Source organism: Salvia hispanica, chromosome 5, assembly GCF_029641045.1.
Source record: "Salvia hispanica isolate PSC_SH4W2 chromosome 5, Shi_PSC_v1, whole genome shotgun sequence".
Lineage (NCBI taxonomy): Eukaryota > Viridiplantae > Streptophyta > Magnoliopsida > Lamiales > Lamiaceae > Salvia > Salvia hispanica.
In genome coordinates, this window is record NC_142696.1 from 28,844,002 (window position 1) to 28,972,000 (window position 127,999).

The window sequence follows — 127,999 nt, forward strand, 5'->3', positions numbered from 1 at the left end:
CCTCCTACAAAATCCCGCGTGACCCAGGAAGCCTCTAACTTCTTTTTGGTTCGTGGGGTAAGGTAACTTTGATATCACATCTACCTTTGCCTTGTCCACCTGTATTTCTTTTTCAGAAACCACGTGACCCAGGACAATACCTTCAGTCACCATGAAGTGGAATTTTTCAAAATTCAACACTAGGTGCTTCTCGTGGCATCTTTTCAATACTAGGTTAAGGCTGGCCAAACAAGTGTCGAATGAATTCCCGTATACGGTAAAATCATCCAAGAATATCTCAATGCATACTTCAAGCAAATCCGAAAAAATACTCATCATACACCGCTGGAACGTTCCTGGTGCGTTACACAACCCAAACGACATTCTTCGGTATGCATACGTACCAAATGGGCATGTGAACGTGGTCTTCCCTTGATCTTCTGGGTTAACGTAGATCTAGAAATAGCCACTGTATCCATCAAGGAAGCTAAAATACTGTTTGCCAGCCAACCTTTCTAACATCTGATCAATGAAAGGTAGGGGAAAGTGATCCTTCTTCGTGGCCTCATTCAGCTTCCTTTAGTCGATGCACATCCTCCACCCCGTCACCAGCCTGGTGGGCACCAACTCGTTCTTTTCATTCTTGACAACCTGTATTCCAGACTTTTTAGGCACCATATGGACAGGACTGACCCACTCACTGTCCGGAATGGAGTAGATGATCCCTAGAGAGAACAATTTCAACACCTCCTTCAGAACTTCTGATTCAGTTTCCGTTGTGCGTCTCGGTGAGCCTTCACACCCTCTTCTAAACGGTTGTGGTGCATACAGAGATCAGGGCTGATTCCTACTAAATCAGAGAGGGTCCACCCTATTGCTTTTTTGTTCCGCCTGATCACTCCCAATAATTCTTCCTGCTGCTCCTCGGTCAAGTTACTGTTGACTATTACTGGGAATGTCTCGTTTCCTTCCAAGTAAACATATTTGAGGCCTGGTGAGAGTGTCTTCAATTCCTTCTTTGTATCATTCGTCTCCTGGGGCAAGGGTTTTTTTCTGCAATAGCAGGTAATGTCTCCTTCCCAGATCCAGGAGAATTCTCCAAACTAGCAACATGGGCTGATCCCCTTGATCTAGCTGACTCGGGATTTTTGCAAAACTCCATGATGGCTCCTGTTAGTTCCTCATCTGTCAATTCCATTGTATTCATTGCTGCACACCACCTTACAACTTCTCGGTCGATTAAATGGCTCAACTCCGAGTTGTCAATTTGTTCCTGTATCAATTCCGTCTCAAGATATTCTTGGACCAGGGGGTTAATAACATCTATAGCATACAAATTCTCAACATCTAATGGCCTTTTCATTCCCTCATCTATGCTAAATGTATATTTTTCCCCATTATAGTCCAAGCAAATCGTTCCATCAAAGACATCAGTAATGGTCTTAGCAGTGCGCAAGAATGGTCTCCCTAAAAGCACGCCGCTAGACTCAGCAGACTCATCATCATTCATTTTGATAACATAGAAATCAGCAGGATATAGAAACTCATGCACTTTAACTATGACATTCTCTAATACACCTTCAGGACGAATGCAAGTTCTATCTGCTAACTGGATTACCACCTTGGTATCGACCATCCTAACCCCTGTCAGTTTCGTGTAGATCGAAAGCGGTAAAACATTTATAGACGCCCTAGATCACACATGGCATGCTCGACTCTGATGTCCCCTAGAGAAATGGGTAATGTAAACATACCTGGATCTGTGCATTTTGAAGGCATCCTTCTCTTTTGTATCACAGCAGACACGTTCTCCCCGATCACAATCTTCCCGTCTGGCTTGGTCTTCCCTGCTATGAATTCCTTGATGAACTTGCTAAAGGCAGGCATCTTCAGGGCTTGCAAGAAAGGCAGGTTGATTTTCAGCTTGCTAAAAATTTCCATGAGGCCCTCTGTATCATCCTTCTTTTTCTTGGCTTCCCCTCGGTGTGGAAACGGCTTTACTCGCTTCACCGCATTTGTGGAACTCCCAGCTGGGGTTTCGCCAATTTCCCTGCTCACTTCCCTATTTCCTAACTCAGGCTCGGGATCTAGGAAGAATGGATCAGCTGCTCGAGGTAAAGATCCCTCCAAATCTCCCTTCTGGAGGTCATCCTGAGCATGAACTTCTCTGGGTCTAGGGCTATCCCCTTGAAATACTTGACTCTCCTTCCCCTTACTTGCCTGTGCGGGTACTTCTTCGTCGATCTCCAGCGTCGGTCCTTCATAGCCTCGCCCTGATCTCAAGGTGATCTGACTAATGTTTGCTCGATCAGGTGGCTTGACTGTGGCAGGGAGTTTTCCTTCATTTCCCCGCACCTCATTCAAAGAAACCGCAATCTGAGACAGCTGCTTTGCCATCATATCCATGGCTGTTTTGTGCTCCAACGGGCGTCTTGTAGTTTATGCACCACGTCATTGTTGGAATGCAGATTATTCTGCATGAACTGCTGCGAATTCACTAGGTCATGGACCATGTCATCCAAACTTCTTTGCGGTCTAGAGTTGAATTGATTCGATTTGACCCTTGACCTTGGTTCTGTCCCTGGTTCTGCCGATAATTCCCTTGATTTCCTTGGTGGTTATTGTACTAGTTGCTAGACCCTTGATTTCCTTGGTGATTTGGTTGGGAACTCTGGTAATTTCCTTGGTTATTCCTCTGGTGAGGTGGCACATAGGAGCTCCCTGGATTTTTCTGATGTTTGCTTCCCAAATTAGTATGGTCCTGATTCCTGTATTCCAATTGCAGTTGCCCCTCTTGATTCCTCCCTGGCCAGTTGGACTGCCTCTCTGGATGGTGTGCATAATTTGTTATCTGCAGTGGGGGTGGCTGACTTTGATCATTGTCAGTCCATCTAAAATTGGGGTGAGTCCTCCATGGGGCCTCCTTTTGCCTTCCTTGGTTCCAACTTCCATCCGGATTCCAGCTCCCCATCGAATTCGCCTGGGCTTGGCACTCCCCTTCACAAGGTTGACCGTAATAAGGTTGAAGTTGTCTTTCCTCTGGACCAGGGGGTTTCTCATTTTCCGATGGAGCATGAGGGTTACTTCTCAATTGCATTTAACAGTGCTTTCTCCAATTTATCTATCATGTCGCCCACTTTCTTGTCATCTTGTTCTGTTACTGCATTGGCCGATCCCCTTCTCAAAATGCTCCGCGGGTTATCATAGGCCTTTTTCGCCTCGATCAATCTTTCCAAAGTTTCTCTGGCTTCACTTGCTTTATTCTTGGTAAAATTTCCTCCGCTCGAGGAATTCATCAAATCTTTTGATTCAGGGTTTGCACCTTCGTAAAACAAATAGTAAGTCTCTGCCTCGATCATCCTGTGGTTCGGACAAGCATCCAACAGTCCTTTAAAACAGGACCAATAAGAGCTCAGAGACTCATCATATTCTTGCTTGCACTCCTGGATCTCTTTCTTCAAAGCGTTCGTCTTGTTGGACGGGAAAAAAATAATCCAAGAACTCCAGTTTGAAATCCTTCCATGTGTTGATCGAGTCTGGTGGGAGGCAGCAGCCAAGTATTAGCCTCCCCCTTAAAGGCAAACGGGACTGCATGCAAACGGTAGTCCTCCTCAGTCGCCTCGTTGGGTCGCTTTTCGATGCTGCACAGCGTACTAAACTCGTTTAGAAATTCGTAAGGACATTCATTCCTTCGTTCAGAGAATATGGGCAAAACCCCGAGCATTTGTCTTAATATCGATAAACCTCCGGCGCGGGTTCGAGACTATGGCATGGGCGGGTTCACCATCCAGATGCGCGGTGAGTGAACCTATCTCCGGATCGGGATCCACTAAGTGTGCCATATTTGCGTCTTCCTCACCCTCGGTCTCGGAATGCTCTGTTTCTGTGGACGACTTCGGGTCCTCTTCTCCTGACGAGTTCCACTCCTTCTCACTCTCTGATTCGAACGGGAATGGGTCTACTGTCCTTAACACTGATCCGGTAGTGACAGTGGACGTAGACTCCTTGACTTGCCACTTGTATCGGGTGTTTCCTGACCCAGATGAACTAGCCCAACTTTCAGAATGGAAACCCGTGTTCATAAACTGTCAAGAAAAACAAAATAACAGAAATTAAACTATTTACACCAAGTCCTCAAACGTATAAACAATTTACGCCATCCATCCCCGACAACGGCGCCATTTGAAGTAGTTGTATCTAGACTGTGTGCATAGTAAGGAATATCAAGCTTCCTGAGTCCAGCGAATCCACTAGATCACAGGGTTTAGGAACTCACGGATCGTTGAAATTTCTCGGTCGTCGGACACACAGAATACTTCTTCAAAACCATCAACCACATATACTAAAATTAGCACAGGGAAGTAGGGATCGATCCCACAGAGATGAATGCGCAAATAAACATGTTCAAAGAATCGGGAACTATTTTTGGGTTGGCTGCTGCCACACAATTTGGGTTGAGGAAATTAAACTAGACTTGGTGTTGAAATTTGCTATGCTAACAACTAGATCTAGGCAGAAACAGGAAAAATGCATATAAACCGGAACAAGCGAGACAATAACTAGATCTAAGAAAAACTATTCCCTAAATTACCTTGACCTGGGAAAACAGCTGACAGTGGGGACCATTTACTGAAAAGGTAAAATACGGATAAAAAGCTGTAAAACAACTAACTAAAGTACTAACTAACAGCGACATCATCTTCTCCAATAATTGGCATGAAACATCCAGTAAAACAGAGTGAGAACGTAATTCGAAACGAAGCAACAGAAATTAAAGCGACAAAATCGAAGAACAATTAAAACTAAGGCAGATCTACGGCTACTAGACGAAGCAAAGTATAAAGAAAGCAGAAAGTTCAAAATCCATGCACAACTCGGTTTCCCCTGTTCAGATCCACACTTCGGATGCTAAATCCACTCCGGATCCAAGAATCCGAAACAAACTCCGTCCAAAATTATATCCATAACTACAGATTCGCTGATTCACCACAGATCAACAACAACAGCACAGATCCACAACCTATTTCCCAAATCAAGCACATAAACATCCAAAACAGAGAATAACATTCAACCTCTGAAATAAAACCTCAAAACACAGAATCAACGTAAATCAACACAAAATAAACACAATCGTGACGTAAACCAAATGCATAGATAAACGGTAAGTAGCACACAACCAATCGACTTTGGAAACGTTGAAGTTCGACCGAATAAAAGTGCAAAAACTGAATGTAAATGATTGTATCTTCGCCCTTCGTGAGGACGGTGTTACCACTGACTATCTCGAAGATGAAACCTCTAACTACCCCAGAATCCCCATTTTCCCAAGTGTGTTTGTGTGTGAGCTGAGAGCTAAATCATGTATATTTCGTGTGTTGCATGCTCCTCTATGTATAGGCGTGGAAGTGGGTCCAGCAGGGGCTCTCTTGTGTGAATAGTCTTCTTTGCCCTCAGCTTTTGACTCCTTTCGTCCAGCCATTTTCTCCTTGAATTCGCTCACTTTTTCGCCTTTTTCCTTCGCTGGTCCACTGCCTTCAGCTCTTCCTGCACCTAGCAATTTCCTTCACACACCTGACTTAAAAATTGTGTTAGACCACGTATAAAAGTGATTTTTCACCAGATAACCGATGTATGAAATTAACCTTATCACTTCATTCATTAATAGTTGAAAAACATGTACTATAAATGACGAGTATAAAAGCATTTGAAACATAACTTTTATGGTTTGTTTATTTGTAAGACAAAACTCACTAATTAGGATACAATGAAATAATTATTCATGGAGCGGGACAAGCTCTCCTATTGTCGTTGCTTTTCTTTCTATTATTTCAAAAATAGTTGCTCCACTCAAGAGCTCAATCGGTCATTCATTTTCTGCTTATTTGATATGAATGAGGATTACATAAAACAAAAATTTGTGGTGCGTCAACGGTCAACCACTTGAAAGTGAACTTGAGTTTTAGTTTGGAAAAATTCAATATTTATATCTTTGTCAGTAAGTAACGAAGTATATCAAACTTTGAATATGAATTGCATGTTGGGGGGTGAAAATCCTCATTGTGGTCCACTGGTCTGTGGACAGCAAACAAGAGTTTCCTGATGTTGTTCGGGTAGTTATTTGTTTTTTAGTGTTATACTACTATAAAATATGGAAAGTTGTTAATCAATAGTATTAATTTAGTTTAGTTTCATTTCATTCCTTTACTAACTAAGGATACTTTTTAGCCTTATATTTACTAGATTAAAGTCCATTTCTGCTCCTTTACCTTTGCATTAAAAAATATTTTGATCAGTGCGATCTTTTGGTCCCAAATAATATGTTTTGATTAAAACTTAACCTTTTTCGTTAAAACTAACAGTTAAATGTGTTTGACCAAATAAATGATTTAATTATAATCTAATTAACCTAATTAATTTAATATTAAAATTTATTAAAAAATCTTTAAATAAAAATTGATAAATTAAAAGGAAATTTGCTTTCCACAAATCGTCACAAAATTGCTTTAAAAATTAATCCCATTATAGTAAAATACTCCCTTAGTACGATTAATGAAAAGCTTCTCTTTTTCACAAAGTTTTAGCGTTTATCAAATTGAGTAGATGGTGAGTATTACATAGAGATTATATATGAACTAAATTCATATTTAAGTCATTTTTTTAATAAATTTTAATATTAAATTAATTAAATTTATTAGTATATTATAATTAAGTGATTAAGTTGGTCAAACATGTATGGCCGTTAGTTATAACAGAAAAAGTTAAATTTGGACCAAAACATATTATATGAGACTAAAAGGTCAAAAGGTCACACACCTAATGTATAAAATCAAAAAGTTTTTTAAGTGCAAATGTAGGAGATCAAATTGGACTTTTTGTCGATTTTCTAATGTTTTATATAAGAAGCACATGTTGGACGAAAATCAGTAGCTTATCCATTAATCAATTTGTGAGTTTTATTCTTTTTTGAGTTTTCTGTTGAATTTTTAACTAAGAAATTTAACCAACTTATCAAATGAATAATCGTGTTTGAGGATTTACTTCAAAGAAGAAGATCATCTAGATCTTCTACAACGTTCTTGGGCGGATTTGTCGTCAAACCATAAACATAGTGACATCGATTATATCAAATCCCAACATTTGATTCATGGAGACGTACGAGTCGGCGCTTGAAATGGACAAGCAATGCCATGTAAACTTCCTTCAGTTGCCCTAAAAAATGTAAGTTGTGATGTGTTTTTCACTAATTTTTGTTTATAATTTTTTTATTTGTAGTTTTAAAACTTATGTTTGTAATTGAGGTTTTTAATTTTTTGAGTTATTTTATTTTACTACCAATTTTATTGTTTTCAAATACTGAAATTATAGATAAGTTTTTCCTCCCTAAAAAAATAAAAACTTTTAGAATGACATAAGTTTTAACGCAGAATTGATAAAATAAGAGGGAGGTGAAAAGAAAAAGTAATAAAATACTCGTTAGAGATTTTTTTTTTTATATTGAAAAATTGAGTGGACTATTTTTAATGACGAACAAAAAAAAATCTCTATTTTAATATTAATGGACAAAGAGAGTATATAATTTTAAATTGAAAAATTGGCTAAAATGAGGCTGAAAATTGGGACACCATTGTGAATGACTTAATGACCGGCGTACCTACTACACATTTAATGTTTCGGGTAGCCCTACCATGCTATATTTTTCCAGGCTATAAATTGTTATAAGTTTCATAACCCTGGTTTTAGTTAGTTTCAGTTAGCATTGACATCCTCACTACATTGAGTGAAATCATATACTCCCTCTGTCCCATTAGAAATGCAACGTTTTCTTTTTTGGGTTGTCCCACTAAAAATAAAACGTTTCCTAAAATGGAAATATCACTCTCTCTACTTTCCTCTCTCTCTTACTTTACTCTCTCTTCATTAACTCACAAAACAACACTTGCATAAAATCTTGTGCCGGAAACCAAATGTTTCATATTTATTGGGACGGAGGGAGTATATTATTGGGAATTTTGAGTTTTCGAACAAGAGACACCTTGCTAGCCAAGTGTTAGCCAAAAACTAACTTGGTAGACTTGTCCCATAATTAATGTCACAGTTTCATTTTTAGTTTGTCCTACAAAAAATATCACATTTCCTCTTTTTAAAAAATTATTTCTCTCACTAATATAAATATATTATTTTCTCTCTTCACTTAACACATAAAATAACCTCTTCTAAAATCTCGTGTCTTGAAACTAATTATATCAGGGACAATTTTTAGAGTTTGCAATAGCCGAAAAAAATGATAATTTATGAGCTCGCATTGCTAGAATGTCAAAACTAGCTCGGTTGGGGTAGATAGGATTCTGGCTAATACTCCATATACCACGGCCTACTTGCAACCCAGAATTATAAGAGCTCACAACTTTAGCTACAAGTAAATGCGTCAAAAATTTTATTGGTGTATCATGAAATTTCGATTTTTTTCCAAAGGCACTACTCTCAATTTGTTAATAGAATATATTGCGAGTGCAGAAAAGACTTCACTTTGTTAAACATAATTTGCTGTGAAAAGAAATAGCTGGGGCTATATTTGATAACATTTTAAATAAGTGAATAAAATATAAATAGTACTATAACATAAGAAAAGTAAACCAAAAGAATGGCCATAGAAATAAAATGTGCACTAATTTGGAAAAATATACTCTCTCTGTCCCATTAGAAATGAAACATTTTCCTTTTTGATTTGTCTCATTAAAAATGAAACGTTTCTAAAAATGGAAATAATACTCTCTCTACTTTTTCAACTCTCTTACTTTACTCTCTCTTCATTACTCACAAAACAACACTGCATAAAATCTCGTGCCGAAAAGCAAATATTGCATATTTATTGGGACGGAGGGAGTAGTATATCTTGGCCTTGGCCTTATCTAGGCTACCAAACAAGCACTAAATATACGATTTTAGGTCTGGAAATCAAATTACAGTCCACATACAACACGAGCTATTTTTTTGCGAAATTTACAAGTTGTGATAGATAGAACAGAAAGAAACGATGTACAAATTGGAGGCAATCTCTGAAAATGACGATGCTTGATCAGATTTAAGACCATTCTGTACATCCTTGAAAAATAGGCCCCTATGCCCCTTACAACAAATCATAAACTCGTCTTGCCATGGCAGATAACATACTACTCCAAGCTGTTTCACACAGATAAGATGCAGCATGTTCTCTATCACCACAGAATCCGGAATTTCCGTTTCTTCTTATTTTTTGGGTGAGCAGGGGGTTTCAGTTTCTACTTGGAAGATCATCTTTTCAGGATGGTTATCCCTACCTTGCGCTAGCTTTTCGATTCATCAAGTCATGGTAGTACAGCAGAACGCACATGGGTTGGCCGAAGATGCAGAAGAAGAACCAGAACATCATATTGCCCACCTAGTGGAGAAAACAAATTACCAAGAGCAAAGCAAAAGGAAGCATGCACGGCAAAAATGTCTGTAGCTATTTACGAATTATTCAAGTATTTTGTGATCAGCAAAACATGTAATTTGATACAAACAAATCTTTTCACATGTACACCCTCCTTTGGATTATTCATCCGAGACCAAGTAGCCGCTACTTATGTTAAATAGATCGCTCCGTGCTAATAGACTTCTTCCAAACTATGTGCAGGAAATAACCTTATACAAGACCAAAACCAGGAAGCTAAGGATAGGATTCTTAAGTTAGTTAATCAATCAATGTTAATGGTGGATTAACCTATTTTATTTTCTACTATCTATTTATCCAATCACTCTTCATAAGGTCAAGTCAGTCACTGTGAAAGTGATAAGAGAATGAATGAACAGAAGTAGTAAATGTGATAAGAAAGAGGAAACCAACCATTGAGTTTTTAAATTTATCTTGCAAGTGACTTGTCACGATTACAAGAGGAACCTGTTCAAATGCAAAGTTAAGGACAGAATTAGAATTTATCTTTCAAGTAATTTGTAGCATTAATAAGAGTTAAAATGTAAAGCATAAGGTGACAACTGACAAGCATAAACATCATTGCAGCAATTCTGCCATGTTTTTGTTGGATGAAGACAGACTGATGATGGAAACCATCAATTTTCATCTGCTTTCTCCTTTTACTTTTCTCATTTAAAAATTCCACACGATATATAAGTTGATTCATTTTGTGGAACGCCAATCGACACGATATAAAGGCAAGCCTCTTCGAATCAATAAGTTGTTTATCTAAAGCTACAAAATATCTTCAAAGAATGGCCTCATGTCTTCTTGGATAATGAGATTTACAAAGTAGAGAATTTCATACCTGGAGCATGATACCAGAGAATGCCCAAAACTTGAATATGTGACAAGGGACAGCAATGCACAACTGTTTGGCACATATAATCCATGGTTATATATCTAACTGCTAGCTTTACTAAGTTCCATAAATCTTATAAACCATGATAAGGTCATCATACCTCATGGAAAATTGCAGAAACAAGAAATGCAATCAAAACTGCCACCATCTGCATCAGAAACTGAGGGTCATTTAAAGATAAACAAAGGAGACACAAGTAGATGGTGATGTGCTTCACATAGTTTACTTACAGCCGGATGGTTTGATCTATGTATATATACATCAAAACCAAATCTTATATCAAAACTAAGGACAAATTTGGTCCATTAGATTAAAAAGTGGATGGTGTAGATCTAATTTATTTTGCGTTCCTTATATATAAAAGAATCCCACCGGGTAAAAAAGTCAGACAAACATTTAACTCACCATATAGAATTTCGAAAATACACAAATTTGAAGTTAACTCATTGAATACATCGTACTTGGGTTATTAAACAACTGCAACGGACTTCATTATAAGCAAGTTATTGGAATATTACTGCCACCATCCCAAGTTAGTGTAGTTGTTTCTTTTGGCCACGAGATTTAAGAAAATGGTGTTAAAAGGTTAAGGTGGAGAGAGTATAAATATTTTTGATAAAAAAAATAAAATTACTCAGCTAAAAAGATTTAAGTGTTAAAAGCGATGGATAGAGGTCATTCGAACCTATAACAAAATTCTAGTATCAAGTATTCACAAATACATAAACACGGAGTATTTCAATTAGATAACAGTTGAAGCTGATGACCCTTGAGTCTCAGTTAGAGTTTAACTAAGGCACACTAGAAAAGCATAATAAATTAACTAGAAGTTGCTGAACCAGTGATGTCAAATTGCGTATATACCTTTACATGTATAAACACATAAAAGAGGACGTCATGCATAGAAAAAGGATAATGTGGTGTTATAGAATAAGGAAGCACCGGAAAACTAGCTGCCTATAGCCAATAAATCTGTACAAGCATTCATACGAAGTTGATTTAACTAACAAACAAATTATAAGAGAATACCTTTGGCAATCCATTTTGTAAGCATGGGCAATATATATGTCGAACGATCCATTTATGAACAGGCTGCGATGAACAAAAGATAATAAGAAAGTGTACGACAGAAGATAGTAACTACAAGAAAGCAGTGGAACTAAGAGATGGCCGCAGAAATCAGATATTTATATACTGTATGATGCTCCACTGTATTTATCCCAAAATAGAAACTAATACCTACTCGTAAATACTAGTAGTTGATAATTATGAAAACAGATAAACAACAAGTGATAATCCAGCTAGCCCAATTAAAATTGCAAAAAATGCACAGTGAATGGACATTTTCTAATACAATACTAGTTGTTCAACATGTCAAATTGTTCAAACATCTAAAGATAAATCCGGTCAATGGGTTCAATATTCCCCTACAATATAAATCAGCTCTGAAAAACTAAAAAGCTCACCATATTCCACATTCTCCAATACTGACAACAGCAGCAACATTGTCCAATCAATACATAGTAAGAACATACAAAAAAATTGTCAGTCATGTTTATGTTCTAATAAAGAAAATAGCACATAGACAATAGAAAAGGGTAGTATTCTACCTCCTCAACTGTCTTTGCATTCCACCAATCCTTATAAAACTCACGGTCCCCAAAGCATAAAAGTTCAGCAAGTATATTTAGCCTATATCATAGCACTGCATGTAAGTATATGATCAGAGCAATGCAACTTCAAGGACAAGCTAAGTTTAAGTGGTAAACCTAGTTTCTCATCATATAGAGGCTACAAAAGTTAGAGAGAAAAATATTCTATGAACTGTATCGGTGCTTTATTGATAAGGTATTTAAAACAAGCTCCAGCCAAACTACCTCTACAAAGTGGCATGCAAAAGAGAACCGACTCTTCAGCTTATCCAAATAAATATCAAGGGTCCTAGGAAAATCTGGTGAAAAGAAGTTGAATGGATATCTATCCATGACTAGTTAACACCCCAAATTGAGTCTTGGAACTGGTTGATAGGGATTTCTAATTGAGTGAGAACATTTGTGGTCTTTTTCGGTGGCTTAAAATTTCATCGTTTCATATACTTCAGGGAGATACATGCTCTAGAAAACCATGTTAGTCATATTATGACGAGTTATTCAGAAACTACTCAGCTTTCAGCCAGTATACATGGTTATTACGTAAAGACTAGTTCACAAGCAGAAAAGACACAGCCATATAAATGCTACTATAACGTAAAAATATTCAATAAACTTTGAACAAAGAACATACCAGAGGTGGAAAAAACAATAAAACATGCAGAGCCACACGTATAGATTTGGAACTGAAAGCTTCAAGACTCTCTCAATGGCATACAAAAGATTTCCTTTCAGGGGATGTTGAGAATTTTGAACAATCGGGTTTATATACTGCATCATAGAGCAAACCATATAAAGCCATGTCACACAGTTATATAAGTTGAATGATCTCAATTTGAAGAGGAAGAAAAGGAAATGACCTGTTCAATAATAAATCCCATGAATCCTGTAAATATTATCAGCTTAATGAGTTGCCTTACAACCCAACCCTTCCGAATGCATGATGTTTGAGGGTAGCTTGGCTACAAACAGCAGAACTTCACTTAATCACAATCATGTAAGCATAAACACTTACAATGGAGGTTCTACAGACCATAGTACTGCTAAGGACTTATGCATTAAACAGTCCACAAAATTAAAATAATTTAGTAGTATTAGGTAACTGAGAATGGTGTTTTCTTCTATATAGCTACTTGACATTACAGATACCAATGTTTGTAACCTCTGCAGAATATGGTTCCAAATGACATTTATTCATCATGGCGACTGAATATGCACTACCAAGATTGGATATGCAATTTGAAAAAGCACCCCATCCAGGAAACCAAGGCGTTAAACTAAAAATGATTGAAGAGTGAGTGTGATGTCTCTGTTGATGAATTGCAAGAGCATGTATACCTGGTAACACAATGTAGGAGCAACCATGAAGTACACCAGACTCTTAAAGCTAACATCATATGAGTAGTCGAGGTTCCAGTATCTGGATACAGCTTCCCACTGGCATTATACAGTAAACTTGTTACGAGAAAATATCCAAGCATGGCTCCCTCTTTTAGAAGGGATTCAAGTAAAAGTTACTACTGTATTCATGCTTGTTTAGTACAATCCTGATGTACACATTTTTTAGGACTATTATCCCGATAAAGGTATTAGTAAGTAATGGGAATATTTGTGACAGCATACACCAAGAGATAACAGAAACATCCAGTCTCATTACCTTATCAAGTGATTTTGCTAGTACTCTCAAATCATAATTTGTATGTGCGTATGAAACCAGCTTCAACCATACAATGCAAGCAAAGAGCATCAACGTAACACCTGATAGAACAGCAGAATCACACCTGTGCAGCAATTGAATCAGGATATTCACATCAGGATTGTACTTTACACCAGTTCAATTGAGATCCTTTCTCCCTACAGAATTGCTTAAAACTAATGTTTTAATGACCCCACCCCCCTAACAATCTTGCAGGAACTCTATCCATTTGTGTGTCTTACGACTTTCAATCAACAAACAAAAGAAACTGACGAAATGAAATGTCTGATAAAACATTCACTATCCCAACTTCACACTGTTCATAAGATTATGCAAACAGTGAACTCGAACATACACATAATAGTTATTGGGTGAATGATGAAGCACGTATAGCACCCCGTAAATTGGTTGTAATACCAACCCACAAAGCTTTTAAAAATCACGTCATGATAGTAAATTAGCAATACATGAAGTCAGAAACTAGCATTTACTTTATCATGTCAAAATGTCAGGGGCACTCTCCACTTCTCAACTCATACTCAGGTCTTCTTAATGGGTTTCTGAGAAATTAAATTACCTAAAAGTGGACTAAAAGACCCATCTATTCAAATTCACTTCGATAAATCATCAGTCACGGTATTAATATGTTTATTTACCAGTTTGAAGAGTAAATTGCAGAACAGGTTCATCATAGATGTCCAATTTCAATGATATTCTCCTCTCTAGTCAAATCTAAGAGGAAATGGATGGGAACAATTTCATACTTTTCTTATACATATTAGCCGGGTCTTTTGGCCACCGTCGAAGAAGAATTATAAACAGGATGATTCTTGAACTAGGTTGAAGGATCAGCATACTGATAATAAGAAAAACCACTTAAATTCTGCACATTTCAGAACACATTAGTGTCTGAAATAAGCAATGATAATTACAACTTCCACCTTGAAATATCATCAAACCACACCAAATAGATTAGTGAGTTTTCAATGAGTAACTAAAGCAAGTTCAAACATTGCAAATGAATATATGTTTGTAGAATCTTTCATATGAACCTTGAAAAACAATCTCAAGGTGCTAATTGGCGATTCCCTCATTTTAGATGAATATTCAACTTCTGTTGTAGTAAAAAAGACATACCTAAGAATGACAACAACTGGCAACAAGATCGCTGTTGTTGTAATTATTACATGTAGAAAAACTGCAACCTGCAACAGAATAAATTCAACTAGTATATTCTTAAATATTATCTTCGTGGACCATTAAGCACAATGGCCAATAATGTAAGTTAAGCTCATACTAAGTAACAATTACCACATAAGGTCAACTAACAATAATGTGAAAAACACTATGGATAAATGTCCATACTTCAACAGATGCAGAATTAGTAAGGAGTATGATCTACTATTATTCAAGAAGTAAGGTACTGCCTGTATCAGATAGCGTAAAAGTTTTAAAAAAATATTAAGTGGACCATATCATAATTCAACGATACATACCATTCCAACTTGAAACCTTTACAATGGATACCACACATTAACCCATATTAAACTTTGAGAAACTTTAGCCCAAGAAGAGTTGTTGCAATAGTACTACTGTAACTCAACTGTAAGCTTTTTATGGTATTATATACAGTAAAGCAAAGAACTGATGCGGAGATGAAACATTCAGGCTGAAAATTGTGTCCATTTACATTTCATTTGTGTGCAAATGAACAAATACTCACTTTTTTTAATGAGGATTCAGGGATGAATCTCGACACATCTTACTTCGTATTGATAGGAAAGTAGGTATACACATACTCATCTACAAGAGAATCCCAAACAACAAAATGGGAGAACGAAGAAGGAACTGATATCTACTTACCCATTCATATACATACTTTAGTTTCACCAACTTCTCAACAAGAAATGCACCAAGTGGAAAAACTGGTAGACAAAGACTGCAAAAACAATGTAAAAAAGCTACTGTAAGATAATCTCTTATATAAATCCTCCCAAATTTTAATAAAAGGGTTGAAAATGTAGTTACCAACACATTAACAATGGCCAATCACTAAGTGATGTCGAACTAAACCAAAATCCTGCTTTGATTAGCCAACCGTACTGAATAAAGACAGTATTAGACAATAGAGATAAAAAAATCAATTAAGAAGTAGCAAGTACATAATATATAATGTAAAAGTTTTATGAAGATGCATCATTTATAACTCAAAGCACTAATATTTGTTTGGAAAAAAAACTGGCCTTATGCGAAAGACACACCTTCATCAAATTCTCAATTATAAGTCTGCTATTTACAGCAACAAGCACCACTATACATAGGTTGAATAGACCAGCATGGCTCTGCAAGAGGACAAATAAATGATTATTAAAAACCAAGTAGTTCCCGTTCCATTCAATTTCCAAAATGATAAACATCTCTCTTTAAACCAACATTTGTGGTTAGGGAAAGTTGAAATTAAAATCCTACACTCCATAATGCTTTATGTAATAATTTAACTGAATATACAAGGCCTCATTTTCTGAGTTGGGTCAAATAAGCATTCACAAGAATGACAAACTATAATAATTAGCCCAATTTAATTTTGTGTGCGTTTGAAATTACCAATGCTGCTGAATCAGTTTTAAGAGTTACTTATTTTGAAATACACCACACATTCGAATGTTATCATCAGAGATGACAAAATATGTGCATGCTAAAGAAACTTAGCACGGCTTTATTGGGATTGATGTAAATGATTCGTAGAACCAATTTGATTCAACTACACAACATGAAAGCTTCCCAAGTGAGAAATTACAAAATTAGTAAGATCGTAGAAAATATTCTGCAACAGTAGCAGTCTTTCCAACTCAAACAGCAAAAGTCTAGAAGCTTGTTACTTTTAACAATTTCCTGTTTTTCACTTTCAACCACAACAGATCTGCACCCTCAATACCCAGAGGAATGAAAACGAAGAACTATCCACGCATAAAAAGGAAGAAATCCGCAACCTAGAAACACCAAAATCAAAGCATTTCACCAAGTTTCTGGTCTAAAACTCAACAGTTCAATTGAGATTATCACAAGTTGTATTATACTAGCACAGGTTCGATTTAAGGGTTAATGGAAATGAAGTATAAAAGCACTTGAAAGAAAGAAAAGTCCCCACCCAACCTAGAGTTGGACTTTTTAACTATTCCAATACGTTGCTGGATTCTACATACAGAACAGCTAAATAATTGAAGAGCTCAATCCAAAATTTCTAAGGTTTTTCTCTTATTAGGCAAACATAATCAAAAGTTCAACCATAAAAAAATCAGATGCATGTGACTTTTGTTAAATTTATTCTTATGATTCTTCAGAACAGTTATCTCAGCAAATTGATCGCAACAAGCATGTTACTGATCTTCGATCCTTATTAGCACTACAGTAATTAGACAAAAAACTAAAAGAATAGCAGCAGATTATAAGCAAACAGCCAGTGGTTATAAATGACGGAATAGCAATAATTTATGAATTCACCTTCATATATATTCCAGTGAGAAAATATTAAGCTCGGAGTATGCAACACCATATAACCTCAAGGAAGCTTAAGCTACCTGTTTAAATATGGCGTCGGAGCTGAGAGGACTCTCCTTATTTTTGCGATGTGTAGGCGCCGCTGCTCTGAATGTCAATTTGGCAGCCATGGCGTCCGTTCCGTCGACATTACTACTCTCCTCATTCTCCTTAGCTGTATTCTCCTCATCCTCGTTATCATAGCTCAAATCAGCATCGTGACGGTCATCGATTGCGCTCTCAGCCTCGGGAGAGCTGGAATCGGAGGGCGGAACAGAGAGCGCAGTCTGTCTCCGTCGAAGAGTGGCGTGGTGTGCGCCGCCATCGTCGGCGCTGGACGACGTCGCGCCGAGGATCTCCGGGGAGCCTAAGATCGCCATTGCGCGGAAAATTGATGAACGAAAAACAAGTACTAATTCAGAGAAGAAATCGGTTGGAGAGATTTAAATTAAAATTAATTTTTCGATGAAATAAAAATAAGGCGGTTTTAATGTGTGGAACGTAGAATATAACTAGGTGATTAATATGTTGAATGTGAATGTTACTATGGTGATGTATCTTAGTATTCACGGCGCGAGACCCAATTGAATGCAAATGGAAAAGGTAGCAGCACCTTCGGAAGATGCTGATTTTTGGCACCATTTGTACATATTTATTTATGGAATATTATAATGTCTTCCAATAGTAATAAGGTTAAGGTCCAATATTTTTTTAGGTAAAATTGATGCGTGCAAAAATAGCTGGTATTATCGTTTCATTGCGCGTAATAAATCATCAAATCTCTAATAGCCTGTTTGGTTTTGTAATATTGCAACTAATAAATAGACGTAATATTGGCTGTTCACCTATTTGATTGAAATATAAGTATGTATCTCATTTACCTTACTTTGTAAATTGAAAGTGTTAGTTGGCAAATGAACGAATAATAATATAACGAATATTTGGACCATTCGACTCATCGCCTATTGATTTTAAGTATTCATGAATTTCTATAATGGTATTAGAGAGCATAGGAGTGAGCAACGTAATTGAAGTTGAATATCCAATCCGAACCAAATTGAAATTTAAAATTTGATTCAATTTTTTTTATGATTCGATTTGGTTCGATTTAAACTTTTGGGTAATTTTGATTTTCTGGTTCAGTCCTAATAAAAAAAAATTGAAAATTTGAAAAATCAAAAAATCGAATTTTCTTCTAATACTCCTTATTATATAATATACTAAGGTTTTATAAAGATTGTAATGTTTTAGCAATTGGGTGATAATATAATTTTTGTGTTAATTTTGGAAAATTAATTTTTGGAATTTTGTTTTTTTTCTGATTTTTTGGATATAATGTGCAATTTCGGTTTTTCGGGTTGGATTTTTTGGATATCTTTCCTTTAGTTTGATTTTTCCTTTAGTTTAGTTCGGTTCGATTTTCATTTTCACAAATTTTAATTTTTCGATTCGGTTCAATTTGATTAAAAAAAAAATAATAAAAAAAAAAAAAAAATTGATTGTTCACTCTATTAGAGGGGATTTGCGACTGTGGAGTGAAATAATACTCCCCAAATCGGTCATTGTATCATATGTAAACGAGCAAGTTGATGAGCACATTATAGGCTTGTATACATGACAACCTAAGACAATTTAAAGATTTGACTGTGAAACCAAAACAGTAGCTATAGTAGTTATATTTTTTAATTTCTCAATTGCGTGGTGTCTTATTCATAAATTAAATATACCTATATATAGACGCTTATGGATAATATCGAAAACGACTTGAACAACATATGCATGCATGCACACATGGTTGTTTTTTCTATCTAACTATGCTTATTCAATTATATCAAGCAATACGTGTATCATTAGAGTACTTATTCATACTATAATTATTCAGGTAAATATACAAGCGTATGTACTCATTTGATATAATATACGGTGCAATTGACGGATCAATTTGGGCATGTGACAATAAAATGCATAAAACTTAGGGTTACATTGGATAGATGAAATTGAAATGTTGATCACTAAAAATTCTGTGTGTTGAGTTCAAGTGAACATGTTAGATTGGTCAAAGATTATTTTTCTTACTTGGGGCTTAGTTATTCATTATGAAAATCTTTATATTTTGTAGGGTGGCGAATAATATGCAAGTAATATCGAAGAGATTGAGATTTTTTTTTATAGAAAAAGAGACAGTGTTTTTGTTTGAAAAGGAAAACAAATTAGAATCAAATCACCACACTAAGTTCGGAAATTGAAAGTGTTTTTAACAAATGAACGTATAATATTATAGGAATTCTAACAAATATTTGGACCATTCCACCAATCGCCTATTGATTTGAAGAACTCATGAATTTCTATAATTGAAATCAAATATCCAATCTGAACTAAATTGAAATTTAAAATTTGGTTCGATTTTTTTTTATGATTCGGTTCAGTTCAATTTAAATTTTTGGGTAATTTATTTTTTCGGTATGGTTCGAATCTAAAAAAATTGGAAAACCGAATTTTCTTTTAATATTATATAGTACTACTATATAATCTAATAACAAAATCTATTTGTGTTAGATTAATATTAATAAATGTAATACTAATATTTAGATTTTATAAAGACTGTAATTGTTTAGATATGTTAATTGGAATAATATAATTTTTGTGTTAATTCTGGAAAACTAATTTTGGGAATTTTGGCTTTGTATTTTTTATTTTTTTTATATAACGTGCGATTTCGACTTTTCTGATTTTTTTGGATATCTTCATGAAATTTCGATTTTACGGATTGATTTTTATTGTTCGCTTTACCAGTTAGTCTAGTTCTGTTCGGTTTTCATTTTCACAAAATTTTAATATTTCGGTTCGTTTTGGTCAAAAAATCTAACGGAAAACCGAACTATTTTAGCGAATCGGCAACTGTGGAGTAAAAACTTTAACTAATCTAAGAGCATTCGTAGTGGTGCTCGCTGCAACGCTCTTGCTGACGGCACGAACGTGCTCTTGCGGAAGAGCAGGCGACGTGGCGTCTTCTGGTTGGGCTGTGACGCCCAATCTCTTCATTCGCGATTGGGCTCGTTTTTATTCCGTTAATTTTTTTTAATTCATAAAAAGTCAAAAATAATAAAAAAAACGGATTCCCAAAAATATAGCCATTTTTCAACCATTTTTTCAAATTTTTTTTTTATTTTTTTCAATTTTTTAATCCTAAAATAATCTATAAATACCCACATTCATCGTTCATTTTATACATCAAATTATCTCTTACTCATACTTCTCTCATATTTTTTCATACAACTTACCTTCATCTTCCTCTCTCACTCAAACACTCTTTAAATTCGGCAACGAGTAGTGGGTTTTTTTAATTTTATGAATTTAATTATGTAATTTTTTATTTTTAGAATTTTATTCATTATGCAATTTTTAATTTTTTAGTAATTTGTAATAGTATTTCGGGTATTTTGAATGCATTTTAATATTATGGAAATGTTTTTAGTAATTGAAGTATTTAAATTGAATAATAGGATGGTGGGACCCTTGAATAGTGTAAGAGCATACTCTTGTGAAGGAGCATATATGGATGTGAGTGTTGTGCTTTTGCGGAAGAGCAGAGAATTAAAAATAAATAAAAGTGGATCCGGGCTCACATCCATACTTTTGCGGAAGAACATGGATGTGGATGCTATATATTCACCAAATCGATCATTGTATCATATGTAAACGATCAAGTTGATGAGCACATTATAGGCTTGTATATATATCACAACCTAAGATAATTTAAAGATTTGATAGTGAAAGCTAAACACTAGCTATAGTAGCTATATTTGCTAGTTTCTCAATTGCGTGGTGTCTTATTCATAAATTAAATATACCTATAGACGCTTATGGATAATATCGAAAACGACTTGAACAACATAGCTTATGCATATTAAATACAACACATGCATTGAAGCATGCAACAAACACATGGTTGTTTTTTTATCTAACTATGCTATTCAATTATATCAAGCAATGTGTGTATCATTAGAGTACTTATTCAGACTATAATTATTTAGGTAAATATACAAGCGTATGTACTCATTTGATATAATACACGGTGCAATTGACGGATCAATTTGGCCATGTGATTATAAAATGCATAAAACTTAGGATTACTTTGGATAGATGAAATTGAAATGTTGATCACTAAATTCTGTGTTTGAGTTCAAGTGAACATGTTAGGTTGGTCAAAGATTGTTTTTCTAACTCGGGGCTTAGTTATTCAATATGAAAATCTTCATATTTTGTAGGATAGTGAATAATATGCAAGTAATATCAAAGAGATGAAATTTTTTTATAAAAAAAATAATTTCTCTGTCTCACGATAAAAGTTACATTTTGCTATTTTGGTATGTTCTACAATAAGAGTTACATTTCACTTTTACCATAAATGGTAAGTACGTCGTACATTTCACTAACTCACTTCAGTAACATTTTATTATAAAACCAATATATTAAAAAAATAGGCCAAATATTTAACAAACTTTTTCAATCCACTATTCTTTATATTTCTTAAAATCCGTGTCACACTAAATGTGACTCATATTGTGGGACGGAGGGAGTACATTATTTTTGTTAGAAAAGGAAACAAATCTGAATCCCCACCACACTAAGTCCGGAAATAGATTGATCTTGTATTAAATGTAATTAATTTTATTCCCTTCCCCAAGTCTTGCCATGTACAAATATTACTTAAATCACTGTTTAAAAAGAAACATGAAATATATAACATAGTGATTACAATCAAACATATTATATAGTACTAATGTACTATATTCCTCTTTTCCAATGGGGAATCCAGGAATTTCAAATCGGGGTACGATAAATAATTACTTGAATTTTTTAAATTATTTAAAATGATAATTCTTAGATACTATAATAATAAAATTTATTCTAGTTTAGAAATAATTTTTAGTATTAAAATAAAACAAATGTACTACATCATATATTGTACTCCCTCCGTCCCACAAAAGATGTCACACTTGTGGAATGACACGAGATTTTAGGAAGTTTTGTTTTGTGTGTTAAATGGGGAGATAAAATATAATTTTTATATTCATGTGAGAGAGAACTTTTTCCAAAAAGAGAAATGTGATATTTTTTGTGGGACAAACTAAGAAGGAAAGTGTGATATCTTTTGTGGGACGGATGGGGAGTATATAATCTCAAATACGAGCCTACTTATAAGCTATAAATAATGAAGCCCCAAAACTTAACAATAGACACTTTTGTACGTTGTTCAAATATTGCGTACCAAAAAATTATGGTTAAATATTGGGATACTTCTAGGAAAGTGTTAAAAAGATGACAATTTTGTATATTTTCTCCAATTATAATAAGGTTATTTGGTACAGTAACTATTTTAAAGCAAGTTATAACCTTTTATCCAGCTTTAATTGTGTGACGTGTCTATTAGTACTTAACTACTTATTAGCCTTTTAACCTAAAAAATTATTCTAGTATAATTTTAATGGGTTACACTAACCGCATTACAAATTGAACAAGATAGTGGAAATTACTAAGTTGTCCCCCATAGTTCCCCTTTTAATTTGTTTATACATATTATTAAGGTTATTTTAGTCTATACAAAAAAATACCACAATATTCTATCTTTTGCACTAAAAATAAATTAAAGATAATTTTAAAGTTCAATTAAATTATCAAACATATCACTCATAATATAACTGGTTAACTCATGATATATATTATTTCTAATCGGTCGTACTAGACGAATCCTAATAATCTTTTCATTTTTTCTTAAGAGAGCCAACTTTTTGGGGAACTACAATCACGTGTGGTGATCATAATTTGGAGCTGGAACCTAACAGTGTCCATAACTAATTACGTGCCCAAATTTATGCTTCTAATTACCTTACCATAACTAATTAGGTGCCCAAATTTATGCTTCTAATGACCTTACTAATCCGAACACATTTTCCACTTCAAGAAGTTATGTACATATAAAAATATACCCTATTTAGAAACCTAATCAGAGCAAAAAAACTCAGAAATTACGCAAAATAGCAATCTCTCTATATATATGAACTCATATTTAGGTGAGAGGCTGAGAGCAATCAGGAATAGTTAGTTGAATCATTTAAAAAACATAGTCTGAGCAAAAAAATCATGAGCTGGAAGAATTTGCAAGTATCCAAAGTTGAATAACTCTCCTCTCAAAACAATCATACAATCTCACAATGCTTGACTTCACTCTCAACTGAAACACTTCTCTTACCCATGTAAGTGTAATAAGCATACACAGACAGCTGAAACAAACCAAAAGCTGCTCCAAGTCCATTTCCAACCTACACCAAAATATAGTCAAATACTATAAGATCAATCCATAATTTGCACAGTGGGATGATTCATATTGTTGTAGAATGAGCTCACAGCGATGTAAGGGTCGAAAGACTTGAGGAAGGCATAGATGAACCAAACGATCCCGTTTGAAAAACCAGCAAGGCAGACCCAAAATGGCATGAACTCAGCATCTTGTGACTTTATAACTTGTCCCTGTTGATGAGTTGGTCAATTTTGATGGGCCAAGGAATATATAACTTATAGTCGTAGCATAAAGAGATATAGAAGCTTACAATGACGGAGAGAGGAGAGGCGTACATGATGATCCCGCACACGACACAGATAATCCCCACAAACATGGAGCGAGAGGCGTGTGAGTGAAAGCAGAGGAGTGTGATGACAGCAACAATACCGAGAAGGATGAGTTCTACAATAAGGATACCAAATATGATAGCCTGATGCAGATAACAATTAGCACCATTTAGTTTCGGCAAAACTTACATAAACATCAAAATGGCCAATCATAGCTACTTACCCTATTCCCATTGGTGGTGTAGCAGAAGAAAATGATGAGGTAAATGAGCTCTAGTATAAGGCCAGCAGAATTGATTGAGATTACAAGAATGCTGTCAGGATGAACCACTGGTAAACCATAGAATACCCAGAACATGCAGTTCAGCACCGAGGCGAGGAACAGATACGGGTGGAACTCCTCCGTGGTTCTGTTCCTCCATATTCGCAGACACGTTGGCCTGTTGTGAATGTCATCAAATTGTCAAAACCGAGTGATGAAGTGAGATTAGCTGATTATTGGAATAAAAAGAGATATTTCATTTCCCTGCATCTTCCTTGAGAGATTGTTCAAGCCAATCATTTAATTGCTAAGCTTAATTGAACGACATCTTAATCTGTATCACAATCTGATCTAGTTCCTTCCAATTTCTGACTCGGTTAAATTAATTACAGAGAGAGAGAGAGAGTATTACGCTGGAGACAGGAACAGCAACAGAGAGATGACATTGCCTACATCAAACGAATTCAAGTGCTCGCATTAATTCCATGAAGAAAAATGCAGAAAGAGCGAACGGATTAACTCATAACGAAATGTTGCATACTCCGATTAAGATTTAAACAAAGTAGGATTCCAGAAAACAACAATCGTGTTTACTCTTATGATAGAGTAGAATATTCCACATAATGAATCAACAATCGGTGAAAAAATGGCGCTAAAATCACGATACAAATGGAAGAAAACAAATCGATCTTCTTCTCAGTAAGCTAGATAAACTCAAGCTATATCAATCGCCGAAAAATCAAATCTAATTCATGCTCAGTCAGTTCTGGAGCGAAGGAAAAAAGCTCAAACTCACATACGCATACATGCAAAAACGCAAAGAAAGAGAGAGATGAAGCACAAACCAACAATGCCGATGATGAAACGAGCGAGGCTTTGTCCGTACATCTTCGCGGCAGCAGGTACTGTATCTTCCGAGAGAGAGAGAGAGGTGAAGGGCGATCACGCTTAGAACGTGACTAATTTGCCCAACTGAATTGCTAAATATGAAATGCTAACAGAATTTATTCTCTCAATTTCAGCACATGCAGAATTGCAGATATATATACTAGTTCACTCACGACTCAACCCAACAAATTTTATCATTCAAGTACTACTCTTTATTAGTAGTATAGTACTTCCTTCGTCACACTCTAAGTGAAGCATATCTTTTCCGGATATTTTATTTAGTGTTGTTTTGTTAGTTTAAGCAAGAGAATAAGATAAGAATATAAATAAATAGGGAGTGATATTTTTATTTTTGGAAATGTATCATTTAGAGAGGAACATTCAAGAAAAATAATTTGAATGATCAAAATGAACATCTGAAAATTCAGAAAAATTAGTTCGACAAGCACTAAAAAATGGTAAGCGAATTATGTAAATATAAAACACACACATATATTTACCCCAAAAAACATAGACAAAAGTAGTTAAATGTATCCAAAACTTAATACTACTACTATTAGTATTAAAAAAGGTGCAAACTGTGCTTGGGATAGAAATGTCTTAATGTGGAATATCGTAAGTCCATATAAACTGTGCATTGATCAAATGGGTGAAATTTGATTTAAGGAATAAAATACACCCTATGCATATTCATATGCTGCATGTACGATTGATTATTATTATGTCAATCATGAATCATGGTGTAATGTATAAATCATAGTATAAATTTTTACATGTACGCCTATTTTTTCATAGTTTAACCATTTGCATTGTAAATTCGTGCTGGACCACTAACTCCAGTAGTTTTTTTCTATTTAAAACCAAACAGAAAATGCAAGATCTCTAGAATCTAGCTAGTAGTCAAACTAAGAACTCTTCTACGTATTTTCTATCTAATTAAAGAAAAAAGCCCATACAAAGTCTAATTAAACAAAATGAGACAAAATAACCAAAATAAAACGAATTTGGTGGTTTTGTGATTCAACATTACATCAACCCTAGTGTGAGTGTCGTGATGAGAACCGCAAGAATTCATGAATTGCGCAACAAGGCTACATCATTGCTAGGGACAGTGGCGATGCTGTGCAATTGCTAGGAGCCAATATGTCGTTGTTGCTATATTGTTCTCAATTAGTTTGAGATTTTACGAGAGTAACTAAAAGTCAATCTGTGCATGTGTCAGCTTAGCACAAAACGTACATTATTTAAACAAATGTGGAATTCGGATAAGCATTCGATGATCCTAACACCTCTAGGTAATCCACGACAACTTATTACCCTAGCCCTAAGTGACAAGTACACAACGTCAATCCACATTTCCCGAGAGTAAAAGAAAAGAAAAATGCAAGGAAAAAGAATTTTCTTTCTAATGAAACTACTTTATTTTGTGTGTCAAGAAACTGCGTCATTTGAATCATCAATTGTTTTGTCCATGCTTGATACCTCATATACACATTTTTATCCAAATTAAATTTCATGGAACTATTTCAAAATTGCAGAACACTGATGCAATAGTTCTCATCGAAATTTCTCAGTTTGAGTGTATGTTTCTAGTTTTCTACTTCTATCTATCATTCTAGATTCTGATTGCTTATTAGGAGAACTAATACCAACGGTTTTTTTCCTGAAAAACGGTGGTTTTATAATTATTATTAAGAGTTCTAAATCTTATGCTACATTGACTTGATAATCATCATATCTCATTTCCAATAATTATTGATTGTATAATTTGTTATAGCCCTCTATCATTCTTTATGATGATTTTGTTAAAAGAATTAAGACGTAAAAGAATTTATGCGTTTCGGAATAATATTATTACTCCCTCCGTCCCCGAATAAGAGTTATTAATTTCCATTTTGGTTCATCCCCAATTAAGAGTAGCACTACATTTTTACCATAAATAGTAAGTAAGTATCACATTCCGCTAACTCACTTCACTCACAATTTATTATAAAACCAATACAAAAAAGTGGATCTCACATTCCACTAATTTTTTCAATCAACTTTTCTTTCAATTTCTTAAAACTCGTGCCCGGTCAAAGTGCTACTCCTAATGGGGGACGGAAGGAGTATTACGATACTTATTAATATCACCTTTAACTCTTACTCTTATGCACACTTTTTAGCTTAAGAGTTTAGTAGTGAAAATTGTTATGCTGTTATTCAAATTTTTCTGGCCAAAAACATTGGTAGTGATTAAGAGAGAAAAGTGCTCTGTTGTTGTAGTAGTTGAAAATGGCAGTGAGGATATGAATCCAACAAAAAAATCCATATCAAGATTCTGCTTCTTTTTATCTTTCTGACTTTAGAAACTCTTTAGATGATATATTGTGCAGAAGTTTCAAGCCCTATGAGCAGGATAAGGATTTGGATGAGGTTTACTTTTTGTTGGCGGATGATGACACCTTATCGAGGTTCAACTACACGAAGGAGTTTCTTCGTGCATTCAAACGCTACAGAGAAAGAAAGAGCTCCGAGATGTTCCCTAACTATTTGACTGGGTTTGTAACTCGTTCAGGATGCTCTTGTCGTTGCAAAACAAAACGACGAGAAATGCTATAAATACGAAACCCTAGGCACCTTCTACAAAACTACACAAGCAATGCTAGTAATATTTTCAAATCCTAAAGTTTAAATAACCTATCGAAATTCAGCAGGAACCATGGCAAGATTCTGGTAACGAACTGCAGAACACCGAACCTTAATGCCACCACCACTGCAGCAACAATTCTTATGCCATTACCAATATTTCGCCTGTCGCTGAGGATAAAATGGGTGAAACATGTTTCTTATAGATGAATAAATAGGTTATCAATCAGTATGAGGTAGAGAAAACGATACAAGGGTTTGAAAGTTTACTTTGATTGAGACAATCCGTTGCGAATTGTAGGATTGATTCATTGTCTTGGGCCATTCTATCTACTCTCTCCCACTCTTTCACAGATTCAACAGCAACAAATGATTTGTTTTCAGCTACTGCAATTTGGTAGGCAGCGGAGGCTGCTGCCTCTTCCACTGTATCGACAGGGCAACCAATGCTCTGAATTGGTACCTCATGCTTTTGCTGCATGAATATTCAACACAGAAGCAGGAATATCTTTACTCTTTAGGCACTATGAGCACAAACTAAAGTAAAATTAAATTCATAAGCACAAAAAACATTTACAAGATGAGAGACAATGAAACACATGGCAACAACAATCTCTGATTCAAACAGCCTTTCTCTATCCAGCTTAAAACGGCAGAATAAAGCAAACTGAAATTCTAATATTCACACTAAAACAGAGGCTCAATGTATCTAACTCTACATTAAGAGCTTTACGATCTTTATGCTTCTAACCATAATTCTGTGAAATGCCAGCAACGTGCAGAAAATGATAGCTAACAAAATCCAATTCAAGGAGCCAATGAAATAATATAAAACAAATAAAATATTACTAATGAGACTCTAGAATATTTACACAACTTTAAGAGGTCAAATATAATCTCACTAGAAGATTGAGGCCCTAAAATATTTCAGTAGAAACTGAGTTGTAGCATGCAACTATATTCATCAGAACCAAATGTACCAACCTCAATAAAGCTGGCTATTGCACTAGAATCCAAATCATTTAGGTTTTTAAGAGTTGACGACGCCTCAAATTTCATTGTATTGTACCTGCACCAAACAATAATGTCATGCATTACAAGAGAGGATAAATATTAAAATTTTACAAGAAATCAAGAAATTCAGGTCACAAGAAGACAGAGAGTGTGCCAATACGAGAACATGCTTATCAGGGAAATACAAGAATAAGACATTTTTTATTCTATTTCTGTCTTCCTTCATTATCACTGTCTTTAATACCACAACTAGAAGTCTAGTAGAAGCACATAGGAATATTATCAATCAATTATGAGTAAGTTCCACAATTTCCCACCGCGTTCTTAACTCCAGAAAAACAAACATCTCAATTGATATACTAATGTCAAACGAAAAACATTCCAGACTAATACGATATTTATCGTGCTTAGGAAATGAGAAGCTGTCCTTTTAAACTTAAATGTGAGTAGAAGTCGCTCAGGACATTTTAAGGGTCCGTAGTTATGTATCTACAATTATCAGATAAGACTTTAGATCAAAAAGTACACATTGACAGCGCACCCAAACTTACATAAAATCCTTTCTACTGTTTGTTGGTATAAATTGAATCATTGTCGACAGGACTGTTCTAGAAGGAAGCTTATCTGATCAGTACACTTTAAAGTTGCATTTTGTAGAACTTGGCCAGTGTAGAAGCATTACAACTTACAAGGGTCTCCAGGTCAATTCATGATATTGAAAACCTAGTATACATGGGCTCCAACGATCAATAGTGCAGCCAAATAATGCAGAACTATCGAAATTTAAAGTCTTTGTTTTAATAATGATATGTTTACTGTTACGCTGTCAATAAAATACATACAAGCTCTATTCTACCTGTTAGGGCAAAACCACTTCACCAACCAACTAGTAATGTTAATAAGTTACATGGAAAGTAAATTTGAACTTGTAAAAGCTCAGATTCTTAAGATGATGTCCAAGCATCTAAACCAAACACCAAAACTCATTATATCGTCCAAAAATACTGCATTTGGTACTGTTGCACCTTCATCCTTCATATCCTTATTCTTGAGCCTCCCCTATTCACTAATGGCACACCACAACACGTATTTGCATCTAAGTTAAACAGCATGAAATATATTATCTTCGTCAATCTATTTCGTACCCTGGTACTACAGTAGATGCTTATAGTGCTAAATTAGCTATCCAACTCATTGACAAGCATATGCACTCACGACAGAGACAATAAGATTAAAAAAAGACTGGTGATATCAAAACAATCTTTACTCAGTTTAATTGCCTATGATTGAGGATTCCAGCTATACATATACGCACATACATACAGACATACATAGAAAACTAAATTAATAAGCACTCCACTAAGTTTTTGAGGTAAAGCACATAACACATCAAACAAACAAACGTGTTTAAGCCAATAGTGGTGGAGAAAAATTACTTGGAAGCATTAATCCCCTCTGGAAAGGGTCTTAAAGAGTCTATCATAACAACATCTGTAGATGCATCCTTGGACGACCGAGCAACTGAACCCGAGGTCTGTGAAGTTGGCAGTGGAGTAGCAGGAGCATCAGCAGGATTCGGTTTCGCCTTTGTTGCCTTCGATTTATCTCTTGGCCCTTGGCTACTAGGAAACAAATTCCTCCACTTATCCTGTCAAAGAAAAACCAACTGTAATCATAAAAGAGTAACATTTTATCTACTTCAACCACGATACCTAATTCTCTATCCCATTTACTAAGTCAGTAAGCTTGCAACACTTGTAGTCTATGCATAAACATGGAGAAAGAAATAGAAAACTAAGCAGCGTATCTATATTCGAATACAAACGGCCCTAAACGACGAGAGAGAGAGAGATGGACAGATACAGTAGAGAAAAACAACCAATTACAAATTCAGTAATTGATGATGCAATTGCAATTGTCTATAGTCAATTACAGAGAAAATAATTACCTTGAGATCAATATTGGAGCGAGAAGAGAGGAGGTGATGGAACTCAGGGTCTCTGTGGATAATTTTCCACTTTCCGGCGCCGTGCTTGGCGACGCCGGCGCGCAACGCCTCTTCCTCTTCGGCTGTCCACTTCTGCTTCGGATTCCCCATCGCGCCAAGCAAACAAATAATTTTCCGGATTGTCACAGAATTTGAATGGGACTTTGGATTGGAGGGATGTATCGGAGAGAGAGCAATAATTCTTGACGGCTACATCATATTCTCAGATGATTTTATTGCTGAATAAATTTTACTCCGTATTGATTTATGTTCACATTTTTTGTGAATATTTTATTCCATATAGTACTACCATAAATATGAAGACATTCTTTTCCCTGAAAAGAAAAAGTAAAAAATAGATTCATGCCTGATTAATGAGACATTTAGTTTTTATGGAAAAATAAATAATTTCATATGATAGTTGTTTTGAACTTTCCATATATATACATTTATACACACCCGTACATGGCTCAGATCAAAGAGTGAACGAAAATTGAGGCTCAGATTCGTATGGAAGGACTTTGTGTTGTGCGAACACTCTTCTACAATTTGGCAAGCCATCAAAAGGCAACCTGCCAACAAGGGACAAGGGACAGACTAGGGTACATGGATATCGACCGGCGCTACCCACTATGCATGACACACACTAAATCTGTTGATCACCTCTTCTTCTAGTGTGATATAAGAGAGGTATGGAGGGATATCAAGCGATGATTGGATTTCATAGACTTATTACGACCATTCTTAGTGTCATCAAGTGAATGATCAAGAAAAGAAGTGGAGTGGATGTCATGTGCAAGGCTAGAACATTGGCTCTCAATCTCTCATGGCATAAGTGAGCTTAATATGGAGGGTTGAAATGCACTAATATTTGAGGAGGTTGCATTTGAATCGAAACACATTGTGTTTGAAGTGAAGACATTAACATATGTTACATTATACTCTCTCTACTGACATGAGCAATCACATCTCAAGAGTTATCAAATTTGCCTGCTCCCAGCCACAAGGGTACTCTTGTTCCTCATTAGAAGTTTTTCTCACTAGATTTTATCGCTTAGAGGTTTTAATGAGGTCAGCATGGATGATAGCATGGTTTGAGGTCAGCATGGATGTAGCATGGTTTTTGCACAGTTCCGGTGAAGAAAGTATGAAAGAGGAAACTTTGGCTTTTGTTCTCATGTTTTCGAGTTCATCATATTATTGTATGGGATATTTGTTCCTATATGTTGAGCACTACTTAGGGGCATTGCCCCTAAAAAGTGTAACTCCCCCTTCCTGGCTTGCTAGCCTCGGCTAGTTAGCATGTATCCCTCAGGTTATGTCAGAGTATTGTTTATATCTTTTCTTAACGTTTTTATATTTTATTAATTGATTCGCAAAAAAATAAAACCATTTTTATTTTAGTCCACCCTTTGAAATTATATAATTTCTATTTTCGAAAATGTTTTTTTCTTTAAGAGGTGTGACCCATTTTTCACTAATAATACTTCAATTATTTTTTCTTTCAAAATATCTCTTACTTAGCCAAAACCCACGTCCATTAAAAATTTATACTCCCTCCATCCACAAAAAATAGATCACTTTCTTAAAATGGAAAGTTTATCTCACATACTTTTTCCACTTTTTCTTCCCTCTCTCCTACTTTACTCACTTTTTCTCTATATCTCTCTTACTTTGTCTACCCTTTCTCCTCCTCTCTCTTACTTTACCAATTCTATATTAAAACCTGTGTCATACACAAAGTGATCTATTTTTTATGGATGGAGGGAATAGTATTTATAAGGGACAAAAGGGGTAGGGAGCATATAGTTTCTTTCTTCCTCTCTAACTGGTCCTTTACTTTAAAAAATAAACAAGCTATTTATTTTAACTTATTATTTTTCCCTCATATTCAAAATTCATCTGAAGAAATATAAAACAAAACAAAAAGTATGGTTTATATACCCATGGGGAGTGACAAATTGCTAACTTATCATTTAATTGCTAACTACAACTAATTTAAGGCCATAGAATTTTAGAAAACGTGTGGTCTACAATTTGCCACGTGTAATTTTCTTTTTTATTAATAAAATAAAAAAGATTAAAAAAAACTCCAAATTAGGGTTTTGGATGAAAATGTCAATATAGTGTTTCAAAAATATCAACACAATGTTTTGAGAATGTCAACACAATGCTTTAAGAATGTTAACTCATTGCTTATATTGACATTTTACATGTATTATATTGACATATTTTATATAGTATGTTGAACATTTTTGCTTGTACGAAAAAATTAAAAAATTTCGATTTTTTTTCAAATTTTGACGTCGGGACATATGCATGTAAGATTTCGTTGGAATCCTTATGAAATTATCTTTAATTTGATATATGTTATATGAATTTAAAGTTTTGGGGTTTCATTTAAAAGGTAGTTATAACTAAACATGTAGTTAATTGACATTAATACCCTTATTGATATTTTTGGAATTAATCCTATGACCTTATTGACGTTTTTCGTTGATCGTATTGACATTTATGGTTTAATAATCTAAGCCTTTAATTTGAATATCTAATGGCTATTATTTAATTGTAGTTAGCAATTAAGTTATAAGTTAGCAATATACCACTCCCCATATACCAATTATCTAATTTGCGTGACCAATTTAACCAAATTCTATCTTGAATATATAGTCTAGATTTGTCAAACAGGAAAAAAAAATACTACTCCCTCCGTCCACAAACAATAGATCTATTGTTGTTCGGCACGGGTTTTAATGTAAAATTGGTAAAGTAAGAGGGATGAGGAGAAAAAGTAGGTAAAGTAAAAGAGATAGGGAGAAAAGGTGAGTAAAGTATGAGAGAGAGAAGAAAAAGTGGGAAAAATATGAGAGATAAACTTTCCATTTTTAGAAAGTGATCTATTTTTAGTGGACGTCCCAAAATGACAAAAGTGATCTATTTTTTGTGGACGGAGAGAGTGCTAAATAAGATCGATTTCTTTTTTTAATAAAGAGGTTTTCAACAACTAGCCTACATGCTATTTATATTGGCAAAATTCGAATTTTGGATGATTTTGGAAAGAAGTCCCTTGAAAGGAAATTTTTTTAGCATTATAAAAAGGAAAAAACACTTAACTTATTGGCATGTTTCATCACATTATACTCATAAAATTATGGGAATTGGTATAACACGAGAATTAAGATAAAATTGGTAAAGTAAGATAAGATGAGAATAATAGTTAAATAGTGATAGTGGGATCTACATTATTAGTGCTGTTTAATAATGGTATAAGTTGTAAATAAGTTGATGTGCAAGGATAATAAATTAGGATAACTTTTCAAAAATGGAATGCACATATTATTTATGGGACAGACAAAAATAGTAAGTGTAAATATTTTTTGGGATAGGAGTACTATATAAATATTTATCCTATTGTAATAAATTATGACGTTTTTTAAATATCGTATATAAATATTGTCCTCCTGTAATACACTAATCCCTCTTTCCCTTAATAATGACCATACATTTTGGAATGTCCCTTCAAAATAGACCAATCTTATTTAGTTTTGCCTAACCAAATGGTCATACTCATTGGGGACAGAGGGAGTATAAATGAGGTGGTTTCATTCTTTAATAACAATACTCCAATTATTTTTTCTATTTATTCTTTTTTACTTTATCGATTATATATTGAAATCCGTGTCATTGCAAATATTGTCTATTTTGTAGGCATTAGGGACGGAGGGAGTATTATTAGCTCAATGGTATGGAATGGAATTCAGAAAATAGGGAGTTTGAGTTCAAAACTCATCAACTTTTGTTAAACAATTTTTTTTTTCTCATTTTCACTATATTTTTTTTCACAAGATGTTAAATTTTAATTTGTATTAGTACGTAGACTTGAAATATATATTTATTGTTATATAATTACAAAATGATTTAAAGAAAAACACGTGGGATTTCGGATTTGGATCCTCCGATGTGTTGTTCCATACAATTTAGCAGCATCTGCTGTGGAGAGTAACACAGCATGGGATCCAAATCGAAACGTTATACTATCCATCAAAACTACTTTAACTACTATTCTCTCTTACTTTAGCAATTATACATTAATTTTCGTATAATTTCAATTGCTATATCTTTATGGGACAGGCATGAGTATATTAAATCCGCGACCTCATTTGTTCAAAAGAAACGTTAGTTGCTCAATTTGTACGTTCCCAGCAAAACATTTTATGCATCTAACTATAAATTACTAAATTAATAGCTACTCCCTCCGTTCCACATAATTCGATACAGTATTCCATTTCGGGTCGTCCTACATAATTTGTCTCATTTCACTTTTACCATTTTTGGTAGTGGACCCTATATTCCACTAACTCATTGCAACTCACATTTTATTATAAAACTAAGGGCCCGTTTGATAAGTGATGTGGGATATACCTAGGTTAGTTAGTGATCCAGATTTAAAGCCAAGTTAGGATAAGATATGATTTTAATAACACATGTTTGATACCCTAGTTAATTTTTTTTTTTAATAAGCTCACTTTGTTTGATATGGAAGTTATGAAATAAGAAATAAATATGCAATGACAAATTTGTCCTAATTAAATTCATTTATTTCATAGATTGTCATTTGTATTGACCTAATCAAATCTTTTAAATCCCATTATATTCTACGTGGGAAACAAAAAAGAATATATTTTTTTTCCTTCCTTATTTTCACGAGATCGCTTCTTTTTAACCTAAATCATCAAATCTGTTGATTTCATATATATACTCTACGTGGGGAAAAAGACGTCCAATTTGTTCTTTTTTTCCTCCTTAACACTCACGCACAGTAGCTCCTTTTTTTCCTCCTCCACAGTGACATATTTCCCGTCCTTAAGACCTTCTATGTGTCTAAGCAGCTGACATAACCTTCCAAACGTGTTAAGGTCCATTCGGAGGTTGGTCACACAATCGACATCTGTGACTCCTACTAACCTATTCGTGTGTTTAATTTGATATGGCATCCTATTAATTAAGGTGAAGGGCAACCTAGCTGCTGCTCGTCGACTACGAACTCTGCTACGAATCCTTGCAGCTATTAGGTAAAGAACACACATCGTTTCAAACATGTAGTTGTGCAAGTTGTCCTCAAGTATTAAGGCAATTGATGCATCCGTTATAATATTACGAGTCCCCATAACACTGTCATGTGAATAAAAAAAATTAACAATGTGTATATAACCACAATTCACTTGCAAATGATTTAAATACTCAAAAAATAAGCATACCTTAAAAAAATATACAAACAACACAATAATTAGTCAAACAAAAACTCATGTTCTATGCACCCAAAACATTTTTAAAATGGTTTGAAGTCCCAAAACTGTCAACATATTCATGAGCTACCCAACAAAATTTAGCAACAAAGCATAGGGAACTTATTCCCGGACTCTAAATCCTGAACAATTAGCAAATCATAAAACCATATTTTATCCAGGAAATACCACTTATCTGAATCACAAACCACTCAGTTTCCAGCATAAATTTGAAACAATGCAACAAAAATTCAAAGCGGAATAGCGGATTAGTTCAATCACATCACCTCCCTCACAAATTTCCAGTACACACACCTACATAACCCCTAATCAACATCAAATTAGACCACAATTTCTAATAAAAACAGAAAATGGAAACAACCATCACAATGAACAGCTCGAATTAAAAGAAATAAGAGATCGGTAAAAAAAGGATATGAAACAAAAAGAAACAATCATCACACTGAAGAAAGCAAGAAATGGAGAAATTATGATTAGCGAATTATGATGAATTATTTCTGATAGAGAAATAGAGAATAGAGAAATTATGATGAACTATTTCTGGTATGAACGAACAGTGAATCACTGTATTGTTAAAGACCAACCCAAAATCGATAATTTGATAAAACATATGAACAAATTTTTGTTCCCAATCAACTCTATTCAACAAAAGTTAATCGGAAATATTGAATTGGGTGTTCAAAATAGCAATAATTCAACAATAGGTTAGCAGTGAATTGATAACTCAGAAATAATTCATCATGAAAAAGAAGATAAAAGAGAAATAAAGAAAGATCTGATAATTAATAAACACTCACCGGATGAAATTTTGTAGATATCGTGATTTGCAGGACCGAAAACAACGATGGAAGAAAAGGGAAGAAGAATATTGTGAAATTGAAAGAGAGAAAGGAGTGAAATAACGATGGAAGAAAAGGGTATGAAAGAGAATATTTTTTTAATCTGAGTACAAGAAAGAGAGGCAGATTTGTATCCGACGATTTTGGTGAGATACGTATCAGCTCAATTTGACCCTAAATCTGCCGGGCCGAGATGGGCTTCAGAGAAAAACAAGGGCTTATAAGGTAGTGTAACTATGTTACCAAATACTTAGAAATGTATGGATACAAATCTATATCTAGGCATTACTAGGTTATCAAACGGACCCTAATACTTTAAAATTATGACCCACATCCCACAAACCTTTTCAATTCACTTTTCATTAGATTTCTTAAAATCCGTGTCGGGTCAAAGTGTCCTAAATTATCTGAGACGGAGGGAGTATAATACTTTTTATAACTAATTATAAAAAATTACGAAAATAGAGTGTCATACTTTCCACATATAGCATGTCCAATAACCGTTTATGGATTATAAACTAAACTTTCCAGAAATCGAAAAGCGAACAAAAGTCCCCTTTTCCCGCATTTTGCAATGTTTGACTAATATAAAGTGTTGTGATATTTCAAATAGCTTTGATAATGAGCTTCCTCGTACTTTCCCAAGACCGCGTACCCAACTCAACTCAAAACCCAATCACCGCGTAAAACAAACCATTTGATTCATCGTATCAAATCGAAATCGAAACGCAGCCCCGAACCCCCCCACCGTCCACCCCATTTCCCAATCGTGCCTCACGCGTCGCGCTCCTACATGCATTCACACCTTTATATATATAGTATACTTGCTTTCCCACCATTATATCCATTCAATTTTTCATGCTCACTATATCATGAACGACCATTTATTACAGAAGAGGGCACGGGACGCCGAAGATGAGCCGAGCTCGTCGGGGCAGCGGCGCCTGTGGGTGAAGAGCCGCTCCAACGCGTGGTGGGAGGAGGTGAGCAGCCCGGACTACCCGGACGAGGAGTTCCGGAAGTCCTTCCGCATGGGCCGCGCGACGTTCGACTTAATCTGCCAAGAGCTGGAGCCGGCGGTGACGAAGAAGGACACCATGCTCCGCCTCGCCATCCCCGTGCCCCAGCGCGTGGCCGTGTGCCTGTGGCGCCTGGCCACAGGCGAGGCCCTCCGCGAGGTCTCGAGGCGCTTCGGCCTCGGGATCTCCACCTGCCACAAAATCATCCTCGAGGTCTGCACCGCCATCCGCGCCGTCCTCATGCCCAAGTACCTCCACTGGCCCGACCCCGCCCGCGCCGCCGCCATCCAGCGCGACTTCGAGGCCTCCTCCGGGATCCCCGGGGTAGGCGGCGCCATCTACACCACGCACATCCCGATCATCGCCCCGAAGGTCAGCGTGGCCGCGTACTTCAACAAGCGCCACACGGAGCGAAAACAAAAGACAACCTATTCCATCACTCTCCAAGGAGTCGTGGACAACAAGGGGGTCTTCACCGACATCTGCGTCGGCTGGCCGGGCTCCATGACCGACGAGCAGGTGCTCCACAAGTCCGCGCTGTTCCACCGTGCAAATCTCGTGTCCACGTGGATCGTGGGGAGTTCAGCCTTCCCGCTCGCGGAATGGCTGCTGGTGCCGTACGCGCACCAGAATCTGACGTGGACGCAGCACGCGTTCAATGAGAAGGTCGACGAGGTGCAGGAGGTGGCGAGGGAGGCGTTCACGCGCCTCAAGGCGCGGTGGACGTGCCTGAGAAAGCGGACCGAGATGAAGCTGCTCGATCTGCCTGTCGTGCTCGGGGCGTGCTGCGTGCTGCATAATATATGCGAGATTAGGAACGAGGGGATCGCGGCGGACCTCAGGTTCGACCTCTTCGACGATCTCAGCGTACCGGAGAATCCCGTGACGTCCGCCGAGGCTGTGCTTGCCAGAGACCAGATTGCGCACAAGCTCTTGCATCATAATCTCGCGGGCACTAATTTTCAGTAGTCATTCATTTTTGGTCTATTTTTTCATATACTAAGTCGGCGTGGGAGAATTAATAATTGAACTATACCAATATATCTAGATTGTGTAGGAGTAGCATGCATTTTGATTTGAAGATAACATTTGTTCAATTCAAGATTATTTGTGTGACAATTAAGATAAAATTTGTCCCTTAGTATTTTTCAGTTTCGGATTATCTGACCACTTTCTTAAGCTGGAGGACATTGAATTCAACTTTTATAACGTCTTTAAAGTATTATATAAACACTTCAAATCTTACTAAGTAATTACTCCTACTAGTATATATTTTCAGGAAGTGTTATTTGAAAAAACCAAATTGTAAAACCAACAGTTTAAAACTAAGAGAGACAAGAAATAAACATTGCATAAATAAATAAATTAGGTATGAGCTATTTTAAATTGTTTTAATCAATTGTCCCCATTAGTTTTATCTATCTACCCTCTTGTCTCCAATACAGCAGCTTGCTTCACCCATGCTTCAGTCGTCACCAATAAGATACACTTATATTCTTGATATTTTACCAATCATATTCTCCCATTTGTTTTCCTCTAATATTCAAGTCAACCAGATATGTGTTCAGATATGAATTACTCTAGCTAGCTCGGTTTATATCTCTGTATGCACTATGCAGTATATATGTTCATCAATGCAGCACGTTTGACATAGTAGTCATTAGTTATCTAGCGTTGCATTCGGTCTTTTCTTCTTGGAATTGGGGTCCAATCGTAGTAAACAAAGTAGTAAAAAGAGAATTAAAAGTGAAGGAAGAAATCAAAGACAAAAAGAAAGTAATCAATATCAAAGATAAATAAATTAAATTCAAAGACTCCTAAGAAAACTATGTTTTCAACTTTTCATTGAGACAAGTATTGAATCTTATCAAAGATGAAGAGATGGACTATTCGTGCGATTTATTTTACTTATTGTACAGTGTATTTGAAATACTCTCTCCGGTCCATGTGCACTATTTCCTTTTTAGTCGGTCCACAAGAATATGCTCTTTCTAATCTTGAAAGCTCTTTTCTCTCTAATGAGATTGGTGCCATTCTCCATTAATATTACTTTAATTACTTTTTTTCTCTACCTCTTTTTTACTTTACAAATTTTACATTAAAATTCATGTCAAACCCAAAGTGTATATTCTTTTGGGACGAAAGAAATTCTAGTATTCTCGTGACTACGAATAATACTTGCGGAATATATTAAAAGTTGTTAATCTTTTAAGAAAGCCATTATAAGGGAGAAAAATAAACCTATTCACTTTGATATATGTGAAACAAGAGGAATGATACGCTATATGTGAGCACCACTCTTAGCGTTGTTTGTTTCAATTGATATATTTAGTTTGGTTCTAATACATTAAAAAATGTTATTGAAATTTCTGATTTCACAAAATTTATAAAAATCAAAGCTTGATTTGCTCGTTTTCTCTATAATTTTAAATAAATTAATAAAATAATAAATCAAGTTTAGATTTTTATGAATTTTGTGAAATTAGAAATTTAAATAACATTTTAATGTATTATAATCAAACTAAATATATAAATTGAAACCAACAATGCTAAGTGATTGTCAAATGATAGTGACATTCACATAAGAAGCTCACATAAAGTATGTAACATATCATTCCTCCGTGGAACAATACCAATATTGAAGTGAAGTTAAAAGGAGTAAGAATCTAATTTTTCATCCATACCCTAATATATATGTGTCCCACTTTGTATCGTCACACATTACAAAAATGTAAAAGAATTGAATTTAAAAAATATACTAGTAAAATGTGAGTCATACCTTTATATACTAGTTTTATAATAAAATGTAAGTAAACGAAGTTAGTAAAATGCTTAGTTATTTCAACATGGACAATAAAGTGTCCAACATTTCATTTGTAACTCTCAAGAAGTTAATGTTTCATGATTCTTCAACTAGATGCATCTAATGTTCCTGGATCTATATTTGTACAAATTCTACGAAAAATGAAAAATGAATCGCACACATTATATGTTTTTAGTCTAGTCGTGTTATGCTATCAAGAGACATAGAGGAACCTTTTTCCTTTTACCTTCTTAATTTCTTTTTCCCATATTTTGTGAGTGAAAAAAGTAAAATATTCTTTTTGAGTAAAATATATTAGTACTATATTTATTTTTGGATTTACTTTAAAACAAATATAAATTAATTTTTCAAAATTTGTGAGTGCAGATGCTATTTCAATCGATTTTTTTTTTAATTGCTATTATAAGTAGTCTATCAAAATAAATCCATGTGTTTATGATAAATTTTCCTCTAAAGAGGTAGTATGGTTATCATTATTACTTTTTCAATTTTATACTCCCTCTTTTTCACAAGAATATGTATTTTTTTCCTTTTTAATCCGTCTTACAAGAATATGCATTTTTCAATTTTGAAAAAAAAATTAATCTATTGAGATGAGACACATTCTCCACTAACAATAATTTAATTATTTTTTTTCTCTCCACTTCTTATTTTACCAATTTTGTACTCCCTCCGTTCCGCGGTGGTTGAGTCATTTCATTTTCTGCACTCGTTTTAAAAAATAATAATAAATAGGTAAAGTGTAGATAAAATAAAGTAGGTGACAGAATAATATAGACAAGAGTCTTATCTACATTATTATCTCTCTTACTTTATTTTTTACTTCACTTTAACTATTTATTACTCCATCCGTCCCAGATTAGGAGTGCAATTTAGTTAGGGCACATGTTTTAAGAAATTGTTGGAGTGTGTAATAATTGAAGTGAGGTAGGGGGAAGTAGGACCTTTTTGACTTTTTGTATATTTACGATTTTGTTTTGTTTTGTTTTTATGAAAATAATGTCATTTAAGTGTAAATTTCATCAACAATGAGGTTAAATTTTATGTCCAAATATGGTAAATTCTAAATGAGACTCTTCATTGGGACAGATGGAAATGACAAAACAAGACTCTTAAACTGTAACGGAGGGAATATCATTTTGTAGAAAATGAAATAACTCAACTACCGCAGAACGGAGAGAGTATTAAAACTTATGCCGAACCTTTTGGAACAGAGAGAATATTAAAATTAGTGGCGATATACTTGTAGTCTTAGAGCATCCACTCTAAGGAGCCGCGGCCGGGCCACGCCAGAGCCGCGAGCCGCGGCTCCGTATAGTGACAGGGATGGGCGGCCGTGGCGAGGGGGGGGGGGGTGTGCCCACGGGAGCGCCACGCTTGTGGCCGGGCCGCGGCGCTCCTATTGCAGCGGCCACGGGCCGCGGCTCCCCTTTTTCGAATTTTTTTTTATATTAATTCTATAAATATACCCATTTTTTCCCAATTTTTTACACCATTCCAATCTCCACTCTTTTCATTTTATCACCAATTCTACTTTTGAAAAATGAGTTCCGGCGATGAGTTCCAACAATTGGTGGATAGGGAGTTCGATGAACTAGTTCAAGAGGTGCAACGGGAAGCAGAAGAGGAGGAGGAGGCGGCGGCGGCGGCGGCGTTCGTTCGCCCGTTCTATCATCGGCGGACCATCTGCCGTGACCATGTCGGGGTAGACTAGCGGTTGATGGAAGACTACTTTGGCGATAACCCCCGTTACCCAGCAGAGATTTTCCGTCGCCGCTTCAGAATGTCGCAATGGTACAGGTGCTTTACATTGCGCAGTGATGCTAGCGGCCGACCCAGGTTGTCGACATATCAGAAGTGTACCGCTGCAATTAGGCAGCTTGCCTATGCCGGACCTGCTGATATGTTCGACGAATACCTACAGTTGGGTGAAACAACTGCCCTAACGACGCTGAGGCAGTTTTGTAATTGTATCCAGGCCGTCTTCGGAAGCCAAATGCCGATGAGTGCCAAAGATTGATAGATATGCACAGGAGAGTGCATAATTTTTCAGGGATGTTGGGCAACATCGATTGCATGCACTGGGAGTGGAGGAACTGCCCGGTTGCTTGGAAGGGGCAGTTCACATCTGGATTCAAAGGGAGACACCCAACAATGATACTGGAAGCTGTTGCTGACTACCGATTGCGAATCTGTCATGCATATTTTGGTGTCGCAGGGTCGAACAACGACATCAATGTACTGGATTCATCTCATGATGAGTGTCGGGGTGAGGGTCCGACGGTCAGATTCATGGCCAACGGGACGCAGTACAACATGGCATACTACTTAGCCGATGGGATATACCCTCGTTGGTCCGTGTTTGTCAAGACGATCCGGCAGTCGGTTGGGCCGAAACAATCCTATTTCGCGGCCAAACAAGAGAGTGCTAGGAAGGATGTTGAGCGTGCTTTTGGTGTCCTCCAAGCGCGATGGGCCATTCTACGGTGCCCGGTTCGACAATGGCACAAAAATGATGTCGCCTCCATCATGTATGCATGTATCATATTGCACAATATGATAATAGAGGACGAAGGATATTATGCAGAGAACTGGGCACCGGAAGAGGGTGCAAGTACGAGTCACGGTATTGCAACCGCCGCACTGCACATGGGTGTACCGCGTAGTAATGCATACTTGATCCAACGGTTCGCCGATATGCGGAGGGAAACATCACATACGACACTGCAGGCTGATATGGTCGAAGAGGTTTGGAATCGTAGGGGAGGAGGGCGTAGAGCGTGATATGCGTTGGGAATGTAGTTTATGAGAAGTCGAAAATTTTCGTTGTATAATTTTACCCATTTGTATAATACAACGAAAATTTTGTTTTAATTTTAGTTCTTATGCATTTTTTTAATTATTATAGTCCAATAACTTTTATTGCAGTAGAATTAAAATATAAATAAAATGAAAAAAATTAAACTTTTTGGTGGCTTGGGCATGTCCACTATAGTGGGAAACATGAGCATTGGTGGTCCGGCCATGATTTTGTGGCCTGACCACACTTTGTGGCTTGGCCCGGCCAACTATAGTGGATACTCTTAGCCTAGTCATAGTTAACGCCGATCACATCTCGGTACAAAGTGACGGTGAGGCAGAGGTTGTATTGGCTCCCGGCGCCATCTGATCCGAGCCCCCAGTAGGTTTGCATTCACTAGTTGCTCTAATCTATGCCCCTCTTCTTCCTCTCAGTAAGCTTTTTGTACTATAAAAATCAATTCACGCAGTCCCCCCCCCCCCCCCCCCCCCCCCCAATTTTGAGTTGATCTGTTGCAGTTCGGCACAAACCGGTTTTGATGGATCGATTGTTCACCGCAGTCTTGGTAGGAGCTTCCGCGCATGGTGTAAGACTAACGACTATGATGTGAGGCTGAATTTATGTTTTATAATCTTAGCTGAGTAAGATGTGGCAAATACCTAGCATATATTTGGCTTTGTTAGTCAGAAGAGAAAATCTTGAAATTTCTCATAACATTGGATTCTCAATGTAAATCAGTGTAGTTTAACCTCTGATGCATCATTGCGAACTGGATAAGTTTTTTAGGGGGCTGAATGTGGGGAATATTAACTCATCTTTTGTACCAGAATTAGATACCAAATGCTGTAATTATTCCCTCACCCTTTTTTTCTTATGCTGTCTGTTTTAATTGATTTGCTATTTTTGCTTTTTTTCTTCTTTATTTTTTATCAGGACCATAATTTTTGCATTTGGTCATAATGGAGATGAGAAGTATGTAAGTTACTAAGAAGCTCATGTAACGATTGCCATAATTTATATAATAGTTTTTACTCATACATTATTTCATATTTAGAAAACTTGTAGCCATGCAGTATTTTGCTGAGCGAGTGACCACGAAGCTTCCTTCTTGATTCTTGAACGAGTGACCACATTGTTTCCTTCTTGATTCTTGAACGAGTGACCACATTGTTTCCTTCTTGATTAATTTGCCTTGCTAGTTTCAACTCTAGTCCTCACCAAATTTCTTGATTGAGTTTATATGCTTTAAGAGATTCCATTCAGAATTCATTTATGGAGCCAAAGTCTTAATTAATGTCTGATAGAGTTATAAGGATGATTCCTTCCTTATAGAACTATATTGAAGAGTTATGTATTCTGTACTTTATTATATTCCTGAATATTTCTAGCTTATATATCTAGCGTTAGCTATTGCTTTCGTTTGTTCTTCCTTATTTGCTTGTTTAGAACTGATATATATGATGCCGAGAGCAAGTGACTGGGTGGAAACAGAGATGGAACTGTTTAGACACGAGATTTTTTAAAATTTGAGCTGTGTGTGTGTCTGAATATCCATATTATCCTGTTCAAATAATATTCTCAGTTAATGTACTAATACATTGGTGAAAGATTTTGAATTTAACATTAATAATTGCTGAAACCTTGTCTGAAAAATAGTGGCACTTTGATTTGGTGTGTGAATTTTTGAGTTTATTGTTGTTGCCAAATCAATTTATGGTGGATTGATAACTTAGCTTCAGCAATTTTTTGTGATTGACAATGAATTGTTAGCTGATTTGATTCTGTCTATGTTTCATGCTATTATCTGAGAAAAATTTCATGCTATTATCCTAGAACATGAGGTGATTTGAGTTATTCGCATCACCATTAGCGACTGTTCAGCTTCAGCCAGATTGTTTCCAGCTCTGACATAGATGGATGCTTGAAATTCTTGAACAGTTAATAATATGCTTAACTATTAAAGTTTGGACAAGTTCTACTCATCAATATGCAAAATAAATAAAAAGTTGGACTAACTCTGCTCATCAGTCTGCAATGAGTTAGATGATCTGTTCGCAGGTTGTTTTTTTGGCTTTGGAACTATTGGAAGAGAGGCACAAGTTAGGAAATTCTCATGCTTCCATGAAGTAGGGGTAGCAGGTATCTTGGGTATCAGTGTCATCCCACACCAAATTACTCCACCATTCTTTGCTGCAGTAAACTGTTGGCATTGCCGAAACATTGTGTGCTTTGAGTGGAAGTTTCATCAGCTTTGGACAATCTATGATAGCAATCCTCTTCAGACAAGGAAAGATCATAGCCTTGTTACAGAGGCTTCTCAACTTAGGTGCATCTCTTATGGACATAATCCTCAACTTCGAAAATGCATTCGAGTAATCTTCCTCTTCTACATCCTCTTCTCTTATCACTTGTTCCATCTCTTTGCAGTAAAATATGTAAACCACCTCGAGCTTTGGCAGCCTCAATATCCAAGAAACATCCTTCAGCTTTTCGCAGTACCAAATGTTGATGCATCTGAGGTTTAGTAGACATGCGGCGTTAACTGCGTTGTTCCATATCGTGGTGAGGCTGGGAAGGCCATTGAGAGCCAAGATCTCTAGGTTAGGGAGCCAATTCTCGCCTGCAGTCTCGTTGATGGTCAAGTACCTAAGGTCCATACAGTTGTTGATGCTAAGCCTTCGTAGTTGATCACCGTCTCCTGCATATGATGACAGTGGCAGTTGATGCAGGCCTTCACACTCCTTGATGTGCAAGTAGTGTATGCATCCACGCAAGAATCTGCTGCGTGACACATTGTGGAGATCAGACAAGGAGGTTGCAGTGAACCCAAGAGAGTCGAGGCTGCTCAGGCGTTCCAAGTCAGCAAGCCTTAGCTCACTAGCATCTGCAGCGGTAGCGGTGGTTTGCATCCCCCAACCATGGTAACTGTAGTAGAAATTCAAGACTCTCAGCTGAGACAGCCCTGATATTGCTTCGCGTGGAATTGTTCTAAGATATTGATTTCTCTGCAGATTCAAATGCCTTAAATTTGTGAGAGACCCAAGCTCTCTTGGCAGTGTGGTTAGCTTAGTTCCTGATAGATCAAGATGGTGAATCGCGGCTAATCTGCAGATGCTTGGAGGAAGCTCTTTGATGCTGGTGAAGGATAAGTCTAAAACCTTGAGAGCTGGCATGTTTTGGAAGAAACCATCACAGAATTTGCTCAACCCATTGTTCCAATGGAGCAGCAATGTTGAAAGATTGGGACAATGAGGTGATTGAGACAATTCTGTGATCTGATTATCCATCAAAGAGATTCTCTCAGCTTGTTCCCATCTCTCCCCAGACGGCGCCTCTGTCAGGCCCTGGCTCGCCTGCATTATGAACCGTTGCTCAGGCACCGTCCATAGCAGGAAACTCCTCACCACATCGTGCAGCTTGACTCGTGACGGATCTTCTCCAGTCTCCAAGAAGCATGCAACTTTCAGTGATCCAATAATGGCATGCCCCATTATGTGCAGGCTACTGCCATTTCCCAAGAAGCCTTCCCCTGCCCAGTACTCAATAAGCTGCTCTTTCTCAATCTCATAGTCTTCTGGGAACAGCGAGCAATACGACAGACATGACCTCAGATTATCGCTGCCAAGATTATCATATCCGAACTTGAGAAGATTAAAAACATCCTCCATGCCTCGAACTTGTGAAGGGGTCTTGTGTAGGATCTCCACTGCATATCTCCATTCCTGCTCACTCTTCTTGTTCGCCATCGCCCTCCCTGTGGTCACCAGAGCAAGCGGAAGACCTCCGCATTTCCTAACCATGGACTTGGCATGAGGCAATATCATGGGTGAGTTAACTATCTCAGCAGATTCTCCAACTTTCTGCTGGAATAGCTCCCATGATTCCTCCTCATTGAGAAACTCCACCTTCAGCTTGCAGTCGGCATCCATGTCGCTGCAGACCTCCATGGAACGCGTTGTGAACACCACCTTGCTCCCGTTATCCTTACTAGGTGCAGGAATCCCAATCTTTTCAAGATCGAGACCTTCCCAAACATCATCCAACAGCAGCACAAACTTCTTCCTCCTCATGATGCTGTAAATCCTCAATGCTCTCAGTTCTTGAAACTGAGCTTCATCCCATGACAATCCCAGCCTCACCCCTATAGCTTGTTGGATCTTCTCAACCACAAAATCCCTCGACACAACGGCCAAGATCACCAAGTCGAAATCATGATCCCGGTGCAAGAAGCCATTGTTGATACTCTTGAGCAGAGTGGTCTTGCCTACGCCGCCCATCCCATATAACCCAATAGTCCCCACATCATCTTCCCCTAGAAGCAGCCCGACTCTATCCAACATCACATCAAGCCCCACCGCCGGTCTGCTAGGAATCTCAACAGCTGGAACAAGCAGCAACCCATCAGGCAACCCAACTTCCAACTTTCCTTTTCCTTTAAGATCATTGACTCGATCGAGCTCCTCCACGACTCTCTTCCCTAGCTCATATCTCGACAAACACTTGGAATTGCAACAGAATAGGCACTTCTTCTTGTCATCCATGTCTTCTCTAATCATTCTTACTTGCTCCACGACTTGGTCTACTCTCTCTAGCCACCCTTTGACTTGGCTGGAAAGTGTCAGCCCCTTCATCACTGCTTGATCCACTTGCTTCTGCAAGTCATCCCTCACCTCTGTCAGCTCTCCTAGAGCTCTCTCAAGATTATGGATGCTTTCTTCCAGATTTTCAGGGGTTGTCAATCTTTTCAAAACATAATTGATCAAACAACTCAGAAGGGAGATGATGGGAGCAATGAGTTCCATCAACAAATGTATCAAAGAAGTTGTGGGTAGCAGAGTCTGAACTTTCTTGATGAATATGTTCGATCCTAGCACAAATGTGTGGACGAGCTATATAGTTTTGTTTGAGTATTGGGTTGATTGAATGCATTCTCCCTGGTCGTCGACGACTTTTTGTTATTATTACTCCATTATTACAAGCAAGTAGAGTATATGTTGCCTAGTCAAAACGCATTTTATAAAAGGAATTAAACGGAAATTTTGTTCTTTCTCTTCTTTTTGTGTCATTTTTTTATTATAGATCATTTTTTCCATTTAGATTCGTAATTTAGCATAATTACAAATTTTATTTATCATAGCAAATATGAAGTGAATTTTTTATTTTATTTTACACTTTTCATTTTTTGTTTAATATTATCATTTCATTTTTTAAAATATGTTTTATCATTTAAAGAATATAGGTAATCAATTTATCCTATAAATAAAATATTAAAACAAAAGAAAGTGTAAGATATGCTTATCTAAAAAAAGGAGTACTTTAGTGACTCTTCTTTTCCTATTCTCATCTATTAATATTGTAATTCTACAACAATTTTCTGTGATTTGATAAAAATTTATAATTATTTGTTGACGGGTTACTCGATTACACTTTTAAGACTATCTTCCACTGGAATACACTTTTAAAAACAAGTTTAATCATACTTTTTTAACATTTTCAAAATTAATTTGAAATTACTGTACGAGTTTTTAAATTAATGAACATAATTTTAAATGTATATGTTGTCCGACTTAAACTAGGGAACACCGTAGCATAACAAATATGGTCTTAAGTATTTTTTTTTGGTGTATAGGTGAAATTAGTAGCCGTAGAAAGCTTGAATTGAAATTGGAAAATATAGAATTTGATTAATAGTACCTTTTATAATTTTATTTTTGTGCTTTGTGAGTATTAATTGATTTGAATAGGTTGACTAAAATTAGAAAATAGCTACATGTAATAATTATGTTGGGAGGAATGATATGCTACATACCTTATGTGAGCACCACTCTCATTTGATGCACGTTTAACATTGTTCGTTTCGATTATATATGTATGATTCTAATACATTAAAACATGTTATTAAAAATTTTAATTTTATAATTCATAAAAATCAAAGCTTGATCTGCACATTTTCTCTATAATTTCAAATAAATTATTAAAATAACAAATCAAGCTTTGATTTTTATGAATTTTGTGAAACTAAAATTTTCAATAAATTTTTTTTAATATATTAGAATCAAAATAAATATATAAATCAAAACGAACAATGTTAAGCGTGCATCAAACAAGAGTGGTGCTCACCTAATTAAGGAGCCACTTAAGGTATTTAGCATATCAATGATCAATCGGCATTATGTTGGTATTATATGTATTTGATAGTTAAAAACATATAACAAGAAAAGAAAAAAAAAAATTGATAAAAAAATATCTACACTAATCTACAACTCATGCAGATACATATCTCACAGTGATAAAAACTTAATTCCTTTTGCACTTACTTACTTTCTAAAACTTTAAATTATGGATAAATAGGAAAAAGGGCCGAACTCCCACCCCTCATTTTGGAGTTGGCGACGTTTTTATTTTATTTGCTTGATTTTGGAACTTTAAATTAGTTAGTAAGATGATCGTAACCCTAGAACTGAGTGGAGGCTTAAGTTTTATTTTAGTTGATACAATTGACTTTATATATGCAGTTTAGTGGATGATTTATGAATAAGGTTTAGTTTGAACTAAACTGGATTTTTCCAAGTATGGAAATTGGAATAATTTAGTCACACTATAATTTGGGGATTTGTATGTTTTGGACTTTTATTGGATGTTATGGTTACCTGACTATGTTCAGAGAGGTTCATTTAGCAACATATGAATTTATAAGATTTTTCCAAGCATGTGAATTTATTAAATTAAAGGGTTAACTATACTTGGAATATTAAATCATAAAGCTTTATTTTTTTTCTCAATTGTCCCATTAACGATATTTCAAACAACATATTTCATTAAAAATAATTTTTTTTTCTTTATATTCCTTTTATTTTCTCATTTCTCTTCTTATTATATTACAATATTGTCATTTTTAACATTACAAAAAGACGTCAATATGTGCATGAATGAGACAATTGAGAAAAATTGAAACTTCGTAATTTAATATTCTGATTTCAAAGTTCATGAAACAGATCAGAATTGGATCAAACTTTGTAATTTAAATGGATATTATCCCTATATTAAATTAGGCATGTTGTGAACATTAACCAACCGTGAATAGCAATCGAGAAAAGTGAAAGTGATTTTGTTAATTTTATTTGAGTAATCTCTTGGTGTGAGATGATTATGAACTCGACATATTCTATAATTTGAGATATTCTATAAATAATGATGCAGGGAAGATGTGTGATTTTTCTTGGTATTTTTTAAAATCGTTCAATAGATCATATGAATTAGGAAGTGTGACAATTTTTATAGTACTTGATGATTGATTGCTTCAGTTGATTAAAATGAAGAGTAATTACCTCCGCGACCTCTCTATCTCTCTCTATTCTTCTCCTTTTGCGATGCTGCCACCATTGCCAGCTTCGCCCGTTCTTGTAGCTGTCGCCTTCTCCAGTTTCACGATGTCAAGTTGTCGCCTCCGGCTGCTATCCAATTTTATTGTTATTTATCAAAACTATCTCCCATCATATGACAATTTATTATTCATTTGATTACAACATCTTATTACCTAAATTTGATCTTAATTATACATTTAAATTTAGTTCAGAATATTGATCACTATCCTATAATACTCCTTAAATATGATATTGAAAAGAGTGAATTACATATTTAGGACCTATACTTATCACGACGAACGTTTGCGGTCCCTATACTTACAAAATATCATTTGCGGTCCTTATACTTGTACTTATGCACGTTTTAAGGTTCTTTTCACTTTTTGATCTTTTTTTGGACAAAAATACCCCCCAAGAAAAAATTTATACACTATTTTCTCTCTTTCATCCTCCTTTCTTTTTCTTTTGTCTATAATAAAATTAGAACTAAAATTATGGGTTTGTTAATCTTATTTCCTTGTATTCTGTTAAATTTTTTGAGAAATTTAATCATATGATGATAAATTTTATATTTTCACGTCATTTTTCTTCATCACACTGGAGTATTTGTGATTATGCTTCAAATGTGGAGTATTATAATTAATGATCCCGTAAATAAAAGATTAAAAATTTGAACGACGAATTTCAACAAGTGAATATTTGAATCTAATCAATCGTAAAGTGAGGAATAATAAGCGATAAATGGAATGTATGAAATTATGGTAATTTTGGTTGTGTGTATTTAGCAAGTGGGCAGCGACCGCGACTTATGTGGGTTCTCACATCAGAAATTTCTCTTCGCAATTCTAACAAAATAATGTAAAATAAAATTCTTAGCTGAACATTTGATTTTGATTTGTCTAATTTCCTTCTTCAAATATGTCTCATCTCAATTTTTTGTTGTAATTATACAAGTCATTTACAAAAAGAAGAAAGAGAAAATATGAAGAAGAAAGAAAAAGGAGAGAAAATAGTAATATATAAATTTGCCTATCATTTATTTGGGGGTATTTTTGTCATAAAAAATGTCAAAAAAGAAAAGAACCTTAAAATGTGCATAAATACAAGTATAGAGACTGCAAATGATATTTTGTAAGTATAGGGACCGCAAACGTGCGTCGTGATAAGTATAAGTCCTAAATATGTAATTTTGAAAATGACATTCTCACATCTTTGTTGAATAGCATAGAAAATAAATAAATCACGTAGTAGTATATGATATGATACCATCAACTTAAATATCGGCCACGTAAGCAGTGCAAACCCAATATTTATAATGATTAATTTCTCTTAAGTCGAATGTGTCTGCATTTCTGATCCGCTTCCCTCTCCGGCAATTTAACGGAGGCGAAGCGGAGGAGGAAATGGAGGAGCAATCGACGGAGCTCGCATCCATTTCCACCCTCCAACGCGCCGCCGCCGCCAAGAAACTCATCGAGAATCATTACAAGGCCCTTACCAAAGCCATCGAGGAACGCAGGCAAAGGTAATTCAAATTTTCATAATTTTATTTTCCAGATTTCCGATCATGTGTATGCAAATCGCAGGCGTCAATTGCTGCAAAAGCTGCTGGCTGCTTCCGGCGAATCCGAGGAAGAACAGATGAACGTTTTGAAGGAGCTGGAGCGCAAAGAGACTGAATACATGCGATTGAGGCGAAACAGAACTTCTGTTACTGACTTCGACCTCTTAACCATCATAGGAAGAGGCGCTTTTGGAGAGGTTTTATATTTCATCGTTGTAGTCTCTCAATACTGATTCGTTTAATATCTCAACTAATTGATTACTGTTGGGCTATTGAAATCAAAGGTGATATTGTGCCGGGAGAAATTAACTGGCAACGTATATGCGATGAAGAAGTTGAAAAAGTCTGAAATGCTGAGAAGAGGACAGGTTGAACATGTCAAATCCGAAAGGAATTTATTGGTGGAAGTTGTCAGTGACTACATCGTGAAGCTTTATTGTTCGTTTCAAGATGCCGAGTATCTCTACTTGGTCATGGAATATCTGCATGGTGGTGACATGATGACTTTGCTTATGCGAGAGGACGTTTTGACTGAAAATGTGGCGAGGTTTTATATTGCAGAAGCTGTTCTGGCTATAGAATCTATCCACGAGCGCAACTACATTCACAGGTTCGCGATTCCATTGTGGAAAATTGACAAACTAAACTTGGAATGTGGCAATTAAAGTATGTTCATGAGACATTCCCTTGCTATCCACAGGGATATTAAACCTGACAACCTTATTTTGGACAAAAATGGTCACCTGAAGTTGTCTGATTTTGGCCTCTGCAAGTCCATTGACTGTTCGAATCTTGACTCGTTAAATGGGAAAGAGCTGGTCGATAAAAAGGAGTCGAGGGAACCAGGAAGTGAGAATGATTGTGTACCTGACAAAGGAGATGAAAGCCAATGGGAGAGTTCTCGCGAAAAACTAGAGCACTGGCAAAAGAGCAGGAGGACACAGGTATTTGGAAAGAGCATGAATTATATTGTATCTTTATGCAGTCTGATTCTGAGAAACTATTCTTCTTACAACAGGCCTTTTCAACGGTTGGGACGCCCGACTATATTGCGCCTGAAGTATTGGTTAAGAAAGGTTATGGGGTAGAGTGTGATTGGTTAGTTTTCTTGCTCCAAGTATTACTTCAAAATTTTGTCATCTTTTGCTCTACATTCCCGGTCTTTCAAAGCAATTGAGCTTCTTTCTTCCTGCGATTGTTTGATGAAAAGATTTGTAGTAAAGTTGTTGCTCGTCATGGTTCTGTGATCATGAAAAGTTGAAAGTGATACGACTGATTCTGAAAGCTTTCAGGTGGTCACTTGGTTGCATTATGTATGAGATGCTTATTGGCTATCCCCCGTTCTACTCTGACAATCCTGTAACAACGTGCAAAAAGGTGATTATCGTGTTGGTTCGTTTACATGTTTTTATATGCCCAGTTTCATCAATCTATGAGTATATCTGTTTATGAGTTGTATTTCTAGTTGATAAAGAGTATAAAATTACTTCTACATAGAAAAAAAATGGCAAACCGAGTTCTCGTTGTTCTTTCTTTCCATTTCCTTCAAAGGCTTGAAACTATTCATTCCCTTTTTGCAGCAGAAACTTATTGTAGTCTACTTATCAATTACATGGAAAAGTTTCTTTATGTATTGTTTACTTTAAAACCCCCAAAACATGAAAATGGCTTCCTTTATGATTGCATGAATGATAGAAACTTCATTATCCAAAAACAGATTGTGCACTGGAAAAACCACCTGAAGTTTCCGAGTGACAGTAGGCTAACTCCGAGCGCAAAGGACCTGATCTGCAGATTGCTATGCAATGTAGATGATCGGATAGGTTCTCGTGGCGTGGGTGAAATAAAGGTGCAATTCCTCACCATGATTTCAAACTTGTTAAAACAATCTTTATGCCTACATACTATTTTGACTGTATAATGTTCATTGTTCAGGCTCATCCATGGTTCCAACAAATAGAGTGGGACAACATCTACGACACGGAAGCTGCATACAGGCCGGAGGTAAATGGGGAGCTTGACACCCAAAATTTTTTCGAACAGGATGAGGTAAGACTCTTGTACATTTTCTTCTTCACTTGAACTATGATTGAAAACATAGTCTCCTTTTAAATGCTCTTGTTTCTAGTTGAGCATTTTATTATTGATCATGAAGTTAATTCATTTCAACTCTAGTAGTCCCAATTCACATAGCTTCATTATGCTATTTCTGGTGTATTTTGAAGGTGGATTTCCAGCCAGAAAAATCTCGAACAGTGGCTTGGAGGAAGGTCTGTAATCTCACTTCCTGAATTGAAAATGAAGCTGCCTTTTGCATTTAAATTGCCTTGGTATCTAACTGTTATTTGAATTACTAATTTTACTTTGTTCTCATATGTATATATATGGCAGTTTCATAATTCAAATGACTTGAGTTTTATTGGCTACACATACCGATGCTTTGAACCAATGAAAGGGCTAACAAAGTCTCCAGGTAAAACTTTTACTTATTTTATTTCTTACCTGCGTTAATATGCAATTATAAAGTAAGAGACAAATCAGAAAGGTAAGAAAGAGAGGAAAAATATAATGGAAATAGTGTCTGTGGATTGTGAGGTCCTTATTATTAGTGTTTTGTAATTGGTTAAAAATATTCCATATTTAGACTTTGTCTAATTTTGGAGTACAATCCAAAATGATAAAACCAGTTTACTTTTTTGGGATAGAGGAAGTACAAGTAACCTTTGATAGTATATTTTTATGCTCCATATGTCTCTAATAATTTGTCACTATTTGACCTGACAGAATTTTAAGAAATGTAATAGAAAGTGAGTTGAAAAAATTAATGAAATTCGAATCTTATATATAAGTGAAAATGAGTTAGTGGAACGTGGGATCCACTACCAAAAATAGTAAAAGTAAAAAGTAACAAATATGCAAGATGACCAAAAGTGAAAATAAGTGACAAATTTTTATTTCAGTTTGAAATAAGATATTTTTATATTTGTTCAAATCTACATCATATCTTAATTAGTTAGGACTGCAATTTTGCTTTTTGCGTAGTTAATTATGAATAGGACGAACTTCAGTTCATACAGAAATTTGTGCAAGTGCTAATTAAATTGAAATATCAAGGATATAAATTAATTATTGAAATTATTTTTGATAGTCGCATAAGTACTAATTTTGGCAATATATTTTGCAGAAAAAGCCACTAATGGAAAAGGTTTAAAGCGGGCTGCATCGGCCGATGTTCTTCTACATTGAAACCAGACATAACATTGATTCTAATTATTGGCTGAGTTGAGCAATGGATCTAAAAATATGATTTTTAGGACTAATGGTTAGATAAATAAATATAGTAATTGAAAACAGAAAAAGAAAATCAAAGTTGTACATGATACATTCCTTTAATTAAAAGATTATTAATTCTTTTGTACTATGAAGTATGGAGGAATATCCATGGCACTTGCAACACCGTAATGTTTTTCAACAAATAACTAATCTATAATTTTATTTTTGTTCTTTTTTGGATAAAACTCTAACATAAAGAAGTGCGGTTTAGTTAAAACTTAAATGTAAATACACATAAAGTTTGATGCGAGAAAGATGAAATTAATTTTCATTTTTGAGTATTGATTTATTTAGGATAGTTGCAATCACTCCGTGGAATTAATTATCGGCTCGATGTCTTGTTAGAAAAACTCGATTTTTGTTAGAAATAATTTTATAGGCATATAGTGTAGTTGACAATATCAAGAGAATTTCGGTCAAATTTAAGCAATGAAAAGTAATTGCGTTTTAGCCATGCATGTCAAAAGCTATAATAACTAGTTTCACACCTCTGCGATACACATGTTAAGATATTTTAATTCATTCAATTTAAATTACAAAATTGATTTTAATGAAATCAGAAATAATACTATGTATTATCTAAAATTATAAACAAAAAATGTAATGCAAACTATGAATTATACAACTAAAATATACTCCCTCCGTTCCAAGATAAGCGACTCACATTCTTTTTTGGGACGTCCCAAAATAAGTGAGTTATTTCCTTTTTTGGTATTCTCTCTCTTACTTTTTCTCTCTACTTTATTCACTTTTCACTTTACTAACAAAATCTCATTTCCTTAGAGAATCCACATCCATGCTCTTTGGCAAGAGCATGGATGTGGACCCGGACTTTTACTCCATGCTCTTTGGCAAGAGCATGGATGTGGACCCGGACCCACTTTTATTAATTTTTTACTCCATGCTCTTCCTCAAGAGCACAACACCCACATCCATGATCTTACGCAAGGACATGCTCAAGGGTCGCACCATTCCATTATTTAATTTAAATACTTCAATTACTAAAAACATTTCTACAATATAAAAGTACATTAAAATATAAATATTATATAATTAAATCCTAAAAAATAAAAATTACAAACTTAAAATCCTAAAAATAAAAATTACTACATAATTAAAATCATAAAAAATAAAAAATATATAATTAAAATCCTACAAATTAAAAATTGCATAATTAAAAGCTAAAAAATACCTCATGGAAGACTAGTCGCGGGCACCCGAACTCCGTCTCATTGCCAAATGTGAATCAAGTTGCTCGGGAGTCATCCGAGACCTATCGGCCAAATTGAGTTGAGCCAAAAGGGTCCACAACGAGTTGGTGGGGGGTTGAGGTGGCACAAAGGGAGCGGGAGCAGGGGCGGATGAAGTCGCGGCGCGACGGCGGTTGGCCATCGCCTTCTTCATTCCTTGCGGCCGGCGTTCGGAACTGCCCGGGCCGGCATCGGGGCTACCACTAAGTTAGCTCCGGCAAGCTGGCTATCCACCTCATCCTCGCCGGCCTCGGATAGGGATACCGACCTCGATCGTTTGCTGGAGGAGGATAATACGCCTCCCTTATACTTCTGATGATGGCGCACCTCCTGCCAAGTGCTGAGGTACTTGAACGGTTTGTAATGTTAGGATTGGTAGGTCGCCATGGTGGCACTGATGATGTTGAGCTCGTCGGGCTTCCTGGAGGTAATACCCCTGGAACTTTTGGATTTCGTCGTTGGCTCTGAAGATGCCATTACGCACCATACTCTCATTGCGATAGATGGTTTCATCCGGCCAGTTTTCATTGTACGGACGAGAGACGCACCACCAAAATCTATCCCCGCTTTGGTTCGTGCCAACCTCTGGATCTTCGGAGATAATCAAATAGGCTTTGAATAACCAATTCATCTCCGATGGAGTGTATGGAGTGCGGACATCACGAGGAGTAGGAGTAGGAGGAGTTTGAGAGCCGCCGCTCCCTCCCGATCCGGGTTCGGGTGCCCATCCGTATCGCCCATCGAGGGCATCTTGGTCGTCCACCGGGTAAAGCCGGTAGCCACCTGGAACTTGAGAACCTTGGGTTTGAGGAGGGGTCAAGAATTGCATTTCCGGACTAGGGAATGGTTGTGAGCCAAACCATTCGTGGTTCCAACTGCGGGAGTCGGAGGGGTGATCGCCGGAGCCAGACATTTTTTAGTAAGAGTGAAAGATTGAGAATTGATGACAAAATTTAGATGAGAATTGTGTAGCGTGGTGAGAAATTTTGTGTGGAAATGGAGGTATTAAAAGATGCAAATGTGAGTTTCGGGAAAAAAAATTTGAAAAATGAATTAAAAGTGGGAAGAAAACGGATATAATTTATTGGGAAGTGGGAAAATATTTTTTTTATTTAAAAATGAATTTTAAATTAAATTCGAATTTTTTTTTAAAAAAAATTGAATTTTCCAACGGCATAGCCGTTGGCCAATCCCGTCGTGCCACGCCAGCTTGCTCAGCGGCACTGACGTGCTCGATGCATTAAGCAGCGCCATGCCAGTGGTACGGACGACGTCCGTCCCAACGATCACCGATGCGGATCCTCTTAAATCCCGCGCTAAAAAATTTGTGCCCACATATATATCTTGGGACGGAGGGAGTATTAAACTCGAAATAATTAATAACAAATTCTAAAAATTTGGAGCGATTTGATTCACAATACATGGATGGAGATCAAACTAATGAATCCACAATTAATCAAACTAATAATAATTATAGGAAATGACTAAATCCAAACCTGCAAACTGGACTGGAGTATGCCGGTGATGATGCTACATAGAAATACCACCACATCATTGGCCTTCATCCATGGCCTGCCCCTCTACCTCATCTCTGATACAATTTGTTGTCGAAAAATGCAAGAAAAAAAATAATTTTCTAAACGCATTGAAAATACAACAAATAATAAACCTAAAATTATAAGAAAAACCCTCCCTTCCTTAAGTATTGCACCGAACCTTTCATGTAAAAATCGCAGCAAAGTTGTTCGAATTCTAACGCCCTAAGAAAAAAAATGTTTGTACTTAATGATTCCATATAATTTGCATACAAATTTATAACAACGCACAAAACAATACCGCACGATCATGAAAAACACACTATAATGGATGATATTGGTTTTGTAGCTTTATAAATATGAATGCAACAATTTTTGATAACCGAATAAATTGAGCACTCCAGATTATTGAGCAAGGTATGGAATGGTTCCATGGTGTCAACCTTTCTTCCTAGTAAGAACCAAAATATCAAGCTCGAGTTTATTATATAAGATAAGTAGGTGTGTGTGGATAGTAAGCCTCTAAATGTCATATTTATAGGCAAAAAAAATAACCATAAGACTTTATCAAAACCTTTCACATTCGTCATTTAGGATAAAATTATAATAATGAATTGCATATTAATTTAATTATTTTGGAATTAATTTAATCACATTAAGAATTCATTAATCGCATGAAACGTCGGTAATACACAAATATTAGTACATACTCCCTCCGTCCGCGAATAGGAGTCTCATTTCATTCCGACACGGGTTTTAAGAAATGTTAAGAAAATTGGGTGGAAGAAAGTTAGTGGAATATGAGACCCACTTGTATAAATTAGTTTTTAAATTATATGTGAGTGAAATGAGTTGGTGGAATGTGGGGTCTCTTTACCAATTATAGTATTAATGAACCAGGACTTCTATTCGCGGACGGACTAAAATGATAAAACAAGGCTCCTATTCGCGGAGGGAGTAATTAGTATTTTGTCTCACAATTAATTCTCATAATTAATTATCTATGGCGTAGGAGTATTCATTCTCATAATTAATTAGTACTCCCTCCGTCCCACTTTAGGAGTCCCGGTTGAGTTCGGCACGCGTATTAAGAAATGTGAAGGAAAGTTGGTGAAAAAAGATAGTGGAATGTGAGTCCTACTTTTTTATATTAGTTTTATAATAAAATGTGAGTGGGAAAAGGTTAGTGGAATATGAGGCCTAATACCATTTATGAAATATTCTAACTGAGACTCCTAAAGTGAGACACCTAAAAATGGTAAACCGGGACTCCTAAAATAGAACGGAGGGAGTATTAATTAGTTAGCATGGCCTCATTATCTTGTTAAATTAGCCAACCGTTTCATAAAAAAACGCTTAGAAAATTTAGATAGTCATATCATTTAGTGTTATAATCTAGAAACCATTTTCATATATATAATGAAGTTGCAAATGACGCTTGAAATTTAATGTCAACTTCAAAAACGGCAGTATATAAATATTCAAATAATGACCAAACTCGTCCTTTATATATGTATAAATTACAACAATATCGTTTAAGTTGATTTGCGGCTAGTTTATGTTTAGTTTTTCAAAAACACTGCCTTTAGTTTTTCTCATTTCGGCAAATATTGTAAACCACACAAATTTTATAAATAATATAGAAATTGGAAAAATAAGTTTTATTATTTCACTCTAATATATTTTATACACATCTTTCACTTTATGAGTGTTGACCTGTTGGGTTTATGCAATCCTGAAACTTTGTTTGGGTCGTTCGGCTTCTGCAACTTTAGCGCAACTTCATTAATTCTTGTTTAGCTTTTCAGCCCAGGCCCAATTACAGTTAATTCAACCAGTTATAAGTTCAGGCACAATTTCTACGGGTTATTGGGCTTCTGCTTATGCACACAAATGTTGTCTTGCTTCATTAATTCTTAAACAGACTTAGTTGCAATATGACCGGCATAGGTGGGTCGAACGGGACAGAGCTGTTGCACGTGGAGTCAACGAAAACTCAGGAGACCAAATTTTAAGAAGTTTCTTATATTCGTGGTCAGATAGTGGGGTCGGCCGATTTGCGACCTCGCATATGTCTATCAGTCTATGTCATTCATTGAAGCATGACAAATTATGAAAATGAGACCAACCAAAGTCTAATGACTAGGTCTGTCAAATCGAGTATTTATAGATATCCGTAAACAAAATTCATTCATTCTCCTACTCACTCCGATTTAATGTATGATACTGGTATTGTGAACACACCTAAATTGACATGTGATGTTGGTATCCCGAATACTCACACCTGAATTTATAGTAAAATTGATTCTATAGTAGTATATAACTACTATGTATATTATTAATACTTTTTTGTTAGGGGTAAGATTATATTAAATAAAAAATTTAGTGGTCTAGATATATAGTTATGTGGTGGTGTGGTTATTCAATCAAAATTTTAATAATAATACTCTTATTTCTTATTATGTGTCTCATTTTATCCCGACATAGGTTTTAAAAATTGTGAAAAAAAGTAGATTGAAAAGTTAGCACTCCTTCCGTTCCATAAAAGATGTCACACTTGTGGGACGGCACGAGATTTTAGGAGGTTTTGTTTTGTGTGTTAAATAGAGAGAAAAAATATAATTTTTATATTCATGTGAGAGAGAACTTTTTCCAAAAAAGAAAATGTGACATCTTTTGTGGAACAAATTAAAAAGGAAAGTGTGATATCTTTTATGGATATGTCCTATCTTTATAATTAGTCCCTCCCGTCCCCTGAAAATAGAAAGTACTCTTTTCTTTTTGGTCCGTTCCCTTAAAATAGAAACTTTTCAGTTAAGGAAATTTTTTCTCTCTAATGAGGTGGGACTCATTTTCTACTAACAAACTTTTTTTACTATCTCTTACTTTCCTAATTTTGCATTAAAACTCGTCTCATTTCAAAAAAATTTATTTTTAAGGGATAGATGGAGTATTTTATAATGTAATATGAGTGAAGTGTGTCAGTAGATGCGATACTATTATCAAAATTTTTAAAAATGAAATGAGACTATTAATAAGTGATATCTTAAAATGAAAAATTAGGACCCATAATATGAGATGGCAGGAGTAATAATTAAAAAGATAAAATGCCAAAGCACTTACATGTAAATCCTACACACGAATCATAAATTTGAAGTTGACACCCAAGTAAATATAAAGTCAAAAAGATGGGGTGTGGGCAGCTCACAAGAAAAAGTGACGAGTAATGAGGAAATGTTTCATAGATGATGAATTGAATGTGGTGAAGCAAAAAGCAATGTTAAAATAGTGTGTAGGATAAAAACATTCCAAGTTGCAGAGCCTACGTAAAAATCCGCATACATCACACCCTACCACACATATTTACAATCGCATCGCATATGTATATATATATGTACGGTGCACTCACTCACTTCTTTACACACACTCTCTCTGTTCTCGCTCTTTCTCTCTCCAATGGCAACAAAAAGATATCGCGCTGGCTCTTCCGGGTGGGCCGCGTCCCCTGCTGGTGCCGAGGATATCACCCGTGAACTGTGGTTGCCACAGAATCAGCAAACTGATTCGGGCTTCCCTCAGCAGTTGTGTCCGAAGCAGCGGCTACGGTGGACGACGGAGCTGCACAAGCAGTTCGTTAAGGCTGTCGCTGATCTCGGTGGTGAAACTAGTAATTTTACTTTGTTCCCTTTTTCTCCACGGAATTTATTTGTTTTGATACGCGGTGTATATTCTAAAGTTGGAGATAAAAACTTCCTATTTTTCAATGCGATGAAATATGCTTTTGCGTAATGATTCGTCAAAATAGCAAAATACTGAAAATTCGACGATGATACCTATGTTTGACACATCCACAATTATGATTATTTTACATTGAAAACTTATTTGAATAATGTTAATTTTATTCGAATTGCTAATGTTTTTGTGCTGACAGAATTTGTTTTTTAATTAATTATATGGTTGCAGAGGCAACGCCTAAATCTATTTCAGAATTGATGGGGGTAGAAGGAATAACTCTTTTCCAAATCAAGAGCCACTTGCAGGTCTTATATATTCTATATATGTTCTTATTCTTAACTCACTCCGTTCCATGAAAGATGACCATTTTTTGTGACGGCACAAGATTTTATGCATACTTATTGTAAAGTGTTTAAGAAGGGAGAGAGAAAGTTGTTGAATGCATAAAAGAAGGAGATAGGAATAAAGTAAGAAAAATAAAAGATTGTTGAGTGTTCATAAGTAGGAGAAATGAAAAAAGTAAGAGAGAGAAAATGTTGTTGGATATTTAAAAATCGGAGAGATGAATAAAGTAAGAAAGAGAAAAGAAAATTGAATATTTTAATTATTTCCTAAATAAGAAAGGAGTCATCTGTGTTGTGACGGACGAAAAATGAAAGTGGATCATCTTCGATGGGACGGAGGAGTATTTTAGTTCATTTTAAAAAGTTATTGAGTACCATTAGTTTGATTTATTTCAAAGTAATTTTTATTTTGTTAATTGCAAACAGAAATTTAGACTTGGGAAGACCGGACAAAAGCTAAGGAGAGAGGAATTCATACCGCTCAAATGTAAGTTATTTTTCTTTAAACTTTTAAACGTTTATTATTAATTGTATTATTATTTATTTTTATAAGGGAGTAATGGTGGGTAATAAAACTATGTTTTCTCAATTTCTATTTTATATAATGATTTTAGTCTCACACTCTTGATATAAAAAATATTACTATAAGTTTACTCATAGCATAGTTAACAATATCAAAAGATTCTCAGTCAAATTATAGCAGGTTGAAAACTAAATACGGATTAGTCGTGCACGACAAAAGTTATAATAATTACAACAACATCGTTTAAGCTGATTGACTCCTAGTGTACGTTTACTTTTTCAAAAACACCACCTTTAATTTTCCTCATTTATTCAAATATTGTTAACTACACAAAGTTTATAGATAATTTGAAAGTTTCAAAAGTGAGTGTAATTGGGTAATATTATTATATCTTATATACATAATTGATATTTTGAACGACATTTGTTTGTTGGACATTTTAGATAGAAAAAACGATGGTATATTGCCACTAGTGAACAAGAGAGCTCAGGGATCTTCCTCCCCAAGTACATTTACCATCAATGGGTAATATATCTTATTCATTTATTTATTTGTATGTATTGGAGTTGCAAATGGCGAATTACAGCTACAACGTACACAAGAATATGATTTAGATTCTTAATTGAATTTCATTTTAAGCATTTAATTACATAGCATAAAAAAATAGTACACATACTTATTGCGTAATAACTTCTCACCGTGTAATCGAATCATACATATAAATCCATTGTTGTTAGTATCTACTAGGAGTATATATTGAAGGTTCATGAGTTTGGAAAATCTCATAGGATGATTTTCCAAAATTCAAATGTAAATTCCCAAAATAAATCTAAGATAGAAACCAAAGTAGATTGGGATTGGAGAATTAGCTTTATTCTATAAGAAATAGAATAAAAAATATTTTTTAACTACAAGTGTATGATTTAGTCTATAATGTCTATAATACCCCTGTTTCGTAAATGCAGAAGCAATACAGCTGGAGCTAAGGCGTATGGGAACCTCCATCTACTAGGTGAGGTATATGGAGAATTTGATATAATTATTTTATTCTATATAGAGGTGCTTTCTTATAAATTTCAAATTTTCATAAAATTTTTAGAATTAGTTTATAAAGTATCAAATTATTTACTTGTCAGTTTTTACTACCAGTCAAGATTCTAGTGCTGAAATGATTCTAGTGCTGAAATAACTAACTGATGTACTTATGTGCCACCACTTGACGACAATTAAACTGGCATCATATTGTAGGCAGTGAAGCTATGTTGTATTATACTAAATTAAATAATTTTATAAACCTCAATTTAACATATAAAATTATTTAATATAATACAACAATGTTGTTCATTGCCCACAATCTGACATCATTTCGTTGATGTTCGTAGAAGAGACAGGTAAGTAAGTTATCAAACAATGTGAGCGCTAAAACCTTGATTGGTTGTTTCAATGATCAACCCTCATATTTTTAAAGTTAGTATGCAAAATTAGAACTATACTATGGCCATTCGTGTACCTAACAACTTGCATGGTTGATCCTCAAGAACCCTCAGGCTGCAGTAGAGAAGTTTGATGCGCTGAAGAAAATTTTAGGCCAAATCACAAATGAAGCAGCAACTACAAGTGGTTCTGAACCGGCGGAGGCTGCGAAACCTGCTCTGCTGTCGCTGTTTTCGACATGCGAGTGGCTAGAATATCTTCATGCGAAAGGCCAGAATAAATACCTGGACTCAGACAACGCTCATTATCATCCTTAATTATTTAATCCTACTTTTCTTATCTTCATGAACTTTTGGGGTTGAACTCAAAATAATTAAACCGTTTAATTATGCTCTAATATATATGATGTTTTTTTTATTACTCCACTAGCTTATTATTTGTTTGGTTTTTTTACTAATTTATTTTCCAAAAAATAGGCTAAGCAAGCAAAATTTATTTGTTTGATATGTGCAATTTTTTGCAAATATTTATACAAAAGCATATTTCTATCATATTGAAAAATAGGAAATATTTTATCTTAAACTTTAGATTATACAACGCCTTCCAAAACAAATAAAATTTCGAGGGGGAAAAAGGGAACAAAGTAAAATGACTATTTGCGCCACCAAATTCTGCGACTGCCTTAACAAACTGTTTGTGCAGCTCCGTCGTCAGCATAGCCGCTGCTTCGGACACAACAACTGAAGGAAGCCCAAATCGGTTTCTTGCTGATTTTGTGGCGCTGCCAGTTCACGTGTGACATTCTCGTCTCCAAATACAGCCTCCTCGGTACCTTGCAAATACAATAGCTGAAAGAAGTCTGAGTTGGTTTCCAACTGATTCTGCGGCGGTATTAGAGCTACATATTTAAACATGCACAATTAATGCACATGCACCTATTCACTCCTCACTCTCATTCTCGCCAATGACACAAAGAAGAGATCCCGGTGCCTCTTCCGGGTGAGCCGGTGTCCCCTCTGGTGCCAAGGATGCGGTATTTGGAGCCGAGAATAAATGTCGCCACTATGAACCCATTCGGATTTCTTTCGGTTGTTGTATCCAAAGCAGTGGCTATGGTAGACAACGGAGCTGCACAAATAGTTTTTTAAGGCTGTCGCTGAATTCGGTGGCTCAGTTCCTTTTTTTCATAGAATTTTATTTGTTTTGGTAGGCATTGTATATTTTAAAGTTGAAGATAGAAAATTTCCTATGTTTCAACGCAATGAAATATGCTTTTGCATAAATATTTGCACAGAATCATATTGATAAATTTTTCATGTTTGAATTTGCTTTATGGTAAGTTGATTTTCGGAGTGGATCGCCTAAATAAGCTAATCCATCACATAATTCAACAATTAAAAATAAACATGTGGAATCTATTTGTAAAATTAAATAAAAGACTAAAAATATAAATTCTCATGATACATCTTATGCTACACCAATATTAATTAGACACTTGGAAAATCTTTAATTAGGGAGGTCAATGTAGCCCGCAACCCGTGGGCCGGCCCGAATAGCCCGCCAAATTTACAGGGTTAGGGCTGAAAATTTCTAGCCCGATAAAATTACAGCCCGATTAGCCCGCACCCGATTAACCCGCAACCCGTTAGGGCCAGGCCCGAAAACCCGATGGGTTGGCCCAAAAACCCGCTACAATTTCTATCGTTCTATTTGTTTGACTCTAATTCGACACTTCATTGGTTATTTTATAATATAGATTACTAAAAGCATAACTTTTAATTTTATATATATTAAATATATAAATTATATAGTAAATTATTATTAACATAATAATAGATATATAAATTAGAAACTTCAAATTCACTAAAAAATATATTTAACTTTTAAAAACATGCTTTAAAATTTCTTGATGTTTATGTTTTATTTTGCATAAATCTCAAATATTAGTATTTAATCATGTTTATGTTTGAGTTTAAGCAAATATATCTCAAATTTATCATAATTAAATATTTTACATTTTATAAATATAACTAATTTTCACCATTATTTATTGGATTGAACGCATGTTAATTTTATCGGTAGCAACCCGATAAGCCCGCTGGCTAGCCCGAAACCCGAGCTTTTAGGGTTAGGGTTGAACTTTTATAACCCGAAAAAATCACAGCCCAATTAGCCCGCACCCGATTGACCCGCAACCCGAATAGGGTTGGCCCGAAACCCGATGGACTGGCCCGATTGACATCCATATCTTTAATAATGACTAAAAAGGCTTAAAACTAAAACCTTACCTTTACATATGGTATTGATTTCACGTATTAGGAAACTCTTTCATCTCTCCGCTCAAGAACCAAATTTTAGGGAAACCTTTCATCACTCAACTCAAGAACCAAATTTTTTATCTGCTGCTGCTTTACGTTGATGTCAAGAGGTAATCACGTTCAAGTAATGTTTATCACTTTGAATAAAATAATTTTTGACTAGTTCTTTTGTCATAATATATGGATTTTGCTAAAAATCTTTGAAGCTAATTTATAAAACTATCACAGAGGGAGCAACTCATAAAATATACTCCCTATGTTCCATAGTAATGGAGGCGTTTCTTTTCGGCACGGAGATTAAGAAAAATTGTGTTAGGTGAGTTAAGTAAAGGGAGAGTAAAGTGGAAAATGAAAAAGGTAGAGAGATGAAGAGATAATAAAGTAAGAGAGAATAAAGTAGGTATGGAAAAATATGTTGACTTTTACTAAAAATAGAAATGACTTTATTACTATGGAACGTACCAAAATAGCAAAATGACTCTATTACTATGGAACGGATGGAGTAGTATAATACAGAGTACACAGTAATTATTTACTCCCTCCGTCCCACAAAAGATGTCACACTTGTGGGACAGCATGAGAGTTTAGGAGGTTTTGTTTTGTGTGTTAAATGTGAGAGAGAACTTTTTCCAAAAAGAAAAATGTGACATCTTTTGTGGGACAAACTAAAAAAGAAAGTGTGACATCTTTTGTGGGACGGGAGGAGTACTTTCTTTGAGTTGTAACAGGATTGGATTATTAGCACATACCTTCAAAACTTTAATGACATAACAAGATAAAATTAGATACATATTTTTGTTGTCTAGCTTTTAACGTTGTAATGAAACTACTATCTTAAAGAAATTGACATGGAGTAAAGGAAATAACTATTGAATATAAGATTTTTTCTTTTGCAGGTATGGATGACGATATAGGACTCCCTCCGTCCCATAAAAGATGTCACACTTTCCTTTTTAGTTTGTCCCACAAAAGATGTCACATTTCCTTTTTTGGAAAAAGTTCTCTCTCACATGAATATAAAAATTATATTTTCTTTCTCCATTTAACACACAAAACAAAACCTCCTAAAATCTCGTGTCGTCCCACAAGTGTGATATCTTTTGTGGGACGGAGGGAGTATTAGAAGATCATATTCTTAAGATAGGAATGAGTTTGAAACAGAAGTTGAGGCATATGATTTCTATATGAAATATGCTAAGGTAATAGGTTTCGAAACTTGAAAACTATCTGTGAGACACAGAGATAAAATTACGGGCAACATCTTGGACATTAGTTTCTGTTGTTGCAGGGAAGGTTTTAGAGCAACAAACAATAGATGTGTTACAATTAAGAATCCTCGTCCTGAAATTAGGTGTCGATGTAAGGCTTTGATGAAAATCAATTGTAGGTATAGTGGAAAGTTTCATATTGTGAAGTTTGTCGAGGAACACAGCCATGATTTGTGCGATCAGGAAAAATATTACATGTTTAGATGTTTTAGACAAATGTCTAATATTCAGCAAACACAAGTTGATGTTGCTCAGAGTTGCGGGTTGGTTCCAAAGAAAATAATAGATGTAATGGAAAAGGAAGCCAACGGAATACATCTTGGTTTTACTCATATTGATTTGAAAATTTATTTGAGAACTAAAAGGACTTTGGAGATTAAACAAGGAGATAGTGGATGTGTTTTACAATATTTACAAAGGATGATAAGTGAAGATCCACATTTTTACTATGCTATTCAATTGGATGTGGAAGATCTAATTACCAATATATTTTGGACCGATGTTAGAATGATACAAGATTTTGGTCATTTTGGTGATGTTGTTTGCTTTGATACTACATACAGAAAACATCGAAATGGCAGACCACTTGCTTTGTTCGTCGGTGTAAATCATCATAAACAAACAACCGTGTTTGGTGCAACATTATTGTAAGACGAAACAATTGAAACCTTCGAAGGGTTGTTTGATGCATTTAAAGATGTTATGATGGGAAAGAGACCAAAATATATATATATATATATATATATATATATATATATATATATAGGGTTGTGCTAAAATGACAACACCATTTAATATAACACCATACCACCATTAGGGGCCCTAGGATCTGGAAATCCGACCGTTGCTAAGCTGCCATGTGGCAGCTCTTTTTTTTTTGTTTAATCAAATTAAAAGGCTGAAAGGCAAATTGGGAAATCTCTTTATAATTTGATACAGAAACAGATTCACGCTACCCTTCTTTCCTTCCATTCTCAAAGATTTTCGTTTCTGCATTTGTCGCTAGATTTCTTCAAATTTTCAACCAATTTCGATTTTGATTCACGATTCTGCAATATCTATCGCCAAATTTCACCCAGCATGTTTAATCCAGTTTGAGTTCATCTCAATTTGACCAATTCAATGACAGAACTTAGGAATTATGTCCAAGGTCTGAAAACTTATGTCGAAGGTTCTGATGCACAAATGTTGTTAGATGAAATGGCGAGGAAAAAGAAGGCATGTCCTGATTTCACATATCACTATCAGCTTGGGAGTTCAAAAGAGTTGAAAGCGCTTTTCTGGTGCGATGCAATATCTAAGCGGAATTATCAACTGTATGGTGATGTTGTCTCCTTCGACTCCACATACAATACCAATAGGTAATGCCTTGTTCGTTTATATATAAATTCTGCATTCCATGTGTTAGGTTTTTGTTTGGATAACATTGTAGATTAGGACTCTAATATTTGCAGTCTATTGTGTATTATATTGCAGTTTTTGGACTCTAATATTGCAGTCTACCATTTACATGTATGAAACAGGTATTGCATGATATTTTCACCCTTCACGGGCAAGGACAACCATGGAAAGCCAGTCACATTTGGAGCTGCACTCTTATCCAATGAGACCACAAAATCTTATTCTTGGCTCTTCAAGAACTTTTTGGAATCCATGGGTCAAGCTCCTAAGATGATTGTTACCGACCAAGATAGAGGTATGAGAGCAGCTATTCGTGATGTTTTGGTGGATACAAAGCATAGATGGTGCATGTGGCACATTATGCTTAAACTTACCGACAAAATTCCAAGGAGATGTCTAGAAAATGAAGAGTTGAAAAAAGAGATTAGTGCTTGTGTGTGGTCTGAGGTACTAGAGCCGGAAGAGTTTGAAGATTCATGGATGGGGGTAATGGAGCGTTATGAGCTTCTTCATGTCGAGTGGTTTGTAACAATGTTTGACGATAGAGAGATGTGGGTCCCTGCCTATTAGAGACTTTCCCATGGGGTCTCTTATTAGGACGACGTATGTTTCCGAGTCTGAGAATAGCTTTTATAAAACATTCACCAGACCTCGCTCCAATCTAGTTGAGTTCATCATGAATTTTGATCATGCCTTGGCTGCACAGAGAAATTCTAGCTCGAAGTTAGATTATATGGATTCAACTATTATACCACTGTTCTCCAGTCAGTTGGTATTAGAAAAGCATGCTTCAACAAAGTACACTGATCACATGTTCAAGAGAGTGCAACCTGGGATAGTGGACGCATTGCACCATTGTAGCACTGATGGTTTGTTGAAAGATGATGTGTTAGAGATCTCCACAATAAAGGACAAGTATAGTAAATCTTGGGTTGTTACCTACACGTCCAGTGAGGATTCGTATTCCTGATACCACTCTGTCACGACCACAGACTCCCTAGTACTAGTGAGCGTAACTAATTCGTGACTAAACAATTCTCAACAATCATAGGACAACATAAACAGGGTGAAACCACTTAAAGCAATAGTCTCAAAGGCATATGGGTACATAGTCAAAATGAATTCAGAGTATCAAGGCTAAGTTCATCACTTTCTAGAACATAACTCTAGATTTGCAGCGGAAGAGTCCAAGACAAAATAGCACGTATGAAGACATGCTACTTTAGGCTACCTAACTACTTATTTAAAAGTCTTGTCCCAACACCTTCGCCTTCTCGTACACGTTCAACCTGCACATTAGAAAAGAAACATGCAGGGTTGTGTACTTGGTATACTCAGTGGGCACATTGCCGAAAACGAAATTTGCATAACAAGTTTTGTCAGCCAGTTGAGTGAACACGGGGTTTGAAACTTAAAAGGCCCGAGTCACAAAAATTCTTTTCATTTCATAAAATTGATTGCGCAATCACATAACATAGATACCATATCTGAAACGTATGTGAACCGGGAATGTGGCCACATTCCACGACGGTCACTGGACCGGCCAACTTAAGAGCTAGCTCACGATCCCCATAGGTGTACACTAGTCCGAGTAGGCTTTACTTCCCTACTGGGACCCGAATTCGATTAAACATAATTGGCATAGCCAAGTAGATAGGTAATCCATAAAACATAAAATGGCATGACAAAACATAAATAGCACAATTTTCACATAATCATGCTAAAAGGCAAGTTCACATTTTGAAAGAAATGCGCACCTCAAACTAAGGTCTCTTTCAGAAATCTCGTTGACTTAGTCTTAAACAACTTGCGAAGACGTCCCTTTAGAAAATAAGGTAATACCTTAATTAGACTTTAAGAAGTCAAAAAAACTTAAACATGAATGCATTTTAAGTGCGTGCTCATTTTATTCTCTTTCTTATTTTTCTAGAAAAAGTTCTAGAGTCCTTTGAATATTACCTTCTATGCAAATTATTCAAGCACTAAAATAAGTTTGAAAGTTTAGTTATCAACTCGGGATTTATTTCGAGAGCCATCACTTAACATTAAATTTTGACCGAACACCTAGGACGGCCCATGATTTAAAATTTGCACAGCAGGCCCAAAAATCCATAATAAAATTCTATTAACAGCCCACTCCTCTATTTAATTTCTTAGTCCACTACTTTTAAATTCTTTAGCCCATACCTTTATTTAATTTAAGAGGCCCAACTAAAAAAAAGAAAAGCCCAGCACTTAATTAAACTCAGCCCCAATATACTCCTCCTTTTTCCATCGGCACTTTCCTCAAATTTCATACTCAAAAATCCCAAATTGAGGGAATCAAATCCCTAATCGGAAATCAGCCGTCCGTTCTCTCTACTCAGCGTCGGCCGGTCACTACTCCGGTCGGCGTCTACCTCAAGCCGTCGGAAGACCGTTCCTCCTTCTCATTCTCCCTCTCTCTCTTTCTCTCTGCTGCATCGCAGCGGTGTAGCTCCACCGCCAGCCGCCAGCTCTGGAGCGACGACGAGCCGGCGTCACCTCCGTCACACAGCCAGCGCTGCTGTCTCGACACCCCTTCGCCGTTTACTGCTGCTGCGCCGGGACTAGCCCGTCGAGCAGTTCGAGCTCACGGAGCTTCTTTCCGTCGTCGTTCAGAGTCTCCGATGGCTCCTTCCTAAGCTAAGTCTTCCTATCTTAGCTATTTAGGTGGTTTCTTTAGGCAAAGTCTGTTCTTATTTCATAGTTTTAGATTTAGGCAGATTGTAGCTGCTCTTCGAAGAAATCGGCAGATTGGACAATCTGGACTTTTGGCTTACAGATTTGAACTTATTTCTTACTGATTGTGAGGGGTTAACATTACTTTAAGGAATTTGTGTACACGTAGTGGTTTCTATGTTTTGAGTGTTGAGCACTACTTAGCTACTAAGTTTGAGACAGAAGGAGCAGCATGTTGTTTCTCTTGTTTCTTTATGAAGTAAAGCTCTAAACATGTTTGTGCTTGGTTTTTCTACTGATTTACTTGGAAAGAAAATGCTATTTGAGGTTTCTAAGTTGTGGTGCCTCTATATGATGATATGATGAATTATATGGGAGAAAGATGGAGGTGTACTACCTCTTGCAGTGGCTATTGATTCCTTTTTCCTCTGCTCCTAGAACTCACAGCTTGCCCACTTGCTCTCTGGTTCCTTTTTGACAAGTTATGGGATAGGGTGAGCTTGAGTTTTAACATAAAGTACTTGTGAGAAGGGAGGAATGGTGTTACCTATGGAGAGTAGGAACTCCCTTTGATGCAAGAACTCTATGCAGAAGCCTTACTCTCTCACTAACTCACTACTCTCTTTCTCTATTGCTGGTTGGAAAGTTGTGTAAAGGGGTGAGGTCAAGGGGAGGCATATATATATAGGAGTCTTGAAAATGTGAAATCTGCAGGATAGATAATATGCAGGAGTGTATCTGCTATTTTGAGCTATGTGTTGGCTTCTCTTTCATAATCTACTTGAACCTCTATTGTTCATATTGTGTATGGGGTCTTGTCTCAATTATGGCTGATTGGCAGCTTGTGTGAGGTTGTACATATGGTGTATCGTTAAAGGTGAATGGGCTGAGCTCATCCTTTGTTTTCTTATTGCAGCAAAATCCTTTTTGCTGATTCTTCACCACCTTTTATTTAAATAAGCTTGGTGTTTTGCCTGTTCATAAGTACTCTTGCTTCTATGTGTCTCTTTTGATTATGGCAGGTTCCTTCCTATGGAGTGTATGTAGTGGCTGCCAAGGATTATGCACAGGAGCTGGTCTGCCATTTTTTTTTTCACAAGGAGGAAAGTCCTCATTAATAAAGTATTGTTGTTATCTTTCTTAAAAAGGGTGGGCTGCTATTTTCTTGTACTCTTTGACTAATTAAGCCCTTTGTTTTCTTGTTGTAGGATAACCTAGGAGAGAGAGACGGCTGCCTTGGTTGGGTGGGAGATGTGGGAAGATTCCAAGGGCTGACTTCCATTTTAGGATATACATATCTGCTCCACTTAGTCAAATAGGCTACTGCCCTCATACAGGTTTGCATTTTATATCCATTACTAGCTTGGCAGTGGGTCTTTCTTGATTTGAGCATAGATCAATGACTCTTGTTTTTGTATTGCAGGTACCTACCATGATATAAATTGGGCCAACAGGAGAGGCCCAACTTTCACATATTTATGTACACTAACATTTGTAAATCATGGATACTTAATACGTATAAAAACAATTCTTATTAAAGCCATAGTCAACACTTGTATTCTCTTATGTTAGTGTATTTTATTTAATACGAAGAAATAAACACGAATTCATTTTAGTTCATTCCCCATACCCTTTTCGTTTGTAGTCATCGATTAAGCAATATCATTATTTAAGCAAGTCGATGATCATAAGGCAATAAGCATTTCTTAAATTAAAGATAACTAGGAGCAACAAGCGTTTCTTAGTTCATCGGCAGTCTTAGAATTAAGATGATTAAAAGAGCGGCCATTACATTCTACCCTTCTTAGCAAAAATTTCATCCCGAAATTTGCTTATGTCATTCAAAAAACTCCGGGTACTTCTCTTTCATTTTGTCCTCCAACTCCCACGTAGCTTCTTCGTAGCCGTGATGCTTCCACAGAACTTTCACTGTCACAACAGATTTATTCCTCAGCTCCTTGACTTTCCGATCCAAGATTGCCTCTGGCTTTTCTTCGTAGCTTAAATCTGGTCGTAACACCATTTCTTCTTGGTGGACTATGTGTTTGGGATCGAACACATATTTTCTCAATTGTGACACATGAAAAACGTTGTGCACATTTCCGAAACTCGGTGGTAGCGCCAATCTATACGCCACAGGACCAACTTCCTCTAGAATTTCGTAGGGTCCGATGAAACGCGGCCTTAGTTTGCCTTTGACACCGAACCTTGTTATCCCATTTGATGGAGATACTTTCAGGAAAACTTTCTCTCCAGACTTGAACTGTAGGTCCATTCTGCGAACATGAATGCATTTTAAGTGCGTGCTCATTTTATTCTCTTTCTTATTTTTCTAGAAAAAGTTCTAGAGTCCTTTGAATATTACCTTCTATGCAAATTATTCAAGCACTAAAATAAGTTTGAAAGTTTAGTTATCAACTCGGGATTTATTTCGAGAGCCATCACTTAACATTAAATTTTGACCGAACACCTAGGACGGCCCATGATTTAAAATTTGCACAGCAGGCCCAAAAATCCATAATAAAATTCTATTAACAGCCCACTCCTCTATTTAATTTCTTAGTCCACTACTTTTAAATTCTTTAGCCCATACCTTTATTTAATTTAAGAGGCCCAACTAAAAAAAAGAAAAGCCCAGCACTTAATTAAACTCAGCCCCAATATACTCCTCCTTTTTCCATCGGCACTTTCCTCAAATTTCATACTCAAAAATCCCAAATTGAGGGAATCAAATCCCTAATCGGAAATCAGCCGTCCGTTCTCTCTACTCAGCGTCGGCCGGTCACTACTCCGGTCGGCGTCTACCTCAAGCCGTCGGAAGACCGTTCCTCCTTCTCATTCTCCCTCTCTCTCTTTCTCTCTGCTGCATCGCAGCGGTGTAGCTCCACCGCCAGCCGCCAGCTCTGGAGCGACGACGAGCCGGCGTCACCTCCGTCACACAGCCAGCGCTGCTGTCTCGACACCCCTTCGCCGTTTACTGCTGCTGCGCCGGGACTAGCCCGTCGAGCAGTTCGAGCTCACGGAGCTTCTTTCCGTCGTCGTTCAGAGTCTCCGATGGCTCCTTCCTAAGCTAAGTCTTCCTATCTTAGCTATTTAGGTGGTTTCTTTAGGCAAAGTCTGTTCTTGTTTCATAGTTTTAGATTTAGGCAGATTGTAGCTGCTCTTCGAAGAAATCGGCAGATTGGATAATCTGGACTTTTGGCTTACAGTTTTGAACTTATTTCTTACTGATTGTGAGGGGTTAACATTACTTTAAGGAACTTGTGTACACGTAGTGGTTTCTATGTTTTGAGTGTTGAGCACTTCTTAGCTACTAAGTTTGAGACAGAAGGAAGCAGTATGTTGTTTCTCTTGTGTCTTTATGAAGTAAAGCTCTAACCATGTTTGTGCTTGGTTACACAAATAGGATATACATATCAGCTCCACTTAGTCAAATAGGCTACTTCCCTCATACAGGTTTGCATTTTATATCCATTACTAGCTTGGCAGTGGGTCTTTCTTGATTTGAGCATAGATTAATGACTCTTGTTTTTGTATTGCAGGTACCTACCATGATATAAATTGGGCCAACAGGAGAGGCCCAACTTTCACATATTTATGTACACTAACATTTGTAAATCATGGATGCTTAATACGTATAAAAACAATTCTTATTAAAGCCATAGTCAACACTTGTATTCTCTTATGTTAGTGTATTTTATTTAATACGAAGAAATAAACACGAATTCATTTTAGTTCATTCCCCATACCCTTTTCGTTTGTAGTCATCGATTAAGCAATATCATTATAAGCAAGTCGATGATCATAAGGCAATAACCATTTCTTAAATTAAAGATAACTAGGAGCAACAAACGTTTCTTAGTTCATCGGAAGTCTTAGAATTAAGATGATTAAAAGAGCGGCCATTACAGGATGATCGCCGGAGCCAGACATTTTTTAGTAAGAGTGAAAGATTGAGAATTGATGATAGAATTTAGATAAGAATTGTGTAGCGTGGTGAGAAATTTTGTGTGGAAATGGAGGTATTAAAAGATGCAAATGTGAGTTTCGGAAAAAAAAAATTGAAAAATTAATTAAAAGTGGGAAGAAAATGGATATAATTTATTGGGAAGTGGGAAAATATTTTTTTTATTTAAAAATGAATTTTAAATTAAATTCGAATTTTTTTTAAAAAAAATTGAATTTCCCGTGCCAGCGGCACAGACGACGTCCGTCCAAGCGATCACCGCTGCGGATGCTCTTAAATCCCGAGCTAAAAAGTTTGTGCCCACTTATCTTAGGACGAAGGGAGTATTAAACTCGAAATAATTAATAACAAATTATAAAAATTTGGAGCGATTTGATTCACAATACATGAATGGGGATCAAACTAATGAATCCACATTTAATCAAACTAATAATAATTATAGGAAATGACTAAATCCAAACCTGCAAACTGGACTGGAGTATGCCGGTGATGATGTTACGTAGAAATACCACCACATCATTGGCCTTCATCCATGGCCTGCCCCTCAACCTCATCTCTAATACAATTTGTTGTCGAGAAATGCAAGGAAACAAAAATTCTTGAACGCATTGAAAATACAACAAATAATAAACCTAAAATTATAAGAAAAAACCTCCCTTCCTTAAGTATTGCACCGAACCTTTCATGTAAAAATCGCAGCAAAGTTGTTCGAATTCTAACGCCCTAAGAAAAAAAATGTTTGTACTTAATGATTTCATATAATTTGAATACAAATTTATAACAACGCACAAAACAATGCCGCACGATCATGAAAAACACACTATAAAGGATGATATTGGTTTTGGCTCCATGAGTGGTAGCTTTATAAATATGAATGCAACAATTTTTGATAACCGAATAAATTGAGCACTCCAGATCATTGAGCAAGGTTTGGAATGGTTCCATGGTGTCAACCTTTCTTCCTAGTAAGAACCAAAATATCAAGCTCGAGTTTATTATATAAGATAAGTAGGTATGTATGGATAGTAAGCCTCTAAATGTCATATTTATAGGCAGAAAAAATAACCATAACACTTTATCAAAACCTTTCACATTCGTCATTTAGGATAAAATTATAATAATGAATTGCATATTAATTTAATTATTTTGGAATTAATTTAATCACATTAAGAATTCGTTAATCGCATGAAACGTCGGTAATACACAAATATTAGTACATACTCCCTCCGTCCGCGAATAGGAGTCTCATTTCATTCCGACACGGGTTTTAAGAAATGTTAAGAAAAGTGGGTGGAAGAAAGTTAGTGGAATATGAGACCCACTTGTATAAATTATTTTTTAAATTATATGTGAGTGGAATGAGTTGGTGGAATGTGGGGTCTCTTTACCAATTATAGTACTAATGAACCGAGATTTCTATTCGCGGACGGACTAAAATGATAAAACAAGACTCCTATTCGCGGACGGAGGAGGGAGTAATTCGTATTTTGTCTCACAATTAATTCTCATAATTAATTATCTATGGCGTTGGTGTATTCATTCTCATAATTAATTAGTACTCCCTCCGTCCCACTTTAGGAGTCCCGGTTGAGTTCGGCACGGGTATTAAGAAATGTGAAGGAAAGTTGGTGAAAAAAGATAGTGGAATATGAGTCCTACTTTTTTATATTAGTTTTATAATAAAATGTGAGTGGGAAAAGGTTAGTGGAATGTGAGGCCTAATACCATTTATAGAATATTCTAACTGGGACTCCTAAAGTGAGACACCAAAAAATGATAAACCGGTACTCCTAAAATGGAACGGAGGGAGTATTAATTAGTCAGCATGGCCTCATTATGTTGTTAAATTAGCCAACCGTTTCATAAAAAACGCTTAGAATATTTAGATAGTCATATCATTAGTGTTATAATCTAGAAACCATTTTCATATAAATCACACGATAATGAAGTTGCAAATGACGCTTGAAATTTAATGTCAACTTCAAAAACGGCAGTTTTTTTTAGTTATTGCATACAAAATCTAAAATTCATAAATATTTAAATATATAGATTCATGTCCAAAGTATATAAATATTCAAATAATTACCAAAACTCGTCTTTTATATAAAGTACCACGATATCGTTTAAGTTGATTTGCGGCTAGTTTATGTTTAGTTTTCAAAAACACTGCCTTTAGTTTTTCTCATTTCGGCAAATATTGTAAACCACACAAATTTTATAAATAATATAGAAATTGGAAAAATAAGTTTTATTATTTCAGTTTAATATATTTTATACACATCTTTCACTTTATGAGTGTTGACTTGTTGGGTTTATGCAATCCTGAAACTTTGTTTGGGTCGTTCGGCTTGTGCAACTTTAGCCCAACTTCATTAATTCTTGTTTAGCTTTTCAGCCCAGGCCCAATTACAGTTAATTCAACCAGTTATAAGTTCAGGCACAATTTCTACTGGTTATTGGGCTTCTGCGTATGCAAACAAATGTTGTCTTGCTACATTAATTCTTACACAGACTTAGTTGCAATAAGACCGGCATAGGTGGGTTGAACGGGACAGAGCTGTTGCACGTGGGGTCAACGAAAACTCAAGAGACCAAATTTTAAGAAGTTTCTGATATTCGTGGTCAGATAGTGGGGAAGGCCGATTCGCGACCTCACATATGTCTGTCTATGTCATTCATTGAAGCATTACAAATTAGACATTCATTAAAGCATGACAAATTATGAAAATGAGACCGACCAAAGTCTAATGACTAGGTCTGTCAAATCGAGTACCTACAGATATCTGTACAAAATATTCATCCATTCTCGTACTCACCCCGACTTAATGTGTGATATATTGTGAACACACCTAAGTTGACATGTGATGTTGGTATCCCGAATACTCACACCCGAATTTATAGTAAAATTGATTCTATAGTAGTATTTGAGAGAATATTCAGAATTACAAAATGATAATTATTAATTGATCTTTATTTTGTTGAATTTATGTGTTGTTTGATGCTTTTCTTTTATTTTGTTTAACTATCACAAAACAACAAACTAATGTAAGAAATAAATTTTATCTCAAATTAAATGTTACTGCTGCAAATCAATACTCGTGTGATGAATTTATTAATGTGGTTTTGCCAATGGAAATGGTCTTAAATTAGCCAAATTAAAAAGCTCACATTTTATCTCATATAAACCTTAATTTTCAAGTAAAAAAGTAAACACCTTATTTTTTTATTTTTTTCACAATTATTTAGTTGTGTTGGTAATCGAATTCAAAAGACGGCAACAAGATTAAAAGTTTAAAACACTAGTATCTTTTTAGCATCTTCACCAACTGCATTTAATAAAAAGAATAATACACATTCATTTACTTTTCCCTATTATAAGATTCCTCTAAAAAAAAGAAAATATAGATAAGAAAAGATTATCCATATTTGACTTGTGTCTGTCTCGTCAAATTAGGCAAGTCACACGTACTACCTCCGTCTCACAATAAGAGTCATGTTTGATGTAAGTACGAGTTTAAGAAATGTAAAACAAAGTAAGTTGAATAAGTTAGTGAACTATAAATACTATTTACATATATTAATTTTATAATAAAATGTGAGTGGAATAAGTTGGTGGAATATGGAGCCTACTTACTATTTATGGTAAAGGGTAGAGATAAAATGCAAACTCTATATATTGTACAAACTCCAAACTCTTCGATACAATATCAACACAGTTTCAACACAATGTCAATACAATGTAAAATTTCAAGATTTTGATGTTAACACAATGTCAATATAGTATCAACACAATGTCAACACAACATCAACTGTTGACACTATGTTGACATTTTTTGTTGATATTATTTTGTCATCTGTTGATATTTTCCAACAGTCCAAATCATAGTTTGGAGTTTGTACAATATTTAGAGTTTGTATTTGATTACATCTCTTATGGTAAAAAAATGAAATGTGACTCTTATTGTAAGAGGGACTAAAATCATAAAATGTGACTCTTATTATGAGACGGATGTAGTATATAACTATGTACAATAGTATTATACTTTTTTGTAAAGCAGGGGTAAGATTATATGGAATAAAAAATTTAGTGGTCTAGATATATAGTTATGTGGTGTGGTCATTCAATCAAAATTTTAATAATACTCCCTCCGTCCCATTTTAGGAGTCCCGGTTGGAATATTCCATTATCGGTAATAGGCCCCACATTCCACCCATCTTTTCCCACTCACATTTTATTATAAAACTAATATATAAAAATAGGATCCACATTCCACTATCTTTTTTCACCAACTTTCCTTTATATTTCTTAATACCCGTGCCGAACTCAACCGGGACTCCTAAAGTGGGACGGGGGGAGTAATACTTTGTTTGTTTCCTCATTTCTTAATATGTGTCTCGTTTTGTCCCGACATAGGTTTTAAAAATTGTGGAAGAAAGTAGATTGAAAAGTTAGTAGTATGTATGTCCTATCTTTATAATTACTCCTTCCCGTCCCCTGAAAATAGAAACCTTTCAGTTAAGGAAATTTTTTCTCTTAGGTGGGACCTATTTTCTACTAACAATTTTTGTTTTTTTTATCTCTCTTACTTTTCTAATTTTGGGTAAAAAGTCTTTATTTTTAAGGGACAGAGGAAGTATTTTATAATGTAATATTAATGAGGTGTGTTAGCGGAATGTGATACTATTACCAAAATTTATAAAAATGAAATTAGACTATTAGTAAGTGATATCTTAAAATGAAAAATTAGGACACGTAATATGAGATGGATGGAAGGAGTAATAATTAAAAAGATATAATGCCAAGCACTTACATGTAAATCCTACACAAAAATCATATATTTAAAGTTGACACCCAAGTAAATATAAAGTCAAAAAGATGGGGTGTGGGCAGCTCACAAGAAAAAGTTGTGACTAATGAGGAAATGTTTCATAAATGATGAATAGAATGTGGTGAGGCAAAAAGTAAGGTTAAAATAGTGTATAGGATAAAAACATTCCAAGTTGCAGAGCCTACGTAAAAATCCGCATACATCACACCCTACTCCACAAATCCACTCTTAAAGACCGAACCATCGAACCCTACTAAATTAGGGCTTTTAGATCTAATTTTTTATGGATAAGATACAGAAATTTATAAATTATTTTCGCCTTTATCACGAGCCTATTTTAATTCATCTGAAGGTAAATAAGTCATACTAACATGTTACGAAGATTTAACTTCGTTCCATAATATATTACTTCATTCTAGTAGGTTTTTACTTCATTCTTGTAGGTTTTTACTTCATTCCAGTACGTAAATGTGGTTTGCCGTCACGTGCCGTTCTTTCTCTCTACAATATCTATCACCAACGCCATGACGCTAATATGGTTTAATAAACACATGGAATAATGTAATAAATTATTGGAATGAAGTATGTGTAGAAGCATTTGAAGTCCTACGGGAATGAAGTAAAAATCTTATCCAATGAAGTAATAACGTTTCTGAATGAAGTAATAAACTCACTTGAATAAATTGCATTTTTAAATGTTAATCAAGCAAAAACCCACGTCAATGAATTTGAATGAAACATATGTTGAATCATTTCAAAACCTATTGGAAGCAAGTAAAAACATGTTGTAGTTTCAAGGTATTACGTACAGAATGAAGTAATAAACCTATATAATGAAGTAAAATGGGCTTGTAATGAAGCCGAAAATTTTTCACAGCAGCACATCTCATAAAAAAAAACTAGATCTAATGGCCCAGATTTGGTCTCTAGTTCGGTCTTTAAAATTGGTTCGACATTGATCACAACTCTAAATATATATATATATATAAGGATGTATTCAGGTCATTACATTAAATATTTGTAAAACATAAAACTAATCTCAAGCCATTCATTTTTGTAATCTTACGGTTGCTTTTTTGGCCACATGGAATTTAGTTAAATGCTTAAAAATATCGAAAAGGGTATAATAAGAATTCTACTTTTTGATCAGTTATTTCCTTCCATGATTTACGCTTCCCATGATTGTTAGATATATTCTATTAATTTATTTATCTTTCTTAATCTTATATTTTATATAATTGCACCCCCAAATTAACGCACACGACCATACACATACAATATTTACATAATTCATATGTGAACTCCTCATTTATACTTGCAATTTATCACTTAAGTTTTGTTTGTTTCAGACATTTTATAATGTACATCTTTATCGTTTTAATGTACAACACCATTACATAATAATGTATATTATTTGATAACTTAGAGACATTCCTCTAGGGTTAACTTATCCATTGGGCTAGAGCATAGTACCCACACTTCCGTAGGTAAGAGGGCTAAACCCTAAACCCTAGGTAAGACAGTGGCCCGAACTTAGTTCCCATCCTATAGGGTTAAGCCATCCCTGGGCTAGGGCATGGTACAACCCAGACATCAAAGCTCGTGTCCGTCTTAATTTTTGTTGAATTCATACTGATCGTAATGTACAAATATAGTCATTTAATGTATATGTCTCTTGCATTATTTCATGTGTTGTCTACATTATAATACTATCGCATATGATATTTTTATAATTTACATTACTAATTGCTAAAGATTTCCATTATTGTGAAGTATATTTACCTTACCAAAATATTGGAGCACCAACATATGTATGTTCAATGATAATGTATACGATTTACATCAAGTAATGTAATGTTAGGATCCTCTCTATCCACATTACTACATCATACATGTACATTATTTGATATATAAATATTACATTATTTAGACGTGAATGTACATTACAATCTTTTACATCCCAAAAATCTAAGTTAACATTTTCAAAAGCATTCATTGTTGTACAAAACTAAGTTACAAACCATTCATCTTTTCTATTTCCATCGAACTACAACAAACCCAAAAAAAAGGAAATCCAACACAAGCTGACTCCTCACTGTCAGTGAATTCGACTCGCGCACTCTTTGTACCTATTCATAAACAGATACATTGATTAGCCAAATTTTATATTAATGGACAATACAAATTTTGCATTACCAACAATAAGAAATAATAATATAACGCATCAGTGTGAAATAATGTTAATATTTGATGCAACAATGTGCAAAGGCCTAATGTATGCATATTTACTATAACCTTATGCTGCCGATAACGTAAGTAAAAAAGTGTATTAATGTAACAGAGCATTATATAACACACGATAATGTAGCACATCAGTATGAAATAATGTAAAGTTTTGAGTAAATAATGTACAAATGCCTAATGTAAGAAGGCACAGAGGAGCATATAGAGCATATAATGTAACTGAAAGTTTTTTAAAAATGTAACAGATCATACCATAACACACAATAATGTAAAAATTGAGTTGAATAATGTATAGATGCCTAATGTAAGAAGATACAAAGGAGCATATAGAGCAAATAATGTAACTCAAAACATTTAAAAATGTAGATAATACAATAATACAGTATAATGTAGCACATCAGTATGAAATAATGTAAATATTGGGTTAAAGTAATGTACAAATGCATATTGAAAGAATATATAAAGGAGCATATAGAGCAAATAATGTACAACCATTGGTTAAATAATGTAGCTGACGAATTTCCTTTTGAATTTCCTTCTTCTTCAGAATGCTACAGTAATAATGTACGAGCGTCACTTAAAAAATGTAGCGTTCCAAACAAATAATATTTGATATTGATGCTATTTTACAGACTCATTTGCAAACATACATCTAAATTACATTACATTCAACACCTAATTCTGCGAACAACAAAATCAAAATCAATTTCAACATCTAATTTTGACAAAATCAAAATCAAAATCAATTTCAACATTAATATTGTATTCTGCATCAATATTGTACGCCCAAAATCAAAATCAATTTCAACATTTTTAATCGAATGTAATCTCGTTGAAAAAATACCTTTGGTTGTATTCTGCAGCAGGCGACAGCGGAATGGTTGAGTAGATTCATGATAAACCGAGTTTGGGTTCACTAGATTTCAACTCATCGACCTCCAATTTCAGACAAATAAGCGCGCACAACTAGAATTTTGAAAGTGGCTCTTGAAATCACGTCGATCCGGGTTTCACAGCCTCAATCGGCGGCGATTGCTGGTTTCTCTCTGATGAATAGAGGCGGTTAGGGTTTTGGATGTGGGGGAAATGGTGAGAGACGTGAGAGAAGAAAGAGAGTGGAATGAAAGAGAGAGAGGGGGTATGTGAATCGTCGCAGAAAATATCCCACGTAATTAGCGCACCTACAGTTTTAAAACGTGTGAAATTAATTCAGTGTTTCCAATCTTACCCTTTTAATGTACATTATCGGCCTAATAATGTAACACGGACCATTAAATCTCACCCATCTAAAGTAATGATCCAATGGTTGATATTAGTGTGAAGTTTAAGACTAAGGGAGTGTAAGGACCTTAATGCACCCCTATATATATATATATATATATATATATATATATATATATAGGGATGTGATCAGGTCCATATGTGAAATTCTGTCAAAAATCAAAGCAAATCTCAACCATTGGATCCTGTAATGTAACCGTTAGATTAATGCCACGCGTCACCTAATAATGTAGATCGTGTAGTCTAATAATGTAGCTCGGCTAATAATGTAACACGCTGTAGTCTAATAATGTAGATTGTGCAGTCTAATAATGTAGCCTAGTTAATAATGTAACGCTTTTAGTGTAATAATGTATCTCGGGTATTATGATCACAACCATCGAATCTGAGGATCCAAGGGCTGAGATTTGCTTTGATTTTTGACAGAATTTGCCTTATGGACCATAGTGCGCCCCTTATATATATATATATATATATATATAGGTTTGTGTTAAAATGACAACCCCTCTTAAAATGACAACGTGACAACGCTTATACAGCAATATTATAAACGCTACACAGCAATATCCAACACGTTAGACATCAATCTATAGATTGTTGTCTAACGTGTTGGATATTGCTGTTCAAGAAAAATTGCTGTTTAAAGGCTACAAAATTGCCGCCCGTCTTTTTTGGTTTTTTTTTTTTTTTTTTTTTTGCCACGTGGCAGCTTATTATTCGTCTACGTGTACAAATGATTGGCTAGAAATGGTGGTATGGTGTTATTTTAAGGGGTGGTGGCACCCTAACATGCCCATATATATATATATATATATATATAGGGGTGCGTTAAAATGACAACACTCTTAAAATGACACTGTGACACCACGCTAGACTGCAATATTATATATGCTAGATTGCAATATCCAATACGCTAGACTGCAATCTACTGCAATCTATAGATTGCAGTCTAGCGTATTGGATATTGCAGTCGGGAAAAATTGCAGTCTAATGTATTGAATATTGCAGTCCGTGAAAATTTACCCTTGAGCAATTTTTATGATTGCCACATGGCAGCTTATTATTCGTCCACATGTACAAATGATTGGCTAGGAATGGTGGTATGGTGTTACTTTAAGAGGTGTTGTCATTTTAACACAATCCTATATATATATATATATATATACACACACACACACACACACGGTGCACTCACTCACTTCTTCACACACACTCTCTCTATCCAATGGCAACAAAAAGAGATCACGCTGGCTCTTCCTGGTGGGCCGCGGCCCCCGCTGGTGCCGAGGATGTCACCCGTGAATTGCCGCTGCCACAGAATCAGCAAACTGATTCGGGCTTCCCTCAGCAGTTGGGTTCGAAGCAGCGGCTACGGTGGACAACGGAGCTACACAAGCAGTTCGTTAAGGCTGTCGCAGATCTCGGTGGTGAAACTAGTAATTTTACTTTGTTCCCTTTTTCTCCACGGAATTTATTTGTTTTGATACGCCGTGTATATTCTAAAGTTGGGGATAAAAACTTCCTATTTTTCAATGCGATGAAATATGCTTTTGCGTAAAGATTCGTCAAAATAGCACAGAAAATTCGACGGTGATACCTATGTTTGACACATCCACAATTATGATTAGTTTACATTGAAAACTTATTTGAATAATGCTAATTTTATTCGAATTGCTAATATTTTTGTGCTGACAGAATTTGTTTTTTTTATTAATTATATTGTTGTAGAGGCAACGCCTAAATCTATTTCAGAATTGATGGGCGTAGAAGGAATAACTCTTTTCCAAATCAAGAGTCACTTGCAGGTTTTATATATTCTATGTTCTTATTTTGTACTCACTTCGTTCCAGGAAAGATGACCCCTTCCGGCATGAGATTTTATGCATACTTATTGTAATGTGTTTAAGAAGAGAGAGAGAAAGTTGTTGAATGCATAGAAGAAGGAGAGATGAATAAAGTAAGAAAAATAAAAGATTATTGAGTGTTCAAAAGTAGGAGAGACGACAAAAGTAAGAGAGAGAAAGGTTGTTGGGTATTTAAAAATTGGAGAGATGAATAAAGTAAGAAAGAGAAAAGAAAATTAAGTATTTTAATTATTTCCTAAGTAAGAAAGGGGTCATCTGTGTTGTGACGGACGAAAAATAAAAGTGGGTCATCTTCGATGGGATGGAGGAGTATTTTAGTTCATTTTAAAAAGTTATTGAGTACCATTAGTTTGAATTATTTCATAGTAATTTTTATTTTGTAAATTGCAAACAGAGATTTAGGCTTGGGAAGACTGGACAAAAGCTAAGGAGAGAGGAATTCATACCGCTCAATTGTAAGTTATTTTTCAACTCTTAAACGTTTATTATTAATAGTATTATTATTTATTTTTATAAGGGAGTAATGATGGGTAATAAAACCATGTTTTCTCAATTTTCTATTTTATATTATGATTTTAGTCTCACACTCTCGATATAAAAAATATTACTATTACTTATAGCATAGTTGACAGTATCAAAAGATTCTCAGTCAAATTATAGCAGGTTGAAAACTAAATGCGGATTAGCCGTGCACGACAAAAGTAATAATAATTACAACAACATCGTTTAGTGTGCATTTACTTTTTCAAAAACACCGCCTTTAATTTTCCTCATTTATTCAAATATTGTTAACTACACAAATTTTATAGATAATTTGAAAATTTCAAAAATGAGTTTAATTGGGTAATATTATTATTATTATCTTTTATATATAATTGATATTTTGAACGACATTTGTTTGTTGGACATTTTAGATAGAAAAAACGATGGTATATTGCCACCGGTGAACCATGGAGCTCAGAGATCTTCCTCCCCAAGTACATTTACCATCAATGGGTAATATATCTTATTCATTTATTTATTTGTATGTATTGGAGTTGCAAATGGCGAATTACAGCTACAACGTACACAAGAATATGATTTAGATTTGTAATTGAATTTCATTTTAAGCATTTAATTACATAGCATAAAAAAAATACTACACATACTTATTGCGTAATAACTTCTCACCGTTTAATCGAATCATACATATAAATCCATTGTCTACTAGGTGTATATTGAAGATTCATGAGTTTGGATAATCTCATAGGATGATTTTCCAAAATTCAAATATAAATTCCCAAAATAAATCCAAGACAGAAACCAAAGTAGATTGGGATTGGACATTAAGTTCAATGGGAGTAATTAAAATCTACTTAATTTGATTATTAATTTGTGTCAATGTTGTAATCTATATAAGTTGTGAGAATTAGCTTTCTTCTATAAGAAATTAAATAAAAAATATTTTTTAACTACAAGTTTATGATTTGTCTATAATGTCTATAATGCCCCTGTTTCGTAAATGCAGAAGCATACAGGATACAGCTGGGGCTGAGGCGTATGAGAACCTCCATCTACTAGTTGAGTATATGTAGAATTTGATATAATTATTTTACTTTATATAGAGGTGCTTTCTTATAAATTTCAAATTTTCATAAAATTTTTAGAATTATTTTAGAAAGTATCAAATTATTTACTTGTCAGTTTTTACTACCAATCAAGATTCTAGTGCTGAAATAACTAAATGATGTACTTATGTGCCACCACTTGACGGCAGTTAAACTGGCATCATATTGTAGGTATTAAAACAATGTTGTATTATACTAAATTAAATAATTTTATTTATTGTACTCCCTTTCATCTCTTTTTTCTTAATATAAACCCCAATTTAACATGTGAAATTATTTAATATAATACAACGATTGTTCATTGCCCACAATCTGACATCATTTCGTTGATGTTCGTAGAGACAGGTAAGTAAGTTATCAAACAATGTGAACGCTAAAACCTTGATTGGTTGTTTCAATGATCAACCCTCATATTTTTAAAGTTAGTATGCAAAATTAGAACTATGCTATGGCCATTCGTGTACCTAACAAGTTGCATGGTTGATCCTCAAGAACCCTTAGGCTGCAGTAGAGAAGTTTGATGCGCCGAAGAAAATTTTAGGCCAAATCACAAATGAAGCAACAACTACAAGTGGTTCTGAACCGGCGGAGGCTCCGAAACTTGCTCTACTGCCGTTCTTTTCGACATGCGAGTGGCTAGAATATCTTCATGTGAAAGGTCGGAATAAATGCCTGGACTCAGACAACGCTCGTTATCATCCTTAATTATTTAATCCTACTTTTCTTATCTTCATGAACTTTTGGGGTTGAACTCAAAATAATTAAACCGTTTAATTATGATCTAATAAATATGATGTTTTTTTTATTACTCCACTAGCTTATTGTTTGTTTGTTTTTTTCACTAATTTATTTCGGGAAAAATAGGCTACAGATTCCAGCATGCGAAATTTATCTGTTTGATTTGTGCAATTTTGTGCAAATATTTATACAAAAGCATATTTCTATCATAGTGAAAAATAGGAAATATTTTATCTTTAACTTTAGATTATACAACGCCTTCCAAAAAAATAAAATTTCGGGGGGGAAAAGGGAACAAAGTAAAATGACTATTTGCGCCACCAAATTCTGTGACTGCCTTAACAAACTGCTCGTGCAGCTCCGTCGTCCAGCATAGTCGCTGCTTCGGACACAACAACTAAAGGAAGCCCAAATCGGTTTCCGGCCAGTTCACGGGTGACATTCTCGTCTCCAAATACAGCCCCATCGGTACCAGCTGTTGCAAATATGCAACAGCTTAAAGAAATCTGAATTGGTTTCCAGCTGATTCTGCGGCGATATTAGAGCTACGTATTTAAACAAGCACAATTAATGCACATGCACCTATTCACTCCTTACTCTCATTCTCGCCAATGACACAAAGAAGAGATCCCGGTGCCTCTTCCGGGTGAGCCGGTGTCCCATAGAATTTTATTTGTTTTGGTAGGCATTGTATATTTTAAAGTTGAAGATAGAAAATTTCCTATGTATCTGAAAAACTCATATTTTAGTGTCATGATTGGTGTGTTGATATGCTTAATTGTTGAGTTTTTGTGCTCAAAATGGTTATTTCCAGCCAATTACTATTTGTTTTGGAGTTCACGGGTTTGTTGAGTGTTTTAGGAAAAATAGGCAAAAAAGAGGTGAAACATGGTCTCACCCGGCTGGGTGAGCTTTTATGCAGAAAAGCCACCCGACCGGGTGGCGTTGAGAAGCCCTGGAGAATACAGAGAACTCAGAAGCAGTCCCACCCGGCCGGGTGACTTTACAGTACAACAATTGTATCCGGTCGGGTGGAACAATTTGACTTGCGCAATTCCAGAGAGTACCGAAAGAATCCCACCAGGTCGGGTGATTTTCCAGTACAATAAATCCACCCGGCTGGGTACGTATTTCTGGCGATTTTCTGAAGTGAAACGCGATTTTTTGAAAGAGGGAAATAAGAAAGAAAAGCTAGGGCAACTCCACTCATTCTCTACCGCTGTGAAACACACAACCCATCTATCTCAAGCACTCTCGGAAGAAGATTGAAGATTCAAGCTTCAATTCCTCCGCCAATTGTACTCTGTATCATGTTTTCCATTGTTTACTTTAGTTTCTTTTTATTTTCTACCATGAACATGAGTAACTAAACTTTTTATGTAGAATTTTTGGTGAAGATGCATTAATTCATAGTTTTAATCCAATTGACTTCGTTTTTATCTAGCTCTTGTAATTGTTTGAATTATTCTTGTGCTTTTTCCTAACAATTGTTTGATCACCAATTGGGAGTGTAGGGTTTCTTAGAGTAATCGGGAGATGAAATATTTAACCTTGAAAGAAGAATACTTCACACCTTAATTCAATAAAACTCGGGAGAGTTGAGATTTCGAGTGGGATCTTTAAGCTAATCGAACTATTAGGAGTTAGGTCTAAGAATTAGAAGGGGACTTCAATTATTACACCTAATCCACGGATTTCTCACCTCAGGAGGGGGTTTAATCTATATTTTTTTATTGATTCAACAATTCTGGAGACTTTAAATGTCAAATCGGTTTCAATTGGGTTAGGCTATGAGTTGTGCATCGGATCCTTGAATTCTGCATATTTTCTTGTTTAAGTGCTATTTTGATCTCTGATTTTGTATGCTTTTAGTAGTTGTTAGTTTAAAACCAAAATTCTCGATCGTCTGGATAGTAGTAGAAATTGGTTCGTGGTACTTAGGTTTACACTTAATTGTCTCTGTGGGATACGATATACTCTTGCTTGCTATTTGCTACAATAACCCTGTACACTTGCAAGTATTATTTGGGTAAAATGAAGTTGAGTCAAGTTTTTGGCGCCGTTGCCGGAAAGATTTTTTTTGTGTTATATAGCTTGATATCGTGATAATAATCAAGATTACTACTTCAGACATTACTGCTTTATTTTTTTTCTTTTAATTTTTCGAGTTCTCACAATTGTGTTTCTTGTTCAGGTGTATGCGCACACGTTCTAAAGGCTTGCCTCTAGAACCTTTCGATCCAGAAATCGAAGCATCAAATCGGAAGAGGAACGCATATAGGAGACTCACAAAGAAGATTCAAGCTTCTTCGCCTAACCGCGTAGGAGCATCTTCAGATCGGAGGGACCTCTCACCTATTCGATCACCAGCTCAGGATCATAATCAGCTTGGTCCTGATTCTCCTATTCTGATGGAGAACGAAGAAGGGAACAACAACAATGGCCCACCACCTCCTCCTCCCACTAATGCCGAGCTTTTACGACAGCTGGAGGAATTGCCCCGACAGGTCAATCGTGCACCAGCAGTACCAGTGCAAAATCAATATGCTTACCAGGGAGTAGCAAACCCACCAGTCCACAATAATATCGACGCCAACACCTTTGAGCTGAAAAGAGGACTGATCCAGATGGCGGAAAACATTGCTTTTAGGGGCAAATCCTCAGATGACCCTAACAAGCACATTACCAAGTTCATTCAGATTTGCAACACAACAAAGATGAATGGCATGACAGATGATCAGATTCGACTGAGACTGTTTCCTTTTTTCCTTAGAGGATTCAGCGAAAGATTGGCTAGAGAGTTTGGCACCGAGGTCCATTAGAACATGGGACCAGATGGTCCATAAATTCATGGAGAAGTTCTATCCCCCTAGTGAGGCTATTAAGAGGCAGCACGAGATCATTGCCTTTCAGATGATTCCTGCGGAGACTATCAGAGATGCATGGGGGAGATTCAAAGCCTTGCTGAAGAGGTGTCCCAATCACGGTTTGTCCCCAACAGTGCAAGTTATTACGTTCTTTAAGGGATGTTTACCTGAAGCGCAACGGGAGTTAAATTTAAGCGCGGGAGGTAGTCTCCTCAAGAAAGGAGAGGAGGAGGCGATAGAGGTGATTGAAGAGCTTGCATCCAGTGATGAAGGATGGAGCAACGAAAGGAGTAAGGTGCATAGGGTGGCTTATACCACGGATCATGATACAATGAGCACCTTATCTGACAAGCTGGATGCATTAACTATGAAGTTCGATTGCATGACGATGGGGCAACCGTCTCAAGAACCCCAAGGAAATATGGAAGATGCGAATTATGTGCAGCAAGGGGGCAACAGGTATTACAACAACTCACGCCCGAACTTTAATAGTGGAGGATACAACCAGTATGGGAACAAGGGGCATCCCAATCTCTCTTATGGGAATCCCAATAATGCTCTGCAGCCTCTTCTGGGATTCATAGTTACTGATGGGATGGTCAATGACCCTAAGAAGATGACCACGGAGGACATACTCAAGTCCTTTATGCTACAATCCAACAAGGTCATGGAGCAGAACAATCAGAGGATGGAGAAGGTCGAGACGGATGTACAAGGAATGGCCACTCATTTGAAGAACATTGATGTTCAGATCAGTCAGCTTTCCCAGACTGTGAGTACTCTTACTCAACCGGGAAAATTCCCTTCCACCACCATTGTCAACCCCAAGGACTGCAAAGCTATCAACTTGCGGAGTGGGACGAGCTATGAGGGACCCTCAATGCCCTCAGCGAATGCAGGGAAAGCAGCAGAGAACCCTATTGAAGAGGAGTTAGTTGAAGAAGATGAACCGGAGACGATTCAGGTCACCACTCCACCTAAGGAGAACGCAGTTCCAGCTCCATCTACAACACCTACAGCTCACACTCCTGCTGAAGTGAGGATCCCTTATCCTCAACGGGTACAGAAGAAGAAGACGGATGCACAGTTTTCGAGGTTCTTGGACATATTCAGAAAGGTGCAGATCAACATTCCGCTGGTTGAGGCATTACAGCAGATGCCCAGTTATGCTAAGTTTCTAAAGGATGTAGTCTCCAACAAGAGAAGATGGATGGAATATGAGACGGTTAATCTGAACAAGAGCTGCAGCGCCATTATTCAGAAGAAGCTGCCGACCAAGTTGAAGGATCCCGGGAGTTTTACCATATCCTGCATAGTAGGAGATTGTCAAGAGGGAAGAGCTCTATGTGATCTGGGTGCAAGCATCAATCTGATGCCGTATTCTTTCTTTCAGAAGTTGAAGATTGGAGTGCTTAGGCTCACTATTATTTCACTGCAGATGGCGGACAGAACAGTGTTGTACCCGAAGGGGATTGTTGAAGACATCCTAGTCAAGGTCGGGGAATTTATTTTTCCAGCCGACTTTGTGGATCTAGACATGGAAGAAGATAAACATGTCCCACTTATCCTTGGTAGACCTTTCTTAGCTACAGGGAGAGCACTTATTGATGTCCACAAGGGAGAGCTCACTCTTCGACTGAATGAGGAGAGCATCACATTCTCCATTTATGACGCTATGCTGAGGTATGATGATGAGGATGCTTGGAGGTTCAAGCAGTGCAAAATGATCGAGGTGGTTGATGAATGCGTGAGAGAAGTAGCCCATGTTATCTCGTGTCAGCACAGATTGGAGCAATGCCTTTCACAGCCTATGATAGCTTCAAACAATCTGCAAGCGCCCGAGCTCACTGAGGAGATACTTCATTTTGTGGGAGCCCTTGATTCTGGTATAGATATTCCAAGAAGGAACAACAAATTTCTACCACTCAGAGATCCGGCGGAAGAAGAAGAGAAAGAAGAGAAGAAGGAGGAACTTAAACCGCTGCCTTCACACCTCAATTATGCCTTTCTAGGAGAGAATGAGACGTATCCGGTAATTGTCTCTTCATCACTTACTCCTACTGAACTCGATAAGCTGCTGCGCGTGCTTAGGAAGCATAAGGGAGCTATAGGGTGGTCCATCTCGGACCTCAAAGGAATCAGCCCTACTGTTTGCATGCACAGAATTTTATTGGAGGAAGGATCCAAGCATAAGGCACAGAATCAAAGAAGGCTAAATCCGATAATGCAAGAGGTGGTTAGAAAGGAGGTATTGAAGTGGTTGAAAGCCGGAATCGTTTATGCGATATCCGACAGTGATTGGGTAAGCCCCACCCAAGTCGTGGCCAAGAAGGGTGAGATGACTGTTATACAAGGTGGCAATGATGAGATGATAGCCACAAGATTGGAGACCGGGTGGCGAGTTTGCATAGACTATAGGATACTTAACGCAACAACGAGGAAGAACCATTTTCCTCTCCCGTTTATTGATCAGATGCTTCACAGATTGGGAGGGGGGGTATGAGTACTACTGTTTGCTAGATGGATATTCCGGATACAATCAGATCTTGATCGCTCCGGAGGACCAGCACAAGTCGGCCTTTATTTGTCCGTACGGTGTCTACGCCTTCCGGAAGATGTCTTTTGGGCTTTGCAACACCCCAGCCACATTTCAGAGATGTATGATGTCCATCTTTCACGACATGGTGGAAGATATTATGGAGGTGTTCATGGATGACTTCTCGGTCTTCGGATCGACTTATGATCAGTGCTTAGATAATCTGACGAGAGTATTGCAGAGATGCGAGAAGACCAACTTAGTGCTAAACTGGGAGAAGTGTCACTTCATAGTACGTGATGGTATTGTGCTTGGGCACAAAATATCTGGTGCAGGTCTAGAAGTTGATAGAGCCAAGATCGTGGCGATTGAGCAAATGCCACCACCATCTAATGAGAAAGCTGTGAGGAGCTTCTTGGGGCACGTGGGATTTTATAGGTGATTCATCAAGGATTTCTCTCAAATAGCTCGCCCTCTGATCAGTCTGCTAGCTAAGGATGTCAAGTTCCATTTCTCCGAAGAATGTTTACAAGCCTTCGAAATTTTGAAGAAGGCGTTGGTGAGTGCCCCCGTGCTCATAGCTCCAGATTGGTCTCAACCTTTCGAGATCATGTGCGACGCTAGTGATGCAGCTGTAGGTTAGGCACTGGGGCAGAAAAGAGATAAAGTGTTCAGAGTGATTTATTACGCAAGCCGGACTCTAGATCCAGCTAAGGCAAATTACACCACCACGGAAAAGGAGATGCTAGCTGTGGTGTATTCCTTCGACAAATTTCGCCCATATCTCATTGGAGCGAAAACTATTGTGTTCACTGATCATGCCGCCATCCGCTTTTTGTTTGCAAAGGTGGATGCCAAGCCTCGTCTGATTCGTTGGGTTCTTTTGCTACAAGAATTCGACTTGGAGATCTGGGATCGAAAGGGGTGTGAGAATGTGGTAGCCGACCACTTATCTAGATTGGAACATTGCTTTTAAGGAGAGAATTTGAAGAGGCCGATAAACGAGGAGTTCCCCGATGAGCACCTCTTCTATGCTCAAAGCTCGTCGCCATGGTACGCGGACATCGTGAATTTCCTAGTAGCCAAGGTGGTCCCAGAAGGCCTCAACAAGTATCAAACGAGGAAGTTCTTTCATGATATCAAATTCTATTTTTGGGATGAGCCGCTCCTATTCAGAAGATGTGCAGATATGATCATTCGAAGGTGTACCCCCGATGAACAATGGGAAGATGTGATCAGAAATTGCCATTCAAGCTCCACCGGAGGTCATTTTGGAGCAAATCGGACGGCGATGAAGGTGCTCCAGTGCGGATTTTATTGGCCAAGCATTTATGGAGACTGTCAGAAGTTTGTTCTCCACTGCAATGAATGCCAGAGGACGGGGGGTTTCTCTAAGAAGAAGGAAATGTCGATGACTACTATTATGGAGATATAGCTTTTCGATGTATGGGGGATCGACTTCATGGGTCCCTTCCCGCCATCCTCCGGTCAACAATACATCCTCTTGGCGATTGACTATGTCTCCCGGTGGATGGAGGCAATTCCTACTCCGGTCAATTCATCTAAGGTGGTGATAAACTTTGTGAAAAAGAACATTTTCACGAGGTTCGTGGCGCCGAGAGCCTTAATAAGTGATGGGGGGTCTCATTTCAAAAACAAGTGGTTGGAAGTTGTGTTGGGCAAATATGGTGTCAAGCACCGAATCACTTCTCCCTATCATCCTCAAGCCAATGGTCAAACTAAATTGGCCAATCGAGAAATCAAAGGCATCTTGGAGAAGACGGTGAATGCCAATAGAAAGGATTGGGCTTTGAAGCTCGATGATGCACTTTGGGCATATAGGACGGCTTATAAAACGCCGATCGGCATGTCACCTTATCAGTTGGTGTTTGGGAAATCTTGTCATCTTCCCGTGGAGCTTGAACACAAATCATATTGGGCGGTGAAGCAGTTGAATGCTGACTACTATAAGGCCGGAAAGGAGAGACAAGCTTATCTGAACTTGCTTGATGAGTTTAGGAATGAGGCATTTGAGAACTCAGCAATTTACAAGGAGCGCCTCAAGACGTACCATGACAAGATGATAGACAAGAGGGAGTTTTTCCCTGGAGATTTGGTGCTACTGTTTAATGCACGTCTAAAACTCTTCCCCAGAAAGCTCAAGTCAAGGTGGTCCGGCCCTTTCAAACTCAAGACAGTAATGAAGAATGGAGCTTTGGAGCTCGAAGCTGATGATGGGCGAGTGTTCACGGCCAATGGTCAGAATGTGAAGCAGTTCCACTCTATGGAGCAAAAGGAAGAGGTGTTCCGTCTCTCCTTGAAGGTGCAGTGATGCACAATGGAGATGTCAAACTAACGACTTTAACCAAAAGCGCTTTAGGGGAGGCAACCCCTAGTAGGTAACTCTATTGCTTTTTGTGTGATTTGTCTTTCGATTTTTGGTGTGTTTGTTTTTCCTTCCTTCTTTTGGTTTTTGTATCCTTAGTCTCTTTGTTTTGTTTCCTTTCTCAAGTATCTCATCGGATGTGGATTTGGTTTTTGCTTGGAAACTGACATTTTGCAGGAATAAGTTGTAAACACTGGTCAAAAGGGAGTGAAAATTCGGATGGAGTATAAAAATCTGCCCAGAACAATTGTACCCGACCGGATGATTTATCAGTTCAAAAATTCCACCCGGACGGGTCAGTACCGAACAACGTCGGAAGTCCAGAGAGTACTAAATTTCTTTCACCCGACCGAGTGATTTATCCTTTGGAAAAATCCACCCGGCCGGGTCCGCTGCGAAACCTAGGTATAAAACCAGGTATGTGCGATTTTTACCACTCTCACCCGCCCCCTTCCACCCGCCTCTCTCCCCTTTCCCAATTTCTTTCCCTCACACACACAAATTCACTCAACATCTCACACACCCACCACATATTCCACCCTCCTAGCTTCAATTCCCTCTTGCTAGAGTGTTTTGGTCCGATTAATTTGTGTATTTAGAGGAGTTTTACCAACACACTCAAGAAAGAGCCATACTTTTCGATTTTTCTCTCACTACAAGCAACAAAGGTATGTTCTTCACCTCTAACACTCTCTAGCCATGGATATGATGTGCAATGTGTGATGGGTATGAAGTTTATAGCCTTTACAAGTTGAATTGGTGATAGTCTTGTGCTTAATTTGTGAAATTGTATGGGTTTTGGTATGAATTTTGCTTGTGGTGAAGTCATTAAGTATGCATTGTTGACTTGAGAGTTTACATTAGCTTGTTTGAGTTGAGTTTGAATTTGGGCATGAACATTGTTGCTATTCTTTAGATGTGAGGATATTATTGTTGAATTTGTTGATTTATGTAAGTTCAGGGATTGAGTCTATCTCCCTTCAAGAATTTTGGTGAACAATGGGCATAGGGATTGAGTCTATCTCCCAAAAATTGGTTAAGTTGTGTTTACAGATTTTAGAAATCGAGCCTATCTTTCTTATTTCTAGCTAGATTGCTTGAATGCCCTAAATGTTGTGATTGGTATTGAGGATGTTAGGAATAGAGTCTATCTTCCTACATCTTTATCTGTGACCTAAAGTTTGGGGGAGTCACTAATATTTATCTTTCTAGGTACCTACTACTGATGGCCCTGAGAACTCTCAAACCGTAGAAGGTTGGTGTTACCCTTCGAAAAGGGGAAAACAGGAAATGGGAGGCCTTGGCGGCACTAGACAGCATACCGTCCAGGTATCAAAGTCGGGCCACTTTAAACGGACTTGGAATTCAGAACTCCTGGGATATCCTTGTCCAAGCTGGACACCTTGGCCATTTGTTTTCCTTGAAGCACGGGTCCTACAAGGCCCTCACGGTGGAGTTCTTCACTACCCTCACAGTGGAGTTCTCGGGGAGGAACATCAACTCAATGTCCTTCCGCCTCGTTAACGAAGAACACACAATTTCTGTCGAAGAGTTCAATGAACTCTTCCAACTGATGGAAGAAGGTGAGAAAGGCATTCTCGAGGACCCCTAGCCTGAGGATTATAATAGAAACGAGTTCTGGAGCTTGATCAGCAGCGAAGTGGTGTTCACCCCATCCAGAGCCAAGGTTAACTCAATCAGAAACCCTGTCCTTCGGTACATGGCAAAGGCCTTGGTCTACTACCCTTTAGCTCATACAGAAGCAAGCAGCATGTCCACAGAAATACTATTTGTGTTGTGGGGAATGCTCAAATGAAGGAGGATCAACATTGGGCATTATATAATCAAAAACCTGGAGAGGCAGTCAAAGAGACAGAGCGGCAAGTTGTGTTGTGGAGGAATTGTAGCGGCGTTGGCCTTCAAATTTGGAGTGAGCTTTGAGGGAAGGACCCCAGATCCCGGTCCCATGATATTGGATTGGGACACATTTAAGAGGTCCAACATCATTCTGGTTGATAGACGGGGCGCAGGGTACTTCAGGATAGATCAAAACACGTGCATTAGGTTCCCCGACCCCCAGCTTTTCGTGGTCAGCGGATGGGGCTACCAGACCAATTGGAAGATGGATACTCCAGACCATTTGGAGAAGATCGAGAGTGACCCCCCTCAAGGGGAAGGAGCCGCAGATGTCGTGCCCAATTATGTCGACCCTGCCTGTCTTCCGCAACCGCATATCCCTGAGGATCTCATGCAGATAGAGAACGCTCCAGCAGCTATGAACGAGGATGATGAAGAGCCCGCCACGGAGTATGAAGAAGGCCAGAGCAGCCAGCCCAAGAGGAGCCGACCACGAGGGAGGCCATCCAACGACAGTTACTTGGCGGAAATTGTTGCAGGAGTTCGATCACTTCGGGTGAGCCGAGACCAGCAGGAGGCCCAGTGGATCCAGGCACAGCAGTGGAACGCGAACGCCGAGGCATGGAGGTCCCAATGCGACACTCAACTTGACAACTTTGGAACTCGGCTGGATCACTATGGAGAGCAGCTTCAGCAGCTACAGACTCGTTTCGATGCTAGTGATGCCACCCGCCAGGCCTTCTACCATGCCTACTACGCGAGGTCCCCACCGCCGGCCGAATAGAGGTATCTCAACCATCCACTTCTCTTCAAACTTATTCTATCCTCTGGCTTGAATAAGTTTGGGGGGGTTCTGACGTGGATTGGTTGTTCCATTTCTCCATTTGCTAATGATGTGTACTTGTGTTCTTGAGACTTTTTCTTTTTAATGTTTTATTTGGGGTCATTTGGTATAAGTCCCGCCTGTGGGACTCAAATTCGAATATGGATGAATGTAAGATGATTGATGCTAAGTATGGGGTTGATGGCTTATGATGATAATTGTTTTTGTCTTAAAAATTGTGGTTAGAATGGTTAGGGGCTGCGTGATCATTCCATGATTTAATTGCGAGTGAAGTGCTTGTTTGCTGGGTCAATGCTAATCCCGGTGAGATTTGAGCCATACTTTGTTCATGTGTGATTTGATTGGGTACTTGCTTTTGTTTCTAGAACTTGCTCCTCGTCATGTCAAGTCTTTATAGTGGATGTGAACTTAAGGGATGAAGTTAGGCATTCTTTGATTATCCTCATACGCTTATAAATCCCTAGTTAGCCTTCATAGCCAAAAATGTGTTTGATAGTTGAAAGGGAATATTCGAAAAAACTATAAGAGGGGAGAAAAAAGAAAAAAAAAAAAACACAATGTTACAAAGGATGGGAAGATATGTATATATATATATATATATTAAAAAAAATGGAGGTATAAGCTAGACGAAGTCTAGAAGAAAAAAAAATGGAGAGAAAAGTATTGTAAGTAAATAAAAAGTGTGATGGGGCCTTAAATAAGGGGGTCTTGGAAGGAAGCTTGATAAAGCCAAGTATTGAGAAGCATTTTGGAAAATGGTTGTTGTGGAGATGTGTGCTTCAATTATATTCTTTAGTCACTATAGCCTAAATTCACCATACCGTCCAAAGAGCCTACATTACAACCCAAATAAAGACCTTTCTGATCTTAGGTTCGCTTTCACATCAGAACAGAGGAGACGTTTGACGTTGAGCAAGCCTATGGTAAGCATTACATGTTACTTGATTCGAGTGTTTATGGTACTTCTTATACACTTGAGTGAGAAAGAATAAAAGGGAGGAAATCACACCTCCTAAACCTTGTGAGAGCATTGATACCAGGTGATATACGAGACAGTAGCTTCAATTAATGTTTGGTTGATTCTTGTATGTATCCTACATTCGAGCTTGTTTGTAAATTTTCTGAAGCAAAACATCAATCCCACCTCTATGCATGAGTTTGTTCTTCATGATTTCTTATTCTTATTTGAGGACAAATAAGAGTCTAAGTTTGGGGGAGTTGACAAACTCGTATTTTAGTGTCATGATTGGTGTGTTGATATGCTTAATTGTTGAGTTTTTGTACTCAAAATGGTTATTTCCAGCCAATTACTATTTGTTTTGGAGTTCACGGGTTTGTTGAGTGTTTTAGGCAAAATAGGCAAGAAAGAGGTGAAACATGGTCTCACCCGGCCGGGTGAGCTTTTGTGCAGAAAAGCCACCCGACCGGGTGGCGTTGAGAAGCCCTGGAGAATACAGAGAACTCGGAAGCAGTCCCACCCGGCCGGGTGACTTTACAGTACAATAATTGTACCCGGCCGGGTGGAACAATTTGACTTGCGCAATTCCAGAGAGTACCGAAAGAATCCCACCCGGCCGGGTGATTTTTCAGTACAATAAATCCACCCGGCCGGGTACGTATTTCTGGCGATTTTCAGAAGTGAAACGCGATTTTTTGAAAGAGGGAAATAAGAAAGAAAAGTTAGGGAAACTCCACTCATTCTCTACCGCCGTGAAACACACAACCCATCTATCTCAAGCACTCTTGGAAGAAGATTGAAGATTCAAGCTTCAATTCCTCCACCATTTGTACTCCGTATCATGTTTTCCATTGTTTTCTTTAGTTTCTTTTTGTTTTCTACCATGAACATGAGTAACTAAACTTTTTATATAGAATTTTTGGTGAAGATGCATTGATTCATAGTTTTAATCCAATTGACTTCGTTTTTATCTAGCTCTTGTAATTGTTTGAATTATTCTTGTGTTTTTTCCTAACAATTGCTTGATCACCAATTGGGAGTGTAGGGTTTCTTAGAGTAATCGGGAGATGAAATATTTAACCTTGAAAGAAGAATACTTCACACCTTAATTCAATAAAACTCGGGAGAGTTGAGGTTTCGAGTGGGATCTTTAATCTAATCGAACTATTAGGAGTTAGGTCTAAGAATTAGAAGGGGGCTTCAATTATTACACCTAATCAACGGATTTCTCACCTCGGGATGGGGTTTAACCTATATTTTTGATTGATTCAACAATTCTGGAGACTTTAAATGGTAAATCGCTTTCAATTGGGTTAGGCTATGAGTTGTGCATCGGATCCTTGAATTCTGCATATTTCTCTATCATTTTCTACAACTTGCTTAATTGTTTTCTTGTTTAAGTGCTTATTTTGATCTCTGATTTTATATGCTTTTAGTAGTTGTTAGTTTAAAACCAAAATTCTCGATCGTCTGGATAGTAGTTGAAATTGGTTCGTGGTACTTAGGTTTACACTTAATTGTCTCTGTGGAATACGATATACTCTTGCTTGCTATTTGCTACAATAACCCTGTACACTTGCAGATATTATTTGGGTAAAATAAAGTTGAGTCAGTATCAACGCAATGAAGTATGCTTTTGCATAAATATTTGCACATAATCATATTGATAAATTTTTCATGTTTGAATTTGCTTTATGGTAAGTTGATTTTCGGAGTGGATCACCTGAGGCATAAGCTAATCCATCACATAATTCACCAATTAAATAAACATGTGGAATTTATTTGTAAAATTAAATAAAAGACTAAAAATATAAATTCTCATGATACAAGTTATGCTACACCAATATTAATTAGACACTTGGACAATCTTTTTTTTTTTTTGGTTTGACCACAGGTGTCCGAACCCGCCTTCGGCGGAATCCGACTAATCATGTTCGACTGGGTTTGCGGATTAAGGCCGAAAGTCTCCCAACGGGTGATAAGGTTTGAACCCGTGACCTCAAGGTCACCACAGCTCCGCGCTGCTAACTCAAAAGATTGAAACCTTTGAATGGTTGTATGATGCATTTGAAGATGCTATGATGGGAAAGAGACCAAAATATAAAACTAATAAATAAAAATAGATTTACATTCCACTAACTCTTTTAACATACTTTTTATTCTAGTATTTTTAAAAATTTATATTAGATTAAAACATGACAAATTTTGTGATATGGAGGGAAATGGGTATATTTTATATAAGTACTGGTATCAATGTTTGAACATATTCATTTTGAAGATGTTTATTTTAATTTGAACCGAAAATAACGAAGATTGAAGATTAACTAGTTAGTATTAAAATTAAATAATTGTTGAGCAATGAGCATGTTCTAACTAGTTAGACTTGTGATTTAAAATGCGTGGCCCCATATTATTTTTTTTAACAAATTACTTAGCTTCAGATATATTCCTTAAATGGCAATGTGATTAAATGAAATTATTGCTAGATATTCATTTGAGTATTTAATTTCTAAATACACTTTTACAAACCAATCCATTCGGGCTAAATGTCGGGCCGAAATCAGGTGAAAATAGAATCAGTATTTAATAAAAAAAACATCTTCGTCTTCTGATTTAACGACCGACCGACCTCTGCCTCCACCGATCAACCACTTGCTGTTAACGGTGGTTAGAAGTAATTTTTCGTCTCCCTCGATTTTCAGGTATTTATTTCCCATTATTTATGAATTACTATTAAATTTGGCCTGGGCGTAATTTCCCATCTTAATTATTGTTTCTGTTTTATGATTGCATAAATTATGTGATCTTTTTCAAAACCCTAATTGAACCCTTAGAAATGATCGATTAGCTAAGATGTTTTCGTTATTGCAAAGATTATGAGTTGAAGCTTTGCGGATCAAACGTCTTTCGAAGATTTTTAAAGTGATTGCTGCTGTTAATTTCTAAATAATTGAGCTATCAAATAGGTTATGGCAATTTACTGTGTGTTAAATCTGAGCATTTGGTGATTAGTTCATTAAACGCAATGGATTTTACTGGTTTTGCTTGTGATCACATAGTGCAGTTATTGTTTTCTGTTGGTAGTCATGTGGGCTGTAATGACAAGTACAATCTGCTTGAGGAAATCACGAGTACACATCACTTTTAGAAGCGACTATTGGCTTTGTGTGGTGAGAAATAGAATCACTTTTATGAATGCTAGCTGCTTACTTAGTGGATTTTTATAGGGGCTTTAATTAAGCTTAATAATTTAAAATGAAGGCTCAGTATTTAGACTTGCTCTATGAGAAATAATAAATCTTTTCGAGAACTCAAGAGTCAAGATAGTTGTACGGCATTTTGATATAAGGATTAAGGAGTGCGTATAAAAGCTCCGGTTTTGGTAATGAGTTAAGTGCAGCAGCATCCATTGAATTATCTGGTTACATTGTTCAATGATATTGACTGAAAGTTTACATTTATAACTTTCTATTTTTAAAGCTTGTACATGCAGATAATGGGGAATATGTGTAGTGATGGTTGTCTTCCTCTTGCGGTGATTTAACTTTCATTGTTTATTTATACTGCAATGCTCATTTTATTTTATTTAGAACTTCCTTCCATCATTGTTTCTATGTGGGACTTGCAATGCATTTGCTGTTTAGTTTCAGGGTTAAGGTAAATCTCTATATAACATGCATTTTGGTTATCTTTTAGGCACAGGTTTGTCAGTGTCCTGTCGTCATATTCAACCCTTCTGAGCACTGATTTGATGCGTATAGATTCTGGTAATACAACATTGCCATGCAAGATTGTGTTAATTGGTATCTCAACACAGATAGTGTATGGAAACTGATGCCATGTCAGCATCTAGCAAATTTGATATTTCATCTAGTAGCCCTGATAGGCCATTGTATACATCTGTCCACCGTGGTTCCTATGGTGCTGCCTCACTGGACAGATCAGGTAGCTTTCGTGAGAACTTGGAGAACCCACTTTTGTCAAGTCTTCCAAATATGACAAGAAGCAACTCATCGGTAACTCAAAATGATGTACTCAACTTCTTCCATTGCGTGCGTATTGATCCAAAGTCTATGGTCGTAGATCATAAGTTGAACAGGCCAGCAGATTTTAAGCGGCTTGCAAGTTCTGCTGTTGGCATGCCCGTGGAAGATTCTCTTCCCACATCTTCGAGAAGCAAACAACTAACTTCTCCCTCGTTAGACGATCTCAGACGCCTAAAATCTGGTGTGCGGGAAAGTGGTACTAAAGCTAGGTAACTGTTATTAATCTTAGCCCCTCTTTATTTTTCTTTCCCATCTGAAGTGAGCAGCATATTATAATGTTTCACCTTCATTAGGGAACGCGTGAAGATATTTAATGACTGTTTATCAGTAATTAATAAGTGTTTCCCTGCTATTCCATCGAGAAAGAGATCCCGGCTGGATACCTTGTCTTATGATCGATCCAACACATTGTTGAGGATTGATCGTGCAGCATCTGGAGTGGGTGTTGGGAAAATGGGAGTGCAAAACCATGCTACTGCAAATGGTTTTGAGCTGGAGCAACAAAAGTCTGAAGGAAGGACAAAGAATACCATTCCAAGCAAGCGCACTCGAACTTCTATAGTTGACGCTAGGGTTTGTGGTCATTTCCTTCTTTCTTTCCCCTTTTAACTATTTGTGTTTTTTCCCCTTTTAATCCTCTATGCTATTTCCAAAAAGAATTCCATGTTTTTCCTTAAATAAACTCAGTTGACTATTTTTAACCTTATATTACTTTATGCCTAAAAGAATTCCGTGTTTTCCCTAATGAAGATTTTTGATGGAAAATTTCTCAATACATATTGAGTGACCTACATGCTTCCGTCAAATTTGAACTTTTGCTTGCCTATCTAGTAGTGTGATATTAATTGTTTTTTTGATTATCCACAATATTCTTGTCATGAATAGATGTTGGACTTCCATTGTACTTGATAGAAATTGAGAACTGAAACCATTTTAGTGAAGGTCTGACTTTATATTTCCTTTCAATTAGATGGATGCACGTGCCAATAACCTTGCAAGACCACCTGGGGCTGTGGATAAGGACAGGGATGCAGTAAGAATCTCTAGTTCTAATTCTGTTCATGGTGAGGATCGAACACTATCGATTGCTGTTGAAGGTTGGGAGAATTCCAAAATGAAGAAAAAGCGCACACGTATAAAGATAGACAATGGTTCTAGTTCAATGACAACAAAAGCAGTTGATGGTTATAGGGAACCTAAACAAGGAACACATCCACATCAAATTCCCGAAGCCCGTTCAAGGGTGGCCGATGCCTATGGCTTCAGGTGAGACAAAGTTTTGTTATCAATGATACTGTTGGAATAATGAAATGTATTTCACAAGTTTTTGGCACTTGATTGTCTATCTGCTGGGATGATTGTGCAACTCTTATAATCCATTTGTTTTTGGCCTATTCATACTTATCAGATTCGGTAATGAGTCAGAGAGAAAACATAAGATGCTTGACATGACATAACGTTTTTTCCTTTTTGTTGGATAGATCTAAGGTGCATAATAATTTATGAATATTGTTTCTATTTTCTTCATGTAGATTAACGAGTAGTCCTATTTTTTGATGTTCTATACAACAATCTCCTCTTGCAGTCTATCGATATGCATAATAATTAGGTGAGGATTCCATGCTTTGAATAATAGATGGCTGGCTTTGAGAGCCTATGCTTTCAGGGACGAATCATCCTTATGGTGTTGCATGTTCTATGTGATCTAACAATTCTGAGCTGGGCGCAGATAAATAAATTGAAGGATTTATTCTTCTTATAAACTTTAATGTGTCTGAATGGTGATCTTGTTATCCGATAACGAGCCCAGTCAATTTGATGGTTTATTCTCATAATTTTGCCTGCTAATGTTTATCTTCATGTCCTATGATAATTTTATATTTTCACCATATGCATTATTAAGTAGTAATGTTTACATAATAATAAAGGTAAAGGTTTTACTTCTTTCTTGGTAAGAATATCTTCCAAGGATGATTAAATAACTGAGCACAAAACATCTAACCTTTTCTTTTCCCTACAGTTTCTTTTCTTGATAACAATAAAGGTTTTATTTTCACCATATGCATTAAGTTCCTTGGTTAAAAAGATTCACTGATGCTGATGTGAATATACAACTTCACACAGATCTGGTGCTGCTAATGGAGGCGTAGGGCTAGTGAAAAGTGAGGCTACCTCCCAGACCAGTTCAGGGATGCGGTCATCTATGTCTCGGACTGATTCTGAAAACAGTTCTATTCTCCATGAGCGGAGAGAGCATCCTAATGGACAAGAGAAAGAAAGGGTGAATCTGAAAGCTGTAAACAAGTACGGAAATTCATTTTGTTTGAGTTTCTATAATTAGTTCCATAGAATTATTCGATTAAACAATGTGACAAATCTATATTTTTTTTGTCGTCATACTGCTGAAAGACCTGTTTTAAGGTTTAAAAGAACATGCCTTATGAGAGTGGTTTTTATTTTTCATGCTGAGTAAAATTCTGAAAATCACTTCGCTGGTTGAGTTGAAACAGATTGGTCAAGACATTCATTGTTCATTGCAATTGGCTGAAACTTGCTTAGTATCTTGTTATTACATGATTAATAAATTGATGCATTTTTCTTCTTGTAATGAATATGCGATCTGCCTCTCACTTGATGAAAGCCTGGGCATAAATTTTTGTTTCTGTGAAGTCCTAGAGGCCTTCCTGTTGAGTTACAATAGTGGTTACAGTGTATTAATCCAAGATATCAATTATAGCATTAGTGGATGAAATGAAAAATTTAATCCAAAGGAAGATGCATAGAATAAGATGACCGGATACAAGTTGTCATTTATGATATTATGGCCACTGATACTCTTGGGTTTTCGTCTTGGATATTTGGTGCTAATTATCACTTTACTTGAGCTCACGCTGGAGACAGTATGTAAATTATGAGGTGTGATGATGTCAGGCCATACTTTTGGCCCATATCAGGCTCATGGCCATGAGTTAGTTGTGTGAGGAAAGAAAAACTATCTCTAAGTTGGGCCACATGCAAGAAATTTGTTCTGTTTTATGTTCCTTCATCTTGTTTTTTGCTTCTTTGTTTCCTGCTGTGTAACATTTTTTATCCTTTCAACCATTTAAAGGGAAAATTCACGAGAAGATGTCAGTTGCAGTAGTCCTACTTCAGGCTCAAAATTGAATGCTAATGTCCGGGGTCCACGCTCAGGTTTAGTTGGTGGTGGCTCTAAGATGTCTCAAGCAGTGCAACGGTCTGTATCATCTAATGATTGGGATCTTTCTAACTGCACAAACAAGGTTTCGGGTGGCCTTGGGGCCAACAGTCGTAAACGGACCCCTTCTGCCCGGTCTTCATCTCCTGTTGCCAATTGGGCTCAAAGGCCACAGAAGATTTCTCGAACGGCAAGGAGAACTAGTTTATTACCAGTTGTTTCTGGAAATGATGAGGACCCTGTTATGGATGCTGCGTCTGACATGATGGTAAATGAAAGATGTTTTCCTGCTGGTTCTCCTAAGCAAACCAAAATAAAAGGTGATAATATCTTTCCAGCTGCATTATTTGAAAGTGATGGACCAGTTGCTGCTGAAATCAAGTCAAGAAACAAGAACAAGAAGTGTGATGAGCTGGATGAGAAAAGTGTTCAGAATGTCCAGAAAATCTCAGCTCTGCTTCTACCACCAAGGAAAAATAAGGCAGTCAATGCGGACGACCACGGAGATGGTGTAAGGAGACAAGGCAGAACTGGTCGAGGATTTACTTCCTCTAGGTCTCTCTTCCCTTTGTCAGTAGAAAAGCTTGGGAATGTAGGGACCACTAAACAAATTAGAAGTTCTAGACTTGGTCTTGACAAGACTGAAAGGTTTAAACCCTAAACAAATTAGAAGTTCTAGACTTGGATTTTTTGCTCTTTTTTCTGTATGGATCGTCTTGATGTTGTGAACTTGAACTATCCATCAGAACAAGAAACTTTTATGATATGGTGAAAATCTTTTGTGCAGCAGAGCAGGGAGGCCACCTACAAGAAAACTTTCTGACAGGAAGGCTTATACAAGACAAAAGCATATTGCCATCAATACAGTATCAGATTTACTTGGTAATCAATTCATTTTAGAATGCATACGATGACATTTGTTTTTCCAGTCCCAATGTTTATTTTCCTTATCTGATAATTGATATATATGTTTATAAAGTTGGTGCCGATGATGGTCATGAAGAGCTTTTGGCTGCTGCAAATGCTGTTGCAAACACTGGTATTATTTGTTTTAAGGCTCTAATTCTCTCGTACTGTATAACTTTCTCCTGGCAATAATAAGTGTTACTGGATGCAGCACAAGCTCTCACAAGCCCATTCTGGAAGAAGATGGAGCCTTTATTTCATTTTATCACTGATGTGCATATATCTTATTTGAAAGATCAGGTGAAGTCTATTTGTTTTACATACCAATTAATTTCAAAATTCCAGCATGAATTGAATTTTGATGAAATTACTTGTGATATATGTTATGTGCCACATGTTAAGGTATATTGTAATAGCTGTGCATGTTAGAAGGGCCGGGAAAGTATTTTGTCTATTTTTTTTATTTTTGTTATTTTGGCTAAGAGACATATTGCTGTTGATTGAAAATAGAAGGGTTACTTCCACATTTTGCCAATGGACTTGAGTCCTTGACTGTTAGATATTCATTATGTAGTCTTTTGATTGCCAAATATTAGTGGAGTGAATTTTTATTAAATTACACTTGTACTATATTCCCTTGCTAACTAATGCGTTACTAATCTACCCATTTGGTTGTTTTATATATGCACCTTTTATATTAAAAATTGGTCTCCCACCCCACTTCACTACTATCTTTTAAATCATTTATGTCCTAATTCTGCTCATATTACTATTAAAAGATTTTATATTTCTTGGCAGATTCTGTAGACTTCAATTTTTCAGTGTTTATTCTTTTCTCGATATGTTTAATCTTTTTTCTAATAAAATTCACTATGCGACTTGCTTGCTTTCAGCATTTTATTGTGTTTGGGAAAAGGATACATGAAGTAAGTAACACTTTTCATCCAATTACTAAGCATGTAGTAATACATTAAGTTCATGTATGATATCTATCAAACATAAAATGCTATAAGTACTTGTTAGGACTTATACTTAGGTTCACCTTGAGCATGCCCTCTTTTTATACTTGGTTGACATCTTCAGTTATTGCACAAATTTGAAACTTCTGTCAGCATTGATGTGTTATTGGTGCTAATGGTTGTGATTAGGTAATGCTGTTTGATTTATTGGTACCCATTTCGTCTGGAGTCTGTTTGTCTTCATAAGCAATCAAAGTTGGGGTTAAAGCCTTATGGGGACCCTTACAGTTATTATGAATACTCCTGTTCAATTGCACCTTCTATACGCACATTATATATGGCAAGTTGTACTTTATGCAAGTATATAAGAATTAAGCCTTGAATGATGCTCAGCATGTTCTGATGATTGAAGCTCAGTTTGATGCCACTTTTCTACATTTAGTTGCATTTCTGTATATTGAAGTCTTCTGTGTCATTTTTATTCTTTCCAGATTAATTCTGGTATAACAATGGACACACCTGCTCCAGTTCAAATTGATACAGCTAGCTGCATTTTAGTACCTGACTATGGCTCGAATGAATTTGGGAGAGGCGAGACTAAAGCAAGATGTTTGGATCTTAGCCCTGAGCATGTGGCTACAGGTGTGAAGAAGTCGGATGAGATTTCCATGTACCAGAGAATTATTGCGGCTTTGATTCCTGAAGAAGAACATGACCTCAGATATGATGCGCATGAATCTTCATTTGAGATTGAAAAAGATTTGGGATCAGATACCGTCTGTTCTCACACGTCACCAAGTTGTGACCCTTCTGGATGTCCTACGTTTAATGGATATGATTCAAATTCAAATGGAAGATCATTTTACGAACTGGAGCAGAACATTATGTCAATTCCTGGCATGGGTTTCCCTAACTGTGACCATTTACAAGATGGTTTACACACAGACCAGTTGATACCTAGCACAATATGTTCGGAGTATCAGTATCAAAATATGTCAATAAATGAAAGACTTATTATGGAGGTTCATAGCATAGGAATCTACCCAGATTTAGTGGTATGTTAGGTCTTCTCCTCTTTAAGGTTTTCAATCTAGTGCACATGCTTCTTTTTCTCTCTTGCTTTAGAAGCCTTGCATCAAGTTTTTGATACATTCTTCTTATCAGTCTTATGTGGCACAGAGTGGAGATGAAATAAGCGGGGATATCACTAGGTTGGATGAGAAGTACCAGGAACAGGTAACACCTGTTAAAGTATGAAATTGAAACGAATCAAGAAGACTTTAGCTTTCCTATTGGATATTTTTTCAATACTTTTTTCAGCGCACGTATATTTTATTTATTCATAGTTGCATATTAAGGATGTCTTTAATGGGCTGCTCTACTGGGGGGAGTGGCCCATTTCTAAAATGGTATTAGAGCGGGCCCAAGTTCGTGATGGGTTTCTTTGTTGCAAGTCAGGAAGTCTGATGATCATTCTGTCCCACGCATTGTGGGGGCGTATTAAAATCCCTTCTTGGCCCACATCCACAAATTGGTGATCTTGACTCCTCTATAAATGAGTGGATAACCCTCCGCCCTTATAAGGCCCTTTAAGGGGGTGAGTGGCCCATTTCTAACAAAGGAAATGTAACATAAAGCTAAATTTGTCGGATTTGTTCCACACACTAACAGAAATGCCTGGTAGAAGTCAGTTAAAAATCTGTGTTACCTGCACTTCCATCATCCTCATCTATGCATATGTATGTGCTGCAAGAAACATAAAATAAAAGTGATGGATGAATTTCTCTTAAAGGAAGATAGAACAAAGGCTAGCGGAGTATAGCATTTCTTGTGTGTATTTTAAGTTTCCTTTGTGAACCTTCTATTTTTTTATTTTGATAATCCTTCTTATTGTTAATCCCGTATCTAGGTTTCACTGAAGAAGAGCTTGCTTGGCAAACTTCTCTGTTCTGCTACTGATGCTAAAGAGCTCCAGCAGAAGTAAGGATTCTGCTCGTCTTTTAAGAAATAATGTATGGATAACCTATCTTGCCTGATAATAATTGTGCATCTTCATTTACTGTAGGGATTTTGAAGAGCGTGCTCTTAATAAACTTGTGGGAATGGCCTATGAGAAGTACATGGTAATCATCGCTATCATCGCATTCTTCCTCTATCACCTTGTATATTGATGTAGGAAATCATTTTAGAGAATCAGTTGACTCTTTACTGAGAAAAACAGTAATCTATATCTTGTCCTTCATAGTAGGGGTAATATTTTCAAACTAAATTTCCTACCAACAGACTGATACTGAGATACCTGAGAATTTTTTTTTCTTTTCATCAACGATTATTGATGCATCCAATTTTGAGAGCCTCTGAGCACCTGCTGCTCAGGAAACACGATTTTTCAAAAGCTTTCATATGTAAAAACCAAAAACTGGACCATCTCAGTTAACAAATACTACCTCCGTCTCATAACAATACAAACTATTTCTATTTTGGGCCGTCTCTTAAAAATAGAAACTTTCTTAACTTTCTATTTTAGGAAGTGGACCCCACAACCCACTAACTCTATTTCCACTACCTTTCTCTTCATCTCTCTTACTTTACTCAGTTTTCTCTCCATCCCCCTTACTTTACAAATTCTTCTTTCTTATTGTGCATTAAAACCCGTGCCATTTCAAAAGTTTTTATTTTTCAAAGATGGAGGTAGTATAAATTTCATGTTGAGTGCTCTAATCACATGGGTATTGCTCACTCAGATTAAAAGATAAGTAAACAAAAAAGTATATGACAAAAGAGGAAGCTTAACATACTGAATGTAAAAAAGAAACAAGCAATTCCAATGAATGGCTATGTTCTATGCTGCCTATATCTCTGAAATGCAAAAATAAGGACACTGAAACAAGATCATGATTATCAATCTTCTGGAAGCAAATCATAGTATCATCTTCCTCTGTGTTTGGTTGTCTCTTAAAGTTGGTTCTGTCTCAATCTTCTTCACAATTTAATCAAATGCCACTGGCAACTATTTCTGGTATAGCCTGATTTGTAAATTAACTGTTTCTTCCCTACAGAGTTGCTGTGGACCTAATGCCCATGGGATGAAAAGTGCTAGTGGTAAAATGGCCAAGCAAGTAGCCTTAGCTTTTGTTAAGCGGACTATGGAACGGTACCGAGAATTTGAGGAGACAGGAAAGAGCTGCTTTGACGATCCTCTTTATAAGGACATTTTCCTTTCTGGTGTATCCTTCCTTTTTGATGGGCAACCATTGAACTCTAGCACTGATAATGAGTCTGAAAAACTGCATCTTGGAGCATCTGGAAGCTCTATTGAAGCTAGAACTTCAGGTAAATGCCAGATAAAATTCAGGATGCTTATAAACATTTAATTATGTTATTTCTAGCGAATACTCTTCTTTCCTTAAAGTAAGAGCTTCTCCTTTTGTGAACACTCTCGTTTTGTGTTCTCAGCTCCTGTGGGTCCACAGCAGAGCCCCAGTTCAAACAATCAAGATACATATTCTTCTGAAGTATTCCCATCAAATAATCTGGGTTCTGAACAAGTTAATAGGAAAGAAGACAGTTGGTCAAATAGAGTAAAAAGGAGGGAAGTGTTACTTGATAATGTAGGTGGTATCATTAGCACTGGCCTTGGTGGTTCTCTCTCAAGCAGTGCTAAGGGAAAAAGGAGTGAGAGGGATAGAGAGGGAAAAGGAAACAACAGAGAGGCTTTCTCCAAAAACGGAATGGTGAAAAATAGCCGCACTGTTTCAGCCTCTGTCAAAGGAGATAGAAAGTCCAAGGCAAGAACCAAGCAGAAAACTGCTCATTTGTCTGCTTCAATCAATGGTTCTCTGGGGAATACGGGAGAACAAGAAAACAGAATATTCTCAGCAATGCATAAATCAAGTGAGAATAGCCAAAGTAACTCTGGAAAGGATAACAACAACCATTCCAATGACATGTTGGAGGAACCAATTGATTTATCTGGGCTGCAACTGCCTGATATGGATGATTTAGGAGTTACTGATGATCTAGGTGGTCAAGGAGAGGACCTAGGATCATGGTTTATGAATATTGAGGATGACGGGTTACATGATAATGATTGTATTGGTGGCCTTGGAATCCCAATGGATGACCTGGCAGAGTTGAATATGATGGTTTGAGATCTCAATGCTGTACATTCCTGTGCCTTATACACAATCACAGAAAGAAGAAAGAAAGAACAGTTGCCATGATTGTCCAGTGACAATCGTCTTCATGCCATTGTCTGTACAATAAGCTCAGCTTGAGTGATTATGGAGTTTCTCTTTTTCCTGCATAAGGATATGTTCGTAATCTGGCTGTTGACAATTGACTGTAAAGATCTTTTTGTTCGACATATAAGCCCACATCTCTGTTGTAAGGTCTTAGTAGGCACTACTTCCGTTGTAGAATTACAGATAAGAAACAATGTCCCATGTACATAAATTTTATATTCCAATAAAACCATACTTCTGCAAAATTAGCCCTCTTGTGCTGGCTGTGGGGTTTAAATCATCTTTCACCTAGGAGGGCATCATTCGGAACATATCTAATTTTTTCATGGACTTACATTTTACATCAGTTTTCACTCTTGTTACAGTTTCTAACCTCTTTTAGATGCGAAGGCTTTGATGATCGTATGCTGGCTTTGTGACCATTTTTTGTTTCCATGATGCATGGAGTGCATATCCTGGCAGTCAAGGTAAGTAGTGTGTATGGAATAGTAGATTGGCAGTTGGGTTCCTTTCGAGGTAACTGTTTGTAGAGGCCTGTAGTTGATTTCACTTTGTTACATGACGATGAAACTATCTAGAGCCATTCTTGTTGCTTTATATAGTTCTACTTAGTGGTCTTGTGATAACTTCTGCACTGCTGCTCCTTACTATATTGAACTTAAAATTTATGCTTCTTCTAAAGTCTGGAATCAACTGAAAACCTATCTGATGCTGCCGCTACGGTATAATGCTTTGGTGTTCTGATGATATGAAATTTTGTATGGGTTTTATGTTCCGACTCGCCACTACTTAAGAAATTAATTTGATCTACATTCTTTTTACTTGATGCATTTGTTACATCTTTTGTAATCACTGGGATATCTTTTGAGGGGTTCTAATTTGGATATTTTTTTTGTAGAAATGCAAGGATACTCCAAATTATGTTATGAAGAATTTGCTGATCAATCTTAAGCTCATCAGGCTTTAGGTGCTAATAAGGGTGTTGGATAAATTTTATCAAGCGTTGACTAGAGTCATTACTCATTCTAAGCCACTAATCTAACTATATTTGCATTGTTTAATTCTCTAGCTTGTAGGATATTTAGCATCCCATGGCTATCAAATTAGGATGTACTTGTTGATGTGAGTCAAGCTCGTCTCGAGGGATTCTGTCCGTGTGAGTTTGTTCATGTTTCTCAGAGAGCTTATTCTGTCATCCCATTTATGGAAACAAGCTGCTTGAAGCTCTTTCTCAAACCTAAAAGAGGCAAAAGTTATTCCAAAATGCTGATTCAAATTGATTTTATGCATGTGCTTGTGTGTTTCAGAATCCCTTTATCGCACAGATGAGTTTGTTGCAACTATTGAATGATGCATTGCTTCATCCATATTTCATAAGCTTGAATGGTTGAACCCATTGAGCAGGATCTCCTTTACACGTGAAGTGTTCCGAAGGATGCTTTCCACGCTAAAAGGTGAGCATGGCACGTATTGGTTACATTGCTGGATTGTGGAAATTCTACTGGCTTCCAAGATTCATCTATACATTAACTCTTGGGATTTTTTATTGACATTAGGCAATATGTTTGTTGTATCTTTGAAATCACAATAATTAAGTTATTTTGTGATCTTGTAAATTTACTATAACTACAAGGTTCCTGACTGTTGAAAAGTTTGTGTTTGTGAAGGTCTATTTTCTCCCACATTTCAGCCTTTTTCTGACCCACTGGTTTCGACTAGGCTCATGTTGTGCACACTGGGTCAGGAAGAACTCACTTTGCTGTGCCTATTGAACCCGTGAGCATCGTTAGCTTGCAGAAAGTTGAACTTATGCTAGTTGGTAAGCTCCTATCTGCATTTAGCTTATGTACTTGTGTTTTTGTTTTGCAGAATTACAAGTTATTGCTTGCTGTGATTACGTCTGTGAAATTGTAAAGATTCATTTATCTTAAGATGGCAGCATGTAAAGATATAGTGATTTCATCAAGTGTAGTATGCTTGGATTGCTGGCAGGCTAACTGATAGATTTGCATACGAATTTATTATGGCTAATGTTAAATGGAGTTTATATGTGGCATAACAACATACACATCAAATACCATTTAATTATGGAGAGATGTCCCATTAATTTGGGGATGTGAAAATTACAACTCAAGATACTGAACTGATGAAGTAGATGGTTAGATCAACCCAACACTATATGTGCTACTGAATATCGAACCAACACCAACATCATTTGCTTGACATGAAATTCAAGACTTAAGTATGATTTAAACCACAACCAAACAACATTCCAACACAATATCATTTTTCATTTGAAATGTATCTTTTTCACTCAAAATCTATCAAGCATGTGCAAAATTGTTTTTGACATGAAAGTTTTAGGGAATCCATACAAAACTTTAGACATACATTATACTCCCTCCGTCCCCGATTAGGAGTCACAGTTTGACAGGGCACGGGTTTTAAGAAATGTAAAGAAAAGTTGGTTGAAAAAGTTAGTGGAATGTGGGACTCATTTTTTTATATTTGTTTTATAATAAAATGTGTGTGAAGTGAGTTAGTGGAATGTGAGACCTGCTTACCATTTATGGTAAAAATAAAGCGTGACTCTTAATTGGGGACGGACCGAAATGGAATAATGTGACTCTTAATGGGGGATGGAGGGAGTATATTACTAGAGGTAGGAAGTCCTTTTGTTTAGTCATAGACCAACAAACGATGTAGAGTAAATCATTAGTAAGTTTTCAATGATTAAATTTGAAAGAAACTAGTGTGCCTTTATCAGCCCACTTTTTCTTAAGCAATGATCAATCTCCTATAACAGAAACTGTGTTGTATCTTGCATTTCTTGGAAGACTCAGCTTCAACACATACTTGACTCCAATTATAACAATAAGTGTGAGTGTGATGTTTTGTTGCGTGCTGCTGTTGGATTTTAAAAAAAAAAAAAAAAAATTAATTTTTATTTTTTATTTATGGATGGTATGGATGTGTAAGTGTAAATGTGTAATGTGTTGTTAAATTGATTGAAGAATTGCGTATACATATCGACTTTTGGTTGAATGAATTGATAATTTGATTCATGTATTTATATATCCATAATTCACTTTCTTTTTTATTTAGGAATTGAATATTCAGTTATGTACTCGAAATACGCATACGTACTATATTAATATGGTTAAAGAATTGAGATAAATATTAATCCTCTTAACTTGTTTCAGTGAATTCTTGCTCCTCTTTTCCATAATTTTGGTAATTCTATTTATGTAATATATGCACGCAAATCTAGAAATCTTTTTTGGTAATTTTTGAAGGAACGTTCTTTTGTTGATGAAGTGCAAAGTATTTCATGATTGCCAAGTTTCTCAATTATAATTTGGTCAACAAATTGAGAATTGAAAATTACTTGTATGTAGAATATTTGAAAATGTAAATAAATAAACTCTTATAGTATGGACATGCTTCATAATTTTGGGTGATAAAGTCGAAGAAATACATCCGACCTTACCTTAGAATGATTACACAACGCCACAAGTAATACTATATAATACTAAATATTATAGGAGCAAGAATAAAATCAAATCTTTAAATTTGGATTGCAATTGCATCCCGCCAAAGAATAAAATAATTAAGCTTGTGATTTGTAATTGAGAGCAGCCGTGTGGAGAATTCCCAGCCACACATTATACATAACCTCATATTTAAATATTGGAATGATTAACTCGAGATAATGATATTTTCATCTCGCAAGTTGCACCATTAAAATTTAAAATAACCTTATTTTGGAATTTATATCTTCTCCGACAGAGAAATTATATTTGAAATTTGATTATTTCTAGGGTTTTTGGCTTTTTAAACCAAAACCTTTCCCCGAATTCCGGTTTTCCCCATGAACTATGAGATTTGTTTTTGAAACCACGAACTTTGATTTCGTTAGGATTTTCCCAACTCGACCCGAATAGCATAATTCAAAATGTTAAAGTTGTTTATTCAAAAGTTGTCATTTGTTGTGTAATAATTGTGACTATATGTATTATTGTGCCAAATAGGATCCAAGTAATCAATTTAGTGACAAATAGGATTAAAATTGACATGTAGACAACCCGGGTTTCGTCGTTAACCCGCCGGGGGAAAATCCTAACGAAATGAAAGTTCGTGGTTTTAAAAACAAATCTCATAGTTCATGGGAAAAACCGGAATTCGAAGAAAGGTTTTGATTTAAAAAGCCAAAAACCCTTATTTCTATCGCAGAGGGAAATAGAAAGAATCATTTTCATACACACTTGCTGCAATACGTAATAAAACACTTAAATGCTTAAATACGCTTTGCACATCGGTTTTGCAAATTCTACTCCATGTGTTATTTAAAGACAAATACTATCCTGCCATCCACTGAGAAACTTTAATGCGAAAATTCGATCGAATAGGATTAGTTGGATTCTGCCAAAGGCGAGTTCAGTAATTAAACCAAAAAAAATAAAAACAAATACTAATAATGTAAGTTGCTAACTCAATAAGATTTTGTCATTTCAATGTGTTCCACAATAAAAATCACATTTCACTTTTATCATAAATGGTAAGTAAGTCACACATTCCACTAACTTAGTTCACTTACATTTTATTATAAAACTAATATAAAAAAAAATAGACCTTATATTCAATTAACATTTTTCAATCCACTATCTTTTATATTTCTTAAAATCCGTGCTCACACCAAATGCAGACTGTTATTTTGTGGTGAGGGAGTAAAATGAAAACGACTGCAGAGAGAAAGGAGCTAATTATTTGAAGTTAACTTGATTGGATAATTAAATTACTAGAGTTGGTAATATAAATTCTCACGTGATAAAACGACAGAGGCTGCCAACTCCAGCTGTTGAAGATCGTTTCGTGGGCGTGGGGGATCATTGTCTTTTTCCAACCTGTCCCTTTTTCCTTTTCTTATAACTACTATTGTAAATTAAATTAAATTACATTAGACTTGCAACTCCGACACGTTGATTATTAATCATACGTAAACAACATCATATTAGTATTTTTAGTTTAATCATATCGTAAAGGATGGTGACACTCAATATCTCTACATTATACGTCTAGCATCGAAGACAATATAATTATACAAATATGTATAGTTTTTTTCGGAGGTGTTCGGTTTACAAGATTGTATCTCGGATTAATTTGTAGTGTGTTTGATTCATGAGATTCAATCCTACAATTCAATCTTAAATGGATAATCATGAGATGATTAGTCATAATTAATCTCCTATGACTAAAATAATCTGACAACTCAATCCTAGATTGTATCTTAGTACTCCCTCCGTCCCACAAAAGATGTCACACTTGGGGGACAGCACGAGATTTTAGGAGGTTTTGTTTTGTGTGTTGAATGGAGGGAGAAAATATACTCCCTCCGTCTCACTTAAGATGACACGTTTTCCTTTTTAATTTGTCCCAACTAAAATGACACATTTCCTGTTTTGGTAATTTTCTCTCTCCAATGAATACATTCTACCACTTTTTTCAACTCCTATTAAAATATTCATCTTTCTTTATCTCTCTATTTAATACTTACACTCACATTCTCTCTCCAAGTAAACACTTTAACCAATAACTCCTAAAATCTCGTGTCTGCTAAGCAATGTGTCATCTTAGCCGGAACGGAGGGAGTAATTTTTATATTCATGTGAGAGAGAACTTTTTCTAAATATGGAAATGTGACATCTTTTGTGAAATAAACTAAAAAGGAAAATGTGACATATTTTGTGGGACGGAATAAGTATTATTTTATTTAGGAACCGAACACCACCTTCGAGGACTAATCTTATCTAAGGTTCCGAGCCTATTGCCAAACCTTTGGACTTAATATTATCGTATTTTTGCTAGCTTATATAAACATAATATACGAAGCACTTATGCTGTTTGCTACAATTGTTATACATATATGTCACAGTTTAATCATGGACGGAGCTACATGAGCTTCATAAGAAGCAAATCGAGCCACACTTCAAAAAAACCCATTTATGCTATTTTGATCACCAATTTCTATTTGTTTTGGAAATATAAATCTTTATATACTCCCTCCATCCCTAAAGAATATGAACTATTTCATTCATTCCTGAAAAATATAAACTTTCTAATTTTGGAAAATTCGAAAAACACATTGTCCCTACACATCATTTAATTTACAACTTATACTATTAATATTTACAACTTATTATACCATTACAATAATGGGACATCACTCTCCACTAACATTATTTCCGCTATCCTTTCTCTCTTTGTCTCTTACTTTTTCCTTATTTATTAAAACTCGTGTCGAACTCATTGTTTATATATTTTTTTGTTCATACTCTTTGGGACGGAGGGAGTATGTCTTTTCTTAATTCATTAAAATATTTTTATATACTTCCTCTATCTCACTAAAAGTGACCTGTTTTCTAAATTGAAATTTAATATCATCTATAATTTTTTTTAATTATCATTTTATCATCTCTTCATTTAACTCACAAAACAACAATACATAAAATCTGGTGAAGAGCAAATGTAAATATTAAGTGGGACGGAGGAAGTATATTTTTGTCTCTCCGTCCTTCATAATTTGTCACCATTTAATTTGACACGGGTTTTAAGAAATGTAATAAAAAAGTAGGTTGAAAAAATTAGTGGCATGTGGGTTCTACTTTTATATAATCAGTTTTATAATAAAATGTGAGTGAGAATGAATTAATGGAATGTGAGGTCTATTACCTAAAATGGTATAAGTGAAAGGTAATAAATCTTTAGGATTTGATGAAAATGGAAATAAGTGACAAATTTTCAGAGTGACAGAGGGAGAGTGAGTAGAATTTTTGGCTCTATCCTTGAGTTAAACTTGCATTAATCTTTGCATGCCGGCTAATCTTGTTGATTTAGCTTCGATCTTTTTGGCTTCAAAATTATGTATTATCACATTGATGCTAGCTAATCACGATTAGTTTATTGGTAGAAACGTCACTTTTCTTGTTGGATGCAGTCAAATACTAGTACCATATTTGTTTAAAGGGTTTTTATCTCCGTTTTAGTAACGTGAATTGCGAGGGTCTCTTTAAATTTAAATATGGATATGCTTTTGACATAAATTCATAAAATATTAGTAATGAAAATGTGTCCTTTTTTGTAACGTGATTGACTAGTTCTAGGCTGATTAGGCCGAATCAAGCTAGATTCACCTTCAAAAAATGGTAATGTATTCATTTTAATAATAATACTAGACTACTACTATAATATTCGAGTTTTACTTACATATAACGATGTCAATGTAGCCTAAAATTCATTGATTGGTTCAATACTTAGTGTTGGCTGCAAACTCATACCACATTAGAGAGTTTAGGGAAGTTTTCGGTCTAAGAAGAGGTTTTTTGGTTGCAAATTCATACCACATGAAAGAATGGAGAGAAGTATTGGAATCGTGGTTCGGTCAATGCAATTTGATGGATCATTCAAGTGACAAAATATTTAATTTTGATAAAATTAAATAATTTATAATCGATCTACGCTCCGAGTAGATGATTGTGATATATTCACTTTCTCTAGACCGATTCCCGGTGAGTGAGAAATAATATATCAAAGAATGTCACGATATATGGAGATATATAATTAATTAATTAAATAAACAATTAATTTTGGACACGTAGATAAAACAATGTGGCAATTGAGCATACGGATAAAGCTTCGTAGAATGCATGCACATTGATCGGGTTGTCCAGATACATTTCTAGAATGAACAACTACGTGAGAGGTGTCTAGATACATCCGTCCATGTTCATACTTCATGATTGACGTTTGTAACGTCTGTAACGTTAACCGCCGACCGTTACAAATTAGCCTTAATGGCATGTTTGACTCCACATCCTCCCATGGCCTATAAATAGTGGTGCATACTCTTGCATTCTACACACCAAGACATTTCAAGACATACTTGAAATCTCTACACTTAAAGCATAAGCTCTCTCCCTCTCTTGCATTGTTCTTCCGTCGATGCTTTGCCCTCTCCTCCATCCAGTTCGCCGAAGCTCTGTTGATTGCGGTGCTACTTTATCGGAGACGTTAGCCGTTTTATATTTGGGGACGACACGCCAATCCGAGAGCACTACCGGGGCGTATCTCGTCTTGCGGAAAGAGGCCTCCTCGACTCGGTTATTTCCTTATTCCTTTACGGTTTATAGTTTCGATTTCTTCATTGTAATTTCATTTCAGTTTAATTTCTGTATTCCTTCTTTTGGGTTGTATTACGTTCGGCTATTCTTATTTTGTAATCACAGAATCCCCAACAAGAAGTTCTCGGTTAGAGGGGAGGGTTGTTGGTTGCAAACCCATACCACATGGAGATATTTTTTGCCAAATATTCATCTGTTGGATCCTAACGTTTTTCTCCGAATCTCGTGCCCCCATCATCGATTGGGTTTCCGAGGACCCACTGCTTGTTGCCTTCCCATTCCGTTTGGTCGCTTTAACGCCCATTGGACGCCTCTGGGTAGGAGGCGAAGGCAACGGATCGGTATCTTCGGTGATGTTGATGGAGTTACCACAGGTTGCTAACTATATACACAAAACGCCCCTACAGCTGGCTAAGACAGTCCTCCACCAAGGAGTAACAACGACCTCCCTACTAACGTATCACTTCTGTTTGTTCTCTGCTGTGACAACCTCAATCTCAACATCCAAAGTCCATAACCTCTCCTTGTCATCCTCAACTTTTGTGTAGAGGCATCACAAATCTTCCACGACTTCAGTTGTTTCTCTTCAGCTCAGTCGCGGCTTCATCTACATGGGATAGAGAGACAACTGATCTTTCCTAGCGTGTATGAATCCCACCACCTAGCCTAGCCTCTCAAAAGTTGTCAAAGCCAAATCCCACGTGTGCAAGTTGTCAACAATACAACTCGTACCTGTGATAGCCCTAATAGCATCGGCTATACCCACAATGTCAATTATCATGCCGGCTATAAGCTTCACTCCGATGATCACAAGACTTACGTGAAGAGACATGTCTTGGCTAGGGGTAGACATAAATACTAGAAAAAAATGGTATATCGATTGTATGGTACTGAAAAATACCGAAATTACCGAATTTTCAATATACCGTACTTTTTGGTACGGTACGATACCATACCGTAAGTTTTCGATACGGTAAGGGTACGAATTTTCTTACACCGCAAATTATAGCTTTGAGATGCAACACATTGACTAAGTAAGATAAAGGTGGAATTTAGGATACCTTCTAGAACTAGTACGGCTTGAATTGGATTTGGATTGCCTGAAGTGCTTCTTTCTTCTCTCACAATGTGTACCTTTGAGAAAAGCAAAGCGTGGAAAGAGTTAGATATGACTTCTTGCAATATAAGAAACAATAGTAAGATATGACTTTTATCTTGCAAATTCTAACAATAAATGGAAACAACCATTAAGAAAACTACCTTAAACATGCATGGCCCAACCATTTGACAAATTAAGACATCTCGAGCAAACAATGTATGTGTAGTAGAGAAGGATCTCCATCCTTCACTAAGAGCACATGTATTCACCGTGTAACTCATTCTGTACTCATCATCATTTTCATCTACCAAGACTACTATGTTATCATGATTGTGTAGATATGTAACACAATACTCTCTTGGTATGACCTGCATTTCACCGAGGATATACCTTAGTGCATGTCAACGAAGATATATTTTCCTAATTTCTTGAGAATGTAAAGAATTTAACTTACAAAGCGAAATCATTCAAATACATGAGATTTGTGTAGTAGCTTTACAAAATTAGGGAATTCCGGAGGCTGGCTTGAGCTAATACATAGTGCTCATTGCATAATGAAGTTCTGCATAATAACACTTCCATGAAGAAACATGTCTAGGCTAGGGGTGGGCATAAATACCGAAATAACATTATATCGGTTGTATCGTACTAAAAAATACAAAAAAAAATATCAAATTGTTGGAATACCGTAAATTTTTGGTACGGTATAATACCGTACTGTAAGTTTTCGATACGGTAACAATACAAATTATTTTATACCATGGTATACCAAAAATATTACCGGTATAAAGAATATTACCGATATATACGAACATTACCGGTATATATTACCGAAAATTTTAACAAATATAATGAATACTACTGAAAGTATTACCAGTATAACGAATATTATCGGTATACCTATAGTCCAAAATATGTATCGAAATCAATACGTATCGAATTAACGGTATATATGGTACATACTGAATAATATAATTTATTATTATAGATTAAAACGATAAATTTATCCATTCATAACTTATAAATCATTTATATATATTTTTCGTTATAAAGTTATACGAAACGGTATAGTATGACGGTATAGTGTACGAAGTTCGGTATACCGTCCTGGTAAGGTATACCGATGTTTGGTACGATATACTCCCTCCGTCCCATTGAAGATGACTCACTTTCCTTTTTAGTTTGTCCCAGCTAAGATGACCCATTACATAAAATGGAAACACCTTTATCTCTACTTTATTCACTCTCTCTTACTTTACTCTCTCCTCTCAACACACAAAATAAATTTGCATAAAATCGCGTGCCGCCCAAGAAAGGGTCATCTTCCTTGGGACGCAGGGAGTACCAAACTATTGATACGGTATATCATTCATACCGAAAGTTCGGTATATCGTAATATGGTATACCAAAATTTTCGATATGATAACAATATGAAAGTCTTTCATATCGATACTTCAATATGATATACGGTATAACACATCACCTCATAGCTTAATGGTATACATCTTATGATTATAATAGTAATAAATATTAAATATATCTAATTTTTAAAATATTATTTGAAATATATGCATTACATGTATACATATACATAAATTTGAATACGTTGTATTCAACATCTCAATCAAACATATCCTCTATATATATTTCTCAGATATACATGAGTCGAAAGTGATACTCATTTACGTGATATAAATGATTATATTAGTACAAGATTATTTAAGAGAAAGTGTCCATGAATTGGGGTTGCTTGTGAGTATGCAGTAGTTGACAATTCAAAATCGCGGGACCTTTGTTTTCTTTACATGTTAAGAAACGGGCATGGCCCTCCCCCAAATGGACACCATATATTTATTATAGTTTCTCATCAAATTAATTCCACCAAAATTTGCTTATTTTTATGCTCAATTTCTGCGACGATTAATGAAATTTGTACAAAGTGTATTGTACACGATTAGTATACTACTCCCTATATCCCATTAAAAATAAAATATTTTCATTTATAGGTTGTCCCATTGAAAATGAAACATTTCATAAAATAGAAATACCATCATTTCTATTTTTTCCCTTTCTTACTTTATTCTCTCTTTATTAACTCACAAAACAACACTATATAAAATCTTGTGTCGAAAAGAAAACGTTTCATATTTAATGGACGGAATGAATATTTTTTAGGAGGAATGTTTTGCGGGAACCAAGAAATTGTTTTAACATATACTCCCTCCGTCTACGAATAAGAGTCCCATTTGTTTACGGCACGAGTTTTAAGAAATGTTAAGAAAAATGGGTGGAAGAAAGTTAGTGGAAGGTCCCACTTGTATATATTAGTTTTAAATGATATGTGAGTGAAAGGAGTTAGATGGAGGTGGGACCCTAGTACCATTTATGGTAAAAGTGAACCGGGACTCCTATTCGCGGACGGAGGGAGTATATACTTCATTTATAGGGATGTAATCAAATGCAAACTCTAAATATTGTACAAACTTCAAACTATGATCTGAATCATTGGAAAATGTCAACAGATGACAAAATCATAGCAACAAAAAATGTCAACACAGTTTCAACGGTTGATGCTGTGTTGACACTATATTGACATTTTTTGTTGCTATTATTTTATTACCTGCGATCCAGATCAAAGTTTGAAGTTTGTACAATATTTAGAGTTTATATTTTATCACTACCCTATTATTGTATACACTAACTTTCACAACAAAAACGTTACTTAACTTTGGCCACACACTAAGATCCAAATTAAGGCCATGAATTACCAGGAATCTTTGCAAATAATATGCGGAAAATATGATTTTTAGCTAAAAGTTGGCTTAATAACACAACACTAGATTTGCTCAAACCCAAAAAATATAAAGAAAATATATTTTAATTAAACTTATTATCACAATAACCCAAAAGAAACTAATGGTTTTGTTGCAAAATCCACACCAAGAAGCTAAAACAAGTTGCTGGTGGTTTTTCATGTAAAGCACCCACCAATCGCAAATTTAAGCTTAAATTACTAGACTTTAATGTAAAGGTGAATGGATTAATTACTTAGCATTAGAGGAATAGGTGGAGGGATGTGCAGGTAAAGAATTAAGAATGTGATTGTGAAGTTAGGATCATAAAAATAGTGAAAAAATAGAGAAAAGTGATTTTGGCATGGGTAGCTTTTGAGAAAGTTGGATGATGTAAAGTTTGTAGAGGGGTGTGTTATTTCTTTTTTATTTTAAAAGTTTATATAGGGACGCATATCAATCATTTCAACCACGCTCCAATCATTCAAACTGGTGAACTGTCTAAAACTATGCATTAAAATGCTAATAGATTTAATATTGGTCAAAAATATATTAGTGCAGTATTTATTTTTATTAGAATCCAAATCCAAATCAAAATTTAAGTTTTGGTGGCAATAAAATAACGTATTTGTATCATTTCTATCACTCCCTCCGTCCGCCATTAAGAATCCCGGTCATTTTGTGCACTCATTTTATAAAAATGATAATAAATAGTTACAGTGGAGAAATGGTAAAGTAATAGAGAGAATAATGTTGTGAAGAGTAAAATAAGAGAAAGAATAATATAGATAAGAGTGTTCTCTATATTATTCTCTCTCTTACTTTACTTTCTCTCTACTTAAATTATTTATTATCATTTTTCCAAAAAGAGTGTTGATAATGAAACACCTCTACTATAGATGGACGAAGATTAGAATGGGATTAATATTTGCGCAGTTGAACAAAATTATAAAATGATTCTTTTTAAAACAACACTGCAACTAAAATAAAAATATATATAATCCAAAAATTCTACATTTCCTACCATCAACACAATCATCTGCATATCATGGCGTTGGCGCTCAACTTCACACAGCTTCGACATGTCATTGAAAATCATCAATTTATACATCTTACACATTTCTTGGGAGAGTTAAATTAGGATTTACTTTGGTTTAAGCCGATTTTACAGAGGCAGATTATACGGCTAACACAATTACGTTACACATTTCTCGGTAGAGTCAAATCGTGTTAAAATTCTAATATCTTGTCCCACATCGGCTTGGTAACGATCTTAGCTCACCTATATAAGTGTGAATAACTCTCCCCCTTATGAGGCCTTTTAAGGGGTGAGTAGCTCATTTCTAATATGGTATCAGAGCGGGCCCAAGCCGATGATGGATTTATCTCTCTATCTCTTCTCTTGCCTACCCACGTGATGGAAGTCCGATGTGTCATTCCGGCCCACACGTGAGGGGGCGTGTTAAAATTCTAATATCTTGTCTCACATCGGCTTGGTAATAATCCTAGCTCACCTATATAAGTGTGGATAACCCTCTCTCTTACGAGGTCTTTTAAGGGTGAGTGACCCATTTCTAATAAATCGTCAAATTTTACAGCTAACACAATCAGGGATGTCAATATAACCCAAAAATCATTGGATTGACTCAAATAGCCTGACAATTTTATAGGATTAATGTCGAATATTTATAGATAGAAAAAATCATAACCCGGATAACTTTACACCAATTACCTGCAACTCAATAGGATTCACCATAAAATAACCCGAGCTCCGTTGGATTTACCCCAAATAAGTTAATTCTTGTTATTTCACTTTAATTTAATTTTACTTTATTCTTAACTTTGAAAAAATAGTCTAATAAAGGTTTTTGAAATGTACATGAAAATATATTTTAATTCATTACTTTGAAATTGTACTTATTATTTTATTTTGTTTTTATTACTTTTGAACTTCTCCCAACTAAACTATATAAATTTTTAAAAAATGGTAATTATTCATATAGCTTTATAAGTTAAATACTAGTTCCCGATTTTAAATATAGAAATTTTTTTAGTTTTATCAATCCCGTAAAATTAGAAATTTTCTGTTTTATAAAAAAAAAAAGTTTTCTAGTGAAGTGAAACTTATTATCCACTAACAATATTTCAATCACTTTTACTTTCTATTTTCTTATTTTACCAATTATGCATTAAAACCTATATCGTTTCAAATTTTTATTTCTAAAAGACCAAGGTAGTATTAGTTTCGAGTTAGTAATAAATTAAAACTTGTATGTGCAATGATTTATTATAGATATAAATTAGTTAAAAAATAACATGTTTTGAGCCTAATTGGTCCTACGGGTTAGCCTAAAATCCGAGAGTTTAGGATTACAGTGTAAAACGAATAATTATAGCTCGAATGGATCGCACCCAAATA

General features: G+C 36.0%; 10 protein-coding genes and 2 long non-coding RNA genes across 19 annotated transcripts; 7 read left to right on the forward strand and 5 right to left on the reverse strand.

Moving 5' to 3' along the window:
* Positions 1-8,789: 8,789 nt before the first annotated feature.
* Positions 8,790-17,709, reverse strand: LOC125187649 (diacylglycerol O-acyltransferase 1-like). Its single transcript, XM_048084277.2, has 16 exons — positions 17,258-17,709; positions 15,941-16,021; positions 15,708-15,781; positions 15,543-15,618; positions 14,817-14,884; positions 13,641-13,764; positions 13,322-13,420; positions 12,844-12,945; positions 12,618-12,754; positions 11,945-12,026; positions 11,801-11,821; positions 11,364-11,426; positions 10,435-10,482; positions 10,281-10,343; positions 9,845-9,898; positions 8,790-9,397 (listed from the first exon to the last, which is right to left on the reverse strand). Exons 1-16 carry the CDS (start codon positions 17,594-17,596, stop codon positions 9,293-9,295), a joined length of 1,536 nt encoding a protein of 511 aa, XP_047940234.1. The 5' UTR covers positions 17,597-17,709; the 3' UTR covers positions 8,790-9,292.
* A 5,594-nt stretch (positions 17,710-23,303) lies between these two features.
* Positions 23,304-25,261, reverse strand: LOC125186939 (bidirectional sugar transporter SWEET5-like). Its single transcript, XM_048083425.2, has 6 exons — positions 24,954-25,261; positions 24,521-24,557; positions 24,070-24,286; positions 23,828-23,989; positions 23,625-23,747; positions 23,304-23,539 (listed from the first exon to the last, which is right to left on the reverse strand). Exons 1-6 carry the CDS (start codon positions 24,994-24,996, stop codon positions 23,417-23,419), a joined length of 705 nt encoding a protein of 234 aa, XP_047939382.1. The 5' UTR covers positions 24,997-25,261; the 3' UTR covers positions 23,304-23,416.
* A 2,253-nt stretch (positions 25,262-27,514) lies between these two features.
* Positions 27,515-30,875, reverse strand: LOC125187068 (telomere repeat-binding factor 4-like). The gene is made up of 5 exons (XM_048083579.2): positions 30,587-30,875; positions 30,075-30,286; positions 28,609-28,693; positions 27,895-28,099; positions 27,515-27,795 (listed from the first exon to the last, which is right to left on the reverse strand). The coding sequence occupies exons 1-5, from the start codon at positions 30,734-30,736 to the stop codon at positions 27,767-27,769; spliced, it is 681 nt and encodes a 226-aa protein (XP_047939536.1). The 5' UTR covers positions 30,737-30,875; the 3' UTR covers positions 27,515-27,766.
* An 11,892-nt stretch (positions 30,876-42,767) lies between these two features.
* Positions 42,768-43,397, forward strand: LOC125189558 (uncharacterized). The gene is made up of 2 exons (XM_089059183.1): positions 42,768-43,059; positions 43,180-43,397. The coding sequence occupies exons 1-2, from the start codon at positions 42,768-42,770 to the stop codon at positions 43,395-43,397; spliced, it is 510 nt and encodes a 169-aa protein (XP_088915309.1).
* A 1,934-nt stretch (positions 43,398-45,331) lies between these two features.
* RPS2 (NB-ARC domain-containing disease resistance protein) lies at positions 45,332-48,423 on the reverse strand. Its single transcript, XM_048085619.2, has one exon. The coding sequence runs from the start codon at positions 48,213-48,215 to the stop codon at positions 45,525-45,527; it is 2,691 nt and encodes an 896-aa protein (XP_047941576.1). The 5' UTR covers positions 48,216-48,423; the 3' UTR covers positions 45,332-45,524.
* Positions 48,424-52,136: 3,713 nt separating this feature from the next.
* Positions 52,137-55,783, forward strand: LOC125188647 (uncharacterized). The gene is made up of 11 exons (XM_048085620.2): positions 52,137-52,302; positions 52,364-52,538; positions 52,626-52,951; positions 53,042-53,285; positions 53,360-53,439; positions 53,634-53,718; positions 54,059-54,190; positions 54,277-54,390; positions 54,567-54,611; positions 54,733-54,814; positions 55,526-55,783. Exons 1-11 carry the CDS (start codon positions 52,181-52,183, stop codon positions 55,585-55,587), a joined length of 1,467 nt encoding a protein of 488 aa, XP_047941577.1. The 5' UTR covers positions 52,137-52,180; the 3' UTR covers positions 55,588-55,783.
* Positions 55,784-69,203: 13,420 nt separating this feature from the next.
* On the forward strand, positions 69,204-70,452 carry LOC148926594 (protein FAR1-RELATED SEQUENCE 5-like). The gene is made up of 3 exons (XM_089059184.1): positions 69,204-69,442; positions 69,605-70,003; positions 70,080-70,452. Exons 1-3 carry the CDS (start codon positions 69,204-69,206, stop codon positions 70,450-70,452), a joined length of 1,011 nt encoding a protein of 336 aa, XP_088915310.1.
* Positions 70,453-71,777: 1,325 nt separating this feature from the next.
* Positions 71,778-73,727, forward strand: LOC125186733 (uncharacterized). The gene is made up of 3 exons (XR_007170493.2): positions 71,778-73,304; positions 73,391-73,519; positions 73,606-73,727. It is a non-coding gene; the product is annotated as an uncharacterized LOC125186733 (long non-coding RNA).
* Positions 73,728-74,019: 292 nt separating this feature from the next.
* On the reverse strand, positions 74,020-74,457 carry LOC125189556 (uncharacterized). Its single transcript, XM_089059185.1, has 2 exons — positions 74,325-74,457; positions 74,020-74,219 (listed from the first exon to the last, which is right to left on the reverse strand). The coding sequence occupies exons 1-2, from the start codon at positions 74,455-74,457 to the stop codon at positions 74,020-74,022; spliced, it is 333 nt and encodes a 110-aa protein (XP_088915311.1).
* A 426-nt stretch (positions 74,458-74,883) lies between these two features.
* On the forward strand, positions 74,884-75,840 carry LOC125191217 (uncharacterized). Its single transcript, XR_007171067.2, has 2 exons — positions 74,884-75,638; positions 75,725-75,840. It is a non-coding gene; the product is annotated as an uncharacterized LOC125191217 (long non-coding RNA).
* A 15,074-nt stretch (positions 75,841-90,914) lies between these two features.
* On the forward strand, positions 90,915-95,551 carry LOC148926595 (uncharacterized). Its single transcript, XM_089059186.1, has 5 exons — positions 90,915-94,077; positions 94,124-94,554; positions 94,600-94,754; positions 94,821-95,053; positions 95,108-95,551. The coding sequence occupies exons 1-5, from the start codon at positions 91,549-91,551 to the stop codon at positions 95,549-95,551; spliced, it is 3,792 nt and encodes a 1,263-aa protein (XP_088915312.1). The 5' UTR covers positions 90,915-91,548.
* Positions 95,552-102,692: 7,141 nt separating this feature from the next.
* LOC125187993 (uncharacterized) lies at positions 102,693-113,757 on the forward strand. 8 transcript variants are annotated; one of them, XM_048084702.2, is made up of 15 exons: positions 102,693-102,863; positions 103,858-104,416; positions 104,501-104,780; positions 105,178-105,473; positions 106,332-106,511; positions 107,317-108,051; positions 108,191-108,285; positions 108,383-108,442; positions 108,521-108,609; positions 109,760-110,323; positions 110,433-110,504; positions 111,178-111,248; positions 111,334-111,391; positions 112,328-112,601; positions 112,725-113,757. In XM_048084702.2, exons 2-15 carry the CDS (start codon positions 103,986-103,988, stop codon positions 113,417-113,419), a joined length of 3,900 nt encoding a protein of 1,299 aa, XP_047940659.1. In that variant the 5' UTR covers positions 102,693-102,863; positions 103,858-103,985; the 3' UTR covers positions 113,420-113,757. The 8 variants fall into 8 exon arrangements, with proteins under 8 accessions (XP_047940659.1, XP_047940661.1, XP_047940660.1 ...); XM_048084704.2 differs by having other exon boundaries at positions 110,448-110,504; XM_048084703.2 differs by having other exon boundaries at positions 108,194-108,285.
* Positions 113,758-127,999: the final 14,242 nt, after the last annotated feature.

Coding starts and splice junctions, on each gene's coding strand:
- LOC125187649 (XM_048084277.2), bottom strand. CDS start 17,596: ATGGCGATCTTAGGCTCCCCGGAGATCCTCGGCGCGACGTCGTCCAGC. Junction 12,946..13,321: donor CTCCTACATTGTGTTACCAG/GTATACATGCTC, acceptor TGCTGTTTGTAG/CCAAGCTACCCTCAAACATC. Junction 10,483..11,363: donor TACAAAATGGATTGCCAAAG/GTATTCTCTTAT, acceptor TTTCTGATGCAG/ATGGTGGCAGTTTTGATTGC.
- LOC125186939 (XM_048083425.2), bottom strand. CDS start 24,996: ATGTACGGACAAAGCCTCGCTCGTTTCATCATCGGCATTGTTG. Junction 24,558..24,953: donor TTTCATCATCGGCATTGTTG/GTTTGTGCTTCA, acceptor CGTTTGATGTAG/GCAATGTCATCTCTCTGTTG. Junction 24,287..24,520: donor TTGCTGTTCCTGTCTCCAGC/GTAATACTCTCT, acceptor CATTCACAACAG/GCCAACGTGTCTGCGAATAT.
- LOC125187068 (XM_048083579.2), bottom strand. CDS start 30,736: ATGGGGAATCCGAAGCAGAAGTGGACAGCCGAAGAGGAAGAGGCGTTG. Junction 30,287..30,586: donor GCTCCAATATTGATCTCAAG/GTAATTATTTTC, acceptor TTTCTTTGACAG/GATAAGTGGAGGAATTTGTT. Junction 28,694..30,074: donor GAGGGGATTAATGCTTCCAA/GTAATTTTTCTC, acceptor TGTTTGGTGCAG/GTACAATACAATGAAATTTG.
- LOC125189558 (XM_089059183.1), top strand. CDS start 42,768: ATGATACTGGAAGCTGTTGCTGACTACCGATTGCGAATCTGTCATGCA. Junction 43,060..43,179: donor TGCTAGGAAGGATGTTGAGC/GTGCTTTTGGTG, acceptor ATATGATAATAG/AGGACGAAGGATATTATGCA.
- RPS2 (XM_048085619.2), bottom strand. CDS start 48,215: ATGGAACTCATTGCTCCCATCATCTCCCTTCTGAGTTGTTTGATCAAT.
- LOC125188647 (XM_048085620.2), top strand. CDS start 52,181: ATGGAGGAGCAATCGACGGAGCTCGCATCCATTTCCACCCTCCAACGC. Junction 52,303..52,363: donor ATCGAGGAACGCAGGCAAAG/GTAATTCAAATT, acceptor TGCAAATCGCAG/GCGTCAATTGCTGCAAAAGC. Junction 53,719..54,058: donor CTGTAACAACGTGCAAAAAG/GTGATTATCGTG, acceptor ATCCAAAAACAG/ATTGTGCACTGGAAAAACCA.
- LOC148926594 (XM_089059184.1), top strand. CDS start 69,204: ATGACAGAACTTAGGAATTATGTCCAAGGTCTGAAAACTTATGTCGAA. Junction 69,443..69,604: donor TCCACATACAATACCAATAG/GTAATGCCTTGT, acceptor TGTATGAAACAG/GTATTGCATGATATTTTCAC. Junction 70,004..70,079: donor GAGCTTCTTCATGTCGAGTG/GTTTGTAACAAT, acceptor GTCTCTTATTAG/GACGACGTATGTTTCCGAGT.
- LOC125189556 (XM_089059185.1), bottom strand. CDS start 74,457: ATGGACCTACAGTTCAAGTCTGGAGAGAAAGTTTTCCTGAAAGTATCT. Junction 74,220..74,324: donor CGAAATTCTAGAGGAAGTTG/GTCCTGTGGCGT, acceptor CCAAACACATAG/TCCACCAAGAAGAAATGGTG.
- LOC148926595 (XM_089059186.1), top strand. CDS start 91,549: ATGGTCCATAAATTCATGGAGAAGTTCTATCCCCCTAGTGAGGCTATT. Junction 94,755..94,820: donor CGCTAGTGATGCAGCTGTAG/GTTAGGCACTGG, acceptor GCCGGACTCTAG/ATCCAGCTAAGGCAAATTAC. Junction 95,054..95,107: donor GAAAGGGGTGTGAGAATGTG/GTAGCCGACCAC, acceptor GAGAATTTGAAG/AGGCCGATAAACGAGGAGTT.
- LOC125187993 (XM_048084702.2), top strand. CDS start 103,986: ATGGAAACTGATGCCATGTCAGCATCTAGCAAATTTGATATTTCATCT. Junction 111,249..111,333: donor GCTAAAGAGCTCCAGCAGAA/GTAAGGATTCTG, acceptor CATTTACTGTAG/GGATTTTGAAGAGCGTGCTC. Junction 111,392..112,327: donor TGGCCTATGAGAAGTACATG/GTAATCATCGCT, acceptor TCTTCCCTACAG/AGTTGCTGTGGACCTAATGC.